Here is a 120501-nt window from a genome sequence, read left to right as displayed (position 1 = left end):
AACTATACTAAACGTACAACGGACTGATTCTACTTTTTTTCTTCCTGCTAAAACTCTATATGTAGTTGCGTAAAATTAAGTCAGAAAATGTCCTTCTGGCTCCTGTCACTTTATGCCAACTAGTGCGGCTGTAATATTAACATCTCTAAAACCAAGCAAAAGGAAGAGTGCTGCAAGAAAGGGAAGTGCGGACCCCTAATCAAGTGGGATACTTGAATGAAAGAGGCTTATTTAAAAACTAACAGCCCAATTTGGGAAACTCCTAATCAATTCTAAACTCTTGTGAATTTTAGAACCTTGATGTTTACACCTTTTGTGAAATATGCCTCTTGACTAGGGCTAGCAAGCAGCATGTATACAGGTAGAAATGTGTGCAAATACACACACATCTATTTTACCAATTAGGAAGAAGAGAGAATGAAATTCATTTCAAATGCCGAATTCAAGAATCTAGTACCATGAACCTCCTGGCACTATAGCCTTTTCCAAATGGCTGGAGCAATGATTAAATTTTAACCAAAGAATTTTCTTAATGTCTCCACTGCCATTAAAAACAAGGCATGCCAACTCTGACTTTATAAATCTAAAATACAGTGCTCTGCAAATTTCTGTAATATCAGAGCCTGAAGCATTGAATTGTGACATCTCTTTTTTTCCGTACTAACCTTCTGAGGTAGAGTTACCAATCCAATTCTATCAGGACCATAGTTACCTTGAGCTAAACCCTATATATCTTTTCAGAAAGTCAAAATAACTTTTAAGAGAAAAGAAAAAAGGCTTCCCAGGCCATAGCACATAAGATACATTTACGATTTTTAATGTAATAAAAAATAAAAATGGTTTGTGTTTATATTTTACAAAACAGCCCAGCTGTATTACTCTCTGTCACCAAGAATTAATATGAGGACCCTGTCAATGCTGAATCTTATAGTTCAGCCTTCACAATCCCATTCTTGGTGAAGAGTGAATTCTCCCATGGTATGCACAATATACTCTCACAACTTTGTCTTCTGTTAGTGCCCCATGTGAGCAGGATGGATATGAAGAATGTAATTTGTTCAAGCAACTCCTCCCTGTTCTGTCCCCTCCCTCCACATTCCCCTCTTCTCAAAAACATCTTAAGTATGAAATTTGTTTTTAAATAGTAGAAGCACCACAATCCATCAATGCCACAAATGGTCTTTAAACTGAAATATTTTAGTGATGTCTTGGACATCAAAATCAATTTTTCTAAGGTGGATTCTGAGTGTGTGGGTCCAGCCCAGGTCTGCAGTTTATGCAGACATAGAAACAAAAGGAACTTATTCAGAAAAAGTTAACCTGCTGGCTTTAAAATAATGCTGGAAATTAAATGCTTTCAAAGAGTTGGCAAGCATGGGCTATTGGTCAGAATATGAATTAAACAGATTACAAAATCATTAAGAAAGAAATCCCAGTTTATGTGCTGTGAAATATCTATGGTGCCTTTAAAACAGACTCCTCATAATTTTTTTATAATGCCACATCACTCAATTTTTGATGGAAAAAAGAATACAGATGGACTGTTTTACCTATGTGAAAATCACCAATAAATTTAAAATAAAATCCAAGATGGTATATACATTCTAATCAAGTCATTGATTATTTTCCTGGTTAATAAGAACTACACTTTACACAAAATACTTTATCAGCAGCTGTTTTCATCAAAAAACCAATAGTCATAATTTCACAGTTGAAAAAGTTACACATTAAAATATTTTACAATTCATTGTATATTCACCAGGTTCTCATTTCCTAAAGGGCTTGTAATATAAAGGAGAGTAGAAGGGAAAACCTCAAAGTTGATTACTTTGACAGTAAGTTTTACACAGGACACTAAGAACCACCAAAAGCTGAGGTTCTGTCATAAAATAGCAATCAAATTCCATTCTTCTTTAAAAAATCCAATTAGAAACATCTTTTTTAAAAAACCAAATTCCACAATATGATTAACAGATTTCAAATTAACAGCAGTCTAAAAGTCTTCAAAATAAATGATTTTGTATAGCTGAGAATATGATCAAAACTTAAAACCATGATTTTCAAACAGTTGATTATTTCTTGCTGGAATGTGTTTAAAATTTTTTTACTTCCTTTAAACCTGCTTTTCTTTTTTTCTCTAAAATAGTCATTGAAGGAAATATTGCTCAAATGACCAAATGAAATTGTAGAGCCAATGGTCACTTATACCATATTCAATGACAAGGATGGTTTTCCATAGAAACTGACCAATCGGAATTGACCTCTGATCCGGAAATACTTGGAAGCAGCTATATTATCACTGAGTTGAAGCATATCCTAGTCACCCCATGTAGCATTTAATTCAAGTTTTGATTCTTTACCTTCTGAACACTACCTGTCCCTTTTTTCTTATTTTTAATGTTGTTTGCTTACACTCTGCTTGGATTTATTTAAAATTTGCTTTTAGCTAGATCATTTAATACATATTCTTATAAAACTTGTCTATACTTCAAACAGAATTAATCTGGTTGTAACTCTTGAAGATAAACATAAATGATGAAATACGCTATGTGGCGTGTGTTTTAATGGTGGAGAGGTCCCAAGGGAAGGGGACTATCTGGACTGATGCGAAAAATGCAAAGAATTGTGTAAATTTTGTGCAAGGAAGCTCAAAGCTTTTTTGGCACTTGGGTAAAACACGGGTCTCTGTTAAAACTTCTCAGTTTCCACCATCAAAGTTTCAGATTTGTACCATTTCACTGAGTTTTTCTGTAATCAATCCCTGACATACAAAAGACTGGGATGTTAGTATGTATTAACTAAATATATCTAAAAGACACAAAATGTTAATCATGAATTTTTAATAAGTTATGAAATCTTCTATATCTGCAAAAGAATCTATCTGGTTTTCTGCTTAAGACAGAGTTTAAATTCTTCTTAACTATCCCCCAAGACAGTTTAGAGAAGTTCCCCTAATCCTCAAATTTATTTTTCTTGTTGGCAATATTATATACATGCTTTAGTGAAGTACCTAAATCTTCAATAATTATGCCCTTTAAGGGTTCTAAAATAACCAAATATTAAGAGTATTTGTATTAGAGTCCCTTGTTCACTATTCAAGACTTCTACTATAGGTAACTGATTTCATAAATGAAGAGTTTTTAAGTGATGCTGTTTTTCTAGAGTATACAATGTGCACTCTTTATAAAGTTGAATTCCAATAATATGCCTAATCTAGAAAACTGTCATTAAATTATTGCACTTCTCCTGGTGTGGCACCTGGACATTTGCTAAAGCTATTTCCTAGGGCATTAATGATTCATTTCAAATACTGAGTAAAATACCTGATTCTAGACTGATGACTAGCATTAGCCCCTACAGCTTGGGTTAATGTTTTTCAAAATGTTTAAGAATGTACCCTTTGCTCAAATGCAATTTAATAAAGTTGGACAGTGAGCCCTGACCACTTGGAAATTGGACATGATCTTAAAATGGTTTAAGGTCCTCTTTTTCTTATTGAGATATTGGATAAATAGCCTACAAGGTAACAAGTTCCTGGTTTCTATCCCCCATATTATAAAGTAGCATTCATGAGCATACCTCGGTAGAGCGCTTGAGCAATCAGGAAGATACTCTAAGTTGTGTTAATTTGGTAACTATTTCATATGATGGAGGCATTCTCAACTATAAAAGAGGATGGAAGATGGGGGATTCATGTGGAAACAGAAAGAAATGAAAGGAAAGAGGATAAACTTTCATCTGTTTTCCATAAATAGCTATACACTAGTTATTGGTATAAATGGGACAGTGCCTGAGCCTCACCCACAGACCAAGAGAAAAGCTGACCATGCTGCTACAAACAATAAAAAGTTTGGGGTGCAAAACAATGCATGACTATGGGACAGATCAGGTAAATAAAGAATATATATTAATGATAGGTTCTATAATATAAATAGCCTTTAATAAAAAAAATAATCTTTTTAATAACATTAATACTCACTTCTATTTTCTGGAAAACATGCATGAAAAATGTATTCAATTCAATTGCAAAAGGAGAAAAAAAAAAATCAACCTAAGATGAATACTGTACAATTCTAGAGCAAGAACTATTCCTGCTCATTCTTTCTCTATGATGATTATTTTACTTTGTGGGAGCCCAGAATTTCCCTGGGAAATAAGAATCAGATTCTTGTAAATACTGTCCAGAAAAAAACCCAAAAACGCCACCTTATAACAGGTCTCATTTGTGACTGCTTCCAAAACTTTGCAGATAAGATCCCAAATTGTCAAAAGGTTTGATTTATTAAAAGGAAAAGTCTCTGGTGAAATCTTAAGAGTCCCTTCCACCCCAAGCATGTTTCTTCATTAAACAAGGAGTCAAAAAACCCACTTCAAACTATAAATTGAACAGCAATGGAAAAATAAGAAATTTTCATTCTTTTCCAATCTTAACGTAAATTTAACAGTAAACTCCAGTTTACTTGGACCTAATGCAATAATAGACTTTGTTGTGTCCACATTTCAAAACGGAACATTTGCAAGACAAAAAAAGAACATCATTCTTTTTCCTTCTCCATCATTTCTATATATTTTGGGGTTTTTTTGTTTCATTTTTTAAAAAAAGATACAAACAATCTTCAAAGTTTACCTTTTTGGACTTAAGGCATAACATGAAATTGCGCATTATTCTAAAGCTTAATTTTGAAATGAACTAGTTTAGTGCTATCAAACCCTGTTTGCGTTTACATTATTTAAATTATATAGTATTTTATTTCTGTTCTTGCTGTAAATTCTAATGCTGTTCATGGATTGTGCAATTCCTATGCAATCAGTCTGTGCCTGTTGACAGTTATTAACAGTGCAGTAGAGAATCCAGATATTGAGCTTTCCGTTTCGTAGTTATCATTTCAGTTCAAAGCATGCTGCTTAATTGTGTGGAAGATCCAATCCATTTTTGTTGTCCATCCACCATGGTGTGCATCATTCATTTGTTTCATGAAATATTCCAAAGCCTCTTGCTCAGTTTTATCTAAAGCTAAGGTCTTTCGAATGTATGCAATATCATCAAAAGATTGTAGTTCTGGCATTCCAGAGCCAAGCATCATTGAGAAAAGATTTATGAAGAGATTGGCATGCTGCCGAATAGCTAGATAAGCCTTGTAACACATCTCCTGAAACCTACAAGTAATGAGAATAGTTTGGTCAGTATGGAGCAAATGCATTCATACTGAGTCTCTGCTCAAATGTCACACGATTACAGAGGGCTTCCTGGACAAACCTAGAAAAAAATCGCATCTTCTCCCCATTCCCCTTACCAACACTTTCTCTTTCCTTTACCCCACACTAGGATGTGAACTCCGTGAGTCCATGAGGACTTTGTTTACTGCTTTATCACCAGCACCTAAATTAATACCTGGTACCTTAGGAGTTTAATAAGGATTTATTAAATGTATGAATTGGTCCATACTAAAGACTTTAGGGTTTAGGCAGGGCCAGGACTGAGTTATAGATAAAACAGAATTTTATAAAAGCTTTTTAAAAGTACTCTACAGTTTAAGATAGACTAGTGACATACCATAAGGTGGCAAGAAAAATTACAAATAAACATGGTAATTATAGTTGACTGAATTCCTGAAATTAAAAAATGTTGTCTTAAGCACTATACATTATTTGTCATTACAGAGAAGGTGGAGCCCAACTATTCAAACAGCAAAAGCACTAAATAAAAACTTTTAATGTATTATGAAGTTTAAGGATCACTTTGTTTTTAGGCCTTACTTGACTACATAAATTAAATTGGTTTTTCTTTCCATTTCCTTTGCAGCATTATACAATAAGTAAGTAAAAATAAATATACTGAAACATTCAGTTTACGCTACAATGTTAATATAACATCTATTATTTTAAATTGCTTGAAAAATATCAATTGTTTTTGATAGAGCAGTAAGAACTCTATTTGTACTTTCAATTTCTTGAGCTTACCTCTCAAATTCTCTTGTCTTTGTGCATTCCTGGGCTCCTTTACTAATCACTATTAAGAAATCTTGTGTCAAAACAAATGGCACACGTTCTCGTTTATAACCAAATTTTTTCTTCTTGTGATCCAAAAAGTGTCCAAAGTCTATATGAAACAGCTTTCAGAAATAAGAAATTATGTTATAATCTGACAAATGCAGAAATACAATATCCTGAATTAATACATTTAAGAACGCCAAAACATTTTAAAAAGAGAAAGCTATTACTTGTCCATCATCTTTCACCATGATGTTACTATTGTGACGATCTCCAATTCCCAAAATGAAGGTAGCGACACAATATCCAGCACACGAACGTGTAAACAGATCAATGGCTGCATCATATCTACAAAGAAGAAATAAACACCTCATAAGTAGTGTGGAAATAAAGAGTGATCCAGTCCAAACTGGGAAAAGATGGTCACAGACTGTATCAAAACAATGAAAACAATCACTGACATTAAGAGGAAGAAGTAATTTTGTCAAAGATCTGAGGAATTTTGAGATTGTAAACTTTTCAAGGGTTTCTAAGGAAATTTCTAGATATTCTCTGACAAAAGCATAATTCTTAATATAGTGAAAAAATACTTAACATGTCATTAAATTTTTTCTAATTGTGAAGTAAAATTTTGAACGTGCAATGTTATTTTAAAAAAGAATAAGCAATAAGAAAAACACATTTGAATACCTAAGTTGAATATACATGATTTCACCAAATTATAAGCAATTCTGATCATTTAAACACAATAATCTCAAATATTTCAAAGGTTGAACGTATTTTTTTCCAAAGTAGGTACAATTGTCTTCCCTGGTTTAACTCAGAGAAATATACACAACCACTAAAACACTAACAAAAACTTAGATTAACATAGGCAGAAAACTCACATTTCTCCTTTGTTCTTGTCTTTGAGCCACTGGTGTAGCGTGTGGCTGTTGAACTGAAGTGCACCCTTCAAGCCGCCTTTGCACTGAATTTGCATAATAGTGTGAGAATTTCTCACCACCTCAATAAGTCCCACGCAGTCACCAATTGACAGACAACCGTAAGGTAACATTCTAAAAAAGGATCAAGATATTTGCAATTAAATGATGGAACTTTGAAATAGCAAATATTTTAATAGGCTAATACAGGAATATTCTATTTGCAAATCTGCCATGCGTGACATTTACCCCCTTAACCTAATTTTAATTTCCTCTTATTATAATGACAAACATTCCTAGAAAAATCCTCAAAATTATCTGCCATCATTTATTATAACCTTCAATTGAAAAACTATTTATGTATCAGAAAAGCATTATGAAAATTATTGTGGCAAGTAAAATTTTATAAACATTTATGACTTTAAAAATACAGGTGAATTTAAAGATGTTTAACTGACATTTAACTAATGCTTTAGGGCAGCAGTTCTCAAATTTCTGGTCTCAGGACTCCTTTTGCTCTTTTAAAAATTACTGAAGACACCAAAGAGCTTTTATTTATGTGAGTCACATCTATTGATATTAGAAATTAAAACTGAGAAAATAAAAAATTAAAATATTTATTAATTCATTTAAAGATAAACTCATATAGTAAATAAATAACATCTTTTATGAAACAAAAAACTCTATATTAACAAAAACATAGATGTCTGGCTTAATAGTACTGAGCTGGATTCTCATATATGCTTCTATATTCATACTAATGCAATGTTTTAATTGAAGCATATGAAGAAAATCTGGCCCCACACAAATCCGTAGTTGAAAAAGGAGGAGTATTGTAACAGCCTTTTCAGTTAATTGTAGATATTTTCCTTGATACTATTCCAAAAGTTGATGAGAGAATTTCTCAAGTTGCAATATCAAATATGAAACCATATCAATAAACTTTTCATACTCTGTTACATTAAAATAGATTTGTCTATCTTGCCTCTGAATAGAACTTTTACCTCTCTATGACTTTATAACATCTTGTATTGGTCATCCAGATGGTATTAGTTCACTGAGTTATGGAGATGTTTCAAATGTTGATACTTTTCATTATACCAATGAAAAAATCACAATTATTAATATTACCACTGATCTCATCAGAAAAGTCTTTCCTTTGGGGGGAAGCTGTTATGCTCACAGCAGTGGATACAAGTTTTGCAAAATTCTAATTTTTGCGTGAAAGGTCAAATTTTATCACTGAAAACAAATATTGTCAGTTATTCTACTTGAAGAGAGAAGCTCATATTGTTCATTTTCAAGAAAATGCTGCCAAATACCCATGTCTGGTTAACTAGAGCTTGTCTATTATTTATTAAGTAAAAAAGGGTGTTCTCTGAAAAAAGCAGTTAGTTCATCTCACAACTCAAATAACACACAAATGTTCTTCCTTGACACAACCATACTTTGATAAACAGCAGAAGTGCTTTATGGGTACTTTCTATTCATCACAGAATATTAAAAATGATGTAGTCACTGGTGGAGATGTGAGGATTTAGAGACAATAAAAAAAGAACCTAACACTCCAACTGGCACGGAAATACTAAGGTATGGTCTGTCACGGTCTGTTGTTCTCATAAGCTACTGTACATTCTTTCCACCTTTCCTTTACTTCTTAAATTCCTAAGAGTGATAGCCTACACTTGGTTTCATTTCCTCACGTAATTCCTTGTAGCCTAACTTCTATGTCTACCACTCTACTGACTCAGTTCTTAAAGCTAATCATGAATCATCAAACCCAAGGGCTTTTCCACAGTCCTTATGCTCTTAAACCCCCTGAAGCACCAGACACTATAAATTGTTTGTGAATCTCTCCCCTCTTGGGTCCTGTGCATCACTTACTCCGGTCCTCCTACCCTTTGAACATTTCTCTTAACGGAATCTTTTCTTCTACCTGCCCTGGTAAATACAGGAATTTCTTAAGGTTATATTCCTGCCCATTCTCTCTTATTTTACATTTTAATTTTATTACTGTTGAACATGCTCATAGTTTAAAGAGTCATATAGTCCTATAAGGCTTGTTATTTAAAAAAAACCAAGCAGAGTTATAATAAACCTGAATCTAAGTTTTGCCAAGTACAAATAAAAATGCTATGATTTTACTTAAATTAGCTTTTTATTTAAACTTTAAATAAAGCTTTTTATTTAAATTTAAAAGAAAAAATATTTAGATAATATCATAAGACTTAAAAAACTTTCCAAAGATCCAACTTACTTTCCAATGACCCAGCTAAACTTTAGATGGTTTTTTGCACAGCCACTGATTTACAATTAAATATTGTAATTACCAGAGTTATACAGTTAAGTCATTTTCTCTACTCTGCCTAGTTCTGCCTTCTCTTTTGTACTCTACTCTCCTAGGGGTGGTGGTAGTGGCACATGATCTCTCATGACACAGGAAATTATACCAAAAAAGAAAACAATTTGTAGTAACCTTAATTGTTTTCGAAAAGCAGCAGGAATTAAGCAAAGAATTAGGAGTTAAGAGTTTGAAGTTGATGACTTAATTTTGTGCCTTAGTAGTTACTTGAGATGTTCATTTTTCTTCCTTGTAATAAAAGGGTTCAACAACATTTGTCACCAATATATTTTTATATACTAGCTGCTATTAATCTCTAAAAGGCATACGAATAAACCCTAATCCACTCTGCTGCTGCAGCTAGAGTCGACTCCTATGCTCACTTACAAACAAAAATACTTTAGGAGGGAGGGGCCTTTGTCTGAATAATTCTGGATTTGCAAGGAGACAGTAAGAGAGGGAAAAACTATTAGAAACAAAAATGACTTGGAAACTTGGAGATAATACTGATAATTGTGGAGGGTGGGCAGAAACCAACAGAATGGCAAAAACTTTAAGATTAGCTGCTTTCATAAATTTTGCTGCAAAATTGATTCACGATTAGAGGATTTATGAAGTTTTAGAATTAGAAAGTTTATATTATGAAACTTTCCTTTTAAACTCTCAACTTCTAAATGAACACAGGAGCCTTTTGTGTCTCCTCGGTCCTCTTCCTAAACAGTGGCACTCTGGAGGCAGCAGGAGAGTCCCTGTTACCAGTTAATCAGAGAGCTCTTCTGACCTGGCTGAATCTCGTCAGCCAAGGAAGAGGAGGACAAATGAAAGTACCACAGTGTAATCAACTAGTGTCAATTACTACTCCGTACATTCTTTATAGATATATGCCTCTATATGCTTTATAATGAATATTTATTAAGAGTTTATTTTCAGGATAACTTTCAACATACATGTTGCTTTACAGGTTACCTACCGAAGATCAAGACCTTGATTTTGCCAGATATTTTCCATAATGCGAATAATCTGAAGTGTTAGCATATCTTGCCGTAAATCTGAAAATCAAATAATATATACCACCACTTAATGCCACAAATACAAATTTGGGTTATCATGTCATCACATTGTTCTTAAACAGAAAATAAATAGAGCTATAGTTACTCTTCAAAATAATCTATAAGGAAGCAATATTCTGATTCTTTAATCCATTTCTGAAGTATCTGCATAAACACATTCGTATAACAATGTAGGATAAGCCAGCATGTATTTCACAAAAATTTTAAATTAAAAATTTTAAAGTACTCAGTTTTCTGAATCCTTACATTTGAACATGTTTATGTTAAAATATTGGGATTAACAGAATTCAGTGCTAAAATGTCATTTTCCAATGGAAAACCATCAATGATACATTTTTTAGTATATAAAAACGTATTCCCCCCAGCCTGTTCTCCAAGTGAATTAGGACCTTCGTTTATGTGATTCCTTAGCAGACTACACTTTTCCTTTGTACCACGGTTCTAATTTTACTTTTGTAATTATTTGTTTAATGTCTCCCTTCTCCCTGCTAGACTGTAAGCTCTAAGAGGGCAGGGATTCTGTTTTGTGTATTCTTACAACCCCAGGGCCTAGCACATCAAATATTTATGGATACTCACACAGCTAAGCAAATAATAGTTAGAAAGTGATTTCAGACCTGATTCTAAACCTAGTACTTCTTTTCTTTTCAATAATTATACATACATATTCTAAAGGTTAAGACATCTGCCTAATATTGTATATTTTACCACATGCGTATTCCTTAAATGGCTTTCAATAGTCTTTGTGGTTCATAAATATCCTGTCTATAAAAAGATAGCTAAATTCATGCATCATAAGTTCATTAATACTCTTCCTTACCATCACCATTTTTAAAGATGATCTCATTGTTCTGAAAGAGTAACTCTGACATGATGTCTGGGTTCTCCCAATTCAACCACAGCGGCCTCTTGGCAGAGGACATAATTCGACACTCTTCAAGCCTTTAAAATAGTTAAAAACTTCACTAGGCATCTTAGCTTTGTTATTCTTTTTGCCTTCAAATTTCTTTTATATATACATATACAGTATAGCTTTTTGAAGTGTTATAAAAATTTTAAACTTTCTCCTCAGTTTTATTTATGAATTCATTTCTCCAAGGGAGTATAAATAAAAAATAAACATTAAGCTTAAAAATTTTTTACATAACAGCATATGAATTTTCAATAAATATTGGGACATATCATTAGTTTTACAGATAATACGCTCCATTTCTTATCATATGATACCAAAAGTTTTGGCCATAGAAAATTTTAAACTCTAGGGGCCAGCCCCATGACAGAGTGGTTAGCTTTGGTGGCCCAGGGTTTCACTGGTTTGAATCCTGGATGCAGACATGGCACCGTTCATCAAGCCACGCTGAGGTGGCATCCCACATGCCACAACTAGAAGGACCCACAACTAAAAATACACAACTATATACCAGGGGGCTTTGGGGAGAAAAAGGAAAAAAATACAATCTTTAAAGAAAATTTTAAACTCTATTATTAAAGTAGTAAAAACTCATTCTGAATAAATGTAGTTCCGAACTTACGAACACTTTAATACTCTAATTTTGCATGTAGGAGAATGGGAGAGGGAAGCATATATGATTGGACATTCTAATTATAATAGACATTTTGACTTTTCTCCAGATTTTCTCCAGAAAGAGTACTTGTTTAAATAATAAAACTTCCAATAAAGTACCTTACCTGAGATTTCCTAGTTGATGAGCAGGGTTTAGAGGAGACAGAAAGCCCTGCAGAGCATCCATGAAATCTGGTCGCCGCATCTGCTCAACTAAAAACTTCATCTGTACCTGATAAATAAGCAGAATCGTGATTAGAAACTGATTTCATAAAAGGTAAAACTAACTGCTAATCTCTCTTACACACTGGAAGCTTAGTGTTGGGCAGTCTCGGAATCCATATTCTGGATTGGCTCTATTCTAATCAGAAGGATTCCTGTAACACAGAGCAGCGCCACTCAGGCAGAGAGGCAAGAGGGACAGCACTGTGCACCTTCCTGTGAGAAGAAGTGCATGCTGACAGTGGCAATGTTTTGGCTGCAGAGCAAGGCTTGGTCAACTATGGCCTGCAGGCCAGCTGCCAGTTTTTGTAAATCAAATTGTACTGGAATACCACCACGCCCACTCATTTAGATACTGGTTGTTTTCACACTAGAATAGTGGAGTTGAGTAGTTACAACAGAGATTGCATAACCTGCAAAGTCTAAAATATTTACTATCTGGCCTTTCAAGAAAAAGTCTGCTGACCTTTGTTGTAGAGGAAAAACTTTGGAGACATCATGTTAGCTTAGTTTAATAACCTTACTTTTAAGCTTTTCAGAAAACACCACATTCACTCTTCCTCTGTTGGGTTTTTACCTCTTTTAAGATCTGGTGAGGCTAAAAGAAACTCCTGGGAAAAGGACTTGTAAAAACATTTGATACACTGAGTCTCACATTATACTCAGGTTTTAGTATATAGTAAAAAAACATCCTTTTTAAATCAATTCAAGCCAGAGCCCAGACTGCTGAGCTATCATGTAATAACTGCCATTTTATTTTAGCAAACCTCCGTCTATGGAAAACATAAAATGCGAGTGGAGAAATAAAAGAGGTTAGGGACTAGGAATTCATAATGAATTAATTTTCATGCTACAATTTGAGTAATGAAATTTTTTTTTCCCTACTATGTCTAAGTGACTAGCTAGACAATCTAGTCCTCACTGACTAGGGCAGCTCTTGCTCACATAAAGGCATTTCTTTTTCTATCGCTATCAACCCTGGTGTTAGCACAGGGCTTCCTGCACTTTATCATTGTTATGATAAAACATGAAACCACACAAAGTAACTACATTTGTTCCTAGGACTGCAAGTTTAGTTCCCTAACACAATCCTATTTAAGCCAACAGTGATCTGAGTAATGAATTTCATGTTTCTAATTCATCCACTGTATCATAGCCAATCCGTGATATGAAAATTCCAGCTTAGAAGAAATGCCTATATTTACAAATTGAACTAACATCTACTTTCTTGTTTCTTACCTCAGTTACAATACAAATACAATCAATTTTATTTTTTCAAAGTGATCTAGCCCCCTCTTGCTCACAATTCCAGCATCAGAAACAGAACGATTATTTTCAAATACAGATTAATAACCTATATTTGAACTTATATATCAAAACTTCAATAAAATCAACTCACATACTGTATGACATTTAGATTAATATAGTAACTTTCTTTTAAATGTTTTTCTTTTCTTCAAGCAACATTAATAAGATGTTGGAAAAATGTATTCAGTACTGCTAATTTACATTCTCCCTCCTTTGGGGACTAAATAAACTAGGATTTTGTTTTTTCGTCTCACTACAGGTGAGGAGTGATCTCACTTTTTACTGTTGGATGTGGTGGATTGAATAAAGGATCAGGAGCAGGAAAAGGTCATGAGAAACCTTTCCATCTGATCTTCCTCAGTTACACCAAGCCAGACTGCAGATGACCAGAGCACGTGATATATTCACTGTGTGACTAAGAGTCCATTCAAACTTAGGATGTAAAAACTGATTTCTTTCCACTCAATTTCAGGGTCATTACTAAAAGAATAAATGACACACAATAAGGAAAAATCATTTTTAAAACTTAGGGCTATATAAAAGAGAAAGGAAGGGAAAGAGGAGGGAGCTAACATTGATTGGGCTCCTCTGTGTTCTAGGGACTGTGACAGGCGCTCTGCGTATCTCATGTCATTTGATTCTCACAGTAACCCTACGAAGAAAGTATTATTCTCACTTTATACGTAAGGAAAACAAATCTCAAGAGACTAAATAATGTGTCTAACATTACAAAGTTCAGAGGCAGTGGAGCTTGGATTCAAATCCTAATCTGCTTGATTCTAAGGCCCATAATCAGCAAATATATTGAGCTCTCAAATAAATCCTGCCCCACTGCAATGGAGAGAGTCTCAAAAACAAACTAGAGTCACATACCTTTTGTGTTTCATCCTTCTTCTCTTGTTTGAGAATGTCAGTTAAGTTAATGAGCTTTTCCATAGCCTCAACTTGCCGATTCAGGTGCTTTAAATACATTCCACATGCACGACAATAGGACTCCAAAAGCAGGCCAAACCTCTGACTGACTGTTTTATTGTGCATCTCAGACCTAAAAGAACAGTGCAAGATTAAAAAATAAATAGTCTTAAATGAGTTATACAGACACTCTTTTTTAAGAAAATCCATTTTCTAAATCCAATAAATGTTATAATCACACTAACAACAAAATGATTTAAAACCTATCATTTAGAAGTAAAACAATCAAACATTTCAGGTAATTCTTGGAAATGTAAATTTAATAAACTAGCTTTTAGGTTTATTTCAACTACTTTTCATTCACTAATCTCAGCACAAGATACAGGAACATGAAAAAAAGGAAATTAGGTACAAAAAATAATAAAATGAATAGGGAGGGAGCAAAGAGCTCAGTGAGTACTATTTGACTCTCCTGGCATACTTGTCCCTTTTCTATGCTGTCTCTGAATTCAAGTTAATTTAAACCTAGCTTCTAGTTTCCACTTTGGACTTCTTTTAGCATTTAAAAAATCATATTACAGATCTGTTTCTAAATTTAGAAAAAATGTATGGTTTATGACTCCAACTGTGAGTAATACATATATATCAAATTCTGTAAAAATACTTTTTATTCTTTTCTTTTTTTAAAAGATTTTATTTCTCCTTTTTCTCCCCAAAGCCCCCTGGTACATAGTTGTGTATTTTCAGTTGTGGGTCCTTCTAGTTGTGGCATATGGGATGCCGCCTAAGCATGGCTTGATGAGCGGTGCCATGTCTGCACCCAGGATTCGAACCGGCGAAACCCTGGGTCACTGAAGCGGAGTGCGTGAACTTAACCATCTGGCCACGGGGCCGGCCCCAATAGTTTTCATTCTTAATTAGCTTGTTTTCTAGTAGGAAACTTGGGATTTTGTCATTACTGTTCTGAATTCCAAGGTGACATTTTTTTTATTTTGGGATATTTTAATCCACACACACAGTGAAATCAACTGCAACATTAATCTGGACCTAGGAAATTTTACTTTGCTTAAAGTAGATTCAAAATCTTTAAAAGTATTCCAGCTCTCATTCCTGTATAAAATTCAGTTTTGAATTTTACTGCTTATTTAATGTTAAAGAAAAAAGCTGAGGGAAACATCACTGGTACAATATACTTTCAGTATGGGAAACTCCCAAATAAAAACAACAGCTTATAAGTAAACATATTTATACATCTATAAAGAAAATGAGTAATATATATTTAAAGAGTTAAGTGGGAAAATAATTTGACTTACTTTAAATGCCAAAAGAAAAAGTGCCCAATCCTTTGATTAGTCAATGCTTTCTTGAGTAAAAATCTCACAAGCAGGTTATCCAAATACTGTTCATATTTTAGGACCTATGTGATCAAAAACAAACATAAAAACAACTCCACATCAATTGGGGTCAGTTTCTGCATGGTTGGATTTAAAGAAATTTTTTAGAAAGAAAGATACTACTGGTAATAAGACTGATTGTTAAAAAAGCATAAAACCAGTCAATACACTAGGCTTTGGAAGTTGCAGGATTTTAAATAAACCACTATTTTTTTACTTGACATTATTTTACCTGCACTAGCTGAATTAAGTACTGAGAAAGTTTGTCATCTGTTAAATATTTTTCCAAGCATCGAACAGCAAAACCGCGAACCATAGGGTCTGGGTAATTGCAGTCCAGAAGCTCCATAGCCTGTTCAGGTTTGATTGGAGGCCAATCTTTTACCAAGCAGTACATCTGTGTTCGAAAAAGATAATAAATCATATTTAAAAAGGAAAGAGAGTTGTGAATGAACCCTCTAAGAAACTGTTTTAATTTCTTATTTTAAAATTGGTTTCGATAAAAGCCCCCCTTATGAATTTACTACTTAACATGTTCAGTTCTAATTAATTTTATCAGGAGGGGGCGGAGCAAAATGGCGGGGTGAACTAATTAATTTTATCAATGGAAGTGGTGTGAACAATATTCTTCTCTACTATATTACCATTATTAATTAATTTAAAACACAGTCTATTTCATCTCTTATACTTATGCAGACTTTCTGAGAGAAAACAATTTGAGTGACATACCAAATTTGTGCAACAGCCACTCAGTAATCTCAAACACGCATTTACCTGAGCTACTTCATCTCTAGAATTCCACTTAACGGACAGAAGCAATTTGGGCAGAATTTCAGGGATAGTTACACAATAGTGTCTGTGTGGAAAAGACAAAACAAAATAAAAAACATTCTTGTGTGTTATCAAAAGGCCTGGATATCTAAAATTCCAAATATGCAATCTTTAAGAGGTTCCAAACACTTTTAAAATGTCTTACCATTACCAGCCTTCTTTAAAATCAAAAGAAATCAGCATTTAACACTACAGGTGCATACATATGTACATATATACTTAGACACAGTTATAATGGCATGAAAGACCAAAGGAAAATCCAAATGAAGGTCAGATAGGAAAATTTACGAATTTATGTTATAATGGTATATAGCTCCTATTATTCACCTACTTATTCACCATGAACCACGAAGACAGTCACCACTTCTACCGTGGTCACTGGGAAAAATTTGTTTTAATGAACTTTCTGCAGAAATGTACTGCAACTGCTTTATTTAAATAAACTAGTATACACCTACAAGTTGTAGGATAATTTCTTCATAAGTGAAAATAAGGTATTACACTACTACTTTGAGGAAGTATTAAAAAAAGGAAAAATGAAAGGAATGCCTAAAAATTGAAATATCTAGACCAATTAAATCTATCTAAAGCTACTGGGTACTTTTTTTGGATCTTGTGTTTAAAAAACAAACAAAAAACCCCCAAATCCTAAAAAAAGTTGTATCAGGGATTTAGAATTTTAAAAAAGCCTTCAATGTGCAAGGTTAGTACCAATGAAGCATGATTTTCTAGAAATATTGATCTATATAGCCAGTTTTGAAAAGGATAATGTTTATAATAATAAAAAAAGTCATGTAAATTATGCGTTCTTTACTCTAATAGTATGGTAGAAACATGGCAAGATCAGCCGAAGTCACTTCTTTCTTCTGTAATAGAGGAAAGAAAGAGTCTCCACCTTAAAACTTACCTGTGGCTCCACAGAAAATCTTTCTCTTGCTCAGTGATTTCAGATAGAGGATCTCGCGTACAAATTGCTCGTAGTTGTTCTTTATCATTTTCTCTTAATTCATTGTCTCTAGCTAGTCTGTTACTCTGTAAAATAAAGTAACATCTTATATGATTTTCTTTGCCATATTTTCCCCCTTGGATTCATGAGTGATCTACAAAAAAAGAAAATGAATTGTCGATAAACCTTACATTGCTTAACTGTTACTCAACAGTTTATCTTACTGCAAGACTTTATTTTCAGGATGGGGAAGAACCAACTTAAGACAAATCCAATAACTTACTTGGTTAACATTACCACCAACCACAGAACAGTAACCGCCAAAGTTAGTCAGGGATAAGACCAGATTGGGATACTAGGGGGTAGTAGAGAATAATTTACTTTTCTTCCCGATGAGGCCCCTTCCTAGTATACTATTAACTAATCTGCTAATGTTTCTGGAATAAGAAATAGTAAAATAATAAAATAAACATGTAAATTCTTTCATAATCCTTGCCTGAATATATCCTTATAATCACTGCAAGGCTTTCAAATTTAAAAAGTAAAATTAAGGGAAAAAAGGAAAGGAAACAGCCCCATTAAAACACTGTAGACTGAATGTTAGGAAACTAAAAAAGCAAACACCATAACTTTTAGTATAATTCAAGATTCCAAGTAATGTATTTATTCCCTTTAAATATAGGTATATTAATTGTATAATGAATAATTATGAATGCATATTAATGTATTATGCAAAACAAATACACACTCCTCAGAATTGGTTACACATATCCCTAATGGCTAAAAGCAGACATCCATGCTACTTGCTGTTTATACATTTAAACAGTTAATTTATCCAACAGCATAAAGAAATATTACTGGCACATATTCATTCAAATATTTATTAAAACATGTACTGGGTGCCTTGTCCTGTTCTTACTGTTGGGGTCATAAAATAGTAAAATATCTTGCACTAACAGGGCCTCCATTATAGTGGAAAATTAAATGAACAAATAAGAAAAATATGGGAGAGCTGACAGAAATACTCTGGGTGATGTGACAGAGAATGACTCAATGGCTACTTTAGACTGGCTGTCCAGAAATGGCCTCTGAGAAGGTAATATTTAATTTGTGACCCAAATGACAAAAAGAACCTTCCACGCTAAGATCAGAGAAAAGACTGTTGGAGATAGAGGAAACAGTGAAAGTGCCCCAAGGAGAGAACAAGTCTGGTGGGAAGGAGGAACAGGAGGAAGGCCAGTGAGTCTGAAGCCCAGCAGATGAGGGAGAGAAGTGAGTGACAGGAGGTCATGCGCAGGGCATGTAAAATTTGCAGGTCAAGGTAAAAGGTTTGGATTTTATTTTTAGCGAAAAGTATTTAAAGGACGAATACCATGATGTAATTTGTTTCATAAAGATTATTCTGGCTCCTCTGTGGAAGGAGAGAGACCAGTTAGTGAGGAGACTACTGCTATAGTTCACCTAAGAGATAATAAATACTTAATCCTTAATTCACCAGAAAAAGTAGTCATGATCATTTACCATCTGGGTCCAATGGACTCCATTCTTTTATATTATTTCCTTATTTTTATCTGTTCATATTAGTAATATAAAATAATCTAGAGAATAAAGTGATGGTAAAAAACAATTTCATTAGACATCTTAATAAAGAATTTAAACATAGTAAAACCAAATTTATAATCCAAAACGGGCAATATCCTTTGACTGAAACTAACTGCTTGCTCACCAACCATCATTTATGAGCAAGAAACACATCCACCTTGTAAATATTGATTCCAGATTTCAAATGCATATCTAATAAGTTCTAGCTTATCATTACTTCTGGTTTTTGTTCTCATACTTGCATTGTCAAAATGCAATGCTTTTGAAAACTTTCATGCTCACAATTTTGTTGAAGAGAGGATAGCCATCTTCTTTGCTTCATAACTGCAAAACATTTCTATTTTTATACTTATAGATATCAATCAGAATAATCAATCCAAGGATCTTTAAAATTTCTACATCACCTTTTTCCTTCCAGTTATCTTTTATACACACCTGCCTGCAGCATTTATCCACTTAGAAAGTGTATCAAGTAAGTTTTGGTGCACAACATCATACAAGATGGAAAGAATATGGCAAAAGATAAGGTGTGGTCCAGATTCTTATAAAAAAATATTGTGTGATGAAGTCATCCCTGTTGAATGACTAACTGAATGTGAATACCATATTTCCTTTTTCTCCTTGGAAATATATTGTCCACTCATTGTTTTTTGAGTTTAAGGAAATTCACTTACGATATTTTCATCTGACATTTCACTTATATGATCAATTTCACCATCATCATTAGAGTCTGGAGTAGTGGTTCTCAACTAGGGTGAGTGTGTCTTCTCTACCTCCCAGGGACCTTTGATATTTTTTGGACACATTTTTGATTGTCACAACTTGGGTGGTGGCGCTACTGGAACCTAGTGGGTAGAGGCCAGGGATGCTGCTAAACATCCTGTAATGCACAGGATAGCCCCTACAAACAAAGAATTATTTGGCCCAAAATGGCAACAGTGTTGAAGTTGAGAAGCCTAAAAAATAACAGCAACAAAAAACTACAAAGACACTGTTTGCAGGCTTCTTTATACCTCCGGAAAGATGATGCAAGACACTGGGCAATGCAATAAGAAGACTGAAGGATGATGTAATAATGATGATTTATTTCATAAAATAAATCTACCCTTTTATATTTTCATATTACTTTAGTCTTTTTTTTAGCACAGTTGGAAGTAATTAATAAATAATGATAAAATAGTGAATTGCTTTAAGATACAGGAAAACTATGATCCCTTAATGTATCTTAGATTTATGAAAGTTTTCAACAGACCCAATGGTAATTGAAATAATTAGTTTTATTCTATTATAAAAGTAAACAAATTTTCCTTTTATTTTGGAAGAAAAAGAAGAAAAAAGTTGTAAAATATCAATCCTTATAACGATTTAGAACAGCTCAAAAAAGAAACTCAAAAGCTAAAACTGGCTTCAACAGACTCTGATGGCAAACTGAGTTCCATGTGAATGTATGAATAAAATAGGAGACAAATGAATTTTCAAGTGACTTGAGTCTGGTAACTCAGTTCACAGGTATAACTAATTGGATAGGGTTATGAACATTTCATGGGCATGCTCACCAGTATTTTAATCCCAATTTCAAAATTAAGGAATTCCTCTTCAGTCATAACAGAATGGTAAAAAGTAAGAGGCTCAAACTTATTAAACAGTGACACCAGATAAGTTATTTAAACTCCTGAAGCCTGTTTCCTTACTGATAAAATAGGGATCATAATAGTACCTACCTTCATAGAGACTGCTTTTAAGATTAAATGAGAAAATAATGTGAAAAGTGATTGGCATGGCATTTGGTACACAGTAAGCACTTGATAAATGTTAACAATATCATCAACAAGGAATTAAACTTAAAGACCAGTGGCTACATTTTTCAAGAATGAGAATCCCTTTTTAACGTCAAAAAAGTTAATTCTACTTTTAGTATCTGATAGAATTTGATAATGATTTTAAATTAATTTTTACTTATCAAAATACCTTCTATATATCTTTGAAAGTAAATAAACAAGGTTATTATTACTCAGTTTACAAAAGGGACTGGTAAACTCCTTACGGAGCACACAGTTCTAAACTGAGCTGTAAATAAAGTTCCTTAATGCAGGATTCCAAATGCCCCTGGGTGCTACTGTTACTGGGGTAAGCTTATTCCAGGACCTCTTGGGCCCACATTCATTGGATGGTCTATGTATAACCTACAACCAGGCCAAAGAAAAAGTGGTAAATTTGGAAATTGGGGAAAAGACACCAAAGAAGAAAAATATCCTCTTCTCTTAGCATTGACACCTTTGCTCTTGAGAAATAACCAAGAGTTAATGGTCCCTGAACCCAGTTACATTGTGCTTCCAAAGTTATGGTCAAGCTCAGATAACTAGATCAATATTTAAACTCCATTTCACATATATTCTTTTCTAGTGGATCGAGACTATGGTGGTAAACCTATTTCCTCTGCTTCCAAGCTCAACTAACAACATATTTATACTTTGGTTTCAACTTCAAGGTTACCAGCTTGGAGAGGTCTTTCCAGAACCTAATATATTAGCCTTTCCCCCCAACCCTCAGGTAGTCATTCTTGGCACACTATTGTTTTTTCCTTCATGGCACTTATCATGATTTATAATCTTATACTTCTGCTTTTTACCATTTTAATATCTATTTTCATCATTAGATTGTATATTTCATGGGGGTCTCGTTAGGTCAAAACTCTATTTCCTAGTACCTATCATACAATAAATACATATGTATAGTCAGCATTCAATAAATATTTGTTAGATGAAGGCAGGCTAGGGCTCTGAATAGACTAAAAAGAAGCAGAGCTGCAGTAAAAATGTCAGCACGTAGAGAATTTTATAATATGGCAATACTGTTGTAGAGTCTACAGTATCTATGCCAGTCTAACTAAAACACATGAAACCTTTTCCAAACAAAGAGCATGTAACCAAATCCACTGATTATGACTAATACTTAAGAAAACTCAGTGATTTGCCTTACCAGTCCTGCATGGGAATAACTAAATCCTGCTTCTCGGGATACAGACCAATTGGCATGCTCTTCAATCACTGACATATCTGGAAACTTTACCACACTGCTGAACCAGTCAAACTCCAACTCTAAGCATGGAGTTTCCTAAGAGATGGAATAAAAGTGATTATATATATTGTGCTTGACTGTCATAAAAAAAAAATCTAACTTATGATAATAAAAAGCTTACTTTATTTGGATTTGACCCAGTAACACCAATAGGGTTCAGCAAATCTTCTAGTCCATGAGGTACTGGCCAAAGATTCAAAGCCATTTTTCCAGATACTAGAGTATCTGTGTAATCAAACAAGTTTATATTTCCCCAGGCCAATGGACAATGTTCCTTAAAAAACAAACAGAAAAATATTCACCACTCTATGGATTATAAAATGCATTTCAAAACACTTTTCTTTCCCAGAAAGAATTCAACAAGTGTCTGTATAATGATGTCCATAACAAACCACATTAATTTTTTCAAAGTAAAAGTACTTTCTTTTTTTCTCATGTGAAATTACATGTATTTTCTTTAATTATAAGTAGGAAATATGAACCGAATCAAGCAAGGCAGATATGTGCATGGAGTCACTGAACAGATATTTGTGTGTAGTCACTTTGCATGTATCAATTGTATCAATACGAACTCAGGACCATACTTACTCACCCATCAGAAATAAATTCCGTAAGCTCTCCCAAAGTATTCTTCTATGATATTTATTAAATATTTAAAAACGTTTCATTAATTTTTTTTGCTGAGGAAGATTTGCCCTGAGCTAACATATGCTGCCAATCTTCCTCTTTTTGTCTGTGAGCCGCCACCACAGCATGGGCGCTAACAGATGAGTGGTGTAACTCTGCACCTGGGAAACCAAATGTGCACCACCAAAGCGGAGCTTGCTGAACTTAACCACTAGGCCACCAGAGATGGCCCTATTAATTTTGTTTAAATAAAAAGAAAAATAATATCCCTTCCTTGATAAAAATTCAATCAGCAGTATAACTGGGAGTTTTTAGAGATAAATATAATTACTTCTGAAATACTTTACCTCTTTAGCACCCTTTCTGCCTTTAACAGAACAAATGGAAAGGCAAAGTCGAGCAGCACGAGGAAGATCAGGAATGTATATATCGTAATTCAGCCATTCATTCCATCTATGTAAAATTTTAAAGAAAAAAAGAATTTACCAAAAGAAAGCTTTATCTAGAGATATAAATGACTCCTATAAATCATCAAGAAAAAGATAAATCAAATGAAAAACAGGGCAGAGATTGATGGAACAGATACTTCACAAGATCATATCCAAATGACCAATAGACATGAAAAACTAGTCAATATCATTTGTCATCCAGAAAACACAAAATAAAATCTTATAGAGATATCACTATACAAGAGAATGGCTAAAACTATAAAGACTGATGATACCCAGGAGTGGTAAGGATGTGTAGTAACAGGAAATCTCATACACTGCTAGTGGAGGCGTAATTTGTACAACCAATTTGGAAAAGCATAATCTACTAAAACTGACCCATGACTCAGTTCCACCTCTAGGTATAAAACCACAAATATTTGCACATTTGTGCACAGAATGCTAATAGAATTATTTACATTATCCCCAAACTTCAAATAACCCAAACGTCCAACAGGAGAACAGATAAACTATTGTATATTCATATAATGGAATACTATACAGCAATGGGAATGGACACTAGTTACTTACAATATGGATGAAATCTTACAAACATAATATTGAATGAAAGAAGCTAGACACAAAATAATATCTACTCCTTGAGTCCGTTTATATAAAATTCAAAAGCAGCCAAAACTATCCAATAGTGTTAGAAGTCAGGATGGTAGCTGACTTCTTTGGGCAGGACAGAAGGATAATGGATTGGGAGGGGGCATGAGGAGGGGCTTTTGGAATGCTGAAAAATGTTCTCGACCAGCATAGTGGTTGCACGGGTATTCACTGTGTGATAATTCACTGAACTGTACACTTATGATTTGTATACTTTTATGCATTTGTGCTACACTTCAGTAAAAAAAACATTTAAAACAAATTAGCTTATAGAAAAGGCAAACAGAAAAGGGAAACTAAATGAGATAAAATAACACTTCCTATTATGATTACAATTATATTTAATTACTTTTAAATATGATGCAGTTTTATTCAGAAGAATCCATTAATTTAAATGTCAGTATATAAATAAAATGAAGGATATGTAAGGAGAAAGTACTTAAATTTCAGAATAACTACTTCACAAGAGGTAATAAAACTTGACATTCATAATAAGAATAAAAAGTTGCTATCAAAAGTGACGATAAAAAAATTTTTATGATAAATTGCTTCAATTTACTCCATATTACATGTGAAATTATGTCTATATTCAGTGGATATATTTTCAAAGAGCCAAGTACACTAAATAGTTTTTTTAAAAAATTACAGCAATGGTTAACAATATGGACTCAGAAGTCAGACTACCTGGAGTATAATCTTGTTTCTATTATTTTACTAGATATGTGACCTTTGCTTTGTCTGTTTTCTTATCTGTGAAATGGGACTACTAATAGCACTTACTCTCATAAAGTTGATGTGAAGATTAAATGAGACAAAATAAATAAAGTAATTAGAGAAGTAATTGGTCCACAGTAAAAGCTCAAGTGCTAGATACTAACTTTGAAAACTTTTCAAATGGCTTCTTCATAATTCTATTTTTCGATAATAAATAAAACAAGACAACAATAAAATGGTAAAAAATTCTATTTTTAATTAGCTTAACTAAGGTATAAAACTTTATCAGTAAAACAAGTTATACTTATTCTAGTATCTTTGCTTGATTACAGACAAAGATAAACAGAAATATATGGTCCAATTATACAGGGAAGACATATTTAAAATGGAGGAACTTATTAGCAAGAAGGAATTCTAAAGGGGAAAGAAATAATAAATGCAGGGAGAAGAAATACTGTTGGACTAGATAAGTCCACCGTAATTTAAGAAAAATTAAAGATACATGTACTTAAATGTATTTAAACGTACCTAGGACTTTTTATTAGTTCAAAATCTTTAGAATTGCTCTAATTGGTGGGAAATTTTCTACACACTTTCTGAGAAAGCTATGTCCTATGACTGTAGTTGTTCAGTACTATGCAAACTGAATAAAACATGTTTCTCTCTTGTAAAGTCTATACAAGTGCATGTGCACTCACACACACACAATTAAGTTCTTTATTTTTAGGCAATGGTTTTGTGTGTGTGTGTGTATATATATATAAACAGTCCAAATTGATTCTGATTTTGGAAAATAACTGGCAACATTTTTATGAAGAAATCATAATGTATCTAATTTATCTAGCATATGGAAAGCACAGATTTAGAACAATCCATCTCAGTAAGAATTTTTAAAATAAATACTTCTTTATCTTTCTAAGAACTTCATATTCTTTTATCTCATTTTTTGGGGTAAATACAGAAAAGTCAAAAATTTACTTAAATCTTCACACTACTACCATAGGGATTTAGACTAGAGAATTCTTGAAAAGATAATCAAATATAAGTCCTTTCTAAATAGCTGGTTTAATTTACTAAAATTTTGACATTTTAATCTCACATTATTAAATAAATTTACCTTTTACTTTTATAAAGCTAGTCTACTTTTAGTACTTCAAACAACTAGGATAAATCTACCCAATATTATTTGGAGGTCTTTCCTTGGGGTTTGTTGAACTCCTTAGATTGTTGGTTTTACAGTTTTCACCAACTCTGGAAGATTTCTGGTCATTATTTCCTCAAATATTGTGTTTCTGTTCCTTCCACAACCACCCAGTCAACCTGTGACAGATATGCAGTACGAGTGCGAAAGAAACTTGTTGTTCTAACAAAAATTTCAAAAGATCCTGGGGCTGTATGTTGCCACAGCATAACTTCTAACCTGAATGATGGACTTTCTGACCTACAATAGTTCAGGTGGGTGAGGAACTATTCTTTCCCTTCCTCTCGGGAGAGAAGGCTACCCTCTCTTTGAATTTCACCCAGGCTCTAGAAGGGTGGCCACCTCAATTAACTTAATTACAACACCAGAACTTTTTCTTGACTCTTCTAGAACTCAGTCTAAATTCATTATGAAATTTTCTTCTGGAGGATTCACTAGTTAGCTCTATTTCTAGACTACGAAGTCTATCTTTAGTCTTTGATACCAATTTAAATTCTCTTAAAATATTGCTATTATATTCAGGGGTAGACTCTCATTCCCAAATGATCCTACAGAGAGAGGCAAAGAAATGGCAGGATGGCAAGTTTGTTGGATTATACTACCTTTTATTTCTTCATTGTATCTAGACAGTAATAATTTTAAATGCTCCCCATAATCCCCTTCCCCCTAAGAAATTGATTTGTTCCCAAAGACTCTTCATTTGAATGTCATAAACATCTATTCTCGGGAGTGATGTGAAGGAAACTGCCTCAGAGTAGTCCGGCTCTGCAGTTGATTGCCAACTCTCACTTCTAAATGTAAATGAAAATGGAGATAAAAGAATAAAAAGTCAATTTTATGGAATGTGGGGAATCAATGGCACAAAACTGTAACCACATTCTGTTCTCTCCTTGATACAATGGGAAGAGAGAATCAGAAAAACCCTTCCAATAAAATTTTAGAGAGAATCAATAAAGTCATCCTGTGATTGATACTCATTTGACAGGAAGTCTTTATGTTCTATATGTAAATGCCTAGTAATCTATATGACTTGTATAAAACTAATGATGTAAAATATACTACTTTTATTGATTACATTGCTAAACACTAATATAACTTTTAGAATATAAATCCATATACTTCTTTACCTGGGATTGGAACAAGGTACTCTTTGAGTGTTCACATTATCACATAAGGGTTCTCCTCCATGGTAGATACCTGTTCGAACATAGATCTAAAAAATAAAAAGTATGTGTATAAAAATATATACATACATACACACATGCAGACACACATACTAGATAGAACCAATATTAAACAATATCAAAATAATGTAACTGACATGAATGAGAGAATCAATTAAAAGTTTTTGTTCAGATGTAGCTTTTCTGTTCTTTTCTTCACATATATAGTAAGTTAACACTGACGAAGATTCTTCACTACGATTTGTTGTTGCCTTCAAGGGGACATCAGACTATTAAAGATCAATATAGTTCTACAATCCCTTTAAGCTAGGTGTGTAATTCAGAGTTTTTCATATTTTAGAAAGAAAAATTGGTACATATACTAAATATTACTTAATACTCTTAGCAGTTGGAGTAGCACTCCATAGAGACGTTAAAATTTCTGCAACAAAACACATGAAGATTTACACTAAGTGGGATAAATAAAGATTATAAAAAACTTTGCTACGGGTTGGGTCAGGTTTTGCTGCCAAATGAATTCTGTAAAACTTCTGATATTATAGATATTAGAATTATTAGAATATTAGATTAGGGATACTAGAATTACAGACAAAGGACTGTAAGCTGTGTAACAGCTAACGTAGATGAGTGGTTTTCTAGCCATCTGAAAATATACTACAGGTCAACAAATTATTATATAGTCCAATGAAAAAAGGTTTATATAAAATAATTTATATAAAATAATGAGTGTCAACACTTGACCTTACCTTGTCAATGTCTCGAATATTTACATTCACATAGGTTGCACAAAGAATTTTTATTCTGAGTGCACTATTTATAACCCAAAGGGATTTTGTAGATGTTTCTCCATTCATATATGGTGTAGCTGTGGAGATGCGTCTGGAATAAGATGGCATTGTAAAACAGTCCATTGGCAGTTGAGAGTAAAGGCTTTCTTTAGCCATCAACATCAAATTGGGCATCCTCCCAAGCATTATACAGCTTCTTATATACTGTAAGAGATTAAGGGGGCAGGGGAGAAGCCATTTCTTGTAAAGTTTTTCATTTTAAAAGCAACATATGAGTATGATGAGAGAATTTACACACTAATTTGCAAAGGTGATAAAAACAATCAAACATTATAGACCACATTTCTTAGCAGTTGTTATATTTATAACATTTAAAATACTAACATTTGAGAGTTAGTTACAGCACAGGATCAACCAAGCACCTCATGGAATAGAAACTGCATGAAAGAAAAAAAAAGGGTCTGGCTTCTGATACTACAGTTGTACCTTTAACTAGAAGCGAAGAAAAAAAAGGGAATTAAAAACAAAGATCAGAGGATACTCATGGAAACACTGTACTTGTTAAAGGAAAAGCAACAGCATTTAAGTCATTCAATCTATTAAGTCATATTGATGTCAAATCCAAGGGTTGCTGCCCACTTGCTCTTCTGTTCCAAGATTTTTGAGAAATATTTGTTTTGTTAAAAAACAAAACAAAACACACAGAGGAGACTCATAAAATTATATGATATATTTTAAAAAATATATTAAACTGCCTTGGTTTCAACTTAGAAATGGTAGTTAGGATAGAGATTTTTAATATAAGTTCTACTGTATACGTATTATAATAGCATATCTTCCTACCCCAAAGCCCCACTAGACTGTAAGCAACCCAAAGGCCAGAACCGTGTCTTGCTTGGTATTGTAAAATCAGTACTCGGCATATGCTTGCTACAAATATAGCTACTTCTTATAGTATTTATTTAATGATAGCAATAGACAGTAGGAAGTATTAACAGTACATATTAATTAACAGTACATCATGGATTGTTTGAAATGTCTATTTTAATTCCTTCTAGTGCCAATGCTTGAGACGGAATAAAAATTATGAAATACCCCATATTTTGGGGTTAGTGTAATTGCTAACATTTTTTTTTGACAAGGGGCACAATGACTTTATTTCGCATGTTGCATATTCAAATGAATACAAAAACCCCCTTTTAAAAAAGTTAGGCAAATGAGAAGCCTTCTGTGCAAGTTCTATAGTATTTAAAATTCCTATGGGCTAATAAAAGTGTTTCCACTATAGAACTGGAGCTATCCAGAAAAGCATGTGATGCATTTTTTGCATGCAGAATACCTGAAACATAATCATCTCTTACCTCATGGCACAATTAAACAGTCATCATATCAAATGTTTGTATCTGAATAATGATATAACTATTATTACAATTACAAAAACATTAATCAGCTTATCCACATATGTACAGTTAGATCCCCAAATATTAACTATATAAAATCTCAAGGAAGAACAGCATCTGTTCTCTCAAATTAAATTCATCATCAATCTCTCATTAAATATAGTACAAAAAATAAACTTACAAACGCTAATTACTAATATTAATTATTTAATTTTCAGAAAGTATGTCCTAAAAATACAGATACTAGTCCCCAATGTAATTACTTTTTAAATTTAAAATTAATATTTTTGAAACTTTTACTCACCTTATATTGACTGAGAGGATATTTTTCTAAGAAGTATTCATCACATCCACACACTTTTAAAATATACTTGCCCTGATATTCTAAAACACACAGTTTTAGCTGTTCAGATGATAGCAACATACTTCGAGTTTTTTTCCTGATTGCTTCAGCAATTACTTGTTCTGGCACACAGTCATGGTTGATTTTCAGAGTATACTTTTGCTTGTCATTATTTGGAGAAACTATTACCCAAATCACCACTATTATTTGCCCTATAACAGGAAAACAATAAAAGATGCCATCATCACATGTATTTCATTTTTTAAGAGACATATTTCAAAAAGTATGCAATACCATTACTCTAACCATAATCAGAAATGGTTTATAATCAATCCAATTAAATAGAGGTAAGTATCAGGTAGAAATAGCAAATCTTCAGATCTGATAGGGCTGCCAGACTATGCTCAAATCTCATGTTCTATAGCAAGCACGCAAAACTGTGACTAGTGGGTCACAAGGACCTGAGACAAGCTAGTTTCCATTCTAAAATGCATGACATACTTCATGGATACAACTCTTGTGAAGAGAGATTCACGATGGTATCAAAGCTTCAACAGCACCAAAGTAGAAGAGTTTTTGGTAACTATGGGAAAGAATCACGGAGACTTAAAGAAAGATGCTGACTCAGAATGAGAGAGAAGATGGGGGAGGAAGAGGAAGAAGAAGAATTTTCCAATTTTTCCCTTTTAAGATTAATTAAGCCAGGGGACAATAAAAAATGTGATGAAAATGAAAAGATTAAAACTATGTTACTGTGGTCTTGATGTTCACAGTACAATTCTTTTAACTTTTCTATATGCTAGAAAATTTTCATAAAGAATGTTGGGAGAAAATGCAAAGAACATTCCACTTTTAAAAATTTGCTAGAATAGAAAAGAATTTCAAATAAAGATCTTTGTTACACCGCATCAAACTACTTTGAATAATACGAGTGAAATAGTAGTAAGATGTCTTAACTTGTTCTACTAATGGAATTTTATATTTAATAGTGTGTAAGAGTTAATAATATTCTATAACTTTGAATTGAAACCTTCACTGTTATTCTGAAAAATACAGATATTTATCTGATACAATGATGTTTTCATTTCCAAAACAGTATAGTTTTTTATTTTCATGTCCACTTAATTCTAGAAATTGATACATTGTCAAAAGTCAACCTATATCACTCATTATGACCAGATTTGATTACTGCATTTAACATTAAGATAAAGAAATTTATTTTTTCTTTGTATATAACAAGAATGTGTAAAATTTTTCCAAAACTTCATAAAATGTTTTTATTTATATTTGTTTTTATTTATATAAAGATAATCAGCTGTAATTCTGTAATATTGAATTTCAAACTCAAAGTTCTTTAGTTTTATTCTGAGATAAACAATTCACCAAGAGATCAGCACCGTATGTACACAATTCATTCAATCAATAAATACTGATTGCACACAAGTTGTGTACTTGGCACTCAACTATATCTTGTCAGTATAAGCAGTCCCTGCCTCCAAGAAGCTTTATCATCTAGCTGGGATAAAAAGACTGTACAAAAATATAGCACAGATAGTAGTTTTCAGTACAGTGACCAATTATGGTAGACTGACAATTTTCTTACCTTTATCTAATTTATTATATATGTGCTTTGGCAGTTCTGGTGAAGATTCTACATTTGGAGGGTAGACATACATTGCTCTACTATGAGGTGAATTAAGATCCCTAAGATCCACAGCTTCTTTACAAACATTGAGAATATTTCTTCGGAAGTCCTGCACTTCTGGATCTTTAACCATATCAAATTCACACACTGGCATACCAATAGCAAAGCCTTAAAAAAATTATATACAGAACATTATATTAAACACAGTACGAACATGTTTCTTACAAATAGGGAACTTGGTAGATTTGGAAGATCACAACAGAGTAGATAAGTTTTTCCAGGTTAAAAAAATTTTTGATGAGGGGGCTGGCCCCGTGGCCGAGTGGTTAAGTTCGCGCGCTCCGCTGCAGGCGGCCCAGTGTTTCGTTAGTTCGAATCCTGGGCGCGGACATGGCACTGCTCATCAGACCACGCTGAGGCAGCGTCCCACATGCCACAACTAGAAGAACCCACAATGAAGAATACACAACTATGTACCAGGGGGCTTTGGGGAGAAAAAGGAAAAAATAAAATCTTTAAAAAAAAAAAAAATTTTTTGATGAATACATATAGTAAGAGTTGCCAAGGACTCAAATATTTTTAATATATAAAACATAGTCAGCAATTTGGAGCAAAGGCACCAAACACTATCCATACCAATTAATTTTTTAATAATAAAAAAACTGGGATATAACAAATCTAAGTCATCTCTACAAATGACACTTCTTAAAGAAAGCTTTATAGAATAATATCAAGGTGTTAAAAATAGCTCCTTGGTCCAAGAGTCAAAAAATACTTTGATTTGTAATGATTTTTATTTTGAAATCTATTTATGTAAGATTACAAAAGTAATTAACTGATTCAGAGAGAAATACTTTAGTAAAAAGAAAATAGTTACGTTTCATAGTTATTTGCATTTAGAATAGGATGACAATGCCATTTAGTTGAAAATTGTATCATACCAATTTCTCGATTGAGGATCTTTTCTTCACGGTTGCCTACTGGTTCAATAACTTTTAAAAAGGGTTGAAAAAGCCGAAGGTCACAAAGTCTTCTCGTTTCATCAAAAAATTCTTCCCTTTCTGCTTCTTGGGTAACACTTACGAAAATGTAAGAAGATTCATCTTGAAGAAGTTGATGGAGAGGGTATTTTCTCGCTTCTTTAAATAGTTCATGCTTTATAGTTATTAATGTGGCCTCACGGAGGCATTCTAAAGTCACTATCATTCCATTTGGTAGTAAACATTCTACTAGGATTCTCGGGGGCATCAAGTGGATGCCCCACAGTTCACCTGATGATGGTCTTGGAGGCATTGTTCTGATCCTTTACAAGTTTTACATATAAAACTACTTTAAGGAATTAGTTGTGTGGCTGTCCCAAAGCAGAAATCTAAACCAAAGAAAGAAAACACATGTTAAAACAGAAACAACCATAGAAGAATACATTTATGGCACGACTAAGTGTAAAAATTCATTTTCTGTAGTTTGAATTGATTAAGGTAGGTAATAGTAATCCATCTTAAACATTTTGAAAGAGACTGTTGTTCCAAATTAGGCTGAAAGAATTGATTCCAAAGCAGAAATCAGAAAAACCATTTGTGTTTAATTATGTTTAATAAAGTCATTGAATAAAAAAACATTTTATTCGAGTGGATTTTTTAAGTCAGGTCTTACCAAGGCACAGCTGAGGCTTTGGGAAGAATAAACAGTAAGTTGTAACTGAAAGCAAAATTCCCATCATATATTCTCTTATATTTTATGCAGCAATTGAATTTGGGCTGGAAAGGATCTTTTAGATCACAGATATATTGCTCTCATTTTAAAGATGAGCAGAGGGTAGAGAAGTCAGAGCCTTTTCCTTTTTCACCCCCTACCTCCACCCTGTGCTAATGAGAAATTACATGGCTTAGACTTTTTTTCTTCTTAAATCAATCTTTGCAATTTCCTTTTTTGTATTGACTACTAAGTGATATCTTAGACCATTCTGTTTTTAAATATAATTTAGGTATATATTCACTATAATATAAAGTGTTATCAATACATTTTCCTTGAGATATGATGAATTTGCAATGATTCATCTACTTCATCAAATAACCCAGTCCTAATACTTCTGATTAAAATAAATTGAACACACACCCATTGACTCTCTTTGTCAGTACAATGTTCCAACCAACTGTGTTAAGCACTTGTGATATTTTAAAATATATTAAGTACTATTATGATTTGAAGCCCTCATTTTCTTAGATGTCAACCATCTAGCGGTTCTTTTAGAAGATACTGTGAAAACCCACAACACACAAATCTATTTCTTGCTGTTTATGTTTAAATTTTCTTTTATTCAGTAAGCTAAACTGTAAAGGTATAAGAAAAGGTAAAGTGAAAGATATTAAGGAAATAAAAAATAAATGAAAGTTAAGCTAGAGAAATGAATCAAAAAAGCCCAGATAACTTACTATATTTGATTACTCTAACAGGCACTGTGGACAACAGCAATAAATAACACTTTGTTTATTCACCAAAAGTGTATTGCTGTTCCCAGGACCATGTTAGGTGCTGGGAATATAATGATGAATAAGACAGACGTGGCCCTTGCCCTCACAAGACAAAGTCAAGAATGTGAAGATTATGTGTACGATGGACGTGAGGTAATTATATTCACAGGTACAAAACAGAAAAAATGCTCTCATGGAGAAGTGCCAGGTGCTATAAAAGCACATAGTGTGGTCACCTAAGTCAGTGGAAGGTGGAGTGGGAAGGTCTTCCACATATACATGGGGTTAACATACACACTGAATTCTTTAAGGTTAAGCAGGAGTTGAACAAACATAATGAGAAAGAGGCAAGGAGCACGATGTATCTAATCCAGAAACCTGCCATGTCTGCCTCCCCTATGTCATACCTATCAACATCTAATTTATCAACAAATTTTGTTAACTCCATCTCTTGAATCTGTCTACACTCCTTCACTACCATTCTCATTACCGTAGCTCAGGCCACTGGTATTTCTTGTCAGGACCACTGCAAAGGCCTGAATGGTCCCCCTGCATCTATGTTTTCCCCCTGCAATTCATCTTGAACCTCACAGCCAGTGTGACCTACAGAGAACAATAGGGCCTAGTTTGATGAGACATTTCTGCTGTACCAAATCTCAGTTGCAAACAAGTGTATGCTTTCGGAGTTATAGGAAGAAGGTGAGAAGCAGAAAGAGCAAAAATTTCAAGCCCTCCCTCCACTCTGAAAATACAGAAATCAAATGGAAGATAATACAGTATATAAAATTATTTTTTAATAGTTGAAAATATTTGTCTTCAAATTTCTAAAAGAGACCTACTGAAGTTATAGGATTTAAAATATAATTATCCTATTTCCTATACTTTTAAAAGAAAATTCATTGGCTGGTAAAAAGACCAGATGGATCAATCTGTGTGCATAATTATAGAAGTGACTTGAGCTAAGCTTTAAAAAAAATACAAAAAAATTTAAAGAATGCAAGGGAAAATGCCAAATGATGACTCTTAAATGATGATCTGCCTGCATAAAAAAGTTCAAATGAAAACAAAACCAAACCACAAGCCACACCAAAACAGCAGCTGTGTTTACAGTTTTCTTTGTTGAATGGCGCTAACAGGTCTATTTTATAGAATCATGGAGGCAACTATTTTATATAATAAATAACAACCCACAGAGTCTCATATGTTCCCAAAGAATTAGCAAAAGAGAAGTCTAGTACAGTAGTCAGATCACTGATCCCAATCCTTATTCTACTATAGTATATTTATGGGCAATTAACAACTATCAACCACTCAAGATATACCTTTCTCATTAAGAGACTAAATATGATCATAGCCATAAATACTTGGAGATCCTGGAAGGCAGGCACTGGTTGACATTCATGGTAGTACTATACAAAAGAGAAAGGATGCTACCTTTTCTTCTTCGTCACCTTATGCCAGGCCTTATTCTGTACAAACCACTACTTCAGAGCTCACACAGACAGAAGTGTAGAAGAGGCGAATGGCGCTAACATTTGCTATTTAGCATACACCATGCGTTTAGGCAGGCAATAACCCTTCTGGGGTAGGTATTACCATTTTACATATGAGGAAACTGAAGGTCAAAGAAGTAAAGTTATTCACTACCAGTAAATGTTAGATATGGATTTTGAATCCAGGCCTAGATGATTTCAAAGTGCACATTACAGTCATGTCGCTATTTGGGTTTCAGATCTGGCCAGGTAATATCCATTGGTGGTGAATAAGAGAATGGATTCAAATTCTGGCTGCCATAAAGTTGTGTGGCCTTGAGCAGTTTAATTCATCTCAGGGAACCTCATTTTTTACCCCCACTTGTTAAGTTGAGATAATGGCATATACACACTTCTACATGAAAAACACGTAAGCCAAGAAACGGGCACACGGAAGTGCTCAATAAATGTTAAATTTTAATAATAAACCTGTAAAGTATACCCATATTATCTTTTCAAGCTATTATGAATTATCCAGGACGGGCACCAGAGAGGGATGGGAAAAAGGGGTTTAGGTTCTTTTATAGAGGGAGCTAAGTAAATAAGGAGCTTCATAAAGAAGTGCCAGTTTCAAGTGCTGAAACTTGAAGGTAGCCTTGGTAATGCAAGGCTCACCAACTCTAGAACTGTACTGAGCGGCTAGGATGTTGGTACCCTTGCAGCTGCTTCTAGTTCTCCAGACTCCTAATATTCCTATTTCAATGGTAAGGTACCTACAGCTTAGGTGTGAAGAATCCCCTGCTATCCTTTGTTTTGGAGAAATATCTGCTTCTGCCAGGCCCTAGATTGAATATGCTGTGAAAACAAGGTAAATAAGATGCTTTCCCTTCAGTTGTTGAGGGACTCACAGCTAACTGGGGAAAGACAAGACGCAGGAACAACTTTAACAATGGAAAATTGTTACAAGACAGAATATAAACCTAGAAAAGTCACAGGAAATATCCAACTGCCTGAAGAGGTTAAGGAAGGCATCAGAGAGGTAAAGTTTAAGTAGAATATTATGGATTAGTCGGGATTTCAGAGAGAAGGGGTAGCTTGGACAGGGGAGAGCTAGATGAGGAGGGTGGTTTAGACTGCCACAAGAATGTGTGTGTCAAGTCACAGACCATGAAAGAACGCAGCCTGTTACCAGCAACACAAGTTGTCTTTTATTACTTGAGTCTGAAGTACATGGGAATAGGCAGGGTGTGTGATAAGGAAGGAGGTTGAGAGGCAGGCTGGGGCCAGAGAGGTGGACAGACTCCATGCTAGGGAGTTTAAATTTTATGTAGTACACTGTAAGAAAAAGGGAGTCTGAACTATTGTGAGCAAAAGAATAACACGACATTTTTACTCAATTTTAAAATTCAGATTTCTTTAAAAATTTGCTTTCCAAATACAGGATATAATCAAACATTAAACAAAGGTATAAAAACTATATCTTCTTAATTCCCCCAATTTGGAGAAATCCCCAAAGGTAAGAAATCAGAGTACATAACATCTTAAATAAATGTGCCTTTACACTAGAGAAAAAATTAAATGTTGATAAAGAAGGTGGAATTACCCAATCTTAAGTGCATAATCTATTTACAAAGAAAAAGAAGTTATTTGAAAAGCAATACAGGGGAATAAATCACTATAAAGTTAATATTTAAAATACAAATCTCCGCAATTTACAGATTTGAGGTCACAAAAATATATTTGCCAAAAATAAAACACTTGAAGAGTCAAGGAACTACTCTATTGTGTTTCTGAGTTCAGAATGGGAGGACTAAATATTCACATACTGACAAATCACAACTATTCAGAAGTCTTAGGAAATAAGTTGGTTTTGCCTACCCTAATTTTTTATATATTTAATGATAAGTTATTTCAATTGGGTGGTGCTGTTTTCTTAAAAGAGTCTATATAATTCATAATTTACCCTTTTCTTGAGGAGCTACATCCTTCATTATAAAACCAAATCCTGTGCTATACTAAAACACAATGTAGAAGTCTCTTGAGTATTACTGAGGAGTCTGAGGGTATTTCTGGCCCTAAACCAACGACCCCAGGGTGGAGATAGTGCTTTTTAAAATGCTCCATCCCTTGTTTTCTAGCAGTCAGTGGTCACTTCTCAGCTGTGGCCAGCCTGCCTGATGACAGCAGCCTTCTCTTCTTCTGTTATTCATTTCTAGTAGTCAGCAACAACACTTGACCACCATTTTATAACAGTCTGTAAACTAAGGGCCAAGAGACCAATGATATTATGAGAACCTCTGCCGTATGAGCTTAGGAGCACAAAATATGTAAACAGATGCCTTGTTCATCAGAGATTTTTGTTTACTTCCTTGTTCTGGTATTAAAATTGTTAAAATTTACTGTGTTTGGGCAGTAGGCATTGAAAGTCTTTTGGTTCTTAGAAGGCCTGAACCTGCATTTATTTCTTGATGAGGGTTGGTCTGCATTAGCAGCCCAAGGAGGGGGGATGGTCATCATTTAAGGCAAGGGTAGTCAAACTACGGCCCACCCACAGGCCAAATCCAGCTCACCACTTTCTTTCATAAATAAAATTTAATTGGAACACAGCCAATAAACTGTTTACATATTGTTAATGCTGCTTTCGTACTACAGCAGCAGCACTGAGAAGGTGCTATGGAGACCACGTGGCCTGCAAAACCTAAAATATTTACTATCTTGCCCTTTGCAGAAAAAGTTTGCTGACCTCTGATACGGTATCACAATTATCTGATATCAACTGGAGAATTTTCTAAATGCACATTGGTTAATAAGTCATCCCCAACCCTGTCTTTGTAATCAGAATCTTACACTTTTAAGTCCTTTAAAAAGAAAAAAGCACTAATTTTAAGCCAGTTAAGTTAAAATCATGAATAGGAAAGTATCTCAGAAGTCACTTACTTGGATATTTTCACTGTTGGGAGCTCACTACCTAACACAGAAGTTTTTGTGGAGCACTTGTAAATTTATCCCTAAACATTGTTCTTCCTAAACTTCTTCATTCCATTCGTTTTGCCTTCTCCATCTCTCCACATACTCGACAGCTACTGGAATTTTCCCTAGGTCTTTTTACCCCAAATTCCTTTAACGATGATTCAAGAGAGTTAGTTTACCGTCATCTTCTTTGGGCCATAGTTTGGGCCATACCCTTGCCCTAAATGATGAAATCTGGAAATACCAGTCTAATTAACAGAAGTGGAGGAAGGCTTTCAATTCAAGAGTTGAAAAACAAATTCTCAAAATGTCATTGTCTTCTTGGACTGAAAGAGTGCACGTAAAATTTTCAAAATATTGAACTGCCCAATGAATTAAGAAACTTTCCACTAATAAGTCAAGCGACAATGGAGAGGCTGAGGCTATTTTCTACTGTTCATTTCTGCTGCTTATTTCATCCTGAAAGGTGTCTTTACTCCTGCTGAGCAATATATTCCCCACTTGGAGTGCTAATGCAGACAAACCCTCACCAAGAAATAAATGCAGGTTCAGGCTTTCTAAGAACCACAAGACTTTCAGTGACTCCTGCCCAAACACAGTAAATTTCAACAGTAATTTTAATACCAGAACAAGGAAGTAAACAAAAAAGGATGGATTTCTACAATTGTACCTTAATACACTCATTAAAATTATCTACATTCATAGTTGACTTCCTGCTAGACTGAACTTTTCTAGGATAGGGCCTTTTTCTGGGTAACTATAGTCCTAGAGCATAGTGGTGTAAGTAGGAAAACTAAATTGTTGAAATTATCCCAGGGAAAATGCAACAAAGGCCTGAACAAAGAAACGCAGCAACAATAACAGCAAGAAAGAGATGGATGAAGACATCTTACAAAGGAAAATCAAAAGCCCTGAGAGACCAAATGAACTTGAGGTATGAGAAGCATCATTTTAAACAAACTGCACAGCAGTGGATATGCATGGGAAGCAAGTGCCTTCCAGTACAATTTTCCTGAGCCCCAGTTAGGGCCTCTCAAACTTGCTTCCTCTAAGAGTCACTGAGCTGTTGGAGTGAGTCCAAAGGGACAGCTGTAATATACACTAGCTCTGGAAGGATGCATATTATCTATTTTTCAAAGTGCTGTCCTTCACTGACCTTTACAAGCTGACCATGAGAAAAGAGATTTAACTCATTCCTTTAGTGATTCAGACAGACCCTAACTCCAGGGTGGAAAATCAAGTTCTCATGATCAGTATGTAGAAAATTCAAATTCCTTTAGTAGGGGATGCAATTCATTTTCACTATTAAATTCACAGTGCTATGAAAGGTGTTATCAAAATACATTTCAGAGATTTAATGCATTATTTAAGACAAGGGTTCCCTAATATGATGTCCATAGATGGGTTTAGAAAGGGTCTGTGCTAACGGAGTTTTAAAAATAATGAAATAATGACAAGTAAAGTCTAGGTCAGTAATGTCTATCAGTGTAGACTTTTGTTTATCCGTAAATATGAACAAGGACTTTATTAAGGTGGGCTAAAAGAATCTAGTATGAGTAGCAGAAATGTGGTAAACAAACACAAGAGCCATTAATGAAGTATAGATTAACAAATATTTGGTCTTAGATTGTTAGATAAATTATGAATTTAAATTTTCTATTTTACATGGGTATACCAAATCTCAAAATATGTAATCAGTAATTTTCCCAATTTGAATTTTAAAAATTCAAATTTTAGTGTGTGATAGGGTAAATTAAATTTCTTAAAATTTAAGCTCAAAAGGAAACTAAATATTAATAGGTAGAGGTGCAGGTTAAAGAAATAGGATTATGAAGAAAGGTAAATGTAGTTAATATGGAAAATACAAGAGGTATTTCATAATATCATACAGTTTAACAAGAGAAATGCTTCCACAGTGACACAGAGTTTTCCAGGAAATAACTTCTTTTCTCATGTTTGTGAGGGAGTCAAGGCAGATTATCATACCTTCACATAAAACAAGCAGCAGGCAGTCAGAAGTAAACTGTAAATCAGGCAACTCTAGAAACCCCATTTACTTTTTCAGATCAAGGTGGCAGTATTTGATAAATTAAAATTTCAAAATACAGAACTAAAAGAATGACTAATACTTCAAATGAAAAATACATTAATATTTTGCCTTGTTTTTCTAGTAGTAGAAAAGAGTAGTAGCTCTAATTGTTCGATTCCTCTTTATTAATCGGTCCACCTTGTGACTAATGGCAAGCATTGGTAATACATGTGGATGGGATTAAGGGTCTCTCCTTCTGGCCAAAGAAAAGGACAAAGCTAAACATTCATAAAGAGAATCTAACCAGTGACTTGAGCTTTAACATCTTAATACTTGTAGCAAATGAATAAGCAAGTGACCTGGAAAATTTTGGAAACCTCCAAATCTTTTCAGCTATGGTATTATTCAGTATTTAGTGGCAAAGAGAACAACATCTACAAAGCTAGTCTAGTTCTAAGCGTGGAGCAGAAATTGTCTAACCAGTATTTTTGCTTTCCTTCAGATCACGGTTCCCTCATCCTCAGTTCTAATGACCCTAGGGAGAACTCTGCAATTCCCAAGACTTCCTCAGGAGGGGAATTTTCAGGCAGATTCCCTATTTGCACAAGGTGAATAAATGTCGTTACTACCTCATAGCGAGGTTATAAGAATTAAATGAGATACACATGTAAAATCCTTAGCATAGTGCTTGGAGCATGGAAATTCAATAAAGGGTCCCTCTCTCTTATCTATTGGATCAATGCTCTCTAAATCCATGTGTCCAGAAAGGTGCCAGAACTTTACTGTTTCAGGCTTGTTGTAAGGAGATGGTAGATATTACTATTTTGAAATTATTTTAAGAATATTTATGCATATTTTTGATGCAGAATATTTTATTTACATATTTGATATCTGTACAGACGTCTCTGTCCTCATCTTTATATTTGCCTCTGTATTCTTACTGAACCACAAAATTCCTAAAGAATGAGGCCTATATCCGTTTGACTCAGTGTGTGGACTCCCAGCAGAGCGTAAGCATCAAATGGACATCTGCCATATATCAATAATGATAAAACACAAGAGAAAACAACCAAACATAGGTCAACAAGAGACATAAGAAAAAAGCAGACAGAAATACATAGAAAAATTCTTATTTTAGAATTATGCCATATATAATTTGTAAAATCTACTTCTTTAAGTTTACACATGAGATTACATTGGTTTTCTTATTCAAAAAAAGGGGGGAAATTGCAGTGAGTAACAGAACTAAACATGGAAAGTCATGGTTACAAATATTTTTGGCTCTTGCACTGAAAACAATAATGACCAGTGAGAAAAAGCTAGAAGTGAAGGGAAACGAAACAGACCATACTAGTGATTTTTCTCTTCATATTAAAAAAAAAAAAAAAAAAAAGCCTTTTAATCATATTTGGATTGATTGGAAATAAGCAGGAATGATCTTTTTGGGCTAAAAACCAATGACACGGCTCATCTCCTACATTTACTAAGATACTATTTAGATACTACATTATTTATTCATTTATTTGTTTGTTTATTTATTTATTTTTTTTTTTTGAGGAAGAGTAGCCCTGAGCTAACTACTGCCAGTCCTCATTTTTTTGCTGAGGAAGCCTGGTCCTGAGCTAACATCCGTGCCCATCTTCCTCCACTTTACATGTGGGACGCCTTCCACAGCATGGCTTGCCAAGCGGTGCCATGTCTGCACCCGGGATCCAAACCGACGAATCCCAGGCCGCCGAGAAGCGGAACATGCGTACTTAACCGCTGCGCCATCGGGCTGGCCCCACTACATTATTTATTTAGTAAGATACTGAAGCAATACTTAAAGTAAATTTGGTATAATGTGGAGGGTAATTTTTTAAGGAGAAAAGAGATAAATTTCCCCATAAAATGGTAACAAAGTAGTATCTTTTATATAAAGAGAGAAAAAACCCTAAGGTATTTAAGTTTGGCAGCTGTATCTACATTTAAGGACCAAGAGTATACTTCAACAATACAGTGAAAGTAGAAGCCTAATTATATACCTGATTGCCTCCATGAAAATTTAATCAATATGAGATCGATGAAAAGACCATCCCAGCAAGAAAGCATGGCCTGCTATAAAAGAAATGCAAAGTATAGAGGGGATCATGAAATGTTATTCCAATTTCCTGCTAAGCAAGAATTTTAGCTCCCATGGAACATAAAGAGAAAAGCTCCTGAAAGCTTAACCTTTTACAAGTAAAAGTTTATCATTAAACTCAGTACTGCTGATAACTAAAAAATAGGGCTCACAGTCCCTTGTAATTCCCTTTTACAAATGAAATTCATGAAAATCCATTTATTACTTGGAATTACACAGATGATGTCAACCATTGATTGTCCCTTTCTCGATTGATGGGTTCACTTAAGAAAAAAATTATAAAAGCACTCTCCTTTTCCGCTTAAAGTCAGTATTAAAACTCTTTTCCTTTCAAAAGCTTAGGGGTTTCACCAAAAACAACTTCTTGCCCTAACGAAGCTAACACCATGCTGGACTTAGCTGATTTCTAAAATAGTTATTTCCTGGCTGTTAATGATCTAAGGAGAAAGAAGAGACAAAAGACTATGTTATATCACCCAGGGACCAGAGCTAGATAAATTTATTAAAGAGCTTAAGAACATCTAGATTAAACATCTTAATTAAATTGAGAACATCTAGAAAAAGGTAACACTAGCATGTGTCTTCCAGCTCACTTGATTTGGTTCTTTTGAAGACCTGTAATAAATAAGCAGAAGGCAACATGTTTCCATAAGCTACGAGGAATGACAACATCTCCCTGAAGTTTATCAGATGGCTTTCCCTCTGTTATTTTTGTTTCTTCCTGGTATAGTGTAATGCCTTCATAAGCCTTTCCATGGCTTTGAATACCTCACAGTCTTCTTTCAAGTTTTCCTGCGTCTATGGGTGAGAGTAGATGGCCTTTTGGAAAACACCTGCTTCACACTGTTCCCCTTTGTCTTTTTCTCTCTTCATCAAGAATGAACAGCTACCTTAATCTTTATGTCATAGGATGAAGACATAATTTAGTTATTATTGGGACTCTCAGTCAAGTATTACTCCTTCTGGTGGTACCCCTCTAGTGTCTAGATGCATTAGAACTTGTCAGTACATCACTGATTAACGTTATGGTCTTTCTTGACAATGATGAAAATATACCTTCACATACCAACTTTATGCTGCCATTATAAACAAAGCAAAAGCTGGGTCAGCTACAGGTTTCTCAGTGGAACCAGTAGTTCTATCTTCCTTGCACAGAACAGGTAGTTTGTGTCCATAGAGAAAGAAAAAAAAAACCCCAATGCCAAAATAGTAACCTTTCCATCTAGTCGAGTCTAATAAAGATAGAGCTAGCATCTTTGAGGGCACTAGCAGACACAATATACTCACCTAACTGCATGCAGATATATTTCATAGAAGGTCTCTTTGCTTTAGAGTATTCTTTTCATTTTTGGCCAACTCAACATTCCAAACTTAACAGATTTGTGTTATCTGCCAAAAGGCCAAACTGATCTGGGGGAAGCAGGCCAATCATAAAGCTCCATTATGGTCTATAGTCTCCGACAGGTTTCCCTATTTCCTGACGCCAGGTGTCATAAAACTGCAGCTATAGTGTCTGTGCCTATGATTACATACTACCATGCACAAATAATGAACAATGCAGATATTCATATATCATTGCTGTAACTGGCCGCTGCAAGGACAGTATTTTCAAAATCGAATGACAAGGTCTAGACTGTGCTGCAGTGATCGTGGTGGTGATTCTGCCAGTACTGACAGGCTAAGGAGGAAGTAAAAATGAACTCTACCAATTTGCTCTGTAGCAGGAAAACAGCCTGCTGGTAAGTGAATCAAATAAAAACATTAGCTTAAAAATACAGAGTACTTTCTGACTGTGTGTATCAACCTTGCACAGGGGTCATGTTATCTGTTGTCACTCCAATTTTAGTAGTATGTTCTGTGGGAACAGGTACTACCCAAGGAACTTTTAGCAAAAATACTAGGAAGACTTTGCTTTTAGCTTCATTCATCCCAAGGGAAAGCCCCTAATGGATGCATTACATAATTAAGCACCAGTGTAATACAGTGTCAAGAAAACATATTTTAGTTTACAAAGTAATATACAACCAGGATTAGATTAGACTGGGAAAATCTGGCTCCAGATGTGTTGAGTATTCTTGGTTGTCATATCAATACTTAGGGCCCTGACATTTTTGTCTAGTTATTTATCTACCTTCGCCATTTTTATCCTTTTGCCGTAATATCACAACCTCACCCTTTGTCCTTGAACTGATTTTCTTTCTTAGAGGCCCTTAGTGTAATCATTTCAAGTACTTCCTCTTACTCCGTATCTATTGATATATTAGTGGTATTCTTATAAATAGATAGAAAGCATAGAACGTACAGTACATTAAAATTTTATTTCACTAAATTTCACTTAAGCTGATCACTTAATGTCTATTTTTTTTTGGGGGGGGGGGGGGGAGATTAGCCCTGAGCTAACATCTGCCGCCAATCCTCCTCTTTCTGCTGAAGAAGACTGGCTGTGAGCTAACATCTGTGCCCATGTTCCTCTACTTTATATGTGGGATGCCTGCCAAAGCATGGCTTGCCAAGTGGTGTGTAGGTCTGCACCTGGGACCCAAACTGGTGGACCACAGGCCACCGCAGCAGAACATGTGAACCTAACCGCTGCACCACCAGGCTGGCCCCAACTTAATGTCTATTCTTTATCTGCTCATTTCATACGTCAAATTTATTGGCCAAAACAAGTATTCTCCAGTTTTAATCAGATAAACCCATACAGAGCTACCTGCAAATGTGTTCCATTTTCTTCAAACTATAAGAATGTAAGATATTGTATTATTTGTTCAGTGACTAATAGCCAATTCTATCCATAGGTAAGAATACACTTCATGAGGGATGTTACAACACTGGATCAAAGACATGAAACACAGCAGAAATCTGATTTAAAAAACTGCTTTTTCAGTGATAAAGACCAAACAGTAACATTATATTCTGATGTAATCACTTGCCATTTGCTCCATTTTCTGCCAATAACAGAATACTTTAGCATTACACTAAACGGTGTAATACTCCACTGCAAGTAATTATTGACAAGCTTTAATAGTGATTTAAAATACTTCAGTATTTGATCTCTGGTAAAAGGCCTATTTCACCAAAGCAAAATTTGAAGTAGTGCAGGATAGCTGTTTGGTAAGCAAAGGAACACAGATTTCCCACAAGCGCAATCACAAGAGGGTGGCTGAATTTCAGTATAAGCATCGCCTAGCCAAGATGGGAAGAGAAGCAGACCTACAAGTGATAGCAACAACAATGTGGAGTTACATAAGCACAGATATTTAAAAAAAAAAAATCAATCTTTTTAGCCAATACAATATGTGAAAGGTACTTCAGAATCCATTTAATGATGGCAGAGAAGTATTAGTAGCTGGTCTTTACTTTGCCCTTTCAAACATTTACCATTCACTTATACTTGATATAGTACAATGTACTAAGTATCTGGGAAATTATAATTAGTATATCTTAAAATGAGAGCAATGAGAATGACAAACTGAAATGAGTGTAATTGTGTAAAAACAGCAACAGAAGTGGTAAGTAGAATACTTCCATTTTTATTCATCGATGCTCAAAATGTCCTCCAGTGACCACCTGAGGCATACTGTTAAACAATAAATTACCCTATAATAATTTAACAAGTTAAAGTGCTTCCTTGTAAAATGTATCTACTGACAAGAAACTTTTAAACTGGTTATTTAACATAAGTCAGTAAACTATTATCCCACTGCTTCACACATTATGATGCATTAGCTAATTTTGCCGAAATTAAAACAAAGGCACAGAGGGAGTTATAAGAAAGTCTGAAAAAGGGAACTTGAAGAGCTAAAAAGCTAAACCTTCACCAGGGAGTAGTACCTCAAGAAAGGGAGTAATTGCAAAGACTAGAGTGAAGAGATAAGGGAAAGTTCCCAGGTTGGAGAGAGACATGAACAGAGACTTCTGCGTATGTGCCCAATAACGGTTACCGCAGGGATGGATACATGATGGAGAATCCTGACGTAGTGAAAATCCAGTGAGAGCGTCTAGTATGATACATAAAGAGAACACTCAAATCTCTATTTCTTAAATTGCAAGAGAAAAGTTTATGTTTCAGTTTTAGTTTTACCTTTAAACTTCATCTAGTCAATACTAATAATCTCTATTATTTGATAGTTGCTTTATGGTCTATGTGATAATAATTTGACAATTTCATGCCAATTTTGAGGGGTATAAGAAAAAAAGGCACAGAAAAAATTCTTTAAAGTACCTCCACTGTCAATATTGGAAGTCAGAAATTTACATTCTGTCACAAAGCCCTCAAAATGATGAAGTATTTTTTTTTAAAAAGATGGAAGTACGGGTTCTATTTTTATAGCATAATTAACAGTCACAATAATTAGCTTACTAGTTTCTTAAAAATCTGCTTTCATATCTCTAGGAATCGACTAATTAAAACGTGCTTGGTTCCTCTGTTACAACTGGCTTAACAATACTAGTGTTCTTACCCATCACTAGTCTACTTGCAATAGTATCATTAGCACTAAGATTCAAATAACAGTGCTGTATTTATGACTGCACTTTACTTTCCACAAAAGCAGAATTCTGAGAAAAGCATGAGTCATTACTCCCAGGGTAAAAAAATAATGTTTCTTTGGTCAGAATATAAAACTTATTACTGAAACCAGTAATTTAGCCTAGAAATTCCTCTTCTGAATCAAAGGAACAGAATGTTTCTTTTCTTTATTCGAACATTCCAAAACTAGTAGAACCATCCATCTGTCTGCTTTTACTACTCTCCATATCTGGTATGTGGTGACAGAAAAACAACCCTTAGTCTAGCTATTTTCAGCACTGCTCTTTTGTTCTTTTGTCCTGTCAGGATGTCATTTTCCCAGGACAAAATATCGACACATACACAAGGGCTCATACGCCCCTACCTCTCCCTCACTATTTGAGCATCTATTACAAAATCACTAGAATATACAGACAGAACCTTCTAAAAGTGGATGGTTCCATAATGTTAAATGTTAGAAAGTTCTCAGGTTCATATGCTATATCTCATCTTAAAAATCTTCATAATTAAAAGTTACAAAGGTAAGGAATTATTGATGTTACAAATGATTTAAAGTTTTTCCCCAATAAAAAGTAAGAATAATCTTTCTATGACATTTTTCTGGCCTCTTTTAATTGCTTCTTTTCTTGGCACCTCTTATTCTGCTTATTACTCAAACGTGGGCATTTTTCATGACATCATCACTCTCTCAATCTCCAAGGTTAGAACCTGTGGAGTTATCAACTCCTCTTGCATGATGTCACCACTATTCATTAAATCACCTCAAATTCATCACTTTTTTTCTTTTTTTTTGCCATCTTCTCTGCGACCATTAGATCCTAATGAGTTCTCATACGGGACACTGATTTGTCTCTTAATTCAACAAGCATTCATTAAGCACTGCCATCTGTAACACACTGGCAATGAAAGTGAAGGAACAGGCGATGGCAAAGAGGACAAAAATGATTCATATACATATATAAACAAAGGTGAGAACGACAGAGTCCGACCTCTATCACTTTACAATCTACAAGGTGGACTGTAGTAATTACAGGAGAAAGTGTGTGTGTGTGTGTGTATTTAAGGGAGAGGCACTTACTGAATGAAAAGGATTTCTGACAGGTACAGAATAAAGAGAAGGGCACAGGAGGTTAAAAGGGCAGTATGAACTAAGGCAAAAAGCCCTGAAAGCACACCTATTCCATTTCTCCCCTCCCCAATTCATTATCACAGTGTCACTACAAATGGCTACCTAAAACATACATCTAATTACACCCCTATTCAATTAAAATAACATGGTGAATCTCTACTATCTACAGAACATAGGCCAAACTCAAAGCCTCACCATTAAAACTATGCTCTGCCCTTACTCTTTTTTCCTCCACACTCCAAGCTCTAACCTTATTTTGGATCAATCTTTTCCCTTTACAGTTTTCTTTGCCTTTGTAAATAGGGTCCATGATCTATCTTCCACCTCTATTCTCATTCGTTGCCATTTCAATCATACTTCTCCTTTAAATTCAGCCCGAATGCTTTCCCTACAGTACCTTCAGTCTCATTAAACTTGGCTTATAATTCCAGATGAACTTTAGAATCATTTTGTTAAGTTCAAAAACAAAGATCAAAGCAAAACTTGTTGGTATTTTGATTGAGAACACTTTGATGTATTTTAATTTAGGGAGAACTGACATTTTTACAAGAAATTCTTCCTAACCAAGTATGCACTTCCACTTATCTAAGTCTATTTTCCAATGTTCCGCAGTAGTTACTTTTTAATTGAACTATAATTAACATACAATGAACTGCACATATCTTAAGTGTTAAGTGCGATGACTTCTGACTTTTTACATCCATATAACCACCACACAAAATGAGATATAGAACATTTCTATTATCCCAGAACATTTCCTCATGCTCTTTTCCAATGAACTTCTTTCTCTGCCCCTAGTCACATTCTAATTTCTGTAATTGTAGATTCGTTTTGCTGGTTCTTGACTTCATATAAATCAAATCACACAGTGTATGCTCTTTTGTGTTTGGCTTTCTCTGCTTAACTTACTATTTTGAAACTTATCTATGCTGTTAATGTATCAGTAATTAGTTCTTTTTAATTACTAAGTAGTATTTCAAAATATATTACAACTTGTTTATCCCTTCTCCAGTTGTTGAATATATGGGATGTTGCCAATTTTGGCTAGGAACATTCTTACATCAGTTTTTTTTTGCTTTTGTTGTAGTGGACATACACTTTTATTTCTCTTGGTAAATACTTAGGAGTAAAATGCTGGGTTGTATGCTGTGCAGACTAACTGCTTATCCTTAAAAAGGTCTGCTTTTGGGGCCGGCCTGGTGGCACAGTGGTTAAGTTCGCACGGTCCGCTTCTCAGCAGTCCAGGGTTCCCCAGTTTGGATCCCAGGTGCAGACATGGCACCGCTTGGCAAAGGCCATGCTGTGGTAGGTGTCCCACATATAAAGTAGAGGAAGATGGGCACGGATGTTAGCTCAGGGCCAGTCTTCCTCAGCAAAAAGAGGACGATTGGCAGTAGTTAGCTCAGGGCTAATCTTCCTCAAAAAAAAAAAAAAAAAAAAAAAGACCTGCTTGCAAAGCTGGCCCTAGATTAGTGTCTGGGAACTTGGATCTTAAATTTTGAGCAGACTCCTACCCCCTAACTGATAAGACTGGCTCACTGTGCCTAAACTGTTTACGAAAACAACATGGGTCATGTTGAATATCTGTTTTCCTTCTGGATTTGGGTATGCGTTGGGCACAAGGATCAGCCTCTACTACAATGCTTGTGCAATAAATGTTTAACGAGCTTTCCTGGCTGGCTACATTTCACCCATGCTCTCACAACTCCTGGCTGGAGGAATTAAGTGTACCTTGTGTGACTCCACTGGGAGAGGGAGGAGCCGTGGAAGCTTGTGCCTAGTCTCCCCTGGATTTCTCCCCAGGCACCCTCTCCTTTGCTGACTGTGCTTTGTATCCTTTAGTTGTAATAAACCACAGCCATGAGTATGACTACATGCTGAGTCTTCTGAGTCTTCCTAGCAAACCATCAAACCTGGTCTGAATTCACTAAGTGTTATGTTTATCTCTATAAGAAACTGCCTACCAGTTCTGCAAAGTGGTTGACAATTTTGCATTCCTACCAACAATAACCAAGAGTTCCAGTTGCTCTATATCCTCATAACTATTTAACACTATCAGTTTTTTAATTTTAGCATAACTATTTAATACTATCAGTTTTTTAATTTTAGCTGTTCTAATGGGTATGCAGTAGGAGCTCTACAAATTAATACATTTTATGCAAAATGCATATGCAAAAAGAAATTCAAACATTTAATTTGCATTTAATGATGACTAACAATGCTGAAAATCTTTTCATGTGGTTATTGGCCATTTGTATATCTTCTGTGAAATATCTGTTTGAGTCTTTTTTATCCCTTTTTATATTAGGTAGTTGATTTTTTTAATGTTGATTTCAGAGGTTCTTTATATACTCTGGATATAAGTTTTTTTGTCACTTATAATTACTGAGAATACTGGCATGTCTATTCATTTTCCTGATGTCTTTTGATGAGCAAAAATTTTAATTTTGATAAAGTCCTATTTATCTAATTTTCTTTTATGATTAGTGCTTTCGCGTCCTCTCCAAGAAATCTTTGCCTTCTCAGTAGAGTTTCGGAAGATTTTTTCATGTAAGTTCTGCCATGGTTACATTAAGTTTATTTCTAGATAAGTGATCTTTTTGTTAATCTTGTGAATGGGTTCTTCTCTTCCATTATATAATTGATTACTGTTTACATAAAGGAAAACTATGGTTCATTTATATTATTACTGCAATGATACCAAGAAGCCATACAGAAAAAGATGAATAAATATGACTAAAAAGTCAAAGATTTTGGTCCGGCAGAAGTACCATAAACCAAATTGTAAGATTTGGCAAACTGGAAAGATATATTTGCAACACATTTGACAGAGGACTAATTGTCGTGTGTGTGTGTGATTTACAAATAGCTCAGACAAATCAGTAAGAAAAAGATGAATAGGAAAACATTACAAATACAGAGTCTGCAGAAAAAAAGTTTAAATAGATAATAAGCTTGAGGAAATAATTTAAAAATGCAAATAAAAACAATGATACATTCCCATTTTTCACTTAACAGATTGAAAAAAAATTAAGCTTGATGAAACCCTCTATTGCAAAGATAGCACTCTTAGGTTATTGGTGGGAATGTAAACTTTCCAGAAGACAATCTGACAATCTGATTCAAAATTTAAAATGACATATTTTTAGACTATGCAATCCCACAATTAGGAATTTATTATAGAGATATGTTTGTAAAAATTTACCATAAAGTAGGTTAAAGAATATTCCTTACAGCAATGTTCATGAAAGCAAAACCTAGAAACAACCAAAATATTCATTAAGGGGAATGATTACATAAATTATAGTAAGCATTTTGTGAATACTATACAGCTATTAAAATGAATGATGCAGATCTGCAGGCACCAATATGAATAGATCAGCAGACACAGTGAGGAGGAAGCGGAAGAGCTACAGAACAGTGTGGTTATTAAAGGGGGAGGGGAACTCCTGAAATCAAAATATCAGAGTAAAGACCTTTGTGCCTCCAATCACTCCTAAATAGGAAGAAAAACAAACATCCTCTTTGACGAAGTTAGAAAACTGTAATCCTAAACCATAATACATAAAGAGAGGGGAAAAAGGAATGATAAATGAGGTGAGGAATATTAAATTTAAGTCATTACAGATAAGAAGCAAGCCAATTCTCACAGAACCTCAGAAAGATTCAGGACTGGAAGATACCTGGAACTATCAGAATTCCAGGTCTCCAACTCCACTTAGCGTAGTCAATGACTTCCCATTCTTCAGAAATCAGAAGGCATTGTTTCTGAAAAAACCTAAACTCAAGAGACTCTGGACTTAAACAGACATAGAAGTAGATAAAACTAAAACCGGAGGGTTATGTGAAAGTCTAAGGAGACCCAAAACCTCTTTCTTTGGTAAAACTCTGGAAATAGCAGCAGCTTCATACAGGAGATGCTAGACTTTCTCCAGAAAAGGACCCCAAACTGACTAACCTAGAGAAAGACTGTAACAATTACCAACTTTCTAGAGTGTAGACCACCAACAGACCAAGAGCACTGCCTTCATACTCAGAGCTTTTAATCAGCTTTTAATGTCCTTTAAATATGAATGACAGCCAAGGATCTTTATGCATTTGAGGAAAGTCACCAACGAAAAAAAAAAAAACCAGGAGTGCTAAGAAACAGAATGATAGAACAGAAGAAAATGTCAAAGAAACTAATTAAAATATTCTAAGAGAAAATACTGCATCATTGACGAAAGGAGGAACCAGCAAGAAAAGAACAATCAGAGAATAAAAGCTGAAAAAAAAAAAACTAGTGAAGGTTTGAAGTTAAAGTCAAGGCAATTTTCCAGAAGGCAGAATAAAAAGAAAGAGATGAGTAGTAGGAGGGAAAGGTAAAAAAATTAGAAAAGGCAATCCAGGAAGTCTAATATATGACTTGTAGGAATTCCAGAAAGAACAATGAAAATAGAGAAGAAAAAATATCAAAAAGGTAAGGCAAGAAAATTTCCAAGAATTGAAGGATGTGAGTCTGTAGAAAGCACGGACCCACTGAGTGCGCAGCACAATAAATGAAAAAAGACCCACACCAAAGTACTGCTCCATAAAATTTCAGAATACCAGGCATGAAAGAAGATCATCATTTCCAAAGAGAAAAAAATAAAAGATCAGGTACCAGTACAGCATTGGACCACTCAAAGCAAAACTGGACGCTAAAAGATATACAGCAATACTTCAAAAATTCTGAGTAAAAATGATTTTCAACCTAGAATTCCACACTCATATAAAATACCACATAATTGTAGGAGTAGAATATGACACATTTAGGTATCCAAAATCTCAAAAAATTTACCTCTCAGTTACCTCTTTTCAGGAAGCCACTAGAGGATATGCTCCTGTAAATGAGGCAGTAAACCATGAAGGTATAGGGCACAGGAAATCAAGGCTCCAACACAGGAAGCAGGTGGAGGGAATTTCCAGGATGAGAGCAAAGAGGAGTCTTACGACAACAGCTGTGAAAGACTGAGGGACCAGTCAACATTATATAAGAAAAACTGAAGGCTCTAGGAAGGATATCTTAGGAAAATAACCAAACCAATGATCTCACAGGTGAAAGTTATTACAAAGATGGCTTGAAGCCTGTGGGAAGACAAACTCAGATGCAATGGTAACTAGGCAAATTTCTAACATGAGGCAATTATTTAATTAAAACAAAAAAGCTGTTACCAGAAAAGATATAACCATATGCACTATTTGCTTCATTACTGAACAATATTTATATGGTCATAATAATGGAAACAGTAAGTGTAGATTTAACCAGTAAAAATTAAATATAGCGGGATGATGCGATAATGAAGGAGGGTATTAAGAGAGTTAAAAATCACACGTTATAGGAGGAAATTAATGGATGTTAAATATTGGTGGGCCAAGAAACAGCAGTTACCCCATTATTACAAGGTGGTACATACGTGTAGTAGCTAAAATAATCAGAAGTGGTTTTCCTGAAGAACGACACACGACAAGTTAGGGGGAGAGGATGGGAAGAAAGGGGGGTAGTACACTGCTGTTTTTATTAACCTTTCAGTAGTAATTTAAAACTACATTACTGTATTATTTTTATTTCAGCTTTATTTGGGGTATAATTTAAAATTCAGTTTCATAAGTCTTGGTATATGTATACAGTTGTGAAGACTACCAATAAAACCAAATTTGATAATTCAAAACACTTCAATTACCCACCCCCAAAAGTTTTCTCCCTTTGCAGTCAAATCGTCAATCTCCACTTCTACCCCAGGTTCTAGGTAACTACTAATCTGCTTTCTGTCACTATAGTTTTGCTTATTCTAGAATTTTGTATCAAAGGAGTGATACAGCCTGTAATCTTTTGTGTCTGGCTTCTTTTATTTAGCATGATGTTTTTAGCATTTATGCTTAGGCCTAGGATCCATTTTGAATGAATTTTGGGGTTTAGTGTGAAGACATTAAGATTTTTTTTTATTCATCCATATGGATACCTAGTTATTCTAGCATCGTTTTTTGAAAAGACTATTCTTTCCCCCTTGAATTACCTTGGTGCCTTTGTAAAAAGTCAATTATCATATTAAGTATGGTTCTATTTACAGACTCTCAAATTTCTTTCATTCATCTCTATGTCTATCCTTGTGCTTATAGTGTACTATTTTGACTAGCGTGGCTTTATAGCAAGTCTAAAAGTCAGGTACTGTAAGTCCTCAGATTTTGTACCTAAAAAAACTTTTTTGCTATTTTGTATCTTTGCATTTCCATATAAATTTTAGAACCAGCTTGTCAATTTCTACGAAGACTGACAAGAGTTTGATTGGAATTACACTAACTCCATAGATCAGTTTCATGAGAATTGCCATCCTAACAATATTGTCTTCCAATTCAAGAACATGCAGTATTGCTCAATTAATTTAGGTCTTCTTTAATTTCTGTCAGCAATATCTTGTAGTTTCAGTGTACAGATTTTGCATATCTTTTGTTAAATTTATTTCTAAGTATATAATACTATTGTGGTTTTGTTTTCTAATTTCATTTTGGCTTGTTCATTGCTATTATATAGAAATACAAGTAATTCTCATTTATTATTTTGTATCCTTCAGCCCTGCTAAATTCACATATTAGTTCTATTAGGTTTTTAAATGCAAATTCCTTAGAACTTTCCACAAACATGCCACTCATGAATAAAACAGTTTTACTTCTTCCTTTCTATTCTACATGTCCTTTCTTTTTCTTGTCATGCTGCACTGGCTAGAACTTCCCGGCATAATGCTGAATAAAAGTGATGAGAGCAAACATCTTTGCCTTGTTCTTGATCCTAACTGGAAAAGCATAAAATCATACACCATGAAGTATGCTTTTAGTTTTTTTTCATAGACATCTTTTATCGAGTTGAGGAAGTTGCCTTCAATTCCTAGTTTGCTGAATGTTTTTATTAAGTTTGTGTTGAATTTTGTCAAATATCTTTTCTGCGTCTATTGAGATGATCATATGGTTTTTCAACTTTATTACATTCAACATTAATACACTGGTGTATTACATGGAACTGATATTTAGAAGTTAAGCCAGCCTTTCATTGCTGGGATAAAGCTCACATAGCCATGATATATTATCCATTTTATATATTGCTAGATTTAATATGCCAATATATTGTTAAGGATTTTTGTGTCTATGTTCATGAGAAATATTGGCTGCTAGTTTTCTTTTCTTGTGATGACTTTGGCTTTGGTGTCCAGGTAATACTGGCCTCATAAAATAAGCTGTGATATTCTCTTTACTCCTCTGTTTTCTGAAAATCTGCGTAGGACTGGTATTTTTCCTTCCTTCAGTGTTTCAAAAAATTACCAGCTATGCCATTGGGGGTGGATTCTTGTTGTTGTTGGAAGGTTTTTAATTGCTAATTGAATTTCTTTATTCTATATAAGTCTACTTGGATTTTCTATTTCTTCTTGAGTCAGTTTTGGTCATTTGTAGTTTTGAAGGAATTTGTCCATTTCATCTAAGTCGTCAAATTGATTGGTATAAAGTTGTCCATAATATTCCTTTATTATCTTAAGTATCTATAGTATCTGTAATAATACTCATTCTTTCATTCCTAATATTGTTAATTTACATCTCTCTTTTCTTCTTGATCATTCTAGTTAAAAGTTTACCAGTTTTACTGAACATTTTAAAGAATCAGCTTTTCATTTCATTAATTTTCTCTATTTTCTATTTCCTTGATTTCTGTTGTGACCTTATTTCCTTTTTTCTATTTACTTTGGGTTTAATTTACTCTTTCTTTTCTAACTTCTTAAGGTAGCAGCTTACATAATTGATTTTAGAACTTCCTTCTTTTCCAGTATAAGCATTTAAAGCTACACATTTTTTTCTTAGCACTGCTTTAACTACACACCAAATATTTTGTGATATGTTGTATTTTTATTTTCATTCAGTTAAAAATATTTTCTAATTCCCCCTGTTAATTGTTGTTTCATCCATGGGTTACTTAGAATATGTCATTTAATTTCCTCATATTTGGGGACTTTAAGTTTTTCTGTATTGATTTTTAATTGACTTTCTTTGTGGTTGCAGAACACAGTCCATAATTTCAATCGTTTCATATTTATTAACACATTTTATGTTTGTGGGCCAATATATGGCTCATCCTGATGAATGTTTCAAACGCACTGTGAGTGTGCTGCTGGGTGTGGTATCCTGTAGAAGTCAATTAGGTCAATTAGGTCAACTTGGTTGATTGCCTTATTCAAGTCTTCTATATCCTATTTTTCCGTCTACTTATTCCACCAATTGTTGAGAGAAGAGTACTGAAATCTCCAACTCTAAATGTTGAACTGCCTATTTCTCCTTTCAATTCTATCAGTTTTTGCTTCATGTATTTTTTGCCTCTGTTATTAAGTGCATATATATTTGTGTTTATATTGTCCTGCTGTATTCATTCCTTTATAATTTTGAAATGTCCTTCTTTGTCTCTAGTACTTTTTTTTTAAAGAAAATATATTTTAGCTGATATTAATATACTTACTCCAGCATTCTTATGCTTCTTTTCTATGGAGGAGGAATCACCTAACCTCCTCATACTGTCATTACTGGAAGATGTATTTATTTTGATGATGAAAATTAAATAAAAATTTAAAAGGGGAATATAATCATAGACTCAGAAGACATTAAAGCAAAAAAGTGTTGATTACAATTCTATACTAATAAAATTAAAAATCTGGATTAACAAGTACATATAAACATGTATTCTTATATACCTCTGATTTTCTCCCTTACAATTAATCACTTTGTTAACATTGGTTACAATTTGAGAGGCAGGATATGAGTGGGCAGTTAGGAGAAAGAGAAATGGATATGGAAAGTAAAATTTGCAAACAATAATCTGTCTCCTCCTTTCTTATTATACTTGTTTTCTTTCCCTTATCTAACTGTACAAGTATGGTACACCAACACAAAAAAGGTGAGAAAATAGCAACTGATTGTTCCTTGCATTATTTATAATGTGAATGGAAAGTGAATCTTTCATTATTAAACCTAACTGAAGCTTCTGGAGTGGGATAGCTATTATTTAATATGTCAAGGAATAGCTTTCTATTCCTATTTTACTATAGTTGTGTGTGTGTGAGACAGAGAAAGAGAGAAAAAGAGAGAGGGAGATGGGGGGGAGAGAGAGAGAAAATGTGTGCTTATACGTGTGTTACAGATTTCCTAACATTAAAATGACCCTTGTATTTCTAGAATAAATGCCATTTGATTGTGGCGTGTGCATGTTTGCATGTGTGTGTGTACTGAACATACAGGAAAAAACTCCAATCCTAGTACTCTACTTGGTTGTGGAATGAAACATTTTTACATAATCATATTAACGTAAATACTATTAGCTTCAACTATTAAAATCTACCTACAGTCAAAACATCAGAGGATTTAAGTATGGTTATAAAATAGAATGTGAACGTTACCATTACTTGATAACGTAAAAAGTAACTGTATATATGACGGGCTGTGGAAGGGTGGGAGAGGACTTGAAAGGAAAAATAGGGTACTATTCTCATTGTCTAACATGGTGGGGAATCAGGAATACTATTGAAAGTTGATGTGATAGAAAATAGAGATTTGAGTATATTAGAAGAAAGCAAAAAGAAAGCAAAAGAAAGGGAGAATGGAAGGATAGTGTGACGCTGATTAAACATAGTAACAAAATTAAGAGAGAGTAGCAGAAAATTTAAAAAATGGTATTAAATGCTCAAATTTACTTTGATAAGTCCAATGCTATTAATAGAGGCAATTCTTCAATTTCTCAAATGCCCCTATTATTTATTAATGTATGTATTTCAGCTTAATATTAGAGAGGGTTATTATAGATATTTGATTTTTATAAAACTCTTTTGAGACTGACTGAGAAACTCTATTTGGAAATCTTATTCCACAGAACAGTTTTTCAAGTGTTTAGTGTACTTCAAAGTGTGGTACCCTAATTTCCATTTTCTTGATTTCAGTTCCAGAAATATTGGCAGAAAAAGTAAAAAGCTGACAGCTGGGTGTAAGGATATTACAAGATGACTCTAATTATCTAAAATGTTTCTTTTAAAAGAACAGTTGCTACTAAATATTTCATAGCTAACATTTGGTTTAAGCCATAGCTAGATGTATTCTATGGCATACTGGATCTGAACTCTGCAGCTGGTGGTTGATTTCCATCAACACCTTAAGACTGAAGTCTACGGCAAAGCTAAACACATTTAAACTTTGGAAATTGAGCTTTAAAAAATACAATGGAAACCCACTTGAATACATATATATATTTATAGCTTTTTGTCTTAATGGTTGCAGAATAAAATGCTACCTACATAAATGTCAGCTGAATTTAATTAAATAAGTATTTGTGGACACCCCATTAGGTAATACAGTACGGTTTCTGCAAGGGATACACGTAAGCATCACAAAGTAAAGTATAGGCGGTCAGATATGAAACAGAGACAAATAGCTTAATATATAATATTCAGTTCTTGCCCAAGAGGAATGGATAGTATTTCATAAAGTGTGAATATGATGAAAAAGTTTATTAAAACACCTTTTCCCCCAAACATGATAAAAGATCAACTAATATGTAAGCAGGAAAAAAAAAAGTCTTAAAAAGGGATGTGTGTGAACTTTTACTGTGGTAGTCTGTTTACCTTTTCTGGAAAGACCAAAAACAGAAAAGAAGCCAGGTGTCTTGGATACAAGTCTCAAGTCTAGACTCAATAAGCTGGGTAACTGAAAGCAAATACTTAACTTCTTAAGACCTCATCTTCCTCACTAAAAAATTGGGACTAAACACTCCTCGGCCATCGTTACTGGACTGTTAATCATATGACAAACATTTATCAAGCAAATATTATGTGCCAGACTTATACTAGAGGTATATGAGAAATAAAATGGCATAGCTGACCTCAAGAGGCTCATAGTCTATTGAGGAAGAGAGAGATGTAGAAAACCAAGCAAAAGTTAGTATGTATGTATTGTAACAAATAGAGGCTGTGGAAACACAGAGGAGGCAGAGATCAACTCTGCCCAGGAGAGTCCAGGAATACTTTACACAGATTACAGAGAAGCTGAAGACAGTGTGCCAGGTGAGCAAGTTACTGGGTAGGAGCAGCCATGGCAAAAGGGGATTCCCCAGGGGATTCTCACATACACCTAAAGCTTGAGAAGCAGCAATGTAGGTCACAAGGAATTACCAAGCTTTAAGCAGATCAATTTTGTGTTTTAGGCTGATATTTTGGCAGGAGTGTGGAACAGTGTCGATCTCTCCCCTGCTTTCTTCTATAGAGCCTATTTATTACAGCACATACACGAAATCCTGCTAGTTGTTTACAAGTTTGATAATTCTGGCAGCAGTGTGGAAAGTAAAAAAGGAGAAGAAGAGTGGTGAGACGAGTTGGGATACTTCAGTAGTACAGGAAAGGATCAACTAAGGCAGTGACTATGAGAAAAGATGGAGATGAAATCAAGAGACATTTCTTTTTTTTTTTTTTTAAAGATTGGCACCTGGGCTAACAACTGTTGCCAATCTTCCTTTTTTTCCCCCCTGCTTTATCTTCCCAAAGCCCCCTGTACACAGTTGTATATCTTAGTTTCATGCCCTTCTAGTTGTGGGATGTGGGACGCCACCTCAACGTGGCCTGACGAGCAGTGCCATGTCCATGCCAGGATCCGAACCCTGGGCCACTGCATCAGAGCGCGTGAACTTAACCACTCGGCCACGGAGCCGGCCCTCAAGAGACATTTCTAAGAAAGAATACTCAAGGTCTGGTGGTCAGTTGGATTTGGTAGGTCAGAGATGACAGACTCAAGGTTAAAACAAATTTCTAACTTACGCAAGCAGTGATGTTAACAGAAAAGGATCACAAAAAATAGAAATGTGAAAACATTTTCAAAACTGGAAATCTAAGTGTAACGTATTATTAACTAGGTTCCTTTCCAGAGTGCTTTCCACACTTCTTAACTTAGATGTAGACTGTATTCATATTTCTTTCAAAGTAAAAGTAACTCATGCTTATTAGAGAAATTCATTCACTTAAATAGACTGCAGTGTCTACTAACATGCTGGTGCACAGATGAAAGAGGAAAACAAAACAGCAGAAAATGCACCTGAGACAACAATTACTACCATTTTTTGATGTATTTCCTTACAGCTTTTTTTCTATGCATATTTTTAGTTGATTTCTTTGGTTTATATAATTGTGCTCATATAGTATAATAATTTTGTATCTTGCTTTTTTCACCTCAAAAACATTTCCTGAAATTATTTTAAATTCTTCATAAACAATAGTCTTCTATGACTACCTATTTCTATAGGAGACATAGCACAGTTTACTTGTTGAATACCTAAGCTGTTTTAAAATTTCATTATATATAATGCTGCAAATGAAATTATGCGGCCAAAAGGTATGTTAATTTTAAAGGCAAAAAGATTCCTGACTTGCTTTCCAAAAGGGTCAAATCAACTTAGATGCCAGTAGAAATACACGAGCAAGCCCATTTTATGGCACCTTCACCACACCACCACATTAGAAAAAACTTCTTGCTAACTCAAAAAGTAAGAACATAATCACTGCATGTTAAAGTTTCATTTCTTTGATTACCTGCTAGGGAAAAACATTTTCCCATATACTTTTATTTTCTCTTTAGTAAATGAACCTGTTTTCTCAAGTTCTTTGTTCATTCATCCACATGGATATTGGTGTTTCTGAAAGTATTTGAACACCTTAAATAATATGTTACATTCTTGCAAATTTCTAATCCTGGCTTGCACATCTTTTAATTTGTTCATTTGTACGGGGCGGGGGGGGGGGGGGAGAAAAAGACAGAATAAATGTCAATGTTTTATTTAAAAGTCAAATGTAAAGAACCTTCCCCTCGTGAGTCCTTCCAATTCTTTCATGTTTGTAAGGTACCTCCCCATCCAGGTAAATATCTTTCTTGAGACTAGCATAAGGATATTTACTCTCTCTCACTTAACTCTTCACTTTACCCAGAATTTATTTTGGTATGTAAGATGAGATAAAGATTCAAACTGACTTTGTTTATCTATTTAACACTCTAATAAAAACATTTACTGAATGTCTTCATTTTCTACTGATTTCTGATGACTCCTTGATTATATTTAGGATGTCTGTTTCTGGGATCTCTACTCCTTTTCGCTGACTTTACTATCAATGCATATGCCAGTAACCACCTCTTTTATTTACTGTAATTTTACAGTATATTTTGGTATCTGATAGGGCTATAGGGTTAGCTCTCTATCACTGTACTTGGTTTTTTACTTAACAGTGATCTCATTTTTAGCTGTTTAGTCACTTGGACAAAATTAAGAATTATCTTATTAATTTCTCAAACACACTTTTAAGAAATTAAGATTATGCTAAACCTGTAAATTAACTTGAGAAAAACTGATATTTGTAATAGCTGGATTTCCCACTCAGGAACATAATGTTCTCCAGCTGTGGCACCCTTGTCCCCTGCCCCCGCCCCCCAATATCCCAATAGTTTCTTCACATGGGCTCACATATTTCTTATTAACATAATTTTAAATTTTCTGTTATTGTTAAAAATGATTTTTATGTTATATTTTCTAAACAATTATTGCTATCATAAAGAACTACTGATTTTAAAGTATTTGTTTTATCTAGTTATTCTATAGTCTTATTAATTCTAATAATTTCTCAGTTGACTCTTGGTTTTCCTAGGAATGCAATCATATCACACCAAAAATGGGATTGTGCAGCTTCTTTTTCAGTATTTACTCCTCTTCTTTCTAACTCATGTCTTATTGTATTGGCCAGAACTTCCAAAACAATATTATATAATAATGTAGCAATAATGGGTTGCCACGTTTTAAAAAATGGTTACTTCTCTAATGTTTCATTATTAAATATGACTTTAACTTTTAGTTTGATATATTTTGTTAAGGAAATTTCTCTTCATTCCTGTTTTTAAAGAAACGAAAGGAAATTATTAGTTTCTTTTCCATATTTACTGATCTGATCTTTATTTCCCTCATCAGATTTATTGACCTATTATAAAATTTCATATTAAGCCATTTTTGCACTCTTAGAATAATTCCTACTTGGCAATCATAAAATACACTTAATATACTGTTGAAATAATATCCTATTTTATTTAGAGTTGCTCGTTTATTGGGGTTCTACATTCTTAAAGCTTGTTTGCACAAGCTCATTTCTGGCACACAGCACCCTGGAAACATATATTTCAGTTATTAGCTATACAGTAACAACATTTCAAGCTCATAGAACATAAATGGTTTATTCAGTGTCATGTAGTTAACAGGCAGGTTATATAATCTGGTTCTGATCTGGAATTATAAGCAAATGTCCCATTTCACTGCATCAAACCTTTCCTTCTCCCCACTGTAGTAGAGAAGTCATGTCTTCTGGCCAGTCAGAAAGAATGGCACATGGCAACTCAGGGTATACTTTTCTCTTTCCAAGGCTCCAGGGGAACTTCCACTTCCCCACACAGATCAGATAGGACACTCAAACAGTATTTGTAGAAAGGGAAGAATATTACATAAGGAGGTGAAAGTAACATGTAGATTTGTTACTTATTTACATTTTCTATCTTCTAGTCTTTCCATTTCTCTAGGCAAAAGAGCAGAAACCCACTCACAGTTTTCATAAAGTAAATTCTGCCTATGAGTTTCCTTTCGCAAACCCCCATACCTATAAAACAACAGATGGGAGAAAGGAAACAAACATAAATAATGGTAAGTCCTCCAGTGGTCACGTTAGGATCAGACGTTGTGAAATAGTTATAATTTCTAATATTCTATTTTCCATATTATTCTAATATGACTTAAGAGTAACCCATCTGGGAAATGAAAGAGATTTTTCAAAAGTGCCTTCAAAATTTGGGCTGAGAAAATATGATCGCCATATGTCTATTTACATTTAAAAAAATAAATAGCTGAGTGATTAAACATTTTTTTCTCCATTTATTCAATAAACCTTGTCCTTGGCAATGTGCTAGACCCAAGGTATACAGTTATACAGTGGCAAACAACACAAACATAGTCTTTGGATGTAGGGAGTCAACATTCTCCTTGAAAAATGTCTTAAATCACCCATAAATTACAGTGCACATTTTGTTTGTATACCACCTTGTACAGAAATGTTTTGTATAAAGATATAATATATATACAGCAATCTAGAATACACAATAAAATTATATATGTAACACATAAAATATATGTAGTACTTAAAAGGGTGTGGGTTTATGCATGTGCATACATGTATCAGAGAGAGCACACATGCATAGATAATAGTTTGTTGTGGCCATACCTGCAGGCTACCTTGGAAATCAACACAATTGCTCAGCAAGTCTAAAACAAATCGCTGTTTTATTTCAGCACTGGAACAAACTGCTGTTTCTTTGGTTCAGCACTAGACGCTTGGTAATAGAGGCCATGTTCTAAGAACATTCTATATATAGGTCTAAATAACAGAATCACATTCAATACAGTGAGATGCCCATATTTGCATATTGAGACCAGTTGAGGCGACAGCAAATTCCTATCTTTAATCTCATGTCTACTTTGGAGCAAAAGCTCAGTAGTAGGATGTGACTGTAATATTTAAATGATTACTTTTATTATGTTTTTACTTTTGGCTGAGTATACTAGTTGAATTCATGTGATAAGACTCCACTGTACTGATTAGATGTAGAACTCCAGTTTCCTAATTTGTGACACAGAGAGACTACATGTGCACTAAAGTGCTATTGTGGGCATTAAGGGAGATAATATACACAAAGTTCATAACATTCCCCTTTCCCAGATTCATAATATTAAAATTTAGGTTTGGGGTAACTCAAAATATACATACTGATGTGTACACTTAGAAAATCAAGGAAATTTTCTCCCATAAGTTGTCAGCTCTAATTCTTTGTGATGCTATTTTAAAATAAGTAAACTCTTCACTTCACTGCCTAGGTTAGCCATAACCACATGGTATGGCAACAAATTCTTGGTTGGTACAAGGGCAGCCCACTGTCATCTTTTTTTCACTGTGCATACTACCCCCCCAAAAAGAGGCAAAATTCTATTCTTTGTAAAAAAAGTTTTACAGGCATAAAGAAATGTTTGGAACTATGCTTAATAATTCTTTAAAAGCAAGTAACAATGAAAAATGGTGAATAATTACGCTAAAAATTACAGATACTTTCTAAAGCAATCGTCATATAAATTAATAACAATATATGTAGTTTTTTAAAACTGTGTGGGTTTTATTATTAATCTGATGTATGAGAAATTTAGACTGTATGATCATCATCTTGAGAAAAATAAGTCACCTCGTGTGACCATCAAGAGCAGTCTAAACTGCTAAAAAGTAAGATGTAAGAAAACATAAACTCACATATATTTACCAAAAACTTAAAGATGAACTAACAGTCTCATTTATATAAGGTGCCAACAACAGTACTGAAACCAGGTAGATGATGCCACAGAAACTTGTATCAATGACGTAGGTGGCCACCTGAGTGATTAAAGGCAAACAGAGACTGAACTGATGGGAATAATCAAAACACAGAGTTGCTCTCCCTATTTTGACATAAACGGCTTTTAAGGTTTACACAATGTCCAGTCAGTGTAAACTAGGCAACAAACAGAATGATACATAAACAAGTTAAATACTGTCTTCAATAAAGACCTCATAGCAAGTGTAACGGGCAAGTGAGACACAAGCAGCTTTAAAACATGACATGAGAATTTTATAAAAGCCACGTAACATAGGGACTTTGTGACAACATGAAACAATTACTATCTAGTGCATAAAGAAAGACAGGGAAAGGAACTATCTCACAGCATGAACAAGCACTGCTTCAATGGCAGAGTGCTATGAAGATATCTGCCAGGGATTCTGATTCCAGGAATGGACAGGGAAAATCAATCCGTAAGAAGCTCATTATAGATGGGAAAAATGGACATCCATTTACTTAATACCTTCTGTCCACGAATTCCTCAGTCCTATCAAGCTAAATCTCCATACGCTAACTTCTCTTAGGACAAGGTATGAAATAGAATTCAGATTCCTGGAGCTAGAATGAAACTTAAAAAGTTGTAATAGAACAAAAAGCAAGTGGTAATGTCAAGAAGCTTGTTAGAAGGCAACCTTATTGTTTGCTCTCCAGAGATTGGATCCATTAGTAAATCCTAAGAATGGACAGAATTCAATTCACTACATAATGTTAAAGCACCCAAATAAATTGATGAATATGACATGGTTCGTGCTCTCAAGGAGCTTACACATACTGAGCACATACTATGTGCTAGGCGCTGTTCTAAATGCTTCCATGTATTAGTCAGCGAAACCTCATGGCAATATTATGATGTAGGTACTGCTATTATCCCACTTTTACAAATCAGGAAATATGTATTAACCCAGAGAATATTTAACCCTGACAGTTAAATAACTTGCCCTAAGTTAGGAAATCAGTAATTTTGATAGTCTGGTTTCAGAGTATATGCTCTTAACCATTATGACATACATTTAGGAGAAGGAAAGTTAAAGAAGCCTAAGTACATTGACCACATTTGTGGATTCTTCTAAGACTGTCCTGACTTCAAATATTCTGTCCTGCTGTCAGATTGCTTGCCTCCACTTTGGCTGGGAAAAAATTATTTGCAGGAGGAATGTACTCAACAAATTTATGTTCAACAAAAAAGACCATAGCATGATACATTTAGACGTGCTTTAATAGTTGTATACTAGCAGATACATTTGCTGTACGTTAGTAGTGTCCATGAACAGTGAATAGCTGTAAAAAGAACTGACTTTCATTGCAAAGAAACAGTCAAATTATTCAAAGTGACTTTGAGGAAATCTGGAGTTCCATAATATCACTAAGAAAGCTGAAAGTTGGTCATTTTTAGTAAAGAGAAAACAAAGAAACAACCAGTCTACAAATTACTAATATTCTAAATTGCTTTAAGATATACTTGTGTAATTATCAAGTACAGAAACTGCTTTACTAAAGTCATGTCAATTTTTACAACTGATACGTAGTTAGAGAAAAAGAATACAAATATCATTTTTATAAATATTTTAAGATGCTGCCTATCAGGGTTTCAATGGCAAATAATAATAGCCACTAGATTTTAAGGAATCATCATATGGAAAATAACTTTAAAATGATGTTACTAGTAATATTTATGATAAGTATAAAAACGGCAGTTTGAATATGTAATTTTTCCTCTCTTTGCTGTCATGTATGGCTTGATTTCAGACTGGACCTCATAGTAGGGCCTAATTTCAATCTTTTTCCCCACAGTTCTTCCCATTGATGTTGCCTTACATTTGATGATGTGCTCCATAAATCTATAATCACAGAATAGTAGCTTACTTAGCAAAAAACTCCAAGATTTCTGGCCTTGCCAAGAAGTTAACCTCCTAAGGAAAAAGAAACCACAATTCACTCATTTTTAGGCTAAAAGCAGTCAATTATTTCAAAATGTAATGGTACTTTCAGGTCCAGACCTGCAATAAGTCCATCAGAAAAGTACTTGGAAAAGCACGATCTGTCAAAGAAAAAGAAGCCACAATCTGCTTAGCTTGTTGAAAAATGAGTACATACTCAAAATAACTCTAAATATCTCATGACCTGAACAGTTTGATGGTTAAAAAATATTCAAAAGTTGAAGGTAATTTGGACATTTATAGAAAGAACAAATCAATAACGTAAACACCATTGCTTTCTGATCAAGGACAATAACTTTTGTCATCTTTCCATATACTTGTCTGCGCAACAGAGGACACATCTAGAAAAAAATGCCTCTTGAATTATGTTTCTAAGATTAGAACACACTTTCTGAAAACCATCTAGTGGGATGGGTTACCAAGGGAAATTATGGAACATTTTTTCCTAGAAGTCTTTAACAAGTAAGGATGGTGGCCAGTGGCTATTAAGGGTGCTGTGACAGCTCTGCTGGCCTTCATAACCCTGGCAACTGGTATGCAATGGATGATCTACTCTCAATGCCTGTCAGTCATTTAACTGCTCTCTCAGTGCCAGTAACCAAAATGGCCATGCCCGCAGTAATTCTCCAGTCACTGACGGTTTCAGAAAGAAGGAAAAAAATCTTTCCAGTCCACTCTATTCTGATGACAGTTTTTCTCTGCCACATAATTTCACACAAGGGCCTTCAAATATGTGCAAATTTATAAACAGGCAGACAAAAAGATTCAGCTTCTGAAAATACAACAAACTGAGATAAACTCTCCTCCATCTAGGAAATGGCTTACTTACTCTTCCCTGAAATCAGAAAGAGACTTTCAAATACTAGGAGTCTCACAGAATTTTGGAATTGTAAAGAATCTTAGAAATTTTCCAGGTGAAGAAACAAGTGCTGGAAGGTCAAGATTTAAGGCCGACAGGTAGTTAATAGCTCAGTACAGACCCCAGATTTTAGGATTTCTGATCTAGTGTTCTTTTCACTATAGGACACAGCCTCTCCTTAACATATCAATCTTTGTTAAAAATGTCTCCAAATATCAAGAGAAGTATGCAACTAGTTAACTAACAACTTATAGAAAAGTGTTTCTTATATATTTCAAATCTATACTCAACAAATGACCAAGTAAACAACTGACCTACTTTTCATATAGTTTCAAGTATATAGCTACTAACTGATAGAAAGCTAAGTATTTTGATTTCCAATTATGATTCTACTGCAAAAAATATCAATATTTACTGGTCACCTACATTCAGGCACTATGCTAAGCTACAAGAATGAACACAAACATGGTCTCCTCCCGTTAAAACACTTATGGTTAAAACTCTCTTCATAATATTGCCTTAAATTTCTATAGTACTTTATAAGATGCATCTCTCCAATCAATCTTACTAATCTGACAAGACAGTTATGATCAGAGCAGAACGATTCTATCCTAATACAGCTTTTTTCACACTATAACACTCACTTCTTTGGCTTCTACTACACAAATATTTAAAATCTGAAGTGTACTAAATGAGCATGGTCTCTAAGAATTCTTACTATTTTTTTTAATCCAACATTTATTTCAAATGGCAATGCTGGCCCTGATACAAAGACTCCTTTGTAACAATTACAATCATATGCTAAAAGTTACTAAAACTTAACCTCTTATAAATGAGTGTAATTTAGATAAATTATCAAGTTAACTACTAACATGACACAGAATAAATGAGTATTTAATTGCAGGCCAAACATGAAACATGTTATTCTTGTATTAGATATAAGTTTAAAATAATGATTAGTATGTATACATTTTTCTGTAAATAATTTTATGCAATTTGGGATCATTTAAATTATCTCATTAATTATGTGAGTTACTTAGCAAGCATCATATTACAAGTCCTATTGTATCCATGCAGAAAGAGAGTCAAAGATGAGATAAAATCTGCCTCCTCTCCTCCACACACAAATAGAAAGTAGTGGTTTGGGATCGGAGTTTAGTCCCTCCGCCGTCTAGACCAGAGCTCTAGAATCCATACTAAAAACAGGTCCACTTTAAGAAATAGTAAACTTGAAGAAAAAGCTCTAAGCCATCACTTTTATTACAAACTTACAAACTCTTTATTGGAGCATTTTAACTTTAAACTCCCCAAACTATATAGTTGGGGAGAGGGAGAAAGAACACTAAAAATTCCTTAACCAGGATCAATTGATCCATATAATAAAGGATTACATGTGAATAATATATATAGCTATATGACACTGTCAGTCTATCTAAAGTTGAATAACCTTTTTGAATGATTTAAATCTCGAGCCTTCAGGTTGAATCCTCAGACCTCACTATGTGTTGCCTCATATTTCTTTTTCACACCCTAAGACTTTAGTTTCTCCTACCCACAGTTTTTAATTTTTATTACAGTATTTTTTCTAAAAAGATAATTAATACAATTCACTTTAAACATAAACTTAAGGGAAAACTCAGGCAAGTCAATTTGATTTATACAAAAATAAGATTAGTATCAAGCAACTTCAGCAGAGAGATCTTACTACTTTGTGTGTAAGGTTACTCTTTATTACCAAATAAATAAAGGCTAAGGTAACTATATAAAATTAAGAAACACGGCTCCCAAATAGAGAAAAATATCAACAACTTCAGTATGCTGATACCTGTAACTGCTAATCTGATGTTGAGAACAATCTTACTTTCTGGAATTGGTCTTGACCAGAGGTATATGTATTTCCTATATCTCCTGGAAATTACTAAATAATGGTCTCTGAATTTTAAGCTTTGGTTAACAGAGATTTCACCGAAATCTCTGAGTCTTCTTTTATAAATCATCCTTAGCTTTAATTTGTTCCTGTCTTTTAGAATGGTCAAGTCTGATTTTACTCATCTTTGGAGATGCTGTAACGTCATCAGTTTGGACTCTCCCCTCCTCCATATCATGTATTACAGATATATCGACAGCTTGGCACTTGCTATCCTGTCATGGTTCAAACTTCTAGGTATAATTATTTCCCAGGCAGGGTGACTAACACCTGAAAACGAAACTAAAAGCCACAGTCGTTTTTGGTCCCTAGTCACACCTGTAATGCTAGTAGTCAGCAAAGTGGAAAACAGGATTTATTACATGAACTGTGTCTTTCTGTTATCTCAAGTAAGTCCACTCATGAGATCTAACACCTCCTAATAGGAAAGGAAATGAACATTTATCAAGCACCTGACCTAGGACAAAAACTCTCTTGGAGCTACATTATCTCATTTAGCTCAACAATAACAACAATAACTCTATTGAGCAGTAATTACTCCCATTATAGAGATTAGGAAATATGTCCAAAGCAATCCTGCCAGTAAGTGTAAGAGCCAGGTTTTGAATCAAGGTGCTTCAGATTCCAAAACCAATGTTTCAGTACCCAGGGGATTTTAAGGCTAGATCAGTGAGTACGATGGAAATCACTCGGTATGATTCCTCTGTTAGAGATGAGGGAACTGAGGCCCAAAGAGATGGAAACTTGCCCAAGGACACAGACTTGTGGTGAAACTGGGATTGGAACTCACATCTCCTGATTTCCAGTGCAGTTCTGTGTATAATAACGATCCCCAATTTTGCGTGTGTGTGTGTTTGGGGTAGAGCGTCACTCTGGATACAATTTATGATTTATAACATCTCAACTGTCTCCAAATGAAATTCATATGTGTGGCAAATTTAGGGATGTACATTTTTAGTGACCAAAAATATTAAATGTATTTGGCAAGAATAAAAACTCAACTGGCATTTATAAATTATTACATATTATAAAGAAGTATGTTGCTAACATATTTATTTATTCAGTCAATAAGTGCCTATTATGTACTGACTACTGTGCTTGGCAATAAGAATACAACTGTATATAAAAGAGAGAGTCCCTATCCTTCTCATGGAATTTACATCTTAGAGGATACAAATAAATAGGCAACTACAATGCAGTGAGTCAATGCTATGACAGTGGGAGTACAAGATACTATGGGAACAGGAAGCAGGGACACCTGACCCAGACTAGACTTTTCAAAGGAGATAATAGGGAAGATGAGTAGGAGTCAGCCAGTTAAGGAAGAGGTGCGGAGTTCGCAAACGTTTCAGAAGAGCAAACAGCATTTGCACAAGAAGCAGGGAAAGGTCAAGGGAGCTGTAGGAGGAGGGAGCAGAGATGAACCTAGAGAGAGAAGCAAGGTCCTTGAAAGCAAGGGCTTTACAATCTTGTCTGTTAAAATTACCTGGGGAACTTTAAAACAAACTTTAAAACAAACAAACAGATGTCTAGACTCCATCTCAGACCAATTAAATCAGAATCTCTGGGAATGAGACGCTGGCACTCGTATTTTTAAAAAGCTAACTGGATGATTCTAATATGTAGCTAGGATTGAATACCACCGTTTATACTATATACGGAATTAAATGTATATATTTATTACTGCGAATAAGGGAAAAGGTGATCTTAAGTAATTAAACTTCTCTGGACTCCAGTTTCTTTATCTATTAAAAAGCAAGCTGGAGCAGGTTGGAGGTAGCATGACATAATGAAAAGAGTCAGAAAACATTGATTTTGTCAATGAGTCTGTCACCTGACACCTGTCTGACCTCAGATGAAAATGTCATTTCTCAGAGGTAGTAATACAGCCTTGTCTACAGGATTGTTGTGTAGCTCAAGATAAACAACACTTAATAAAACAGCTTGATAACTGTGCTAATATAAACCATGATATGCCAAGACTTAGCTTCTAAAACTGCACAACTTTTAAGATCATAAACATTTTCACCAGAGACGAAATCTTTTATAATGCTTAAGAAACATATTTCATTGAAAGAACCACCCCTACCTTGGAATTCAACATATTAAAATAATAAAATAGAGAACTGATCCTTATAATGCTACTCTAGTTGCTAAAGAGATCAAATGGGATTAAGTTAGCTCTTTTGAAATAAACAGATCAGCAGAGCAAATGCCCTTTAAATGGTAATAGCAAATGTTAAAAATACTTTATTCAGTAAAGGGCACTAATAAGGAAAGCTACACACAAAGTAAACTGTTTCAGGAAAAAAGTTATTATGATCTACCTTATTATATAAGTATTTTATTTACAAATTCAGTTTTTTGTTTTCTTTTTAAGGGGATACTTATTTGGGATGGAGAGGATCTTATCCTGACAGGAAGGAAGCTCTGCCTCCAGAAGGGCTGTTCCATGCACAGAGCGAGGCAAAGCTAATGCTCTTTTACAGTCCCCCTTTTAGATATATCTAGCCCCATGAGACCATACACTTTCATGCAGTAATTTTTCAGTTTAAGTATACTATTCATATTTAGTGACATCTCTTTAACGCTATATCCAACTTACTTAAAATTTAAAAAAATTTTAGATATATAAAAAGACTATTCTGTATCATGTGCTATCATTTCTTTCAATCACCTATTTTGTAATTTTAATAGGAAAGCACTCTATTTTACAATGATAAAACACCCATAAGAAACTTTTGAAAAAAGTCAAGGATGAAATTTTTTTTTTAATCCCAAAACACGAGGTGAGAAAACTTAAAAAACAAAACACCAACACACACACACCCCCCCGCCCCCCCACTGGGCCCTCTTCAGATAATTTTGGCTGATGACACTGCAGAACAGTTAATCTGATAATTAAAATTTTCCAGAACATGTGATGTTTAGATAGAGATCTATGCTGTCAACCAGAATTCAATGCTTCAGTTAAAAAAATCTTAAAACTTGAACACACGGACATATTAACAAATTCCTACACTGTAGCTGCTTCGGGAGCCCATTAATAAAGACACAAAGTGCTCCGATTTATACATGTTAAATTAGTAACATAATATCTTAAGCATTTTCCAGGTCTTTTCCCAACAACACGTAAAACAGCACATAAATTCTGTACGGTGCAATGTAAGTAAATACCCAGAGAACCTAGTTTCTAAGCAGGAAAACATGAGACCAGTATTGCCCGCAGTGGTTCAAATGTGGCCCTAGAAATCACCCAGTGACTTCAGTTACCAGGAGTTTACCTATCCAAGTTTTCTAGGGTTCTCTCAGGCCTCACAAACTAAGATTCAAAACATCATCTCGCAAAACCATGTCCTGCATGTGCACAAAGGCGCAGTGCTGGAATGAGGAAGCTTCACCAAAACGAAATCACAACTCCACCTCATTAAAGAATATGAAGGCTGTTTTTTCTACAAAGCCCCCTCTGGTTGCGCTCCCCTTACCCTTTCTCTAACTATGTAAACAGCTCCCCAGTCAACGACATCTAAGAAAACAGCTTTCGATTCCCAAGTCTGGTAACTAGCCACCACCACCACTCTTCCTTTAGCATCCTAAAATAAACCCCTCCAGTCGCGGTCAAAACACCCTGGCTGAACGTCTGCTGTTTACATCGCCCAATGCTGGGCGCTACCCTGCCTTTCCGAACCACCGAGGAGCTATGAAACAGGCATCGCGTAACAGCCTCAGCAAAGACCCAAATCACACAGACCCAGGTCTATGAATGAAAGATCCAACACGTTTGATTGTCTCGGTTGAAAGGAAAAAAACAACCTCGGGAGGAAGGGTGGGAGGCGAAATGCGGGGTGGGGGGAGCGCTTTTCCTTCCAAGCCCCAGCCGGGCGATTTAAACCCAGTACGAGGGAACGCAGGGTCGCCGGGCCGGCGGGGCCGGAGTCCTCGGGCGTGACAGCCCCGCAGGCACGGCTCGCGGCTCGGCGCCGGCAGCCCAGCCACCGCGGGCCGGGTGGGTGTGCAAGGGCGCGGGGGACCGAGCCACCGCGGCGGGGCGGCGGCCCTGGGCTCACTTCCTCAGTCTCCAGCCGCCCCATCCCCAAAAATGGGAGAGGAAGGAAACGCGGAGAGCGGCGGCGGGCCGGGGGAGCAGCGAGAGGGAGCGGCGAGCCCTCGCCAGTGCATCTGGGTGAGGCCAGCGGCAGGCTAGGGAGAGGGAGAGGCGATCGCGGGCGAACTCCGCTGCCGGCCGACGCCGCGAGAGACGACCGGCGGGTGGCCCCCGCCCAACGCGGCGGGCGCGCCCGCGAGTCCCCGGCACCCACCCGGCCCCATCCCGACCGCGCTTTACTCACGCTCGGGGCTCCTCCAGGCTCCGCGGCTCTAACCGCATCGGGTCCCAGCCCCGCGGGCGGCGGCGGCGGCGGCGGCGGCGGCGCCGAGGGAGAGGAGAGCGGGCGGCACGGCCCCCGCCTCCCGGCCCCTCTCCCCCGCCGCTCCGGAGCTGCCCGGCCGGGCCCGAGCCCTGCGTCGCCGGCGGCCCCAGCCCCAGCGGCCGCGGCACCAGCAGCCCAAGACCTCAGCGGCCGCAGCGGCGGCACCGGAACTGCCGCTTTCTCCTTCTAGCTCCGTCTCCTCGCTAGCCCCCGCCACACGCCCCCGCCCCCGTCTCCGTTCTCTGTCACCCCTGTTTTTTTTCCTTTTGTTTCCAGAATAAACTTTATTGGTCTCTTTTTCCGCTCACATCGTGTAAACAAACAACCAACTCTTCCCCACCCCCTCGACTCCCCCCCTCCTCGGGCAGAGGAGGGTAAGAGCTGAGGAGGGGCCGAGCCTACAATGCCCCGGAAGCAGATGGGCAAAGGAGCGGAAGTGAAATTGCAGAGACCAGGAGGGGCAAGTGGGCAAATGGGGCACCAGGGTGCTAGTGCGCCTGCGCGGTCTTTTTCCGCCCGAAGTTGGGGTGGTGTTTGGGCTGTTTTTCTGGCGCGCGTGTGTTTAATGTTCCGTGTTTTGCGGTAGTGCGGGTGTGGTGTCATCCCAGGACGGCAGATGTGTCGTATATCTGTTTCTACGAGCAGGAGGCGGGCTAGGGTAGAGATATAGAAAGGAGGATTGGGAGCAAATGAGTTCATTCACTTTTATGCCCATAGAGGAAATAAGATTTCCTCTCCTTTGGGGGCGAGACAAGGGGGCGCGGTGGCTAACCGCCACTATCAGTGGCTAACCAGAAGTGGTTATGGATTCTAGAAAGGAGGCGTTTTAGAAAGCGTTGCTGCGCATCTTTCTGCCAGCGTCAGGTTAAGTTGTAGCCCATCCCGAAAGAGGAGTGCACTGCCACAGCCATAGCCATCTGCAATCCTTTGACTCACTCTGGGGAGACCTTTTGCGGTGCCCTTTTTTTCAGATTTGAATCAGCTTGTAGGGTTGAAGTCTGACTATTCAGAAGACAGGCTTTTTTCGTGTAGTGCCCACGGAGACTTCAGAAAAGTGGTCTTGGCTACAGATTAGATTTAAGGTGGTGCTTTCGTGGTGCATACCGTAGAAACCTCTCTTTTTGCTCGAGAGTAATGAGAGCTATTGCCCTTTGAGATCTCTACTGTTAAGGGTACGGTTTTTTGCGTGTTTCTCCCTCTAGTGGTCCTTCTTTGTATTTGAGAAGGCATAACCGTGATTACTAGAAGCCTGCGGTACAAACCGGCTCTCCCTTGAATTTTTTAGGAATAGAGGACTTAGATGTGACCCACCCTAGAGATGTTGCACTCCAACTTGTCATTTCAGAGCAAAAACCTGACCAATAACCAGTTTTTGCTCGAACAACCATACCCAGTCGAAAATGAGATCCTTTCCTCTATGTGATCATAGTTTCATGTGACTGTATTTTTGTATTTCCTGTGTTTTCTTTCTTAAGCTCTGGTTTTCATCTCACGTTCGAGGGGTCCGTGTTCCAAAAATTTTTCTTGAACCAGTGTTTTTCAGCATTTTCAGAACACTGTTACTCCAGAGCAGAGAATTTTTTTTTAAAGCAATAAAATTGAATTACTAGTCAAAGTAAACGTTGTCAGCATCTCCCAAGTTGTTGCCAGGGAGAGTTTCGTGAGGTGTTATTAGGTAGTCCTCGGTGAGGAAAAATTATACTAGTTATATTTTTTCTTCTAAAATTTGTTTTTAATAAGAAAATGCTAATTACACGATTTTTGTTATGTGATAATCTGCCTTTAGGAAATCATGTGTTACAGCAGAAAATACCATACGTGGTACATGGCTATGATTATTCACTGCTGCAGGAGTAGCATTTACTGCCCAATTCACAGTTGATGCATTTGGTTTATTTCTTGACCATTGATCTGTTGTTTATTTGCTTCCAAAGGTGTTTGCACTATTATTCAGTGTTTAGACTATGTTAGACATCTGTATGACAAAACTCATTGTTCAACACCTGTGGCTGAAAGAAGAATGTTTTAAAGGAAAAATTTAAAATTTAAAATTTAAAATAAAAATTTAAAATTAAAAATTTAAATAGCGATTTTCAGACTGTAAATCAAACAAAAAAATGAAATACTTCAGAATTAAAGAATTGCATTCTAAATTTTCTAAAGTCAAGAGGTGAAATGTCCAAGATAAAACTGTTTCATTCTAACACATTGGAAATATGGTAACAATTTCTTGCCTTTTGGATTTATTTCCATTGAAAATATGCATGGTGCACCAAAACATTCTCTAATAGCACTTAAGTGACTATGAAGCTTCAAAGTCATTTCGAAATAAGACTCAACTTGATTATGTAGCAGTATAGTCTTGATGTATACAACAGTCAAGTCAAACAGTGAAAACACACCAAGAAATAACAAAGTGAGCTACTATATAGCATCTTTTAATTTGGTTATGGTCAGAAAACATACTTTTAAGATTTCAGTTCTTTTCAATTTGTTAAGGTTTGTTTTGCCTCCGAATTTCTTGGTGAATGTCCTATGTGCAGTTAGAACATTTCATGTGTGTTGCAGGGTGGAATGGTCTATATATCAGTACATCAATGTCAGTTTTATCACGTTGATTGGTAATGTTATTAGGTCTTCTATATCCTCAATGGTTTTCTCTACTTGTTCTATCAATTTCTGGGAGAGGAGCATTGATGTCTCCAACTGTAATTGTGGATTTGTCTGTTTTTCCTTTCACTTCTGTGTATCTTTGCTTTGTGTTTTGAAGCACTGTTCTTAGGTGCACACACATTTAGAATTATGTGTTTTGGGTGAATTGACTCTTTTTATCATGCGTTATCTCTGTCTCTTGTAATATACTTGTTCTGAAATCTATTTTGTCTGACAGTAGTAGAGTCGCTCCAGCTTTCTTTTGATTTGTGTTTGCATGATGTATCTTTTCCTATCTTTCTATTCATCAGTCTATGTTGTTATATTTAAAATGGGTTACTTGTAGACAACACATAGTTAGGTCTTTTTTTTTAATCCAATCTGACAATCTCTTCTTTTAATTGCTGTATTTAGATGATTTATATTTAATGTAATTATTAATATGGTTGGATTGAGGCCTACCATTTTATTATCTGTTTTCTGTTTGTTCCCTATGTTTTTTATTTTCCTACTTTCCTGCCTTCTTTTGGATTATCTGAATTTTTTTTTAATATTACATTTTAATTTATATATTGTCCTTTTGGATATACCTGTTTGTATTTTTATTTTTGTAATTGCTCTATGGCTTACAATATACATACCTAAACTTTCACAGTCTACTGAGTGTTAATATTACGTCACTTGAAGTAAAATGTAGAAAGACACCTTATATCATGTAGGTCCCTCTCCCCCCACCATGCTGCCCCAACTCCCTGATGTTTATGTCATGGTTGGTATATGTATTATATTTATATATATATGGAAACACTATCAGACAATTTTAAATTTTTTCTTTCAGCAGGTATATATATTTCAGAGAACTTAAGTGGAAAACATAGTCTTTTGTATTTACCCATCCATTTCCATTTCTCTTCTTTCATTCCTGAAAATCCGTATTTCCTTCTGGTATCATTTCTCTTTAACCTAAAGAACTTCCTGTAGCATTTCTTTTGGAGCAGGTCTGCTGGTAACAAATTCTCTTAGTTTTTTGTCATTTGAGAATATTTTTATTATGTTTTCATTCCTGAGGGATATATTAGCTGGTTATAGAATTCTGGGTTAATGGGGTTTTTTCCCTATGACTTTAAAGATGTTGTTCCACTCTCTTCAGGCTCTATTTGTGGTCTTTCAAATAGTTTTTCCCTTATATGCAATTTGTCATTTTTCTCTAGATTATTTCAAGATTTAACACTTTTTATTTCAGTGGTTTGATTATGATGTGTCTTGGTGTTTTTTTCTTTGAGTTTATTTTATTTGGATTTGCTGAGTTCTTGAATTTGAAAATATGTGTATTTCACTAAATTTGGGGAGTTTTTAGCAATTATTTCTTCAAATATTTTCCTGCCCCAATTTCTTTCTCCTCTTCTGGGAATTCAACGATAAAATATTAGACATTTTGATATCGTCTTACACATCTCTAAGGCTCTGTTCATTGTTTTCAATCTTTTTTTTCCTCTCGTTCATATTTGATAATTTCTATTGATCTACCTTCCAGTTTACTTACTTTTATCTCTTTTATATCCATTTCTGCTATTGAGCCCAAGGGAATTTTTAAATTCCAGATGTTATGTTTTTGAATACTTAGTTTTATGATTGGCTCTTTTTTTATGGTTTCTGTTTCTCTGTTGAGAGCTTGTATTTTCCCATTCATTTTAAGTTTGTTTGTCTTTATCTCAGAGACCGTTGTTAGTAATATATGTTGCAGATATTTTTATAAAGTTCAATGGGGAGAAGCAACTCTTAAGGGTAGAATAATCAGTTTTACTGCATTTACAAAAATTCAATGTTGATAAGAAAATTCATTTTGCACCTTGACCACTGGGCAGAACGATTTTCTTATACTCAATAGCTAAGGTTAAAACTAGTTCCGCAGTTGCCAAAGATATTTGCAATGCCAGTGTATAGTCTAAGGATTTGTACACTAACCTGTTAAAATATTTCTATCTAAGAAACAACAGGAATATTTGTATTTGGATCCGCTTGTAGTTAGTCAAACCAGTTGTGTTAGAAGGGTAGAATCATGAGGTTTGGATAAAAGGGACATTTCAATGTCAAGTAAAACAAATCTTTTAATTTAGTCAACTGATTTTTAGTGCACCCTAACTCAGGAATATCTGAATATTGAAAAATGTGCATATCATTTTCTTCTTCCCTTTGGTGTAACGTTCTCACGTGAAACAGAATTTTTACATTGTGCTGCAAGAAACATACATTATAGAAATAGACTTAATTTTGCAGTAAGAGTATCTATTTCAACAGCATAATTCCTGATAGTTAGTAGGTGTTATATGATAAGGCAGAAACCACTGTTTTCTTTTAAATGTTGGGTTTTGACAAATGTAATCTTATAAAAGCTTCTTCACTCAAATGTTATTTTTATTATTTTAAAAATAATGCATAACGATAAAGAAATGTTTAAAGGAAAAAAAAGGAAGTCTCCCTAAAAGATAGTTATTTTTACTTTGGTATTCATCTTCCTAGTCTTTTTTCCCCAGTGTATATACACAAAAATTATTTTACAAAACAAATAGCCAGGAGCTGGCGAGTGGCATAGAGGTTAAGTTCACGCGATCCACTTCAGCGGCCCAGGTTCACCAGTTTGGATCCCAAACATGGACCTAGCACCACTTATCAAGCCATGATGTGGCAGGCGTCCCACGTATAAAGTAGAGGAAGATGGGCATAGATGTTAGCTCAGGGTCAATCTTCCTCAGCAAAAAGAGGAGAATTGGCATGGATGTTAGCTCAGGGCTAATCTTCCTCAAAAAATATAAATAAAAATAAATAGCCAAAAATTGCAACCAACTTAGATGTCCTTCAATAAGTGAATAGTTCAACTGGTACATGTTATGCCGTGGAATGTTACTCAGCAACAAAAGGAATAAACTACTGACACACACAACAACTTGGATGAATTTCCAGAGATTCATTTTCTTTGGCAAATGACTTAGCTTCACTGTTTGCCATTTTCCTGGTCTCTTCACTTATTTGACATGCCATATTTATCATATAGTAAATTCCTATATGCATCTGAATCTGTTTCAGGACTTTACTCTGTTCCATTAAGCTCTCTGTCTATGCTAGCATGGCAGTATTTGAATTATGGTAGCTTTATTATTCATTTTGATTTCTGATAGGTCAATTCTGCTCTCACTATTCTCTTCAAAAACATATTGGCTAATCTTTTGGAGAAATTTTAAATTCAGAAAAGTACAAAAAATACTATAACAACCATTCTCCTACTACCCAGAATTAACAATTATTTAACAGTTTGTTAAGCTTGAGTGAAATGTATTGTTTTACACCAAAGAAACAAAACGTTGCAAAAAAGCTGAAGTGTCATTTGACCCGCTTCCCAAGTCCCGTTCCAATTCCCTCTTCCCCAGAACCAACCACTATTTTTAATTTGGTATTTTTCCTTCTTAGTTTTACCTGCATTTTTAATACTTTTACCAATTATATGTAGGAACATGAAATAGTGTTATTTTAAAGTTATTTTTTAAAATAGTATCATGTGGTATATACTTTTGCAGCCTTTTTTACTCAAGATGTTTTTAAAGACCTATCCATGTTGATATATGTTGATCTAGTTTATTTTAATCATCTGGCACATTCTTCTCCCCTGTATTTACTTGGCCTACTTGCTCACTTTTTTTCAAGTCTTTATTCAAATGTCAGTATGGATTTCCCTGACCATCCTTTTAAAAATTATACACGCTTTCTCTCCCAGGGTTTGTGCTGTCCCTTCCCAGCTTTGTGTTTCTCCAAAGCTCTTATTACCACCTAACATATTGTACTTCTTTAGTTGTTATATGTCTCCTTCTACAAGAATGTAAATCACATGAAGGCAAGGATTTTTGGCTTAACTGTTTGTTTTGGATTAACCGTTATGTCCAGTTTTCAGAACAGTTCTTGGCATGTAGCAGCCATTCAATAAATATTTGTTGACTGAAGAAGTGATATGCCAATCAATAGATGATTAGGTTATTTTCACTTTTTCCACATCGCAAGCAATGCTGCATTGGATATCCTTCTAGGTCTCATGCATGAATGTGAATCTCTAGGTAGTAGTGTGTGCTCTCATGTTTGATTTTACTAGGTTGCTAAATTGCTTTCCACAGTTGCTATACCAATTTGCCCTCAACCAGTTGTGGATTTTCTTTTATCTTTCTTAACTATTGATAATGCCAGAACTTTTAACTTTTGGTAATCTATTGAATAAAAACTTACATTCCAGTATCAATTTATTTTCTTTTAACATTATTACTAGTGAGTTTCCTTTGGTTCTTGTTTTTTTTTTTACTTTTAACACAGTAACATATTCACATAATTAAAAAGAAGACTGAAAAGATCATATAAAAAACAGTAGTTCCCCACTCCTTTTATCCTATTTTTGAGCCAAACACATTAAACTCTTCTATTATTTCAGGAATTAGTATTATAGCACTATTTTGCAATTTCTTTATTTAGCTCTTTTATGTAGACACGTTATACCTTGCTTCCCCTCATCTTCTACTCTCAGCATAATTATAATTTTCAGTTAAGGATCAGTATTTACGTGATGACTACATTAATATTGTTAACTGCATAGCCAAGTAGTGCATGCTTTTCTGTCTCGAAAAGCTTTTAGTTTTTCTTCAAGAAGATAATTTATTAGATGTATAACTTTTCTATGTACCCATTCTTTACTTTTTTTTTCCAATTTCCTATCAATTCTGTCATATGCCTAATACTAGCTCTCTTCCCTCAATGCTCAGATATATCAGATAATCCATGAATTCCACTTGTGTTTTCCTCAGAAACTTCATCCCAGAGCCCTTCATTCTCCTGCTGCAGTCTGGACTGGCTGCTTTCAAGGCTCCTGCTCTCTGTCGTCTGGGACTTCCCTTTCTTATTTCCTATTTTGGAGTCCTTGTTTCCTGGATCCTGTGCTTTACTCTTTCTTGATTACTTCCTCATTTCAGAGGAGTGCTCCTTTAGTGACTAGGAAGTAAGTTCTGTGAGATCTTGAATATCTGAAAAGGTTTTTATTCTATTCTAGTGGCTTTCAAACTGGTTGCATATTGCAATTACATGGGAAAGCCTTGAAAACAAAAACAGACCAAAAAAACTTTCTCAGGACCTGCCTCAGACCAACTAAATGAGAATTCTGATACTAGAATTTAATAATTCCTTAGGGGATTCTAATGTGATACCAGGGTTGAGAACCAGATTGTCTCAAATATGAAATGAAAGTTTGGCTGGATGTGACAGGCAGAATTCTAAGATGACCCGCAAGATTTCCTCTCCCTGATGTACATGACTTGCATAACACCCTTCTATTGAGTGTGGGTGGTACTAGTACATATGAGGGGATATTATTCCCATGAATAAGTTACTAATCAGTTGACTATGTTAATCAAAAGAGTGATTACTCTGGTTGAGTCTTAACCTAATTGGGTGAGACCATCAAGAGAAGGTAAAGCATCAGAGAGATGTTCTCCTGCTGGCCTTGAAGATGAAGCAAACTGCTATGTTGTGAGAGGAGGGGGCCATATGGCAAGGCCCTGAGAAGAAGCCACTAGGAGCTGAGAGCAGTCCCAGGCTAACAGCTAGGGAGAAAACAAGGACTTCAGCCAAACGACCTCAAGGAACTGACTTTTGTCAACAACTCAAATGAAATTGGAAGAGGGCTTTGAGTTCCAGATGAGAACACAGCTTCAGCTACACCTTGATTACAGCCTTATAAGACCCTGAGCAAGGAACCCAGCTACTCTGTGTCCAGACTTCTAACACGCAGATACTATGAGATAATAAATGGATGACTGAGATTATGGTAATTTGCTATGCAGCAATAGAAAACTGATAATACAACTGGGTATAGAATTCTGGGAGGGAAATAATTTTCCCTATGAATTTTAGAGGCATTGTTCCATTGGCTTCTAGCTTCTTATGTTGCTATCATGGAATTAGATGCCATTCTAATCCCCATTTTTTCTGAACCATTTGCGAATAAATTTCACAGAATATATCCCTTTACCTTTAAATATTGAAGTGTGTATTTCATAAGAACAAAGACATTCATTTAAATAACAACAGCTCAATTATGAAAATCTGGAAATTTAATATTGTTACGTACTTTTATCTACAAACTTTACTAAAATTTCACCAATTATCCTAATAATGTTTCCCAAGTTTTTATGTCTCTTTAATATTGAACAATTCCTCAGACTTTGTCTTTTGTCACACTGACATTTTTGAAAATAACAGGCCAGTTATGTTTAGAATGCCCCTCAATTTGGAGTTGTCTGATGTTTCCTCATGCTTAAGATTCAGTTTATATATTTTTGGCAGGAATATTACATACATGTTAACGTGTTCTTTTCAATACATCCCATCAGAAGGTACATAATGTCAGTTTGCCCCATTATTTGTGATATTAATTTTGATGACTTAGTTAAAATGGTATCTGCCAAATTTCCTACTATAAATTACTATTTTCCTTTTATAACTAATAAATAATATATGAGGAAATTCTTGACTATGTAATTATTCTGTTCTTAAATTACTTTCACCTGCTAGTTTTAGGATACTTTGATGATTCTTGCCTGACTCGATTGTCATAATTTTTAAATGATCTGAATTAATTGTTTCATTTACTTTTAAGTGATCTGTTTTTCCCTCTGGAAGCTTCTAGACTCTCTATTCTAAGTGTACCATAATTCCATTATTTTAATACTAAGATTTAATGATACTGGTGTAGTTTTTCTTTATTCATACTCTTGGGTACTCAGTAGATTATTGTAATCTGTAAATTCTTCTTTAAAAAATTATTTTGATTATTTTCTTCCTCTCATTTTCTTTTTTGGAATTCTTATTAGTGAGATATTATATCTCCTGTATCATTCTTCTTGTTTTTATTAATATTATCTGCACTCTGTTTTGTCTTCTCTATGCTGTACCATCTAGAATTTATGAATTTTATCCTTTTCTATTGGATTTATAATTTTTATGATTATGTCTTAAATTTCCTAGAGTTATTACTTTTTCTCTGTTACTTAGAAAATATCATCCTGTTCTTCTATCATATATCATATATGCAATGTCTTTCCTTTTCCCGCCAAGGAGCATAACAAAAAGCTGATGTTTTCTTTTGTTCTTTTTCTTGCATCTGGGTTGGATTTCCTTTCCCCTCACCTGCCCCCCAGGCTTGTTTTGTTTATTTCAGTATTATATGTTAGAGACTTTCCTCAAATGTTTGGTGACCCAAAATGTCCATTTATATTTTAGAATGAGGTGCTAAAAAAGCTGAGTGGTAGCCTTCATTGTAAGTTGATTCAGCTGTTAGGATCCCTAGACATTAGTATTAGATACTAATAAGTAATTGTCCAAGGCCATCTGGTATTTTTAAAAAAAGGATCCTCTAGAATTCTCCTTGGGAGGGATGTGTCTGATCCCTGGAATTCCTAGGATAAAGGAATGATCCTGGCTTCTCACCACTCAGGATGCAGGTTTTTACAATGTACTTCTACTCTCTGCTATGTCTAAGTGGAGAGCCTTTCTGATTTCAGTTTCTTCAGAGAGAAACTAAGGATAGAGGAAATGACCTGTTGTTCCAGTCGTTTCGTATACAGACATTTGACTAATTCTTCATTTTCATCGTTGACTCTCATCCCCACAACTAGGGCACCTGATTCATTGATAGTTTGAGCCTCTCAGGGGTTCAGTGAGGTGAGTCAACATACTTCTCTTTGGTAGTCATCTTAACTTATAGCATCCTCTTCTTTTCTGTTATCATCTCTCTATATGTTTTCCATCTTTCAAAAATTTGTTGATATCATTTGCCAGTTGGTGTCTCCTGTTGTCTTCCTTTCCTTGTGAGTTTATTTATCTTTTTGAAGAATCCATTTAATGTCATTTAGGTGGGACTTTGGAGGGAGAGGAATTAAACTTCTATGGTCAACGTTCCATGTTTCTGCCTATTTTAATGTATTTATTCTTGTTGATGAACTTACAATCAGTTTTCCATATTATACTAACTCACTTACCCATTCACACATAAATGAATAAATGAGAATTCATTTAGAATTGCATTAAATCTTTGCTTAATTTGAGAGGCACTAATGCCTTTATGAAATACTGAATCTTCCATTGTGTGAATTCTCCATTTAAGTGTTCTTTGATATATCTTGGTAAATGACTATCAGGTTCTTCATATAGAGCTTGTATGTTTCCTATAATCTTATTGATAGATATTTCATCTTTTTGATTGCTTTAGGCAAATAGACCCCTGCTCCAACTCCTCCATTATATTTTCTAACTGATTATCAAAAAGATTTGTATATTTATCTTGTATCTGATCACCTTGATGAATTCCTGCAAGTTCTGAAAAAAGTATAGTTGATCCTTTTATATAAATGTATATAAACATAATTTGTAAATGTGTATCATGATATTAACAAATGTATCAAACAGTAAAATAGGTTTCATGTTATGTTTTTGTTATAATATATTTTTTATTTCCTTGTTAATCTGAGACTTTTTTCTACTTTCTTTCTTTCTTTTTTTTCCCCCTGCATTTCCTCCCCCCAGTACATAGTTGTGTATTTTAGTTGTGGGTCCTTCTAGTTGTGCTATGTGGGATGCCACCTCAATGTGGCCTGATGAGCAGTGCCATGTCTGTGCCCAGGATCTGAACGGGTGAAACCCTGGGCTGCGGCAGCGGAGTGAGTGAACTTAACCACTCGGCCATGGGGCCAGCCCCTCTATGTTCTTTTTATGCAAGTAACCTTTATATGTTAGAAGTTCCTCTTCATAGAGATCGCACATGCTTTCATTTGATAAGTATGCCATGATCAAATAACTGTGAAAAATGCTCTCTTAAAATGCCCAACACCTAGCACAGCGGCAGGCCCTTAGCAGTAGCTCAGCAAGAACTTATTGAATGAATGGATGTTGTATCCAGTCTCCCAGCCATCTTCTTTCCTTCAGGCTTACTCTCTAAACTCAGACAGATGGGCGATGTTTTCTAAAAACTCTCCAAGGTGAATATTTCATAATATCTCTAGAAACCCTTATTAGTGTTTTACAAATCTCAATGTCAGGAAACTTCCTTATCCTAAACCTATTTTGCTGTAGTTTAAGTCATTTCCTTTTATTCTTTCTTTAGTACTATTAGAGAACAGGTTACATTCTTTGTGTATAAATCTGAGAAGAACTTTACATGGAACCAAAATTTCATTTAAGGTGTACTTTAGAAATTCTTTTTTCCTCCCTCCACCACGATTCTATAAAATGAGGATAATTCTGCCACCCATGAAAAAAGGTGGATTTATTTATAGCAGAATATTGGAGAAATATGTCCAACAATTTTAGAGAAAGGTGATACTTAAATTTGAAGATGTTTGTCTCACTTTCCTCAGAACTCTTTAAACCAATGGTTTTCAAATTTGACTAATCTTTAGAAACACCTGGGGAACTTAATAGATATAAAGATTTTTAGTTCCCACTGCAAATGTGTTGAATTTGACACCAGATGGGTGGTGCTTGGGAACTTGTGATTAAAAAAATATATTCCACTCTGGAAGCTTTTAGGATCTCCTTTTTATTTCTAGTGTTATCATTTTTTGGTTTGAGTCATTATTCATATTTTGTACTAGGCAATAGGGGAGCTCTTTTTTGAAGTTGGAGATTTGTGTCGTTTGATTCTGGGAAAATTTTTGCTTTAATTATCTCCTCCCTTTTATTTTCTATTTCTTTCTTCCAAAATTCCAATTAGTTGGGAATTTGAGCTTCTGGATTAAAGCTTTATTTTTCTTACCATTTTTCTTCTAGTAACCATCTCTGACTGTTTGTCAACTTTTCTCAAGTTTACTTTTTAATGCTTCTATTGAATTTTTATTTTGATGGTCATGCTGTGATGAGGTATTTTCCTTCTCATGTGGTGGTTTAAAGTATGTCCACAAATTCTCTGACGTTCCTATCAAAAAGTGGAGCCTAGGGGTCAGCTGGTCCTGTAGCGGTTACTTTCCTGTGCTCTGCTTTGGTGACCTGGCGTTCGCAGGTTCGGATCCTGGGTGCAGACCTACACACTGCTCATCAAGCCATGCTGTGGTGGCATCCCACATACAAAATGGAGGAAGATTTGCACAGATGTTAGCACAGCAACAATCTTCCTCAAGCAAAAAGAGGAAGATTGGCAACAGATGTTAGCTCAGCAAAAATCTTCCTCACCAAAGGAAAAAAAAAAAAAAAAAGTGGAGCCTAATAGTCCTCCCTATGAATGTGGCCTGGACTTAAAAACTTGCTTCTAATGAATAGAAAATAAGTGCAAGTGATAGCATGTGACTTTGGGATACTAGGTTATAATGTACATTGTGGCTTTTTTATTGATCTTTCTCTTGGGGAGAGGTAATCCTTCTTATTGATTACTTACTCTGGGGGAAGTCAGTTGCCATGTTGTGAGAACAGCCAATAGTATTATGGAGAGTTCCATGTAGTGAGAAACTGAGGTCTCCTGCAAACAGCTACGTAATGAGCTATCTTAAAGAGGATCCTCCAGCCCCTGTCAAGTCTTCAGAAAACTGCATCCCCACCTGACAGTTTAACTGCAGTTTCATAGGAGACCCTGAGCCAGAGCCATCCACCTAAGTTGCTCCCAGATTCTTGACCCACAGAAACTGTGTGAGACAGTAAATGTTTGCTGTAGGTTGCTAAGTTTGGGGGTAATTTCTCATGCAGCAATAGATAACAAACACATCTTGCCTCTGAATGTTCCTTCTTATAGCATCCTGTTCTTGTTTCATAGATGCCCTATCTTCTGTAATTTCACAGGACATTAATAATTTTTATTTGTTTAAGTTTTTTTCCTCAATGCATTGTTTTTAATTCAGGATAGTTGACAAAAATCCAAAGAGATGGAAGGGGATACAGATTCTGAGAGTGAGGTAGGGGGAGAGGAGGCAAACAAATGGCAAATGTCTGCTGCAGGAATCAAGAAAAGTAAAGTGGGAGGAAGAGACTAAATATCTTGTAGGAGAAAGAGATCTATTAATATATTCTAGAAGTTCTTTTGTTTGTTTATTTTGCTCATGATTTCATCAACTATCATCAGCTTTCAAATTCCTTAATTTGAGTTCAGCAAAGATTTCTAATATAGTGTAAGTTAGAAGTACTCAGTGGTGATTCTAAACTGTTTTACTTGAATTCTCCTGTTGCTAAGGTTGTGTGATGGATAAACCAAGAAACTGTAAGCCTGTGTTAAGAAAACCAACATATTGTTTGTGTAACAATGGATTGAGTATTGAGTTAGTCTGACAGTAGTTTTTAGACAAAGCTAAAGGTCAACAGAATCCTTGTAGATCCGTCACCTACTATCTGTGACTTTGACTAAGTTTCTTAAATTTTAAGAGTCTCTTTTGTAAAATGGGATTATTAAATAGCAACTACCCTAGGGTTGTTATAAAGATTTAATGAGATAATGTGCTTAGAATAGAGCCTGGCAGTGTTGCCATCTTTTTTCCTCTTTTTCTCCTTCTGCTTCCTCTTGTTTTCTCCTTTCTTCTCCTCCTTATTATTATTCTTCTTCTTTTCTGCTTCTCCTCCTCCTCATTTTCTCCTTAGTATTAGTATTATATAAATAATGTATTATCATGAACCTTGAATCTGTCTTGGAGGGACTTCTGCCTTATTGGCCACTTTCACAAGTCTTATCCATATTCCAGCACACCACATTATAAGATATTAGCACCTACATTTGTGAGTCATAATCAGATCTCTAACACAGAAGCTTGGTTTACTGTAACACACCAAAATCACACAACAAAATTTTACAGAAGGCCTGCTCCATGAGAGAAACTGTGCTGGATAGTGGCTGTATAAAAATATGACACATTGCTCACAGTCTAGTGGAGGAGACAGTCAAATATAACACAGAACTCCCCACTATGATAGGCATCCACAGAATGCTGTGGGATGCTTATGATGTGCTTATGATGATCACTGAAGGCTTGGTGAAGAGAAAGCCTTTGAAAGGGGTGTGTGTATGTGTGTGTGTGGTGGGGAGTTGGGCATAAAACCAGATATAGAGATCAACATATGGAAAACTACAGAGATCTGAGAGTGCATGTTATGATTGGAGGCTAGCAAGCAACTGATGTAAAATCTGAGGACCTACTTTGTATCAAATCTGTATGGTACACGTGGAGTCTTCAGAGACCAATACGTAGTTCTTGCCTGTACAAGAGCAACAATGAGGTCCTTGTGTGGTATCTAAGTATTATAAAATCAGCATAGACGAAGTACTTCTTATGTAATAGTCTAAGTATTTGTTTAATAATTTGTTAATGTTTGTTGAATGAAGGAATAAATAAATGATAAATCTTAAAGAATGTTCAGGAGGCAGCCAGACAGAAGTTTTATTTTTCTTTCTCAAATATTACCATTATCTCTCTACTCATGCCAGTGCTTTAACATTTATGTTGTACTCAAATATTTTCTTTTATTTGGCCCTTCGAATTATTTGCTGCCATCTAGAGTAATAAAGTTGATGTGGCAATCGTTTTCCCCCCCAGTTTTATGGAAAAATAATTGACGTGCATCATTGTATAAGTTTAAGGTGTACAGCATGATGGTTTGACTTACATATATTGTGAAATGGTTACACAATAGGTTCAGCTAACATCCATTTTCTCATATAGGTTCATTAAAAGAAAAAAAAGAAGAAAAGAAAAAAGGAAAAAAATTTCTTCTTGTGATGAGAACTCAGGATTTACTCTCTTAACTTTCCTCTATATCATACAGAAATGTTAGCTATAGTTATTAAGTTATATGTTACATCCCTAGTACTTATTTATCTTATAACTGGAAGTTTTAATCTTTGTGTGTGTGTGTGTCTGTGTGAGATAGATTGGCCCTGAGCTAACAACTGTTGCCAATTTTCCTCTTTTTGCTTGAGGAAGATTGCCTCTAAGCTAACATCTGTGCCAATCATCCTCTATTTTATGTGGGATGCTGCTGCAGCGTAGGTTGACAAGTGGTGCTAGGTCTGTGCCCGGGTTCCAGGCCTGTGAACCCTGGGCCACCGAAGTGGAGTGCTTGAACTTAACCACTCCGCCACCAGGCCAGCCCCTGGAAATTTGTCTCATTTGACCACCTTCCTCTATTTCCTCCTCCCCCGACCCTCCACCTCTGGTGAGCACAAGTCTGATTACTTTTTCTATGAGGTTGGTTTTTTTTTTTTTAAGATTCCACTTTTAAGTGAGATCATATAGTATTTGTCTTTCTCTGACTTATTTCACTTAGCATGATGCCTTCAAGGTCCACCCATGTTGTTGCGAATGGTAGGATTCCCTTGTGTTTTTTGTGGCTGAATAATATTCCATTGTATTTATATATACCAAAACTTCTTTCTCTATTCATCTGTCAAGGGACACATAGGTTGTTTCCATATCTTGGCTATTGTAAATAATGGGGGTGCAGACATCTTTTCAAGTTGTAATTTTGTTTTGTGTGGATATAATCTGAGAAGTGTAATTGCTGAATCATCTAGTAGTTAGTTCTGTTTTTAATTTTTTGAGGCTCCTCCGTACTGTTTTCCTTAATGGCTGTACCAATTTACAATCCTACCAACAGTGCACAAGGGATCCCTTTTCTCCATATCTACATCAGAATTTGTTATCTTTTTTCTTTTTGATGATGGCCATTCTAACAAGTGTGAGGTAATATCTTGTTGTGGTTTTAATTTGCATTTCCCTAATGACTAGTGATGTTGAGCATCTTTTCATATACCTGTTGGCCTTTCGTATATCTTCTTTGTAATATTGTTTTAAATTAACATGATACTCTGTTGGTTTTTTAGGAGTATTGCCCTTTGTAATTCATTTTAAAATTTAAGACATAATTAAAATTTGAATAAAAAGTGGCAAAGTGTCATAATGATGGTGCTATTTAATAATGTATAGTGATGATTTTTCAGATTAGAGTCTATGTATTGAAGCTAAGTCAGTGGAAGAACCTGATGTAAAATTCAAGGGATGGTGAATACAGAAAAGGTAAGTAATGTAATTTTAAAAATTAAGAACACTCTAAGGTAATGCAATGGAATGTGGTGCAATTTGGAACGCTGTCTGTCCCACTTTGCTCTCTCCTGGGTTTCTGTACTCCATCAGCTCAAAGTTCATTAGTGTTTTCCAATGATGATTTTTAATGTTTAAAAATGAGGTAGATCAGGGGCTGGCCCCGTGGCCGAGTGGTTAAGTTCGCGCGCTCCGCTGTAGACGGCCCAGTGTTTCGTTGGTTCGAATCCTGGGCGCGGACATGGCACTGCTCATCAGACCACGCTGAGGCAGCGTCCCACATGCCACAACTAGAAGGACCCACAACAGAGAATATACAACTATGTACCGGGGGGCTTTGGGGAGAAAAAGGGAAAATATAAAATCTTTAAAAAAAAAAAATGAGGTAGATCATATCGTTTCTTGATAATTTTAAAAAACTCTAAGTAAATGAAGGCCAGAAAACACCATTTCATTTATTCACTGGCTTTCGTTGTCATGTACCTGTCATAATGTCATTCTCTCTTTCTCCCTCCACCCCCTCCCCTTTCTTTTTGCATTCTGTGCAAAGGAAAATGCTGTTTTGGTTTTTATTTCACTTTTAGAAAACTTGTGGCCTTGAAGGAAACGTTGGCTGGGTAGGTCTGCCATGATATCATTACGAGACTTTCAAGGCAAATGTAAAATTAAGCTGTTTTTGAAGCCAGCACTTGCTGTGATGGAACACTCCGGAAGGAGGACTTCCTGCCCTTCCAGGCTTCGGGCCCCTCAGAGTTTCCTCCGAGAGCTCCCAAATTAGAATTGGAACACTTTAGTAGAATAGTTCGTCTTTCTTCTTTTTCCCAATTCTCCATCCAGTTGTACCATGAACACCATGAATTCCTACTAGGAAAACTCTGATCTGTTTCCAGGAGACCTGCATTCTAATCCTGGCTCCTATTGTAAGTGGTGGTATGACATTAGTCAAGACACATAGGCCCCCTCTGGGGCTCACTTTCTTCTTTTATAAATTCAACCATTGAATTTAGATTTTTTAAAAAATCTTTTCCATCTCTAAAACGAAGTGATTTTTCTTCCTGTTTGCTTGGCTGAGCTTTATGTATTCTCCAGATTTGAGGAGAATGCAAACCTTGATTACAAAGCAATTCCTGCAGATGGAGGGAAATAGTAGCGGAAGAGTTGTTGGAGAAATTAGGAAGATTAACTGTCTGCTGGTCTCCTTTTAGGTCCGTTTGCTATAAGGTCGCAGAATAGTTTCAGACCGTCCCTCATCCTCTCACAATTTAAACAACTGGTTAGATTAAGTCTGAAAATGTGTGTCTGTTACTAAAAGGATACAATATCCAATATTGGGAAGATGGGAGGTCACACTATGCAGTTTATCACAAGGGAACCTAAAGCTGGGGTGACATAAAATGGAATGGAAGGTATGGGAAAGTACTGGAGCCCTCTTTAAATATTCAACACACCACAGGAGATGCAGAATATCCTGACTCCTCATTGATAAATTGCATGCTGTAACCATCTACTTACATTACTTGTGGAAACTGGAACTCTTTTTTATGAAGTAATTGCTGGTTTTCTGCAGTGGTTTATGAAAATTGGTCTTATCATTGTCTCATAAATAGAATATTAGACTTAATGAGCACATTCTTCGAATAATCTGGAAAAAGAAAGGATTTCACCTTTAAAAGTGAGACAATTTTACTTCATCTGGCGATAGCAGCAAGGAATGAGTTAACCTTATAAAGAAAATAAAGAGTTATGTGACAGATTGAGAGTCTATCACCGTTAAAAATCTCTCCCAGGGGCTTGTATTGTGTGAAAGAAGATTCAAGCACTTCATTCTTTCCTTTTGACTTTCGTCGTTCAGGCCCCTAGAGTCTATCCAAACACATTTATTTAGTGCTAGTGTTTCCCCACTATTCCAAAGGCCACTTTTTAAAAACATAAAAAAATTTATAAGATGCCCATCTCATAGTATGGACATTGTATCTACTAATTAGATGATGACACAACATACGAAAACCTGCCGTGAATTTAGACCACTTTTAATGGAATTTAATTAATTATGCCTAGCAGTTCTATACATTTGAAACATAGTGCATATATTATCTGGAAAGACTCTTCAGACGATAATAATGTTAAGTGAGTGAAAGGATCAGATAATCTTTTGTATTATCTGTACAGGACCCAAGGTCCAAAGGTAGGAACCTGTCTACTGTTCCGGAACAAGGAAAGTCAACTGTGTTGGGGAGGGGAGGACCTGAGATGCAAGTTGGTTGAGCTTTCCTTTCTGTAGTTAGTGTTATGAAAACAAAAGGTATATTGAAAGTACATGTTTTTCCCCCGCAAACATCCCCCTGCCTTGAGACTTGTACACGGCCCTGCGACCTCCCCTACCATCCCTCAATAATTCTCTAGGAACAGTGGTTCCTGCACTGAGTGGTTTCACACACACAGAATATTTAATAAGACAAAATCATAAATGCTGAGGAAAATGGGGAAATTGTGTGATTAAGAACATTAAAAAAACCCACCACAGTACACTATCATTATCATATTCCAAAGGAAGACACATCAAGATTAGAAAGAACGTAATCTCAACATAAACAGCCAAATGTAAGTTGAATAAATTTAATTTAATGGAAAATTGACTGCACTGTCCTTATTTTTCTCGTTTTCTAGCAGACTGGTGAAAATATCTTTATGGACTGGTGATTTGGAATCACTACTCAAAGGATAAAAGCATAATCTTCACTTCAAATAACTTGTAAATTTTGTGAATATTTTTATTTTTTCCTACTTAGAATTTATGTTCAAAGACTTTAAGAAGGCCTCAGATAATATTTTGTTACTTCAATATTTAAGAAAGCTTCAGACCTAGGTCTAATATGCAGCATTTATTTACTTATTTATTTTTTTAAAGATTGGCACCTGAGCTAACATCTGTTGCCAATCTTTTTTCTTCTTCTTCTTCTCCCCAAAGCCCCCCAGTACATAGGTGTATATTTCAGTTGTGGGTCCTTCCGGTTGTGGCATGTGGGATGCCACCTCAGCTTGGCCTGATGAGCGGTGCCAGGCCCGCGCCCAGGATCTGGACTGATGAAACCCTGGGCCGCCGAAGCGGAGCACAAACTTAACCACTTGGCCAAGGGACCTGCTCCCTGCAGTGTTTATTTCTTTGCTTATATCTTATCTTCCTCTGATTATATTTCTTCATTTTGTCATAAAATACACTTTGCCTCATTCCCAAAAAACTATTTGAGGTGGTGTGTACTGTATATTGTGATAAAATTAAATAAATATAAGAGTAAATTGAAATAAGAGAAAAAAATAAGGAAATGATGTTAGAACACAAAAATACTTGCTGAGAGTCCTGTATAAATTTTAGAGGTGAGACTCATATTGGAACCTAGTATTCCTAATAGCCAAAAGAAAAAAGCAAGCAGATTGATAAATTATCTATTACTGTAGAGCAAATTACCTCAAAACTTAGCTGCTTAAAATAACAAACCTTTATCATCTCTGAGGGTTAGGAATCCAGGAGTGGTGTAGCTGGGTGGTTCTGGCTCCAAGTCTTTCATGAGGCTGAAGTTAAGATGTCAACTGGGGCTGCAGTTGTCTGAAGGCTTGACTAGGGCTGCAGGATTTACTTCCAAGATAGTTCATCATATGGCTGTTGTCTGAGGCTGATGGCTTCAGTTCCTCACTGGCTATTGGCAGAAGGCATTAATTCCTCACCGGGCCTCTCCACTAGGCTGCCTGGGTGTCCTTACAACATGGCAGCTCGATTTCCCAGAGAGTGATTTAAGAGAGAAGGCAATGGAGGAAGCCTTATTGCCTTTTATGATCTAGTCTTGGAAATCACATATAATCACTTCCATAGTATTCTGTTGGTCACACAGACCAACTCGATTGCATTGTGTGATGCAACTACACAAGAATGTGAATATCAGGAGATGGGGATCATTGGGGACCATCTTGGTGGATGGTTCCAAATGATCAAATTAAAAGATTCAGTGTTATTGATTTAAAAAAAAGAAGCTTCATGGGAAAAATAGGTTTTTCCCCCTGGACTGAGATATGAAAGAAACTTAATTCATGGAACTGTGTAAAGGGGACATTATATGAAATTATAGAACATGCTCTCAACGATATACACCTAGAAGAGGTCTGGTATGAGTTATAGATGGATTTTTTCATGTTACCTTTTCTTATGAACTGAATGGTTGTGCCCTCCCAAAATTCATGTGTCAAAGTCCTAACCCCTCAATGTGATGACATTAGGAGGTAGGCTTTTGGGAGCTAATTAGGTTTAGATGAGGTCATGGGACTAGGTTCCTCATGATGGGAATTGTGTCCTTATAAGAAGAACCCAGAGAGCTTGCTCTCTTTGCCGTGTGAGGATACAGCAAGAAGATGGCAGTCTGCCAACCAGGATGAGGGCTCTCACCAGACACTGAATCTGCCAGAACCTTGACCTTGGGTTTCCCAGCCTCCAGAACTGTGGGAACTAAAATTCTATTGTTTAAGCCACCCAGTCTGTGGTATTCTGTTATAGCAACCTGAACTGACTAAGATACCCCTTAATGCAAACTGAAGGGATGAAAACAAAATATCACTAAGTGAAAGTGTGGATATGAGAAATTTACACAATCAGTCAAAATTCAAAGTGTTGAGATGTACTAGTGTAATACAAGGAAAATCTTTAGGGAAACTGGAGTGATGCTTCTCAAATTGGAGTAATTTTATCCCTGGGATTATGCACATGAGTGTGTTAAGGATACTTAAAAACAAAAGATTAACATACTCCATCTTTCTGAAGCGTTAAATTTACATGCAGATTTGGAGGAAAGTTGTGAATATTTTTTATTAAAACATTTTGCCACATGAATCCACAAGAAAAATCACCAGTTATCTTGTCTTATGTTTTTACGGTTTTTACCAATTTTATGTTTTGCATTTGTTAAAGTTTTGTATGTTTTAATATTTTTATACACCGGGAATTCTATCATTGAGGAAGCCTAGTTTATTCACCCCTCCCCCCACTCAACTGGGTGCGTCATTGCTGCAGCCCACTTCCTCCCTGTTGCCTGCTCCCTGCCCCTACGACCAGAGCGGTGCTTAGAGCTGGACCACGTGATTTCTCAGTCAGCCTGTGGAGGCTCTCACATTTAGCATTTTGAAGAATGAGGTGGCCTCTTTTCACACCCCTGAGTGTATTTATTTATATATTTATTTATTTGTGATTTTTAAAATTTATTTTTATTTTATTTTTTTATTGCCGTAACATTGGTTTAAACATCATATAAATTTCAGGTGTAGATCATGATATTTCGATTCCTGTGTAGAGTACATCATGTTCACCACTCAAAGACTAATCACCATCCATCACCACACACAAGTGCCTAATCACCCCTTTCGTCCTCCTCCCTACCCCCTTCCCCTCTGGTAACCGCCAATCCAATCTCTGTGTCTAGGTGACTGTTTGTTGTGGTTTTTATCTTCTATTTATGAGTGAGATTACACAGGGTTTGACTTCCTCTCTCTGACTTATTTTGCTTAGCATAATACCCTCAAGGTCCATCCATGTTGTCACAAATGGCCAGATTTCATTGTTTCTTATGGCTGAGTAGTATTCCATGGTGTATGTATACCCCATTTTCTTTATCCATTTGTCCATTGATGGGCACTTAGATTGTTTCCAAGTCTTTGCTATTGTGAGTAATGCTGTGATGAACATAGGGGTCCATGTATCTTTACACATTCGTGTTTTCATGTTCTTTGGATAAATACCCAGCAGTGGAATAGCTGGATCATATGGTAGTTCTATTCTTAATTTTTTGAGGAATCTCCATACTGTTTTCCATAGTGGCTGCACCACTTTGCACTCCCACCAGCAGTGTATGAGAGTTTTCTCCTCTCTACATCCTCTGCAGCACTTGTTTCCTGCCTTGTTAATTATAGCCATTCTGACGGGAGTGAGGTGACATCTCATTGTAGTTTTGATTTGCATTTCCCTGATAGTTAGTGATCTTAAACATCCTTTCATGTGCCTGTAGCCCATCTGTATATCTTCTTTGGAGAAATGTCTGTTCAGATCTTTTGCCCATTTTTTAATTGGGTTGTTAGTTTTTTTGTTGTTGAGATGTATGAGTTATTTGTGTATTTCAGATCTTAACCCTTTCAGATATATGGTTTGCAAATTTCACCTCTCAATTGTTCATTTGTCTTTTCATTTTGCTGATGGTTTCCTTTGCTGTTCAGAAGCTTTTTAGTTTGACGTAGTCCCATTTGTTTATTGTTTCTATTGTTTCCCTTGCCTGGTCAGACATGGTGCTTGAAAATATGCTACTAAGACTGATGTCAAAGAGCGTACTGCCTTGTTTTCTTCCAGAAGTTTCATGGTTTCAGACGTTCAAGTCGTCAATCCATTTTGAGTTAATTTTTCTTTATAGTGTAAGATAATGGTCTATTTTAATTCTTTTGCATGTGGCTGTCCAGTTTTCCCAACACCATTTATTGAAGAGACTTTCCTTTCCCCATTGTATGTTCTTTCTCTCTCCTTCCATTCTGAATGATAACCTTGCTGGGTAGAGTATTCTTGGCTGTACGTTTTTTCCTTTCAGTGCTTTAAATATTTCATGCCATTCCCTTGTAGGCTGTAAGTTTTCTGCTGGGAAGTCAGCTGATACCTTATGGGGTTTCCTTTGTATGTTGCTTGTTGCCTTTCTCTTGTGGCTTTTAGGATTCTCTCTTTATCTTTAATTTTGGACATTTTAATTATAGTGTGTTTTGGTGTGGGCCTCTTTGGGTTTATCTTGTTTGGTGCTCTCTGCTTCCTATACCTGGATGTCTGTTTACTTCCTTAGGTTAGGAAAGTTTTCAACTATTATTTCTTCAAATAGATTCTCTGCCCCCTTGTCTCTTTCTTCTCCTTCTGGGACATCTATAATATGAATGTTAGTGTGCTTGATATTGTCCCAGAGCCCCTTAGACTGCTCTTGTTCTTCTTAATTCTTTTTTCTTTCATCTGTTCAGCTTGGGTGATTTCTTCTCATCTTTCGTCAAGCTTGCTGATTCGTTCTTTTGTATCGTCTACTCTGCTCTTGAGTCCCTCTAGTGAATTTTTCATTTCCAGTGTTATATTCTTCATTTCCCATTGGTTCTTTTTCATATTTTCCACTTCTTTGTTGATGTTCTCACTGAGTTCATCCATTCTTCTCTCAAGATCAGTAAGCATCCTTAGGACTTTTTGTTTAAACTCTTTGTCAGGTAGGTTGTTTATTTCCATTTAATTTAGTTCTTTTTCTGGGAATTTCTCCTGTTCCCTTGCTTGGAACATATTCCTTTGCCTCCTCATTTTGCCTCTTTCTCTATGCTTATATCTATGTGTTAGGTGGGTTAGCTACATCTCCTGATCTGGGAGAGGTGGCCTTATGTGAGAAATGCCTTATCAGGCCCAGCAGTATGCTTCCCTCTTGTCAGCAGTTCCAAATGTTCCAGGAGTGACCCCTGTGTGGGCCACATGTGTCCTTCTGTTGTGGCAGGGTTGCTTTTGCTGCTGGTGTCCAGGGAGGATAGGCTGTCCCCCTGGCCAGTTGGTTGTAATGCTCAATTGCATGTGGCTGCTATGGACCCTTCAGTCACTTTATCAGGCATGAGGAGCCCCAGTACAGCTGGCTGCAGGGTCTAATAGCACATTCCTGTTGCAGTTTTTCTGTTAAGTGAGTAGGTCCCCAGCGTGGCTGGTTGCTAGGCACAGGGGCTTACAATTGCTGTAGGCCTCAAGCCTGCAATGCTTTTGTCAGCTCTTTCAGGATTACAGCTGAGTGGGGCTGGCCCCAGGCAAGGGAGTACCCAATTGTTTCAGGCTTTGAAAGATATGGCCCATCCCTTATGTGGCTGTTTGAGAAGCACAAGTCTTCTGCAGCTAACAAGCCCCACAGCCCACAGGTCCACACACACCATCAACACAGTCCTGCCTATGCGCACACACTGACTGCCTAAAGTGGACCCAGTCACCCCAGAGGCCCCACACACTCCACAAATGGCCAACACACTCCACCTGCTCCTCACGTACAACCTGCCCCTCAGAGGCAGACCCCTTCGCCCCACTGCACAGGATCCAGGCACTCAGCCTTGGGCTAACAAGTTGCCTGATGGCTTGCTGTTGGGCAAGACTGTTGCCTTGAGTGGGCTGCCTGTCCTGGCTGAGCTGGATTAAATTGGTGCTCTAGTGGGTGGGGCAGACCCTGGGTTAACAGGCCAGGGAAAAACTCCAATGGCGTCTGCCAGTGTCTGTGTTAGCATGCCATAGGTCACAGTAACGGCTGCTGCCGCTGTCTCAGCCCCTGGAGAGACACCGAGATGCACCTAGAGCCTATCAGATGAGTCTCTTTTCACGAAAGGACTGTGCACCTTTCTTTCTGGTGATTTTAGGTTGCTTTTTGAAATAGGTCAATTTGTGCATGGGACCTTTAAGAACTGACTTTTTTCCTCTTACGTCCGATAGCTTTTCTGGGGGGTATTCTCTATTGTTGTTAGTAGCCAGCAAAGCCAGATATTCTGACACTCACCTCAGTTGTGCTGAGTCCAAAGGATGCTTATAGCAGTAGTGCTCCCCTACTCAGGTCCCCTACTCCTCCGGGGAAGGCTGTATACCTTAGGATTGCTCTTGACTGGCCATGAAGCACCATGGCTTGTGAAGGGGACTTTTTTCCTCTATGGAAAGGAATTTCTGCCTCTTCTACCTCAGTCAGGACTGTTCCTTTTTGTGGGTGTTCTTTTTATCCAGTTTTCAGTTCTCTCTCAGGGGTAGTTGTTCCCAGAGTAGTTGTAAATTTATCTGGTCTGTGGGAGGAGGTGAGTTCAGAGTCCGCCTAAACTGCCATCCTGACCTATGCTCCTCTATTCATGATTTTGATCATAGAAAATAATTTTCTCACAAATCAGTTCAACTTCCTAACGTAATTTCCCATAATCAAATCTTTTGTTTAAACATGAAACTTCACTTCCCATGGCAGTTAGTTCCCTTGTAATACAAATATACCTGAAATTCTGCTTTAAAAATTACTGTAATACCTCTCTATGCCTTCTTAAAAATGTAATATTATACATTTAAAATTACAGTTTCAATTAGGTCCACCCAATTGTGGTGGCAAATGAAAATTTTGATGTATATGCTTAAAACCTATGAATATGTAAACTATTCATACTCAAATAAAGAAGATAACTGAAACGATCAAAGATTGTGAGCAAGTGGCAGTGTCCCTGAAGACCCTTTCATTGGCAGAAATAAAAGAGTTAGCATTACTCCAATCGTAGCAGTGAGAGTCAGCAGTAAGAAGCAGCAGTTAATCGAAAAATGTAGAACATACTCAGAGGCTAGATTACATGTGGTAGCAAATTAACCTCAAAATCTTAGTGGCTTAACAGTATGATGGCTATTTCTCACTTGACTAGTCTGTTGTGGATCCAGTGACTCTCCAGGTAAGCTCTGTTCCAAATAGAGACTCAGGGATCTAGTCCACTTTCATATTGGACTGCCATCTTAAAACATGATTTCTAGATTGGAAGATCACATACTGGCTCTTAAATGCTTTGTGTTAGAAATGACATACATTATTTTCTTTTTCACCCCAAATCTAGTCACATGGGCTTATCTAACTGCATGTGTATAAGGAAATGTGGAGGAGCACATGGATGGTTGGTGAGCAGTTTGTGTCTGTGCAATGGCTTCTTCTTCAAGCATAAGTCTTATTATTATGGAGGTGCAAAATAGCTTGAACCTTAGTATGGCTTATGGGGATAAACTCTGAGTAACTACATAACACCATCCCTATTTCAGTGGCTTTTAAGAAGCTACACAAATTATGAAGAAAAATCACTAAAAAAATGTAAACAAAAATGAAATAATTAAAGCTCCTTTTAAAATCAATTTCAGAATTCTTGTGGACAATGAAGCTTCTGAATAGGAAAAAAACTGGTGAGGATTTGGTACTGTAGATTTAGCCAAAATATTTTTTGCCTCAAAAATTAGTATCCTCGCAGCATTATTTACAGTAGCCAAGACGTGGAACCAGCCTACATGCCCAGAAACTGATGACTGGATAAAGAAGATGTGGTATATATACACAATGGAATACTACTCAGCCATAAAAAAAGACGAAATTGGCCCATTCACAACAACATGGATGGACCTCGAGGGCATTATGTTAAGTGAAATAAGTCAGTCAGAGAAAGACGATCTCTATATGACTCCACTCATAGGTGGAAATTAGTATATTGAGAAGGAGATCTGATCGGTGGTTACCAGGGAAAAGGGGGGGTGGGGGGAGGGTACGAAGGGGGAAGTGGTGTACCCACAACATGACTAACAAAAATGTACAACTGAAATCTCACAAGGTTGTAATCTATCATAACATTAATAAAAAAAAAAAATTTGTTTGTAGACAGATTTGTAAGGTTTTTTTTTTAACTCTAGAAAGATCAATAAAACTCACTCTTTGCTTTCAAAAAAAAAAAAAAAATTAGTATCCAAACTGAAACAATTGACCTTTTTAAACTATACCATCGAGGGACACATTTTCATATGCTCAAGACATGTACTCAAATAAACATAACATATCAAGTTGAAGATAAGTATTATTGATCTATCTTTTTGTTGATTTTTGTTTACTATTGTTTACAATGAGAGTATTTGTGAAGTCATGTTTATTTGCAAAGTGCAAACAAAAATATTTTCAATAAGATGTGTGAGTTTTTAATGAACAGAACAGCAACTGAAAAAAAGTAATAAATGGGGTGAAATCTGTCACATATAAAGCTGTGGAGGTGGTCATCTCCTGAATTTATTAGCTAATACTGCACCATTTACTGACAATATTTCATCTGAAAAAATTTGCCTCTTTACTTAGTGTGTTTGACAGGACAGTAAAAATGATAAATTGTGAATGTTTTTACTGAAAACAACAGCATTGCTTAGATGAAAAATGAATTTTGAGGGTATGCAAAGAAAGTTGATCTAGAGGATCATGAACCATTTGAGACTTTTAAATTTATATGGGATAAAAATTATAGCTTTAATGGTAAAATCTCACTTTCTTTATCAAACCTGTCTTTTGGCAAGTAATCCCAAGATTGTAAAATATACTGACTCTGGATTAAGAAACCTATCAGTTTTCTTGTGTCACTAGTGATTTATTCCCACAGAATGTCTGACATTGGCCTGAAGTTCCTGCTTGCACCCTATTATCTTTGTAGCTGCATTCTGGGAATCTCCTCTTGATGATTTCCCTTCAAACCTTGGAGTGTAGCAAAAACAAGCAAATACACAAGCAAACCTCTTGTCATCTCTATCCAAACATCTGTGGGAGTCTGGTGTCTCCAAAATATTGTTACCTCAAGAGATAAGAGAAAACTGACAAGAAATTGAAAACATATTTGGTAGGAGCTTGCTTCAATACAATTTGGCAAAATTGATACATTCGCTGCTGTAACATTTTGTTCATTTACCACAAGACATGCTCTTACTCATTTTTTTCCCAAGCAGTAACTGATTTAAAACATTATTTCTTTATTCAAACAAGCATATTATAAAGTAGGATGCAAGAGTTCTAATAAACAGTTTTTGTCCTGGAGCTCCCCAATGGGTTGGCCAAGACTGTCAGATCTGCATTGTTTTTTCAAGGCTTTTCCTACCCAATCTTGCTTCATTCCCTTTAATTTTCAGACATCCCCCTCCAATAAACCTCTTGCACTCATATTACTACGTTGGTGTCTGCCTACTCAAACACCTGAAGTGATGCAGTAAGATACTGGCAATGAACACTGGGGACTGAACCGTTCACCATTTGACTGGCAAACACAGCCCCATCCCAGATGGTATGTGAGGCAAAGATAGTTTCTAGCGCAAGATGGCAGCCAAATTGCTAACACTTTCACCAGTGGTGTTTTGGGAAAACGTTCTGGTGGTGGAGAACACTGTGGCTGGTACAATAACTCAGGCTTTTGAAAAATGTTCGGGCGGGGGGCGGGGTGGTGGGCAGACAATGCATACAAGGATGTGACATTGGCTGCCTGTTATTAAGTTGTATTGATGCCCTACAGAGAGATAATGAAATGTTGAAGGCTTTTAACAAACACTTGAAAATCAAGTATCAAGGTCATAGGGCCTCTTTGGTAACTACAAAGGGCCTTTATCTTCTGCGATGGGAGAGCAGAAATTGCTGAAAACCATACCCAGGACTTAATAGTTTGAGTCACCAAGCTTCAAAGACTACTGACTGCTCAGCTAAGTTGCTACTGCTATGCCAAGTTTAGTGCTCTGGTTGGAAAACTTGGGTCCCTGACACATGAAATGAGGACATTTGTATGAATAACCTCAAAGATTTTGAATCCCCAGACTCCTCTGAATCCTCAGAGCCTGCAGAAGTGACCGAACCCTCCCTACTAAAATCAAGCACTCCCATCTCCTAGTCCCCATAGGGGAAGACACTACAGAGCTGTCTCCTTTGTAAGGTAACAAAGGCTCCCTCAAGATCTGTCCTTGCTTCATCTCCTGGCTTCTGGGCCAAAAACTAATATTGTCACAGTATAACTCGTCCAAGGACAAGCTGGACTTGACACGGGAAGAAGGAGTCTATACCCCAAAGGAGCTGCAAGAATTAGTCAGCAGGTACTGGCAGGAACCAAGGGAGGTTCTTGATCAAAGTGGCTAACATTTAAGACTAGATAAGCAAGGGGTTCCTGACTTAGAGCCACTCTATTGGGATATGAGACTTAACATCTTGACAAGGACCCCAAAGGATGGTGCAAACTCATTGCTAGGGTGACTCTTGGAAGCTTGAAGAAGGCAATGACCCAGGTTGAATGAAATTGAAATGCCTGAATTACAACAGCTGAGGGTGGACGAAGGGATTAAAAGGATTAGGGATTGGGAATGCCAGAATGTTTATATTATATGCAGCCAGAAAACCCACCAGAGAATTATGGTCCAAGACCCAGAGGACACACCATTCACCAAGACCATCATAAATGCATGAGTGAGAGGGGCATCACTAACAAGGTCAGTGGTGGCTCTTCTTTGCAAGCTATGACTGATGATAGGAGAGGTTATCACAGAACTTGGCTCATAATAGCAATGGGGACAATGAGGTCCCTTAGCTATAGAGACCAGGGAGTAATGCTTATCTGCCAGAAGCCAAGTGGTTGCAATTATTATAATGTCCAGAGAGGTTTGAATGGCAGCTGTCTTAGTTGGCTTGGGCTGCTATAACAAATACCATATATAGGATGGCTAAAACAACATAAATTTATTTCTCACAGTTCTGGAGCCTGGAAATCAGAGGTCAGGGTGCCAGCATGGGTGGTGGTTTCTGGGTGGAACTTTCTCCATGATTCACAAATGGCCACCTTCTTGCTGTATCTTCACAAGGCAGAGAAGAAGCTCTGGTCTCTGGTGTCCTCTGATTCTTACAAAGACACTAAGCCTGTCATGGGGGCTCCACCCTCATGATCTCACCTAAACTCCCAAAGGCTCCACTTCCAAATACCATCACTTTGCGGATTAAAGCTACAATGCATGGATTTGGGGGGACACGAACATTCACTTCATAGCAGCAACCAGGGAGGCTTGACCCACAGAGAGTTGTGGAGATAGTTAACAGAGCATGTCAGCCCAAGGGACAAAATAGATAAACAGACAATGAAGGTGCTATTTAATACATATCAAAAGAAAGTGGCAATGGATGAGTAGGAGGCTGAGGATTATCTCCCATTAAAAAGCAATGCTCAAAGGTAACATATTATATGATTTCATTTATATGAAATGTCTAGAATTGGCAAATCCGTAGAGATAGAAAGTAGATTAGAAGTTGTCAGGGGCTGTTGAGGGGGATGGGGAATAGTCTCTATTGCTTAATGGGTTCAGGGTTTCTTTCTAGAGGTAATGAAAACATTTTGGAATTAGATAGTGATGATAGCTGTACAATATTGTGACTATGCGAAAAATCACTGAATTGTACACTTTAAAATGATGAATTTTATGCTATATGAATTTTATTTCAATTTTAAAAAAAGAGATGACCCCTTGCCCAGACCTGAGTCAGCTTTGGGGTGGAGAACCCACTGACTGCAGAGGTGGCCAGGTCCCCAAGAGGAAAGACCCTGAAACATCACAGCAAGTACATGCTCTGATGATAGGCTCAGTCCTGCTCAAAGGGACCTATGGCCATTTACTCAGGGGACTGTTCACTGAGGAAAGGGCACTAACCAGACATGTTGAGGACTATTGAACACAGGAAATAAGTTGACACTTACAACCGGAAACCCAAAGTGTCATCATACCCCCTATATTAGCCTGCGTGGGCTGCCATAGCAAAATACCACAGACTGAGTGGCTTAAACAATTTATTTCTCACAGTTCTAAAGGCTGGGAAGTCTAAAACCAAGGTGCTGTCAACTTAGGTTTCATTCTGAGGCCTCTTCTCTTGACTTGCCGGTGGTGGCCATCTCACTGCATATTCACATGACCTCTTCTATGTGCATGAAGAGAGGAAGGGTGAGCTCTCTGGTGTCTCTTCTTACAAGGGCACTAATCCTATTGGATCAAGGCCTCAACATTAGGATCTCATTTAACCTTAATTACTTTCTTATAGGCCGCATCTCAAAATACAGCCACATTGGGGGTTATGGCTTCAACATATGAATGTGAGGGGAACACAAACATTCAGTCCTTAACACCCTCTCTTAGAGTGAGGGCACATGGGGGCCAGGTAATAAATGGATTCCTGGCCAAAGTCTGGCCTCCCGTGGATCCATTAAACTGCACAGCCACCTGGTATTCATTTTCATGTCTCTGAACTTGGAGTGACATGCTTGGTTATGTCATAGCCCCAGAGTGGCTACCTGGTTTGCGAGGTAATAATTATCATACTGGGGAAAACCAAGTGGGAGCCTTTGAAACTTCCCACCCTCACCACCAGCCAAAATAGTAAATCAAAAACAATGTTGCATCCCAGGGAGCGACAGTGGAGACTAGTGCCTTGCTTAAATATCCAAAGGATGCAAAGATGATGGTCTTTAAGGTCTCCATTTAATTCACCAGTTTGGCCTCTGCAGAAACCAGATAGATCCTGGAGAATAACGGGAGAGTACCTCAAGTAGTACTCTGATTGCAGCAGTCATGCTGGGTGTAGTATCTTTTCCGGAACAGAGAAATATGGCCTCACGCACATAATTTGTGGTCACTGATTTGGTGAATGCATTCTTTTCCATCCCAGGGAGGAAAGAGGATCATGAACAATTTGCATTCACATGAAATGGATAACAAAACACAACTTCAGGGTTCAGGGTTATATTAACTCCTCTATTCCCTGTTACCGGGAAGAAGGACCTGGCCACCTACTTACAAAAAAATCATTCATGAAAACCCTAGGAATAGCAGCAGAGCATTGTCTGATGTAGTGCTGGAAGATGAGAGGATGGCACAAAAAGACCAGGCAGGGTTACATTCTGCTGTATGCAGGGTTGCTAGCGGCAAGAGTTGACTCGATGGCAGTTAACAACAAAATTCTCTGTCGTAATATAGTCAACAGAGATCTGGATCATCTAGCATCCCATAGAATTTCACATTTATCTGTTGCATCACTGACATCATGCTGATTGAGCAGGGTGAACAAGAAGTGGCTAGCATGATGAAAGTCTTGTTAACACACACGCACACTCTAGGATCACTAAGAGGATTCAGGGGCTTGCCGCGTCAGTAAAATTTTAGGGTCCAATTGTCAGGAGCATCCCAAGACATTTCCATCAAAGTAAAGATCTGCTTTATCTTGTATTTCTTAGCACAAAGAAGGAAACACAAAGCCCGACAGGATTCTTTTGGTTCTGGAGGAATCACATTCCACACCTGGAAATACTGTTCTACCCAAGGAAGAAATATATACAGATGCATGAACAATGGTGAATGGCTTGGCACACTAGTCAGGAGTCTGGAAAGAGAAAACACTGGAAGATCAGAGAAAAGAAAGTCTGAAGTAGAGAGATGTGGATGGACATAATGAGAGCAGTCATGAAATGTGAAGATCTTTGAATCGCATGTTTATAACACCCACAAGAAACCATTCACCTTAGAAGAGGTACTGAATATAACTGGGCATTCTGGCCAGCCTTTGTCATCAGCCATTTGAAACTGGCATGATGACACTAATGGAATTGTCATGGTGGCAGAGATGGAGTCTACATATGAGCCTGACAGCCCCACTTACCAAAGCTGGTCTAGCTATGGCTGCCTTTGAATGTCAACACTGCCAGCAACAGAGACCAATGTTGAGCCTCTAATATGATTCTGTTCCTTGATGGACCAATCAACCTGTTGGTGGCAGTTGACTATATTGGACCTCTTCCATTCTGGAAGGTCCAGTGATTGGTTTTCATAGGAATAGACACATAGCTCAAACACAGCATTCTGTGAGATTAAAGCATTATCCTGCAGGATACCTAATATGTATATGATTTAGAGACCTCTACATGGCACTGTGTTCCCAACAGGAAGAATACATAGGTCCAGGAAGCAAGGGGTTGAGATAGGAGCAGCCTCACTTACTGTTATTCATAATGATCCATTGGAGAAAATAATACTTCCTATCCCTGCAATCCCCCTGCAACTGTAGGATAGAGGCCCTTGTCCTAAATGGTACACTCTCCAGGGGACACAGTTATAATCCCAGTGAACTATAAGATGTGGCTGTGGCCTAGGCACTTTAGACTTTGGGTGTCTAGGAATCTGCAGGTGAGAAGAGGAGTCATCATCTTGGCAGGTGTAATTATCTCTGACAGTAGAATGCTATTCTACAGTGGGGCGGGGAAGAACAATGTGCAACTCAAGGGATCCATTTGTGTGCTTCTTGGTTCTCCCTTGCTCAATTGGAACTGTGAATGAAGAAGTACAGCTTGAAAAGTGAGTGGTTGCCCGGGGCTCAGACTCCTAGGAATGAGGGAATAAGTCACAACTAAATGTAAGCCATCAAGACCTGCAGAGATGAGAGTTGAGGGTAGGGAATGCAAAGTGGGTAGTGGAGGAGGTTAGAGGAGGAGTACCAGTTGCAGACTTGAGATCATCTACAGGGATGGGGCTGTAGTTTGTCCCACTAACATTTCTCTTCAAGTTTCTTCATTAGGAAGAGAACAGAAGCTGCTTCTTAAATGAGTGCGGAATAGTGGATCCATTTGGTGCAAGGGATGTGCCATGGCAGCCTTGGAGGTGTGCCACTCAGATCTCCCTTTAAGAAAGAACTTCTCATTCAACTTCTCATTCAGCTGAGGAGTGCAGTGAGTTGACAGCCTCCACCTGCAGCACCTTTAGAATCTAGTGCAGCATTTTGAGTCAAAGCCATACTCCTAAGTCTATGACTGGGTGTGTGGAGGTACTAAAGCCTGGTTTCTTCTGCCCAACACTGGACCCTACTGGATAGTCTCTGCCTTGGAGTTTCCCATAGGGTTGGATGAGTCTTATTAGATCTGTACTGTTTTTTGAAGGCTTTCCCTGCCAACTCCTGCTTTTTCCTCTTTTATCTCTCATAGGTGTTTTTACTTCAAAGCCCATCTCTTTTTACTGGAGGGTGTGAACTGATATATCCAGTCTCGTGACTTTATGTGTCATCTATATCCTTATGACTCCCAGGTTTATATCTCCAGCTCAGATCTTCCTCTGAAATCCATTTGCTTACTTGACATCGCTTGGATGTCTAATACGTTTCAGGAAATAACAAATTCATCTTTCCAGTTGTTCAGGCCAAAGACTTTGGAATCATCCTAGACATTTCTCTTTCTTACATGCCCCACATCTGATCAGTCAGCAAATATTATTGGCTCTTCTTTAAATATAGACACCATCTGACCACTTCTCACTATCCCCAGTGATACTATCCTGAGCTGAGCGACCATTATCTCTGATTTCGCCTTTGACCTGGTCTCTCTGCTTTTGCCTTTTTTGGATATTTAGCTGGCACAACTTGCAGGCGATACCAAGGAGAGTCTGTCTGTTCTGGTTAATAGCTGCTTGTGCGATCCTGCTTTTTAAGTATTTTGAATACTATTTCTGCCTTGCTTTCTTTCAGTCTAGTCTTAACACAGCAACCAAAATGAACCTGTTAAAACCTAGGTTAGATTATGTCATTCCTCTGCTCAAAATATCCCAATGATTTCTCTTGTCAGTTGTTAGACTGGCCTCAAGCCCCTGGCCCCATGTTATCACTCTCCTGCTCACTCACTCTGCTTCAGCCACACTGATTTTCTTGCCATTCCTTGAAGATACCAAGCATAGGACTTTGTTTTTGCTGTTCCCTTTGCCCGAATGCTGTCCCTGCCTATCTTCATGGTGTATCTCCCTCATCTCCTTTAGATTTTTATTCAAATGGTATCTCACCAAGATCTTTTCTGCCCCTTCCTTCCATTTAAACTTTCACCCCCAGAACTCTTTGTTTACTTTTTAAAATAACACATCGTCTATTATGTTTTTACTTTTAAATCTTATTAATTGTCTATGTTCTCCTATTAAGATGTAAGCTACATGAGGCCGAAATTTGTGTTTATTTCATTCACTGCACTATCCCCAGTGCTTAAAGAGTGGATGGCATACACCAGATGCTCAAAAATATTTGTTGAATAAATAAAGGTTGAACCTTAGTTCAACTTTGTGTATAGTTCATATCTCTAAGGTTTCCCTGAGTTTTACCTAGGAGTCCTAGTCATGCTATTTTGAGGGAGGGGCATACAAGCCACATCTAATCACCTCTCCCTACTCCACCCCTTCCCACAAAGCTTGCTGCACTATCATGGTTCTCCTGTTTCAGGGATAACTCTAGGTATATAATGTCTCATAGGACATTAATAAATCTTTATGTAGTTTAACTTATTCTTCCCCTTTCAAGGAAATAAGTATCATCAATGTTTCTAATGAATTAGCTGATGTTCCTCCTCTAAAGACGATAGGAAGAGAGTTATTGTATGTACAGATGGCATCCTGCTAACAAAAAGAAGAGTTTGAATTGCTGGAAAGTACTTACATTGATTTTTTTTTTTTAAGCAGAGAAAATAAACCCTGTTTGCCCCAAATGAAAATCCATGAACCAGCCATGGGATGAAAGAGAATGCATAGCTAGAAACAACACTGGGACAACACTAATGGGAAAAATTGCACCAATTGTATAGAAAGCAGTTCTAACAACTGGAATCATATTATTAATAAAACACTTAGTGGGAAAGCTTTGATTTTCTCACCATTAAGTATGATATTAACTATGGGCTTTTTATAGATATTCTTCCTCAAGTATAGAAAGTTCCTAGTTTACTGAGAATTTTTAGTATGAATGGGTGTTAGATTTTGTCAAATACTTTTTCTGCATCTATTAATATGATCATGTGATTTTTCTTCCTTAGCCTGTTGATGTGATGGAGTATATATATTGATTTTCAAATGCTGAACCAGCTTTGCATACTCAGGATAAATCCCACTTGGTTATGGTATGTACTTCTTTTTATACATTATTGGATTCAATTTGCTAGTGTTTTGTTTGAGAATTTCTGCATTTATGTTCACGAGAACTATTGCTCTATGGTTTTCTGTTCTTGTAACTTCTTTGTCTGGTTTTGGCATTAAGGTAATTCTAACCTCATAGAATGAGCTAGAAAGTATTCCCTCTGCAAGCGTATCTTCTGAAAGAGATTGTATAGAATTGGTATAATTTCTTCCTTAAGTGTTTGGTAGAATTCATCAGTGAACTCATCTTGCCATAGTGCTTTCTGTTTCGGAAGCTTATTAATTATTGACTCAATTTCTTTAATAGATATAGGCCTATTCAAATTGTTTCTTTCTTCCTGTGTTTTGGCAGATTGTGTCCTTCCAAGAATTGGTCCATTTCATCTAGGTTATCACATTTGTGGGCATAGAGCTGTTCATAGTATTCCTTGATTATCCTTTTAATGTCCATGGGATCTGAAGTGATATTTCCTCTTTCATTTCTGGTACAGTCATGCATTGCTTAACGATGGGTATATGTTCTGAGGAAATGCATCATTAGGTGATTTCATCGTTATGCAAACATTATAGGGTATACTCATACAAACCTAGGTGGTATAGCCTACTACACACCTAAGCAATATGGTACTAATGTTATGACACCACCGTGGACTGAAATATCGTTATGGGGCGCATGACTGTATTTGTAATTTGTATCCTCTCTCTTTTTTTCCCAGCTAGCCTGGCTAGAAGCTTATCAATTTTATTGATCTTTTGAAAGTATCATTTTTGATTTTGTTGATTTTCTCTATAGATTTCCTGTTTGCAATTTCATTGATTTCTGCCCTAATTCTTTATTTCTTTTCTTCTGCTCATTTTGGATTTAATTTTCCTTTCTTTTTATAGTTTCCTAAGGTGGAAGCTTAGATTACTTATTTTAGATCTTTCTTCTTTTCTAATGTAGGCTTTCAATGCTATAAATTTCCCTGTAAGTACTACTTTTACTGTCTCTCACAAATTTTGAGAAGTTATGTTTTCATTTTCATTTAGTTCAAAATATTTTTAAATTTCTCTTGAGATTCCTTCTTTGACCCATGTATTATTTAGAAATATATTGTTTAATCTCCAAGTATTTTGGGATTTTCCAGCTATCTTTCTATTAGTAATTTCCAGTTAGATTTCAATGTGATCCGAGATCAAACACTGTGTGATTTTTATTCTTTTATATTTTTTAAGGTGTGTTTTATAGCCCAGAATGTGATCTATCTTGGTGAATTTTCCATGTGGGATTAAGAGGAATTTGTGTTCTGCTGTTGACGGATGAAGTAGTCTATAGTTGTCAGTTTTATCCAGTTGATTGATGCTGCTGTTGAGTTCAGCCATGTCCTTACTGATTTTCTGCCTGCTGGGTCTGTCCATTTCTGACAGGAGGGTGTTGAAATCTCTGGCTATAACAGTGGATTCATCTATTTCTCCTTGTGTTTCTGTCAGTTTATCCTTTATGTATTTTGACATTCTGTTATGGATCATATTGATACATGTTAAGGATCATTATGTCTTCTTGTAAAATTGACCCCTTTATCATTGTATAATCCCCCTTTTTATCCCTGATAACTGTCGTTGGTCTGAAGTCTGCTCAGTCTGAAAATAATATAGTCAGTCCTTTCTTTTGATTAGCGTTAGCATGGCATATCTTTCTACACCTATTTACTCTCGTAGTACATACGTCTTTATATTTGACGTGGGCTTCTTTTAGACAACACACTGTTGGGTCTTGTTTTTTGACCCATTCTGAAAATCTCTTTCTTTTAATTGGTGCATTTAGATCATTGACATTCAAACTAATTATTGAGATAGTTGGATTAATATCTACCATATTTGCTACTGTCTTCTATTTGTTGCTGTTCTTCGTTCCTCTTTTTGTCTTTCACTCTTTTTCTGTGTTTTATGGTTTTAACTGAGCATTTTATGTGATTTCATTTCTCTCCTTTCTTAGCATATCAATCATACTTCTTTTACTTTTTTTAGCGGTTGCCCTAGAGTTTTCAGCATATACTTACAACTAATCCAAGCCCATTTTCAAATACCACTATTTTGCTTCACAGGTTCTGTGAGTACCTTATAATAGCAAAATATTCCTAATTCCTCCCTCTTGTCTTTTGTATCATCACTGCCATTCATTTTACTTATACATAAGCATACGTAATTGAACACATTGTTGCTATTATTATTTTGAACAAATTATCTGTTGTATCAATTAAGAATAAGAAAAATTTTCCTCCTCCAATGCTCTTCCTTTCTTTATGTAGATCTGAGTTTCTGACCTATATCATTTGCCTTCTCTCTGAAGAACTTCTTTTAACGTTTCTTGTAAGGCAAGTCTATTGGCAATAAATTCCTTCAAATTTTGTCTGAAAAATTCTTTATTCCTCCTTTACTTTTGAAGAATAATTTCACAAGCTACAGAATTCTAGGTTGGTGTTTTTTTCCTTTCAACACTTTAAATATTTCACTCTTTCTCTTCTTGCCTGCATGGTTTCTGAGGAGGAGTCGAATGTAATTCTTATCTTTGCTCCTCTATAGGTAAGGTATTTTTTTCCCTCTGGTTTCTTTAGGATTTTTTTCTTTGTCTTTGATTTTGTATCATTTGAAAATAATATGCTTAATGTGGTTCATTTGGCATTTATCCTGCTTGATGTTCTCTGAACTTCCTGGATCTGTGGTTTGGTGTCTGACATTAACTTGGGGGAAATTCTCCCAAGTTATATTGTTTCAAATATTTCTTCTTTCCTTTCTCTCTTTCTGTTCTTTCTGGTATTCCCATTATGAGAATGTTATGCCTTTTGCAGTTGTTCCACAGTTCTTAGATATTCTGTTTTGTTCTTTTCAGTCTTTTTTTTTTTTAACTTTATTTTATTTATTTATTTTGTTTGAGGAAGACTAGCCCTGAGCTAACTACTGCCAATCTTCCTCTTTTTGCTGAGGAAGACTGTCGCTGAGCTAACATACATGCCCATCTTCCTCTACTTTATATGTGGGATGCCCACCACAGCATGGCTGTTGCCAAGTGGTGCCATGTCCACACCCAGGATCTGAACTGGTAAACTCCGGGCCACCGAGGAGCAGAAGATGTGAACTTAACTGCTGCGCCACCGGGCTGGCCCCTTTTCAGTCCTTTTGCCCTTTGCTTTTCAGTTTTGGAGGTTTCAATTGAGATATCTTCAAGCTCAGACATTCTTTCCTCTAATATGTCCAGTTTACTAATAAACTTGTGAAGGCATTCTTCATTTCTGTTATAGTATTTTTGATCTCTATCATTTCCTTTTTGGTTCTTTCTTAGAATTTCCACCTCTCTGCTTACATTGCCCATCTGTTCTTGCTTGTTGTCTACTTTGTCTACTAGAGTCATTAGTATATTAATCATAGTTGTTTTAAATTCCCAATCTGATATCTGAGTTTTGTTCTGATCCTTGCTCTGTCTTTCCAAGCTGTGTTTTTTTTGCCTCTAGTATGTCTTGTAATTTTTTATTGATAGCTGTACATGATGTACCGAGCAAAAGGAACTTCTGTAAATAGACTTTTAGTAATATGATGGTAGGTGTCGGAGGAGGGAAGCATTCTATAGTCCTATGAGTAGATCTCAATCCTTTAGTAAGCCTTTGCCTCTGGACTGTGAACTTCACACATGCTTATTAGTCACCCCTGCTTCCCCTGTACTCCTTAGGAAGGACAAGTTGGTTAGAGTGGGCTGGAGTTGGATATTTCCCTTCTCCCAGGTCAGTTGGGCTCTTATAAAACCCAGAAGCTTCTGATTAAATAGTTTCTCCTGAGGGCAGATCTTGTTAAGAATGCTCTGGCTTTTCAAAACAGCTCCTTTTTCCTTCCCCCTGCTAGAAGCAGGAGGGGGATTTTTCTTCGATGTTCACTGTGAGAACATGTAAGAACTCCAGGAGGTAGGACTCACAAAAGTGTGGGGGCCGCTGGATGACTGGGTCCTCCTGGAGTTTTTAACCCTCAGAGTTGTTCACACTGAGCCTCCAGCAGTTTGTCAGGTTTTCTTACCCTGGCCACTGGTTCCCAAGGAGGTTTTAGATTATGGGTTTCTGCTCTAGGAGGTTGTGACTCTGTATTTGCTTGCTGCTCTCTCCAATTTTAGGGTCAGCAAAATTAGGGTCTTCTTTTCAACTCTAAGAAGAGTTGTTGATTTTTCAGTTTATTCAGGTTTTTACTTGTTGTTAGGAAAAGTGGTGACTTCCAAGCTTCTTATATGCCAGACTGGAAACTGGAAGTGCTAATATTTTTAATCATGAATAGATATTGAATTTTTGACCAAATGCTTTTCCTGCATCTACTGAAATCATCAAAAATTAATTTCCTCTTTTAATTTTCTAATATGCATAATTACATAATTGGTTTTCTAGTGTTAAACTAGTATCACATTTCTTGAATAAATCCAATGTGGCAGACCATTTTTCACACAGTTAACAAAGTGATCTTCATAAAAGTATGAATAAGATCATGCTACTCTCTGTTCAGAAGAATTCAATACCTCCTTGCACTTAGAATAAAATCCAATTTTTTTCTGTGGCCTCCATGATCTGACCTTGTCTCTTTCTCCAACATCATCTCCTGTCACTCTTCTTCATCATGTTGGACTTTTTTTCTGTTTCTCCAACATGTTGTGCTAATTCCTGCCTTGGGGTTCTTGCCTTCTGACTATAATGCTATTCCTTTAAATTTTCAAGTGATCAGATCCTTTTGCTTATTCAGGCCTCAGTTCAACTATCACCTTAGAAATATCTTCCCTAATGACCTTCTCTTGGGTTGCTTCCATCAGCTTATTTTCTGATCACATTTTTTTAAAACGACATTTTCTTCATAGCACTTATGACTCTCTGATATTATTTTATCCATGTCTTTATTAGGCATTTATTATTTATCTTCTTAATTAGCATACAAGCACCAAGGATTCAGAGATATTGTTTGTCTTGTTCTCTGCTGTATCCTCAGCACCTAGAACAGTGTGTGAAAGACAGCAGACTTCAATTGATATTTGTTAAATAAATGGACACATGAATGAGGTGACAGATTCTCCTCAAGGAACAACAACCTTCAGCAGACCTTTTTCTATCCATACCTTTCCACCTGAAACTTCAATCATGGATATATTTTTATTACCTGTGGTTGTTGTTTTTCAGGCCCCTGTTCTGTTGAGCAGAGGGAAGGTGAGATTGTCTTGTTCAAAAAGAAAAATTAATTTGACTGTAAAGACCAAAGAGAAGTTATAACAAATCATGAATATTTCCATCAACTTCAAGCACACTCTCCTTTCAAATATAACTTGCAAGCTACAATGACTGAAGTTACAGAACTCTAGTACTGGAATGGTTCATTGGGACCTTGTCAGGTATGCCTGCCGTTCTTCACTAGCTTGGAAAATACTAATGGAAGATGGTGCCATTGATAGATTTTTCAAAAAGCTAATATTTAAATTTGAAGAAATTCTACAAGTTTGTCATACATAAACAGATTCATAAAATTTTATGTTTGGATATAACTTCAGATGTCATCTGATCCAAAGCACTTATTATGCAAATAAGGAATACGATGTCCAAAGCTATTAAGTGATTTAACTACAGGCACTTAGGAAATGAGTGTCACAATCAGGACAACTACTAGGTTTCCTGACTCCTTCCCTTTGGCACTTAAACACCTTTCACTAAAGTAGTCACCAATTGACCCAGTGAAGTAGCTAGTGCTTCACAGCAATATTCCCTTCTCTGAGCCTCTGTCCACTGACCAGAGATGATCCAAGGGTGGATATCTGACCCAGTCTTGTCCAAGTAAATTCTATCTCAAAGGTTTTAAAATTTGGAATAGAAAGATAGAGCCTGAGATTCAGTCTTCTCTGATGGTGGAAGTCTTAAGCTGTAAGGCTTAAGAACTATTGGCATTCAAGTCTTCCTACTTGTGAGAAACAAGACTGAAGTGAAACTGGGTGAAGCCCATTTGCCCCAGGAGAGACACAGAGCCTAGAGAAAGAGATTCCAGGGAGCACACGGGTCCTTGGTTCCAGGAACCCGGTTGCCTTTCCCGTAGTTGGGCTGCTAGGAAATCTTCAAGATCCTTCCATTTCTTCTGCACAGATCAGTTTTAGTTGTGTTTATGTTATTGCTACCAAGAATTACACATATGGACTACCTGTAAGGCTTATAGTAATACTCTAAGTTCCCAAGGAAAGGCAAATCAATACCACATGTCTATTATGTCTTGGATACTAGATATACGTTATTTCATTATTTTCAGAAACATTTCTCTCACCTGAAAATGGATAAATTAATACCTACCTCACTGGAGTTGCTGTGAGGATTATGTGAGACAGAGTGTGAAAGCCACTAATACGGTGCCTGAGACGGTAGGATCTCAATACAAGTTGGTGGCCTTCCTTTCCAACATTAAATAAATGTATCATTGTTCTCACGATTGAATAGCACTGATAAGCATATCCACAAAATGGTGCAGATAAGAATATATGATTGCATAATGAATAGGTATTTCTCCCAAACACGAAAGTGACTGCAAGGGTGAAAGGTCAGGAATCAGAGGTTGAATCAGAGGTTAAAAAATCATGCCACTGCTCTTGTCATCTTCCCACTATTCCTCCAGGTTTTATTTTTTAAGTTAAAATATATTAAAATGTTATTAAAATGCCTGAGAGATTATTTAGCTTGATTTGAGATTTTTGTTGTATTGCATTGTTTTGATTGTAAAGGAAGGATTGTGTTGAAAAAGCAGAGGTTAGTGTGAGAGACGAAGAGTTTTGGACGCTTTCTCTGATGATTTAAAGAAAGATGTCGATCTGGAAGATATAATGCGTCATGGCCTGGGAATGAGAGTAAAGAATGTGGAGTCTCAAAGGATGATGCAAGCTTACATTCCAGAGGGATCTGACCCGACAAATTGCATAGTCCCTGGAGAGGGCTGAGTGTTTCTTCCCTCTCTGATTTTAGGTACAGAAGGATTTCTGGCTTAGATTCTCCAAAGCCTCAAGCCATGACACCAAAAGGCTGTTAGAACCGTCTTCTTGGTAAATAAACTAACACAAAATGTAGATTTTCTTAGTATGGGATCTAGCACAATGAAAAATAATTATCCTTGTTTTAACACAAGCATTTCCTCCTGATAAATTCAGAGAGTTTCCCACATAGCAGTTATACCAAAGAGACAACATTCCTATGAAGTACAATTGTCAGGCACTATAGTCCCTGTTATAGAGGGGAGAAAACAGAAATACCTCATTCATTCATTCATTCATTCATCCATTTATTCAATCAACCATGGTGATACAAACATACTAGTTATGCTGTATCAAGTCATAACACTCAAGAGTGTAAAAAAAATTATGTTTTTAAAAATAATTAAACTTACAACTAGAATATACAACTATGTACTGGGATGTTGGGGAGGAAGAAAAAAAAAGACAAGAAGATTGGCAACAAATGTTAGCTCAGGGCCAATCTTTCCCAGACCCAAAAAAAAAAAAAAAAAAAAAAATTGAAATTAGTCTCAATGTTGAGATCTTGATCTTCCTAAGGACAGAAAACTTAATTTAGCCAATTCCACTTGCTCTTCTCTTACCCACAAATCTCCTGCCCCCAAATCATTTCTGGTTAAAATGTAGTCACTTTATAATGATCTGACTCCTCCTGGTTCTTCTGAGGATAGCCTCTAAATTCTTTAGGGGGGAGGGGAGGGGAGGGGGGAGGTGAGCAGGTGGCAAGGGGAGACATCTGGTTCTCAGATGCAAACACACTTGGCTTTGGCCTGAGAAGCTGATGTCCACTTTTCCATTGCTTTTGGATCACTGATCTATGCGCTCAGCTCTGTCCTTCTTCATTCTGACCTTTAGGCCCTTCAACCCTCTATGGTCCTTTCTCAGCCCCTTCAAATGGTCTTTAATGCCATAAATTCTAAATAAAGAACAGGTTTGGGGGCATTGCTCTGACTCTTCATGCTAACATGCTGCTCTCTGTTGGCTTATTAAAGAGAAACCCTAAGACTATGGTTGCTTTTCTGACCCCCCCCAGGAATATAGCTCAGATCTCCTCTGTCTCTAGGTCTTAAAACACATTCGGGGGTCCTATTATGTCTATCTCCATAGCTTCTTTCAAGCTATTCCTAGGGACTGTGGCATGGAGGTACAGCTCCTTCTTGAGGATACACACCAATACTTCCAGGGTGAGAAAATCAGTTCCCCTGGGTTTGTGGCAGATTGCATTATTGTTTACAATTAACTACCACCCACTACCTCCTGTAAGAAGATTATAATCCATAGTCTATGGATAAGAACAGTGGACCTCTTATCCATTGACTTAGGGTTTGACCATATGAAATGCTTTGGCCAATGGCATTTGAGTGGACATGTCATGACACATTGGAGAAGCAGCTCTAAGAGTCCTTACATCTTTCCACCGGCTCTCTGGCCCTTGCCATCTGCCATGAGAATTACTAAGTCCTACACAGGGGCTGCTTCCTCAGCCTGGGACCTGGAAAAAGAAGACCTATGGAGCTGACCCACAGCTTGTAATACAAGCAAGAAATAAACATTTTTGGCCATAAAACAAACTGACTAATACTTTGTTTAGTAATTAGTGGTCTAATTTCTTCCTTCAGATCCTTAGGAGCTGAAACTCATGAAGTACAGTTCTTCCAAATCAAAACCTCTGACTTAAGAGACTATGGTCACTGCTATGAGCTTCAAATATCTATGAAACAAACATCTGAGAATTGATTTCTTTTTTCTCCCTGAGGCAGGGAAGGAAATGCCTAGCTGTCTGGGAAGAGTATAAGACCAGGGGTAGGGGACATGGGAACACACGTGTGTGTGCAGAGCTAGAGGATGGGGTAGCTCAGTTAATATTTCAGATTTTTATCCTGACATACAAAACTGAAAAAAACAATAGAATATAAAATTGGAAAACTCCAAGACACATATCCTTCCTGCACTCAAGGAATTCACAGGGCAGATTAATCATCTCATTAAGCAACTATAATATGGGGCAACAACTGTTAAGTGTGTCATCAAGGTGTGTGGAGAAAGCACCATGGGAGCTCACTGAAGGAGAAGGCTCGAAGGATGGGGAGGATTTAGAAGTACAGAGAAAGGGGAGAAAAAGCATTTTGTACTCAAGATGCAGATGGAGCTAAGTCACAGGCAGGAGAGTGAGTGGCATGGATGGGGCCCAGTGAGCAAGCGTGAGTGACTCTGTTTCATTCACTGTTTCAGAGACTGATGGGAGGTCAGGTTGGAGAGGTAAGCCAAATCCCAGCTGTGGTCCTAGTAAAGAGCATGGACTGTGAAGTGGCTAAAGACCATGCAGAGAAAGGGCTGGAGAGGGAAATTCAGCAGCATTTATTACTTTAAAAACAATGTGACCATTTAAAATTTTGACACATAAAGTAGGTATACATAAACAGTTGGAAAATGAATTCAGAAAAACTCTGTTTTCTACCTAGGCATGATGGATTCCTCTCCCCAAATGGCCCGTATACATGAGCTGTGTGTGTGTGATTGCTAAACAATCATTGTTTTTTATGAAGCCACTCCTGGAAAACAGGCAGTCTGGTTTGCTGGTGATGGTATCGGATGGTGTGTTTCAGCCAAAGCACAGCCTTCATTTCCTGCAGGAGTTTGCCTTCTACTAGGGCACATCTTGCTATACACAGATCTCCTTGACATTTGAATTAATCATTAAAAAATAAGCACACAGGGGCCAGCCCAGTGGTGCAGTGGTTAAGTTCGCACCTTCTGCTTCTCGGTGGCCCTGGGTTCACGGGTTCAGATCCGGGGTGCGGACATGACATCACTTGGCAAAAGCCATGCTGTGATAGGTGTCCCACATATAAAGCAGAGGAATATGGGCACGGATGTTAGCTCAGGGCCAGTCTTCCTCAGCAAAAAGAGGAGGATTGGCAGTAGTTAGCTCAGGGCTAATCTTCCTCAAAACACACACACACACACACACACACACACACCAATGTGAATGTACCTAATGGCACTGAATTGTACACTTAAAAATGATCACAATGGTAAATTTATGTATACTTTACCACAATAAAAAAAAACCCTGGCAAATGCTTCCATAGGAGAATTTACAAATTAATAGAATTTTAGAGCTGGAATTTCCTCAGCTCATCTCTCAATGTCAACCCTGAAGGTGTTGAGGCTGACTATGAGGGGATGTGACGTTCTAGCGGGAGCCACTCTCTTCTTGATCTTTCCTGTCTTGCAGGTGAGGCTCCAGGGGTCAGGAGAAAAATCTCTATCTCTTGCCCATTTTAGGGGAGAGGGCAAGTGTGAGTGTGTGTGTGAGTGTGTGTATGTGTGTGAGCGTGCTCTTGTGTGGTTGGAGACCACTGAGTAGCCAGCCACTCTCTTCTTCCTCCACGCTGGGGAAAAGCGCAGTTTAAAGATTCTGTCCAGGAGTTTAAAAGTATCTTGGACATTTTGGCAGCTCCACTCAGCCGTCTTAACCGGCAACCAGCAGACGGAGGGCGGCGCTGGAATGAAAAAGGAGTGATGTCAACGACAGGAGAGGAAAGTTGCAAATGCTCTGCCCAGGCTTCTGCTCTGGATCAACTTTCCAAGGGTATGTGATGAACAGCTT

At 36.2% G+C, this 120501-nt stretch overlaps 1 protein-coding gene and 1 pseudogene across 1 annotated transcript; both read right to left on the bottom strand.

The window, feature by feature from the left end:
• Window positions 1–796: 796 nt before the first annotated feature.
• On the bottom strand, window positions 797–73647 carry PIK3CA (phosphatidylinositol-4,5-bisphosphate 3-kinase catalytic subunit alpha). The gene is made up of 21 exons (XM_023623333.2): window positions 73505–73647; window positions 32123–32550; window positions 31140–31349; window positions 29498–29748; window positions 27752–27997; window positions 26949–27034; window positions 23157–23262; window positions 22304–22456; window positions 22084–22218; window positions 17464–17588; window positions 16500–16581; window positions 15958–16122; window positions 15645–15748; window positions 14293–14464; window positions 12015–12121; window positions 11146–11267; window positions 10226–10304; window positions 6879–7049; window positions 6222–6339; window positions 5962–6113; window positions 797–5157 (listed from the first exon to the last, which is right to left on the bottom strand). Exons 2-21 carry the CDS (start codon window positions 32472–32474, stop codon window positions 4887–4889), a joined length of 3207 nt encoding a protein of 1068 aa, XP_023479101.1. The 5' UTR covers window positions 32475–32550; window positions 73505–73647; the 3' UTR covers window positions 797–4886.
• LOC111769132 (U6 spliceosomal RNA) lies at window positions 44014–44111 on the bottom strand (annotated as a pseudogene).
• Window positions 73648–120501: the final 46854 nt, after the last annotated feature.

The sequence above is a fragment of the Equus caballus genome, chromosome 19, assembly GCF_041296265.1.
Source record: "Equus caballus isolate H_3958 breed thoroughbred chromosome 19, TB-T2T, whole genome shotgun sequence".
NCBI classification, from domain to species: Eukaryota; Metazoa; Chordata; class Mammalia; order Perissodactyla; family Equidae; genus Equus; species Equus caballus.
Note: the sequence above shows the minus strand (reverse complement) of the source record. Positions and strands in the feature narration are given on the sequence as shown.

What these genes read in the sequence shown, in the direction of transcription:
- PIK3CA (XM_023623333.2), bottom strand. Translation starts at nt 32,474, where the DNA reads ATGCCTCCAAGACCATCATCAGGTGAACTGTGGGGCATCCACTTGATG. An exon ending in GATCCTCAATCGAGAAATTG is followed by an intron (nt 31,350 to 32,122) that starts GTATGATACAAT and finishes AATTTTTTTAAG; the next exon opens with GCTTTGCTATTGGTATGCCA. An exon ending in AAGACAAGAGAATTTGAGAG is followed by an intron (nt 5,158 to 5,961) that starts GTAAGCTCAAGA and finishes CATTACTTGTAG; the next exon opens with GTTTCAGGAGATGTGTTACA.